This window comes from Marmota monax, unplaced genomic scaffold (assembly GCF_021218885.2).
Source record: "Marmota monax isolate L192 unplaced genomic scaffold, Marmota_monax_Labrador192_F-V1.1 WCK01_AAM20220418_F8-fsc00023, whole genome shotgun sequence".
Classification (NCBI taxonomy): domain Eukaryota; kingdom Metazoa; phylum Chordata; class Mammalia; order Rodentia; family Sciuridae; genus Marmota; species Marmota monax.
This window is the reverse complement of record NW_026692907.1, coordinates 16,214,532-16,358,710: the sequence shown is the minus strand read 5'-3', so window position 1 is coordinate 16,358,710 and position 144,179 is coordinate 16,214,532. Positions and strand designations below refer to the sequence as shown.

Below are 144,179 nucleotides of genomic sequence, written 5' to 3'. Positions count from 1 at the left end.
CTTCTAGCCAGGCAGCCAGGTTACCATAAAGAGGGGGAAAGCATGGTTACCCTCAGAAAGAGTGTGTAGTCTGCAGTACAAAGACAGGGAGCTGAGAGCTTATAATTAAACAATATAAATAAAATAGACACCAAGAAGGAGAGGCACGGGCCAGATACTGCTTGAAACCTATGAAAATAAATTTAGCAAAAAGTAGTTGAGGCTGGGGATATAGCTCAGTTGGTAGAGTGCATGCCTCACATGCACAAGGCCCTGGGTTCAATCCCCAGCACCACCACCAAAAAAAAAAAAAAAAAAAAGTAGTTGGATCAGAAATCAAGGGTTATTGATAACATTCCATTTTCAGTTTTCAGTGCCCAGCCTGTCCTCTGTGACTTGCTCTTAGAGGCTGCTGATATGACAGATAACTGGGAGTGACTCTGAGACTATGGTAGAGACACTGAGGTTGACTCTGACATCTGCCTATGGTTTGAGAAAAATAAATGTAAACAGAAATGAAGAACAGAACTAAGCTTTTATGAAAGACAGGAGGCCAAATCCTAAGATAATCCAAGCATAAATCAGGAACTTCTGGACATAGTTAACATGAATTTATATCCCTATGCCTCAGAGTTTATCCAGGATACATTTCTAATTTTAATCCATTTATAAGTACATCAGAAATGAAATTCATTGTTCAGCCCCTTGTGTATGACACATTTTCTCAGAGTGTTCAGTAAGAAATTTTAGGAGCTTCCAGTGAAGAAAATTGCATGACATTTTTTGGTTTCTCCACCCCATTTGAACATTCAGCATCCTCTGTTTTAAACAAGATCTCTTTGTATTTCATCTAGTTAGAATGATCATACTTCTGAGACTGAAAGGGGCATTATTAACAATCAGGGTGCATGTAAATCCAGGTAAAAGCCAGGACTGCCCCAGTGACCTGGAATGTATGACCATAAGCCCAGGTATTACCTATCTCGTATTCTTTCTCTGTCTTTTTACCTGCCAATTTTCAGGCAGAAGTAAGAAACATTAATCGTTGTACTAGTGAGGCTAGTTGTGATGAATAACCAGTTGTAATGAATAACCAGTAGCAGATTACCTGCAATAATGAGAGATTTTGCAGGTATTGTAGTTAATAAAAGTAGTGCACAATTATAACCAGGGAGGTAGGACTAGGATTCGTAGCTCAGTGGTAGAGCACTTGCCTAGCGTGCATGAGGCCCTGGGTTTAATCTCCAGAATAAAATAAAATAGAATAGAATAAGATAAAATAAAATAACTAGGGAACTGTACAATCAGTCACTATTGACCCTAGTCCTACTTTCAAAAATAGAATGCTCAACAGGTTAGAGCTCAACATCATTCAAGATTCAGGATAAACTTCACTTTCCCCACCTCTCCATATACCTCTCTTGCCAGGTCTTCTCAAGGTACTTGGCTTTTAGTACATTAAACGCACCCAATCACCAATAATTAAAGGTTGGTTAGTTCATTAAAAATGTGAACTTCAGATAGACATTCTGTAGGAAAAAAAAAAAAAAACTATTAGAGGACCATTTCCTCTGACTTACAGCATGTCATTAATACTGCTAAGATAATCCAAGCATAAATCAGGAACTTCTGGACATGACTGTAGCATGCAATAAAACTTAATAGACATTTTTCTAGTAAAGTGAACTTGGTCTATTCTACATATGTTTTTTGCTTTAAATGAAGCAAGTATGTAATTGATTAGGATTGAGTACTCTAATATGACCAAAACACTGATTAAATCATTTGATTACTTCTTCATAGTAGATCTGTTACCACAAGAGAGGAAAGGGGTTATGTGATAGGCAGAGAAAAAAACAAATACTGCTTTGGAAAAGTGGTAGAAGCTGACGGATGGTATAGGATTTGTGGAAAATATCTCAATAGTACTGCAGTTTAAGCAGGAGTTGCCCTCCAAGAGGACAGTAGGGTATGTCTGGAGAGGAATGTTATGTGGAAGATGTTAATGCAGGACCACACAGCCAAGAGATTAATTTTTAAAAGCATTATGTAAGAAGGGGAGGGAAAAAAACCCCAATACTGTCCCAAACCATAGAGCCTCTGTAGGAGGCATAAATATGGTAATGAATAAAATAGCACAAAATGAGGAACAAGGGGTGAGGGGTCAGGGTCATGCATTTCTGTATATGACTTCTTGAATACTGCACATCTGGGAGAAAATTTTTCAGTGTGGGTCTTAGCTTGTTTCACTAGGGTGAGACATAGTTTTTAAGAAAATTAAAAGAAATCAAATAAGATGAATTTCTCATTTCAATAAACTATAAAGCATATCTTGAGATTGCAGTTTTGTTGCATGGACTCCCTGCTTTAAATATGCCACCACCCAGAAAAGTGAGAGGTGAAAGGAAGTTTCTTTAGATAAGCCAGGGATTGGAGTTTTCGTTTCTCTTTTCCTCCTTCAAATGCAAACATAGCCTAAAAGTCTAACCTTCCCTCTGTCTCTACAATACAGAAGCCAAGCTTAGAAGTAGATGGGAACAGAACTCCTACCAGAATATTTTTTTTCCCCAGTGCTGAGGATTGAACGTAGGGCCTCTCATGTGCTCATCAAGACCTCTACCTCGTCAGACCACTGAACTACACCCCCAGCCCTACTTTCTGTATTTTTTTTACAAGCTAAATAACCTATTATTTATTCAATTTGCTCATTTCTACACCCAGTGATTTATCTTAGTCATATTGCCTTTTATGGACAGTAACTGGGATATAAAAAGAAGCACAAATAGTTAACCAACTTGAATCAGAGACAGATCTGGAACTCAGCTACTAAGGAAGGATCAAGGGCTTCCCATGGCAAAGGCTAAGTAGTTATTCACCAAATTTATTTGTACTCTCCCCAAAGCATTTTCCAGTCTAATTTGCAACTAAATGTGATCATGTGATAATGTTTCAGATAATAGAATGTGAATCACAGTGATGTATGCTGATTGTAGAACTACCCAATAATTTCCCATTCCCTTGTGATATATCTTTGATTTCTTTTCTGCTTCCTTGGCTTCATGACAGTAAGCATGGTGACCTGGGAAGCCACAGGTTGAAGATGGCAGAGTCTGCACCTGTAAATCTTCACTTGGAAGAAAGCCACCTGTCAATCAGAAATAGCTGTTTTGGAATTTGTATTAGTGAAGAACAAACATATTTTTATTAAGCCATAAATCTCCTACAACACCTAGCTCTCACTATCTGATTCATATATACATGAAGAAAGACTATGGAAATTAGAACTGAAAGGACCTTAGAAATCACCAAATGCAACTATCAATATTCAGAAAGGTAGCCCAGAGGGATGGAATGATTCTTAAAGACTACACACTGAGATAGAGATTGGTCTAGTGATAGAACACATATGCTATTTATTAGTTAGGATTAACTAAAGCAGCACTGAGCCAAAAAGTAATTTATTAGCTTACTTGACTGAAAAATTTATGAGTAGGGCTGGATCACAAGGCTCAGACTACATCATTAGGATTTGGCCTTGCTCATTCTCCCTGCTGCTTTTTCCCCTGGGCAGACTCTATTCTTGAGCAGGTTCTTCACTTCTAATAGCAAAATTTCTGCTGGCATATCCAAGACAACTCCAATAGAAGTTTCTCTTTACCAGCACTTTAAATGAAAATCCTAGAACAAGTGTTTCTGATTGACGGGGCTTCAGCCAAGTGCTGCTCACCTTTGAATTAATTGCTGTGGCCACCACCCTAGTGGTCTTGCTGGGTGGCAACAACCCCCATCTTTGTCATAAGATCCAGGAAAGCCAGAGGGCAGATTCTTATCTCATTTACCTAGCTGTGCCATCTCTCTATCATAAGAGCATTGACCATGATTTTATCCATTGGGTTTCTGCAATGTGCCAGGCTCTGTGCAAGATGCTATGTGGATAAAAAGATGAATTGGACATGAGCCATTCACTCAAAGAACACTCAGTTCTGTGGGTTTGATAAAACATGTACACAGGCCAGGCACAGTGGTGCATGCCTGTAATTCCAGTGGCTCAGGAGGTGGATGCAGGAAGATCGAGATTTCAAAGCCAGCCTCAGCAATTTATCAAGACACTAAGCTACTCAGTGAGACCCTGTCTATGTGGTTCAGTGGTCTAGTGCCCCTGAGTTCAATCCCCAATATCCCCCCGCCAAATTTGCACAAATAAATACCTGGTGACCAAGCAACCATAGAAGCAAGCTGTCAATCATAACTAAAGTATGCTTAGAGTTTCTTGTGATTTACTACTATGGAACCGTGTGTTTGTTTAAATACAAAGAAAAGCAGTTCCATGTAAGAGGAAAATTTCTACTGCAAATAAAGGTCCAGTTTATCAAAAGTAGTTTCAAATAGCAAGTGTTTTTATCTCTCATATAACTTTATTTTATTTTATTTTATTTATTTGGTATTAGGGATTGAGCCCAAGGGCACTCGACCACTGAGTCACATCCCCAGCTCATTTTTATTTTTTATTTTGACACAGGGGTTGCTGAGTCCGGCTTTGCACTTGTGATCCTCCTGCCTCATCCTCCCAAGCCACTGGGTTTACAGGTGTGTACCACTGTGCCCAGCTCTCTCATATAATATTCTAACAATATGGGACAATAAGGCAGTGACACAGTGTTAAAGGTCCAAATTCCCTCCATCTCTAGCCTTCCGCATGACTGAAAGTAGATACCAATACATCTCTTCAGTCAGCATTTCAGGAAGCAGAAAGGGAGAAAATTTCAAGAGAAACCTTTTGCTTCTAAAGGCACAACCTAGAAATTACACACATCACCTCTGCTCTTACCCAATGACTACAAGGGACACTGGGGACTATCTTTTGTAGCTAGGAATTCTAGTAAAGAACAAAAAGAATGGATGCTAGGGAACTGCTAACAACCATGCCACCCATAGAAATGATTTAATCTGTCAGTGGATGATTAGGGAGAACATATAGGCACTATTAGTACACTTATTTTCATAAGAAACTGAGGCTCAGAGAGGCATCGTTTATCTTAGGACACCTAGCAAGTAAATAAGAGAGGCATAAATCTATATCAGTTGACTTCAGATGTTTCTATCAACTCTGTGTTGCCATTCAGACTGCTTTTTCATATAAATTTGTAAGACTTTTTACAAGAAATGTTAAAAGGTAGAAATACTGATTTTTTCATTGCACAGTTGATAAAGCTAATAAAAATGTTAAAGTAGTCATGCTACTTAATGCAAAATAATATACAATCATAGAAATTTAAATACCATAAAAGCCGTTAAAAGTAAACTTTTTACTCTCCCTAGGAGTAACTATCACTATGATAATGATTTTTGTTTAGTTTATTTTATTTTTTGTAGTGCTAGGGATTGAACCCATGACCCTGTACATGTGAGGAAAGCACTCTACTGAGCTATATCCCCAGCCCTTGTGTTTATTCTTGTATATCTTCTTATGAAGATTTTCAATAATTCTTTTGTCAATTCCAAAATTGATGTGGTCTCTTGTGATATTTTTTGGTAGGACTAAGAGAAAAGGAAAGGCGAGTTTATCTGGAGAACCATTCCCAATCACTGAAGACTGCGGTAATTCTTTGGTGAGGACACTTGGGGCCACCTGGAGCCAAGCACTGGAGAAGAGGTGGGCCACAAAACCAGGATAGGCTACATGGCACCAATTTCTCCCTCCCTTTCCACAGACCAACCCTGTTGCCCAAGCTGATAATATCTGTAGCGACCCTGACTCATTTCTTCACAAAAGACTGGCTTCCACAGTCATGTTTGCTAGCTAGAAGCTATTACAGGTAGGGCATGGGGAAGGGAGGAGCATAAGTCTTCTACATGATTTCCTAATCATTCAGAAGCTCTCTGTTGTCTTTGGCATGTTGAAAGACAGTAGCACTGTCTTCAAGACTCAGTCCCACCATTTCCTGTGCATGTGCTGTGTCACTTAGCCTTCAGCACTTAAATTTCTTCATAGTGACTGGGATGATTTTTTAATCTCAGAGTCAAGAAAATCAGTGGGACACTATGTATGAACACTATTGCTGCTCTAAGCCTTTGAGCAAGAGAAAATTCAAGGCTCTGCTATCAATGCAGTAGACTAGTTAAATAACACCAAAATTCTAAAAGAATAAACAAACTTATACACCATTGATGTTAGCATTAACAAAGCCACAAATTTTGATTTATGAAAAGATTTTGAGAATTGGGGAAAGACAATAAGAAATAGTAGAACAAAACCTACCATTCATTATTCTTTATGGACTTAGCAATCTATGGGCTTTAAATTTGAAATGTCACACACACACACACACACACACACACACACACACACACACACACATATATATATATATATATATATATATATATATATATATTATTTTTTTTTTTTTGCAAAAGGATTCTCTCAACAAATACACATGAATTTTCTGGCATTATTCTTGATCTCAGATTCAGTTCAAAGGCAATATAGTCTTTTTTTTATGTTTTTGTTATGACTTCAATTATTCTGTTTTTAATTCTGAACTTTGTATGAAAATTCTTTAGGCCCTTAGTATGTTGGAAAAAAGAGTAACAAATTGAGAACATCTGATAGTGTAGTGGGAATCACTAACAGCCTAGCTAATGGTCAAAGTCTGGCATCTCTTCTGATAGATAGTTATATTGATGCTAAGAGGAAACTTTTTATTAACAAAAAAAAGTCAAATTAAAAGCCAACTCATTCCTGATGAGAGTAGGGTGAACTTGAAACATTTTCATTTTGTTTTTGTGGAAAATTTTAAATCAAAGGTAAATATATTTTTCAGCTCCCTCCCTTCAAATGTCATTCATGTACAAGTTTGCTAAATGGCATCAACTTGCACTTGAGTGTTGATACTGTTGTAAATGTGGATTTACTGGTTGGAGATGCCTTATAAAATAAACAAATAAATACATCAATTCCTCTCCTGCTCCCTTCTCTGGAAAAAAACAAAAAACAAAAATGGACAAGTAAATCAGTGGGTGCCATTAACATTCTAACTTCTGTTGCTCACAATCACAGGTAGTATATCTGTCCCTCTTCTGGAGATTCATTCTTAAGAAAGCATACAAACACATGTGTACATCTATTCCTTTCTATTCACTTGAAGATATCCCTAAATCTACATTGTCTGTTTAGACTTGAAAAGCTCTCTTGATTATGCACTTGAGTCCACAGTTTTTGAAGAAAGCTATTTGTGACATGGCATATTGGTTTTCTTTCTTGGCTTTTGAAACATAGTGATTAATAAAACTAAGATTCCTTAACTTCTTCAGACAGACATTAGAAATACTGACCATTCTTGCCACTATAATTCTCCTTCTATTTATAAAACATAAAGAAAAGACAGTAAGAAAAAAAACCCAGAAAACTCAGAAATTATTTTTTGTCATTTACTCATGTATAAACCAGATCCATAGACATAAAAACCAAAGTTCGAGAAAAACAAGAAATTCAGCAAATTCAATCATGTCTATCATGACTGAATCAAAACAATAAATGTTCAAGCTGTCATATCTTGAAAGCCTAGTCATAGCTCAAATGTTTTAAGAATAAGGCTCAAATTATTCTAACCAATCAAGTTATTCTTCTACAATTAACTGAAATATTTATTCACTTTTACATCTTAGGTGTGAGGTTCTTAGTGATTAACTATTTTCTCTTGACTTCAATTTTTAACTTTTTGTATTATTTTTATAATGAGAAAAATGAAGTAGATATTACAAAAACATTCCTATAACTAGAGTGCTCATTTTTGTGCAAAATTTTGATTCCTTTGCTTTGCAAATTTTCAAAGAAATGTGAAATGTAAGAATTAATGCTTATTGACTTTGCTATTGTCCTCTACTATTCAATACATTTGATCTTAGAATTTTTCATGGAATCTCTGTTGATACAATACCCTAATTCTAAAGTCAGTATACCTTCATAAAGTTGCATTGAAGCTGCCTCTGATGCAATAAATCCTAGACTAAATTATTCAATCTAGAAAGAGCTGGAGAAAACTCTAATGGAAGCTAAAATTCATAATTTTCTTTAATTTTGTATTATGAACTTTACTTCCATTTAAAGAAGACTGGAATGTCAAATTCTGATCAGAAAACAAAGAATTAGGCACATTGATTGAAACAAGGTAGGTTTCAAATTTTCAGATAGTAATGTAACCATTAATATAATTTGTTTCTTTTAATATTTAGCAACCAGATAATTGTTTTTTGGTATTTGTTGTTGTTTGTTTATTTGTTTGTTTTTTGCTACTGGGATTGAACCTAGGGGCACTTTATTACTGAGCACATACATCCACAATCCTTTTATTTTTAAATTTTGAGACAGGGTCTTGCTAAATTGTTGAGGGGGCTTCAAATTTGCAATCTTACTGTCTCATCCTCCCAAGTTGCTGGAATTACAATGATGCACCACCATGGCTGGTTGCAATTAGGTAGTTTCTAAAGAAGTTTAATGACTAACATTAGACAGAGGAACTCAGAGTGAATAAAAACCCCTTGAAGGAGATACTAACAGCCTTCTTAGGTTTAATTCTTGAAATCTATCAATGAGACTGAAATGAAAATTTGCCTCCATGACAAAAGTTTTACTGTGAATTCTGAGTATGAGCAGTTTATCCACACCCAACACTAAACCGGGAACAGTTAAAACATGTCAGCTGTCAGGGAATTAACATTCCTTCTGTTGAATAGATTATTTCAAACTAGCCTTTTTCTAAATGTTTCATTCTTAGGAGAAAGCTTCTGTAGGCTAACTCAACAAACACAACGTGTTTATGAATTTTTTTTCCCAGGAATTTGAGATAGAAATTGTTTTTTCTTAAATTTAAGTAAAAATACTAGGCATAAATACAATGAAATCTTGAGTTTTTGAGTGTTGTTTATTTTAGAAATTAATTAATACCATCCACGAACAAGCAGCATAGTCTAATGTTTAAGAATATAATTCTGTGTCAGAATCCTGAAATCAAATCTTAGCTTTACAAATTACTAGTGGTAAACACTTGGGAAAGTGATCTACACCATCTGAGACTCAATTACCTCATTGTAAAAATGGCACTATTACATTGGAGTGTTAAAGGATTATATAAAATATACAAAATTATAGTTTCTTATCCAAGACCTTAATACCAAATTCATTTTAAAATTTAGATAGCATGTTTACAAAAGAAATATGATGTTCACACAGTATATTACACAACACCCTGAAAACAGTGTGGGGAAGCATTTCAAAATCAATTAACATTGTGTTAGTGAACTATTGCATCAGTAATTGCTCAATACAAAATACTCTAAAACTCAGTAGTTTGGGGTTGGGGGTACTATGGCAGAGAGAGTGCTTAGCATGCACAAGGCCCTAAATTCAATCCTTACATCCAAAACAAAACAAAATTCAGTGGTTTACAAAAACTATAATGTGTTTTTCTTACTCATAGACCTGTAGCCCAAGTGAATCAGACCTTTTTGGGAGGCTATTCTGCATTTCTTCTCATTCCTCATGGATCACCAATTCCCTGGACCAGGACTTCTCATGGTAAAGGATAAGAAGGTCAGAAACAATCAAACTCAAACGTCACAAGCTCATTTAAAGCCTCTGCCCTCTTCAATCCACTCATTTTTCCATTGTCCAAAGCAAGTTATATGGCCAAGTCCAAAGTTATGGGAATATATTTCTTTCCAAGAGAAGGAGATAAATAATTTGTTGCTGTAAAATACTCCAAATTTATCATACCTATTGACATATCTTCAATAAAATGCATGAATATATCTACCTTAAGTGGGAAAAAATACAAATTATAAATAACCACACATACCTTGATTTTCAAAATACTTTGAATTTGGTATATTCATATAAGAGTCACTTCAGCAATTTAGTCAGATTACAGCATACTGGCTGACAATAAATAGTTTTTTTCTGGGGCTAGTGTTGTGGCTCAGTGGTAGAGTGCTTGCCTAGCATGCACGAGGCACTGGGTTTGATCCTCAGCACCACATAAATGTAAAATGAAAATATTGTGTCCACCTAAAACTTAAGAATAAACATTTTTCAAAAATAGTTTTTTTTCTGTGCTCAGGAATGTTTTATAATTTTTATGGTTCCTAGAGACTCAACTATTGAAAGCTTTTCCCCAAGTCATGCCAAACATATTAAAATGAATCTCTATCCCCCTCTTGAGTATGAGTGAAATCAAATTGTTATTGATAGATGATATAATTCTAAATTATAATGATGCCTAAACATTTATTACTTTTAATTAATTAATGTTAGAGTTTTCTTTTTGATTGTTGAAGCTGAAAATATATGTTTAGGTCTGAAACATTTAAATATAAATATAGTCAGGAACGGTGGTGCATTTCTATAATCTCAGCAACTTGGGAGTCTGAGGCAGGAGGATTGCAAATTTCAGGCCAGCTGCAGCAACTTAATAAGACCCTGTCTCAAAAAAAAAAAAAAAAAAAAAATTGGGAGTGTGGTTCAGTGGTAGAGATCTGGGTTCCATTCCCAGTACCAAAAAAAAAAAAAGGGGGGGGGGATGGGGGAGTAAATGCATCATAGTTTTTAGGATGAGCCAGGCACTATTTTTCTTCACATGTATATAAGCTAATCAATTCTTGTAACCACTTTGTGAGTTAGGCACTATAGTTACACCAGTTTACAGCTAAAGAAACTGAAAATTTGTGATATAAAACCTTAATCAAATTCACATACCTAGGTAGCTACACAACTGGGAATCAAACGCAAGGGACTCCCCTCCCCCATCTTCATGTTCTTCTTCTTAACCTCATGCTAAGCGTTTTTGTAAACACAGACACTCATGGCTCCTCAACATTGTTTCAACAATCCATTTGGGGAAAATATACATATATTTTCACATGAATGTAGGACTGCTCCAGCTGCCTTTTAAGATTTGTCCAATCTAGTCATCAATATCATCTGTTAGGGAGCTCCTGAGAACCAGGAAGGCCGTGTGCTATGTCATTCATTTCCAGTGTTTGGCACATGACTGACATATAATAGGCAGCAAATAAATACTGGTTAAGTAAAGTGAATAACCAAATGAGAAACTCCATATAATTAAAGCATCCTAAACATGGACTTTAAAGTAATAGTCTATAAAACTTGTATCAAGCCCATGTGGCATTTCCTCCTTTGTCCTTTTACTCTGCAATTCCAGCTCCTGAGATGAAGTGGTACAGTAAGGAAGGCCTCCCTCCGCTCAAGGCAGACAGAAGCTTCTGCTGCTGTGACTCCTAATGCCCTCCAAGACATCATGTACTTCCTTTGTTACACTCACAGGACCCAATACAAGCTCAAGACCCCACCAGGGGGGGGTTTAATTGGATTGTAACATGTAATTGGATTGTAACATCAGTGAAGTTCACAGACCAGTGCAAACCAAAAAATTAGGTTTGAGGATGAGAAGCCCTAGGTAGCATCGTGTCTCTGTATTTTCATCTCATCCACTCCTTCTCTATAGCCTTTCTGCTTAAAGATATTCTTAACAGTTTGCAGGTGTGAGATAAATGTCACCTTTTTCATTTATTAAATAGCTCCCACCACCATCATGTTAACCAAAATGTAATCTTTACTTTGACATCAGTAACCTTCTCCTAATAAAGAAAAAACAATGTTGGCATTAGAATTACACTAACATGTAAGACCAAGTAATTAGTGACTCCAGTATTTTTCTATTCCCTTAGTTATCTGAGAATCATGTCTCTAAAGAGATTTGAAGAAGGGTTGTGGATTTGTGTTTCAAGTGGAACATTGCCCAATAACAGTGCTGTCTACTATGTATTTATCCCTAGCTCTTCTGGCTTAGAATATAATTAAAAGACAGCATTACTACAACCACATGATTATTACTTGTTCCATGTTACAGTCTCTACTGTAACATGGCTACTTCCCTAGCCATTAATAAAGAACTCAAGTTTAAATTGAGGGATTTTTCTAAATGTCCCAATGCAGTTCTTGAGTGGACAAAGACATGCTTTCTCAAGTTTTGGAAGGAAGATAGAATTAACCCAAAGCTTCATGAAAGAAAATACTGCTGAAATTACCAGCAATTGAACCAAACAAAAGAGACTCAATGAACTGCATTTGGTTTTAAAGCTAGATCATGAAAAAAATAACAAATAAAATCTAGAGAAAACATTAGGAAATCTATACAGTCTCAGAGATTTCTAGGCATTTTTTTCTGGGACTTTAACAATTAACAAAAATTTTCTATCCCTTCTTATAATTAGCTTATTACAGTAGTAGTAAGACTCAATATTTTTAAAAAACCAGAATATGTAAGTATAAGGTAAAACATAAAATTTCCCCATCTTTCATCCTCCCTACTCATTGTAACCACTGGTTAGCATTGTCTCCATAGGAAAGAAGCTCACTTTTACTGTTTCTATTAATTTGTTAGGACACTGCTGCAACAAAATGTCACAGTTCTGACGACTTGAACAATAAAATTTTATTCTCGTGGTTCTGAAGGCTAGATGTCAACATCAAGGTGTCACAGGTTTAGTTTCTCCAAGAGCTCTCTCCTTGACTTGCTGCCTTCTCCCTGGGGCTCATGTGGGTTTTGTCTGTCCACTCAAATCCTTGTGGTGCATCCTGTATCCTCATTTCTCTGAGGACACGTGTTGGATTGGATTAGGACTCATCCTAAACTGTCTCAATCACTTTTTATTTTTTAGGTATTGAGGATTGAACCCAGGTCCTTGTACACCAAACTACATCCCCAGCCCTTTTTATTTATTATTTGGAGACAGGGTCTCACTAAATTGTCCAGGCTGGTCTTGAACTTGCAATTTTCCTGCCTCAGCTTCCTAAGTAGCTGGGATTATGGGTGTGCACCATTGTACCTTTGTTTAGTCACCTTTAAAAAGCTTAATTTCCAAATGCTTTGTCACAATCTAAGGTACTAGGAATGATGAATTTGGGGGAGGCATTTTAGCCCACATCAATATAAAAAGCAATACTATGATAAAATTATAAAATTTCAATATATATATGTCTCTGAAAAACTTTTCCAGGTTTATGAGTAAGGCAATTTTCAAGATAAAGATTAAATGATATGCTCATTAGTATTTTGGATAGAGGTTGATAAATTACCTGCAAAAGGTTTACAGGAATTTATCAATTTTCATAGACCTGTCTCTTTACCTTCAGCCTTGGGCTTATCTAAACTTTTAATGTTGGGGCTGGTGCTGTAGCTCAGTGGAAGAGTGCTTGTCTAGGATGTGTGAGGCACTGGTTTGATTCTCAGCACCACATAAAAAATACATTAATAAACAAAGATATTGTTGTCCCTCTATAACTAAAAAATATTTTTTAAAAAATAAACAATGTTTTAATTGGATAGAAAAATGATAGTTTATTCTTGTTTTAATTTGTATATTCTAAAATATGAATATGTTGAATATTCTTTCATATGTTAATGGTCCATTAATATCTTTTCTGTGAATTCCCTTGGTTATTTTTTCTATTGGGCTATCTTATTTACTTATTTATAAGAATTTTTTGTTTATTAAGGATGCTTTGTCACATTTATTGCAAATATTTATTTTCCCCCAACATGTTCTTGCCTTTCCTTTTACCCTTATTATCAGTTTGGGTTTTACAATTGATACAAATTTAAAATGTTAATTGATCCTATGTGCTGCAAAAAAATAAAATTTAAGGATATAAATTTAAGAATTCACCTTTCCTTGTATGAACTGAAGACTTTGCATGCTGAGGGAAAGGCCTTTCCCATGATGAAATTATTTTTGAATTAGCATTATTTCATGTGTCCATTATTCTTCTAGTTATTTTATGATTTCTTTTTTCACATTTTAATATAGAAGGAAAATACATTTCAAACATTCAACCATTCGTGCCAACATTTTTTATTTCAGTCTAGATTTTCTTTCTTTATTAAGAATTTGACTTGTCTTATTTACTACATTTGAGATTATTTGTGGATTCTTTGACCTGTCTTGTTGATCTGTTCATCTACTCTGAGTTCAGCAAAAAACAATTTTAAATACCCAAATGATAACACCCAGCCCACCCTATGATTCTTCACTTTCAGAATTTTTTCTTATGTTGTAATTCTCCCACATGAATTTTAGCATTATTTAATTCAAGTCTCAAAAAAAACCAAATTCTTGGTTATATTGTTACCAGAATTTTATTATATTTCAGACTGATTCAAAGATAACCAGTGGCTTAATATTAAATTAAATATTAAATCTTAAATATTGGCTATCCAAATAAGTGATATCTTTTTATTTATTTATCTACAATTTTGCTCAGTGGAATTTAAATTTCTGTGTTTTCTTGCTATATTCACTTTAAGAATTTCAACTTTTGATAGTAACTGTGAATATTTCCTTTCATTCTACTTTCTGACTGATAATCATTCTGAAATAAAATAATTGACTTTTCTATTCAATCCATGGTTCATGGTCTTATTGCTTGAAATAAATTTTGTTTACATTATTTGTATTTTAGGTTTACAGTTGAATCCATTACAAATATTTCTAAGTTTGCTGCTTTTGCAGCTGTTTCTTTTTTTCTTTTTTGGTGGTTCACAACTGGCAGGTAAGCACTCTATCACTGAGCTGCGCACCCAGACCTTGCTTTTTGTTTTATTTCCTTCAATACGTGGCTAGCATCTCCAAACCAAATATCAAATAATAGTGGGGACGCTTTGATTCTACATCATACTGAAGGAGTTAAGTAATATTCTTAGGCAAGAAAACAAAACAGTGGAAAATAAAAGCCATAAGTTTGAAAAGAAAGAAGTAAAATTACACTATTCATATGTGACATGATTGTTCATGTAAAAAATTAAAAGATTTACAAGAAGAAAAATTTCATTTTTACAAGGTCGTAAGATAGAACATAGACATACAAAATCAATTTTATTTTCATATACTTTTTTTTTTTTGGACACAAAGCTTCATAGCAGTTTTATTTGTAATAACCCCAAACTGGAAGCAACCCAGATGTCCATCAACAGGTGAATGGATAAATTGTGTTTTATATATATACAGTGGGATATTACCCAGAAATAAGATGGGTAAATCCTTTTTTTTAAATTTTTTATTGTTGGCTGTTCAAAACATTACATAGTTCTTGATATATCATATGTCACACTTTGATTCAAGTGGGTTATGAGCTCCCATTTTTACCCCATATACAGATTGCAGAATCACATCAGTTACACATCCATTGATTTACATATTGCCATACTAGTGTCTGTTGTGTTCTGCTGCCTTTCCTATCCTCTACTATCCCCCCTCCCCTCCCCTCTTCTCTCTCTGCCCCCTCTACTGACATTCATTTGTCCCCCTTGTATTATTTTTCCCTTTCCCCTCACTTCCTCTTGTATGTACTTTTGTATAGCTCTGAGGGTCTCCTTCCATTTCCATGCAATTTCCCTTCTCTCTCCCTTTCCCTCCCACCTCTCATCCCTGTTTAATATTAATCTTCTTCTCATGCTCTTCGTCCCTACTCTGATCTTAGTTACTCTCCTTATATCAAAGAAGACATTTGGCATTTGTTTTTTAGGGATTGGCTAGCTTCACTTAGCATAATCTGCTCTAATGCCATCCATTTCCCTGCAAATTCTATGATTTTGTCATTTTTTAATGCAGAGTAATACTCCATTGTGTATAAATGCCACATTTTTTTATCCATTCGTCTATTGAAGGGCATCTAGGTTGGTTCCACAGTCTTGCTATTGTGAATTGTGCTGCTATGAACATCGATGTAGCAGTGTCCCTGTAGCATGCTCTTTTTAGGTCTTTAGGGAATAGACCAAGAAGGGGAATAGCTGGGTCAAATGGTGGCTCCATTCCCAGCTTTCCAAGAAATCTCCATACTGCTTTCCAAATTGGCTGCACCAATCTGCAGTCCCACCAGCAATGTACAAGTGTACCCTTTTCCCCACATCCTCGCCAGCACTTGTTGTTGTTTGACTTCATAATGGCTGCCAATCTAACTGGAGTGAGATGGTATCTTAGGGTGGTTTTGATTTGCATTTCTCTGACAGCTAGAGATGGTGAGCATTTTTTCATGTACTTGTTGATTGATTGTATGTCCTCCTCTGAGAAGTGTCTGTTCAGGTCCTTGGCCCATTTGTTGATTGGGTTGTTTGTTCTCTTATTGTCTAATTTTTTGAGTTCTTTGTATACTCTGGATATTAGGGCTGTATCTGAAGTGTGAGGAGTAAAGATTTGTTCCCAGGATGTAGGCTCCCTATTTACCTCTCTTATTGTTTCTTTTGCTGAGAAAAAACTTTTTAGTTTGAGTAAGTCCCATTTGTTGATTCTAGTTATTAATTTTTGTGCTATGGGTGTCCTATTGGGGAGTTTGAAGCCCAACCCCACAGTATGTAGATTGTAGCCAACTTTTTCTTCTATCAGACGGCGTGTCTCTGATTTGATATCAAGCTCCTTGATCCATTTTGAATTAACTTTTGTGCATGGCAAGAGAAAGGGATTCAGTTTCATTTTGTTGCATATGGATTTCCAATTTTCCCAGCACCATTTGTTGAAGATGCTATCCTTCCTCCATTGCATGCTTTTAGCCCCTTTATCAAATATAAGGTAGTTGTAGTTTTGTGGATTGGTTTCTGTGTCCTCTATTCTGTACCATTGGTCCACCCGCCTGTTTTGGTACCAGTACCATGCTGTTTTTGTTACTATTGCTCTGTAGTATAGTTTGAAGTCTGGTATCGCTATACCGCCTGATTCACACTTCCTGCTTAGCATTGTTTTTGCTATTCTGGGTCTTTTATTTTTCCATATGAATTTCATGATTGCTTTCTCTATTTCTACAAGAAATGCCGTTGGGATTTTGATTGGCATTGCATTAAACCTATAGAGAACTTTTGGTAATATCGCCATTTTGATGATGTTAGTTCTGCCTATCCATGAACAGGGTATATTTTTCCATCTTCTAAGATCTTCTTCTATTTCTCTCTTTAGGGTTCTGTAGTTTTTATTGTATAAGTCTTTCACCTCTTTTGTTAGGTTGATTCCCAAGTATTTTATTTTATTTTTTGAAGATATTGTGAATGGAGTGGTTGTCCTCATTTCCATTTCAGAGGATTTGTTGCTGATATACAGGAATGCCTTTGATTTATGCGTGTTGATTTTGTATCCTGCCACTTTGCTGATTTCATTTATTAGCTCTAATAGTTTCTTTGTAGACCCTTTTGGGTCTGCTAGGTATAGAATCATGTCATCTGCAAATAGTGATAATTTAAGTTCTTCTTTTCCTATTTTGATGCCTTTAATTTCTTTCGTCTGTCTAATTGCTCTGGCCAGTGTTTCGAGAACTATGTTGAACAGAAGTGGTGAGAGAGGGCATCCCTGCCTTGTTCCAGATTTTAGAGGGAATGCCTTCAATTTTTCTCCATTCAGAATGATGCTAGCCTGAGGCTTAGCATAGATTGCTTTTACAATATTGAGGTATGTTCCTGTTATCCCTAGTTTTTCTAGAGTTTTGAACATAAAGGGATGCTGTACTTTGTCGAATGCTTTTTCCGCATCTATCGAGATGATCATATGGTTCTTATTTTTAAGTCTATTGATGTGGTGAATAACATTTATTGATTTCCGTATATTGAACCAGCCTTGCATCCCAGGGATGAATCTTACTTGATCATGGTGCACAATTTTTTTGATATGTTTTTGTATCCGATTCGCCAGAATTTTATTGAGGATTTTTGCATCTAGGTTCATTAGAGATATTGGTCTGTAGTTTTCTTTCTTTGAAGTGTCTTTGTCTGGTTTAGGTATCAGGGTGATGTTGGCCTCCTAGAATGAATTTGGAAGTTCTCCCTCTTTTTCTATTTCCTGAAGTAGCTTGAAAAGTATTGGTATTAGTTCCTCTTTAAAGGTTTTGTAAAACTCTGCTGTATACCCATCCGGTCCTGGGCTTTTCTTAGTTGGTAGTCTTTTGATGGTTTCTTCTATTTCCTCAATTGATATTGGTCTGTTTAGGTTGTCTATATCCTCCTGACTCAATCTGGGCAGATCATATGACTTAAGAAATTTATCGATGCCTTCACTATCTTCTAATTTATTGGAGTATAAGGATTCAAAATAGTTTTTGATTATCTTCTGTATTTCTGAAGTGTCTGTTGTGATATTGCCTTTTTCATCCCGTATGCTAGTAATTTGAGTTCTCTCTCTTCTTCTCTTCGCTAGCATGGCTAAGGGTCTGTCGATTTTGTTTATTTTTTCAAAGAACCAACTTTTAGTTTTGTCAATTTTTTAAATTGTTTCTTTTGTTTCGATTTCATTAATTTCAGCTCTGTTTTTAATTATTTCTTGCCTTCTACTTCTTTTGCTGTTGTTTTGCTCTTCTTTTTCAAGGATTTTGAGATGAAGTATGAGATCATTTATTTGTTGGTTTTTTCTTTTTTTAAGGAATGAACACCAAGCAATGAATTTTCCTCTTAGAACTGCTTTCAATGTGTCCCATAGATTCCGATATGTTGTGTCAGTGTTTTCATTAATCTCTAAGAATTTTTTAATTTCCTCCTTGATGTCTTCTATAACCCATTGATCATTCAGTAACCTATTGTTCATTCTCCAAGTGATGTATTCTTTTTCCTTCCTTCTTTTATCGTTGATTTTCAGTTCCATTCCATTATGATCAGATAGGATGCATGGTATTATCTCTACTCCTTTGTATTGTCTAAGAGTTTCCCTGTGACATAATATATGATCTATTTTTGAGAAGGATCCATGTGCTGCTGAGAAAAAAGTGTAACTGCTTGATGTTGGGTGGTATATTCTATATATGTCAATTAAGTCTAGGTTATTAAATATGTTATTGAGTTCTATAGTTTCCTTATTCAACTTTTGTTTGGAAGATCTGTCCAGTGGCGAGAGAGGTGTGTTGAAGTCTCCCATGATTATTGTATGGTGGTCTATTAGACTCTTGAACTTGAGAAGAGTTTGTTTGATGAACATAGCTGCACCATTGTTTGGGGCATATATATTTATGATTGTTATGTCTTGTTGGTGTATGGTTCCCTTAAGCAGTATGTAGTGTCCCTCTTTATCCCTTTTGATTAACTTTGGCTTGAAATCTATTTTATTTGATATGAGTATGGACACTCCTGCTTGTTTCCGAAGTCCATATGAGTGATATGATTTTTCCCAACCTTTCACCTTCAGCCTATGTATGTCTTTTCCTATCAAATGCGTCTCCTGTAGGCAGCATATTGTTGGGTCTTGTTTTGTGATCCATTCTACTAGCCTGTGTCTCTTAATTGGTGAGTTTAAGCCATTAACATTTAGGGTTGTTATTGAGATATGGGTTGTTCTTCCAGCCATATTTGTTTATTTATGTTACTAAACATGGTTTGTTTTCCTCTTTGATTATTTTCCCCCCCTTTACTGTCCTACCTCCCACTGTTGGTTTTCATTGTTATTTTCCATTTCCTCTTCCTGTAATGTTTTGCCAAGGATGTTTAGAAGAGATGGTTTTCTAGCTGCAAATTCTTTTAACTTTTGTTTATCGTGGAAGGTTTTAATTTCATCTTCCATCTTGAAGCTTAATTTCGCTGGAAACACAATTCTTGGTTGGAACCCATTTTCTTTCAGTGTTTGAAATATGTTATTCCAGGATCTTCTAGCTTTCAGAGTCTGTGTTGAAAGATCAGCTGTTATCCTGATTGGCTTACCCCTAAATGTAATCTGCTTCCTTTCTCTTGTAGCTTTTAAAATTCTCTCCTTATTCTGTATGTTGGGCATCTTCATTATAATGTGTCTAGGTGTGGGTCTCTTATGATTTTGCACATTCGGCGTCCTGTAGGCTTCTAGGATTTGGGATTCTCTCTCATTCTTCAAGTCTGGGAAGTTTTCTCGTATTATTTCATTAAATAGATTGCTCATTCCTTTGGTTTGAAACTCTGTCCCTTCCTGTATCCCAATGACTCTTAAATTTGGTCTCTTGATGTTATCCCATATTTCTTGGATGTTCTGCTCATGGTTTCTTAACAGTCTTGCTGAGCTGTCTATGTTCTTTTCCAGTTGAAATACTTTATCTTCATTGTCTGATGTTCTATCTTCTAAGTGTTCTACTCTGCTGGTAGTATTCTCAATTGAGTTTTTAAGTTGGTTTATTGCTTCCTGCATTTCTAGGATTTCTGTTTGTTTGTTTTTTATAACCTCTATCTCCCTGTATAGTTGATCTTTTGCTTCTTGGATTTGTTTATGTAATTCATTGTTGAAGTGATCTTTCATTGTCTGATTTTGCTGTTTAATGTCTTCCTTGAGACTCCAGATCATCTGAAGCATGTATATCCTGAATTCTTTATCTGACATTCCATCTGCTGCAGCTATTACCTCTTCTAACGTTGAGTTGACCTGCATTGCTTGTGGTCCTTTCTTTCCTTGTCTCTTCATACTGTTCGCGTTCCTTTCTACTTGGTGAAACTGTTGTGCTATTGAATTTTCCCCCTATATATTTATATTGGTCTTGTATAGTTGCAAAGTCTCCCTCGCAGGCGCGGGCGGCGGCTCTGCCCCTCCTCCAATTGGGGCAATGTGCCTACCACGCCGGCAGGCCACTGGGCCTGCTCTGCGGGTCGGTAGCAGGTCCGCCTACCTTGCAGGTACGGGCGGCGGCTCTGTCCCTCTGCGGGCCGCTAGGCTTGTTCTGTCGGTGGTCGCAGTTCTGCCTACTTTGCAGGCGCAGGCAGCGGCACTGCCCCTCTGCAGGCCTCTGGGGCTGTTCTGCCAGTGGGTCGCAAGTCCGCATACATTGCAGGCGCGGGGGGCGGTGCGGCTCTACCCTTCCTCAGGCCACTGGGCCTGTTCTGTCTGTCGGTTGCAGGTCTGGCCTGTTCTGATGGTGGTCACAGTTCCGTCTACCTTGCAGGCGCGGGGGGAGGGGGCGGCTCTGCCTCTCAGCTGGCCGCTGCTCCTCTTCTGCCGGTGGGTTGCAGGCCCGCCTACCTTGCAGGAGTGATTGGAAGCTCTGCCCCTCCGGGGGCCACTGGGCCTTTTCTGTCGGTGGTCACAGTTCCTCCTACCTGGCAGGCGCGGGGGCTGGGGGGCGGCTCTGCCCCTCAGCAGGCCGCTGGGCCTGTTCTGTGGGTGGTCACAGTTCCGTCTACCTTGCTGGCGCAGGGGGAGGGGGCCTTATTTTCATATACTTGTACCAAACAACTAGAAAAGATTTCTAAAAACCATTTATATGGCACCAGAAATCCAAGTATTTGAGAATAAGTACATGTAAAAATTCTTTTATAAAAATGATAAAAAATATGTTAAGAGAAATTTAAAAATACCCAAATCAATGAAAGAAATAAAATATTTATTAGCTCAACACACTCAAGTGTCTTATTTATTTACTTATTTTTGCTATGAGGATTAAACATTGGGGTCTTTTATCACTGTGCTACATCCCAAACTTTTTTTTCCCCCTTCAGGCAGGTTCTCGCTAAGTTGCTGAGGCTAGCCTTGAACTTGTGAGCCTTCTGCCTCAGCCCCCCAAGTTGCTGTGATTACAAGCATGCATCACCATGACTGGTACAATTGTCAATTCTTGACAAATTGATGTACAAGTTTACTGTAATCCCACACAAAATCCCAGTAAGTTCTTTTGTGGAAATTGACAAAATGATTCTAAAATGTATATAAAATTCAAAGAATCTAAAACAAATGAGACAATTTTGAAGAAAAAAACAAATTTTAAGACTTTTGAGTATTAAGGCTTACTATGAAGCTAAAATAGCCAGTCTGGTGTTAGCACAAATTGAGATAGATAAACAGATGTGATAGAATACAGAGTGCAGAAGTAGACCCTCACAAATATAGTCACCTGATTTACTACACAGCCATCACTGCTAATTAGTGGAAAGGAAATGGCACTGGGTCAAGTCATATGCACATTAGAAACTTAGTTTAGATGAATCAGGATCAATTGTAATGAAAGCAAAGCAATCGAGTTTCAAGATATAAACAGGGGAATATCTTCATGAACCTGGAGTAAGATTTTTTTTTTAAATGGATCAACACAAATCATGAAAAGAAAGTTTGATACATTGGACTTAACTATCCTTAAGGATATCTTCTCATGAAAAACACTAAGAAAGAGAGAAAAGACAAGCCTTATACCAAGAGATGCTATTTGCAATACAAATCCTCAAAAAGAATCTGCACCCAGAATACATAAACAATTTTTACAAATATGTAAGGGGAAAAGACAACTAATTTAAAAATGGAAAAAAGACTCCAACAGACATTTTCCAAAAAAAAAGAATTCCTAAATGATCAAAAATCGACAGCATTAGTCGTGAGAGAAATATGAATTAAAAATGTTAATCTATACATCCTCACCAGAATGGCTCAAATTAAATAGACTGATAACGCTAAGTGGTGATAAAGATGTGGAATGACTGGAACTTAAGTTGCTAGAATGGGTATACGGTGGCATGTCTACTTTTGAAAATTATTGTAGAGTATATAATAACATTAAATACACGTATATAGCTGTAGCCCAGTTTTGCATACATAAATACACATATATAGGTAACAGAAGGGAATGAGTATGTCTATCTACTAAACAACAAATACATGAATTCTTATGGTGGCTTTTTCACAATAGTCCCAAACTATTCAAATACCATATAAATTGTGATATGTTTATACAATTAAATGAAATAAAATAATGCTACATGGATAAATCTCACACACATCTTGATAAGGAGAAATACTAGTTGCAAAAGGATACCAACACACACGAAATTCAAAACTAGGAAAAAAATGTATCAATGTTGATAAATGTAAAAAGTGAATTTTTAGTATATTTTTGAGATATCAGGATTAAGAAAGATTAATCAACCAAGAGGTAGCATGAAAAAGGTTTTTAAGATATATATATTGATCTAAGTTGTTCTAAACTTATTTGTATATTTGTTACAGGCTGAATTGTATCTCCACCCAAATTCATATGTTAAATTCCCAACTCTCAGAATATGACTCTGTATGAAAATAAGGTTATTAAAAAAATGATTAAGTTAAAAGAGCCTTGATAATGAGGTCCTAATGTCATAAGAAAAGGAAGGGACACAGGAAAGACTAAGTGAATAGGAAGCAAGAAGGTGGCCCCCTGCAAGCCAAGGAGAGAACCCTCAGAGGACTCCAAGGTGGCAATAGTTACCAGGATCTTGGACTTCTAGCCTCCAAACTGGGAGAAAATAAATTCCTACTGTTTAAGCCACCCGTGTGTGGTATTTTGTTATGGCAGCCCTAGAACACTAATATGGTATTTATGTACTCTACTGTATGAAAGTTAACAGCAATCAAAAAATTTAAATAAATAAATAATGTTTCCTTCTGGCAAACAGCCCCTCTTACATTCAGTACATCCATCCTACTCCTCACCCTAAACCTGGCTCGTGGTTCATGCAACAGTTTCTACTTGACCCATCACTACTTCTATTATCTTAATTTTATTCTAACCTGTTCAGTTACAGCATTTTTCTCTGTGTTTCTTAAAAACAAGGAAAGAAAAGGGGGAGGGTGTGGAGTTAGCATGATCTTGCTATTTCGAGCACCTCACTGAGCTGTAAATTAGGGTCTCATTTCTAGATGGACCAACACTTTTTGAACAACCCTGGAGTCTACTTCCCTTCTTGTACTTCTGCTTTCCCTTATGGAAAATGGTGATAATTATAACTGGCCAGACCTCCAAGGTTGCGACTATTACTGAGATAGCATCTTAAAATTGTATAGAAATTATGTTATACAAATACAGGAGAAGGTGTCATTATTCCCAGTCTAGTAATAAACATGATTTCAAATGATAGTTTTCAAAGATCTGTAATCTTAATGAGAAAATCATTTCTCCACCCTTATTATGCTCCTATCTCATATGGCTTTAGGTTTCCAAAGTAATATGCTGGGGATATAATGACACACCCAATGCTTCAGACTGATGTACGGTGTCGCGCTCGCTCACGCACACGGTCTCTCTCTCTCTCTCTCTCTCTCTCTCTCTCTCTCTCTCTCTCTCTCTCTCTCTCTCCAGGAACAGAACCCAGGGAGGCTTAACCACTGAACCACATTCCCATCCTCTTTTATCTATTTGTTTTATTCGGAGACAGTTCTTGCTAAGCTGCTTAAGACTGGCTAAGTTGCTGGCTTTGAAATTGTGATCCTCTTGGCCTCAGCCTCATGAGCCACTGATATTCCAGGTGTGTGCCACCACACTTGGCTCAGATGTATGCTCTTTAACATTACTGTTATCTGATTTTAAAATCCACCTCTACTTTTTATGGAAAATACCTATGCAATTTTAAATACTTTTAAAAGTTATCTTTTTCTTTAAAGATTTATCTAAAATCCTTTCTTTTCTCCAACATAAGTCAGTCTTTCCTTTTCCCTGCTTTCCAATATGACAACTACAACTAATATAATAACTACTCTTATTTACTACTACTGCTAATTATAGCTGCCCTTTACTTAGTGTCATAATGTCCCAGGCATAGATCTAAGTTTTATATATATATGAAGGTATATTAAGAATTGTAATGCAAAAAAAAAAAGATTGCATTGATATATAAACTTGAAGTCCTGACATCAATCATATGACATTGGTACTATGAAAAAAAATGAGGCATAAATAGTTTAAATGAATTTCCTAAGGTCACATAGGAAGTGAGTGTTAGTGCCAGGCTTAGAGCAAAATCTGTCTGGTTCTAGTGCAGGTTCTCTCAAACTCTCAGCAATTCCACCTGGCATACTTTTGTTATGTTCATTGGTTTTAATGTCCTTTTCCTTTTCTAGATTTTTACTTCTTTGTTTACATATTTATTTATTAGTGTTTCACATTGAACCTAGAGCTATCAGGCATGCTGCACATGCAGTCTACCACTGAGCTGTAATCCCAGCCCTAGAATTTTAATTTCTTGAGGGTGAACCATTCTCTGACATATCCAGTGTCTTTTATAAAGTAAGTTCTTGCTACAGTTTGAAAGTGTTCTCCAGAAGTTAATGTGTTGGAAACTTAATCCCCAAATTCATATGTGAATGATATTTAGAAGTAGGGCCTTTGGAGACAATTGAGATTAAATGAGGTCATGATAGTAGGCTCCCCCTGATGGTACAATTGCCTTTATAAGTAAAGAAAAAGAGACCCAAGCTAGCATCCTTAGTCTGCCTTGCCATTGGTGCCCTCTGCCATGTTATGATGCAGCAAGAAGGCCCTCAGCAGATGCCAGGCAACTGCTAGAAACTCTTGCAGTCTCCAGCCTTCAGTACCATGTGCCAAGTAAACTTCTGCTCTTTTTGAATTACTTGGTTTCAGGCATTTCATTGTAACAACAGAAAACAGATCAAGAGAGTGCTCCATAAATATCTGTTTAAAAAGATAGGCAAATAAATGAACAGACACTCTTATCTTATATTGAAAAGTTACCTGTAAGTTTGTGTTAAATGATCTGAGAAATCTAAAATTCCAAATAATTCTAAAAAAAAGTCTATTAGAAGAATAAATACATAGTCTTCTGGAGTAAGTATTCATTTCCAAATTTTTCTTGGTCGTTGATTTGAATTTTAGTTTAGCTTTCATTAAGCAAAACTTATAAGTATAGATAATCCGTAAGGAAAATATTGCTTATCCAATATAAAATGGAGTGAGGACTAAATGAAATTATACATATATTTAAATCAGTACTTGGAACATAGGAAACCTTAAAATATGTTATTATTTCTGCTATTAGAATCAAAGATAGAAGAGTGTAACAATTAAGTCATTGTCCTGGGTCTCTTCTAAGATCATACCCCCAGTGAGCCACTTTCTTTAGTCATGCCCCACCTGCCTACAGTTATCACCCAGTAGTCCAATCAGATTATTAATGCTTCCAATTAATTAATCCACTGATGAGGTTATAGCTCTCATAATCCAATCTGTTAAACTCTGACCATTCCTGTATCGCCTAACATGTGGGCTCTTTAGAGGACATTTTTAGGTCCAAACCATACAGTCATGCATTGATTGAATTTGAAGCTTAGCACAGTGTTTATGAACTGTGTGATTTGAGGTATGAATCCTCTCTGAGTCGATATTTCCCCAGTGTATAAAATGTAATGATCTATAAAATAAAATAACAATAGTATGTATTTCAATGATTGTGGTGAGGATATATGTTCTAAGTGATATATAATTGAGTATATTTAAAACATTTAAGCCCACAACCATGTAGATATATAGTAAAGATTTATAAAAAAAGAAAGAAGGGGGGCTGGAGTTGTGGCTCAGAAGTAAAGCACTCACCTAGCACATGCAAGGCCCTGGGTTCAATCCTCAGCACCACATATAAATAAATAAAATAAAGGTATTGTGTCCAACTACAACTAAAAAGTAAATATTAAAAAAGATATATGTGGTATCATACTATTTTATTTCTATATCTTATATATTTATATATTCTCTCTTGAAACAGTGACTGTGATGTAGTATACACAAGAGTTTATTGTTATTTTGATGTATTGTTTATGAAGCCTGACTTATAATATGCTCAATATAATTGACTGCATTCATAAAGAAGTCTAGGATGATTTTATCGTTTTCATATTTTGTCACTGGATAGTCAGCACTTTGACATAATAATATAAGAAGAGGAATCTCTTAGGATCACAGCTTGATGGCACCCCACATTGGGGTCAACTGGTCTATCCCAAGGACTATGTTACAAGAAGAAAGACCTGGCATACATTGTAAATTACACACCATAAGGATAAAGAAGTGCCTTGGTGAATCTGGGAACAAAAGGTCTGCTAAAATATCAAGATCTTAGAATCCTCAGTTAGGTAGGCTTTGTTGATTGGCAACAGTTACATAAGGAAAACAGATCAGTGTTTTATAATGATCATGCTTTGGAAACTTTGTAAAAACTGGATTATCCATTGTAAGAAAGATTGGAGACCTGATAGTCCAAGTTGGAGAGATGATGAGGGCAGAGAGGTGAAGGTGGAGTGGGGAGGCCAGCTCACTGTAAAAAGGAGGTAGAATCTGGTCATGAACCAAGGATGACTTTGAGCTATGTAACTTGAGTCACTGGTTGGAGAGTTGAGAGCACTTTATTTGGAGACACATGGTTTTCCTAGGCAGAGAAGTTTAGAAAGAAATTGGTTCTATGATTCTGAAGTTCAGGCAAGAGATTGGTGCTGGAGATATTGATTTTTGCCTACAGACCCCATGAGAATGGAAGGGGTAAAATACTCAGAAATACTAACATTCAGGGAGGGGGTAGAGGAAATGGGACCAGTTTCAGAGAGAAGTGAGTGCTAGAAAAATAATAGGAGAAACATGAGAGAAGCCAAGGAGGTGGGAGGGGATTTTTCCCCCAAAAGGAGTATTGCATATTGGAGACATCAAGAAGAATAATCACCAAATAGATCACTAGTGACCTTTGTCAGAGCAATGGAATGTTGGGTTTGAAATCTAGATTATCTGCAGATGGTCAGGCAGAGGATTGGAAGTGAGGCTGTAAAGCAACTGAATGGAACTGTTTTTTCCAGAAGTTTGATTATAGCAGAAAGAAGCTGATGAAGGCAACATGTTAAGAAGAATTTGGTGCTAAAGAAAAGATCTTGTTTAAAATGGGAAAGACTTGAGAATAAAGTCATAGAAGATGATGAAAGATAATGAATAATAATAGCAAACATTTGCTGAGTATGTACATACCATGTGCTAAGTGCTCTGTCTGCAAGTAATTTTCACATGCTAACTCTTGATATTTACTGTTACCTTGGAGGCAGGAATTATTAGTATTGTCCTCATTAAACAGAATAAGAAATCAAGGGATGGACAGGCTTACAGATAGGCTTAATGACTTGCTCAACGTTATGTAGACAGTACCTAACAGAGAGAGAAGTTCAAATCCAAGTGTGTGATCAAAGAGCACATACACTTAACTAATAGGCACATGGCCAGCTCTCTATAATAGGTCTAATGTATGCTTTGCCCAATGTGGTTCATTATTTCCTTAGGCAAAGGGAATGAAAAGGTGCTGGTCAGTCTGGAGAATGAAAACATTTATACCTGACGGTCCCCATCCTCTGGCTTCCACATTTTCACCCCCCAGCAAAATGGAACATCCATTCAGAAAGGGATATGAAGAGGCATGGAAGCTTAGCTGCAAAGATCTAGAAGAGTCTACTAACATTAAATAAAAAGACTTATGAGTAAAATGAAGTCCCTTGAACCTAAAAATTGTGCAGTTTACTGGAGTAAATATGACAAATGCTCCAGTAACTGCAATATGGGGTAGCATGTGTGAAGGGACATAAGAGACACTGAAAGTTGGTTATATGAGGATTCTCCAAGGGACTCACTGTATCAGCTTTTGGAGTAGGAGGCCTGTAAAGAACCTCAACATCTGTGTCAACAACAGTCCAGAAGACTTGGTATCTGATTCTTTCAACAGACAGCTTGCTAAGAGATTCAATGACAGAGTTGTCTATGAAGACAACAGGAAACTGCAATTGAGGGGAACATGGCCAGGGAAAGAGTCCCTTAGCAGGGTGGGATGGGAGGGCAGAGGTTGAGGGGATTGGACCCCATTTTTCTTAATAATGGTTAACCTCTAAGATTATCTCACTTCTCTTGCTCCACCACTTCCTCATGACTGAGTGCTTATCCAATGTCTGACACTTTACTAAGCCTTTTAAACACTGGATACATTTGGTTCTCAACATGGCTTCTGAGAAGATACCATTGTCTTCATTTACAAGAGATTTAGCTGAGCCTATGAGAGGTTGTTTTTGCCTAAGATCTCAGAGCTGGTCCAAGTTGAACCAGCGTTCGACCAAGATCTGTTTAATCTTAAATTCTTGCTTCTCATATTGACTCCCATGTTTATGTAAAAGCACCTGGCATATAGGACATGTCCAATGAATTTAGAAACAATAGTAATAAAAACTAATGGATATATGTCCAACAACATGTGGTACTTTGGGGATTTGCTGAGATATTTTAAATGAACAGAATTCAAGATACCCTTGTGGGAGAAGAGGGAAAAATTAGTTTTTTCTTTTGATGCTAATACTATATTTAAGTAACAGGGGGTTTCCAGCACTCTGTACTTTCCCTTTCTCTCCTTTCTGTTCTCTCCCCTGACACCAGTGATTCTCTAAGACTTAATCCACAGCTAATAGATTTATTACACTACCACAACCCTTCACATACTTGTAATTATAAGCTGTGTGAGAGCAAGAGCATAACTATCCTTTTTTAAAATCTGCATCCCAGCACTTGCCAGATACCTGCTTATGGTAAGAACACAACAAATATTTATGAACTAAATGGAAGGAAGCATTATCAAATAATTCAGGCTTAGTCAAGGGCAATAGCACATGCCTGTAATCCTAGCTACTCAGAAGGCTGAGTCAGGAAGATCACAAGTCTGAGGCCAGCTGAACAATTCAGTGAGAATCTATCTCAAAATAAAACATAATAGTAATAGTATTAATAATAATAATAATAATAATAATAGCTAGGGTTATAGCTCAGTGGTAGAGCATCCCTTGGTTCAACTACCAGTATTGCACGAGAGGAAGAGGGAGAGGGAGAGGGAGAGGGAGAGAGAGAGAGAGAGAGAGAGAGAGAGAGCAAATTCCAGCTTCAGATATCAGATAAGATGTATATTATAAATAGAGAAATATTTCCTTCATAAATTATCACATTAAGATGAACAATATTTGTAAACACCTTGAATTCTTTAACAAAGAGGGTCTTTATTAGATATTCCCATCATGACAACAAAATAAACAACCACACAAAAATATTTTAGGAATCAACTTGCAGACGACCTAAGCCAAAATTAATTTTTATGCACTACATGTCTTTTGCTAACATGTATTTTTCAAGAGTGTCCTCAATACACTCTGAAATTATGCTTAACAATTATTCTCATGAGTCATTTGACTTGAAAATTGATCTTCAACTTGGAACTGGCCCTTAGCAGCAGATCTTACCAGCAAAGAAAAATTAATGGGAGGAGGTTGCTCTGGGTGAGTCAGGTACTGAGGAGGGGGCCAGAGTTGAATGTAGGAACAAAGGAGAAGCCGACAAACACTAAAACAATGCCTGTCTCAGAACTGGCAGGAAAGAGACGTCTGAATGAATGTGTCATAGAGCTCATGCAGGAGGGCGTGCCTGGGAATGCCAAGGACTTGACATCTCCTCACTTCCAAGGCCCTGCAGGGTTCTTTCTTTGGATTTTTTTTTCTTTCCGTGGTTTCAAGGACATAGCTGACATAAAGGAGATAAAATCATAAAACATAACAGTAATAGTAGTAGTAGTAGTAGTCATAGTAATAATAATGATGCTGGCTTTCTAATATAGGTTCGTTGAAGGCAAGACTTTGTTGGGCTGACTGCTCTTCCCCAGCATCTAGATTGGTTCCTGGCTTAGTAAAGACTGTATTGAGTGATTAGACTGTTGAATGGTGTGTTGCATCTATCTTAGAATCTCAGCTCCCTAACTCACTAGCAGTTTAGAACAGGGAATACTCCTCAACATCTCTGACCCAACTTTACTTTTTTAAAAAATATATATATACTTTTTAGTTGTGGATGAACACAATACCTTTATTTTATTTATTTACTATTTTTTATGTGATGCTAAGGATCGAATCCAGTGCCTCACACATGTGAAACAGGCACTTTACCACTGAACCACAACCCCAGCCCCCCAACTTTACCCTTTTGAGAATGCTAAAAATAATACCCAGCTCATGGGATTGTGCTAAGGATTAATGATAGGGGCATATGTAAAGCATCAGCAGAGTTCATGGTACCTAGAAAGCAAACAACATCAGTTATTACTGCTGTTACCATTGTAATTATTGGCATTATGAGTAGGGGCTATTAGCTTCCACTTACCTGATATTTGGGGAATTACCTGCCCTTCCTCACTCACAGTCATTCCAGTTTCTTTTAAATAATGCAAAGTAGAAGCATGAGAGGTCCTTGACTTTCATGTATTTTATTCTCAGATAATCTTTGTTTTTCCACCTTACACATAGAAAAACTGAACTGCTTTTATGGGATGCTGGCCTTACATATAGACATTCTTAAGTCATTTTGTTGTTTTTGTTTTCTTCTATTTCTTTGAGATGGGGTCTTTGTATATTGTTTAGGTTGACCTCCAATTCCTGGTCTCAAGTAATCCTTCTAACTCAGCCTTCCAAATTCTGGGACTAATCACATACCAACATACTGGGTATTCTAAATTGTTTTTATGGGATCTTGTCCTTCATGTTGAGCTATTTAGTTATCTGAGTTAATGTGCAATGGTGCTGAAGGGATAAGAATTGAGTTTTGGCCTGAATCAGAGTTTATTCTCACCCTACCTAGGGTTGGGTGGAAATGGAGTTAAGTGTAAGTCTCTTCTTGCCATTGGCCATCTATGAATGGCCTTCCCAAGCACTTGGACAACCAGAGACTGGAACTTCTTCATTTTTTCATTTGTAATTAATTCATTCAATAAAATCTGTGTACTAATTCTGTGCCATGGTGCAGGATATTGATGACATATCACAGGATCACCATGCTGGGCAGGTGTGTCTCCTCCTACTGCCACTTTGCATGGAGAGAAGCAGAAAAGAGCTTGTACCCAGGATGAAATACAGGGGAGATGTGGAGGGAGAGAAGTCATAAGGACACGTGGTGGGCATTCTGCTCAGACACTATCTGGCTAATACTGTGGAACAATAAAGGCCCTTCTCTCATCTCTGCAGCAGGAACCCAGCATACACAATCTGAAAGGTTTAGATGCTGGAGGCACCTGGCTCTCCACTGCAGCGTCTTACAAGACTGGGAAACAACAGGGGGCTGGCTGGCTGCTTCATGTTGGCTCCCTCCTACTAGAGGCTTCTGGAAACCTATAAAGTTTCTTACCTGCCCTTCCAGGTTGCCTGGGTTCAAAGAGGCAATTTCATAAGAGAGACTATAATTACGGGTTTTATGGTTTGTTTTGTTTTGCTCTCTGGGAACAGAAGCCTCCTCCCTTGTAATATTTGTCACATTTGATGAGTGCCCACTCTGTATTAGGAATTGTTTACATTATTTTGTTTAATGCTCATCATAAGCTCTGAGTTTGGTATTATCATTATTTTTTAAAGAAATTTGAAAAGTAAGACTCAAAAGGCAAGTAATCTTCCTAAGCTTATTTCTACAACCAGTATGAAATAAAGCTGGGATTTAATAAACCTAATGTCTGAAATTATACATAGGATGTGAAAGAAAACATTAATGGAGATCTTCAGGGTGGGCTTATGTCTGAAAAGGGAGGAGTCCACCAGATGTTTGTGAAACAATTTCAACTGAGGATCAGGTTCAAGTGTTGGTCTTCCCAGCCCTGGGATTTGAATAGTTCCTATATGAGGTTAGTGTATGAACGGAAGTGCAGGAATGGTCTTGTGTTTCCACACAAATTAAGACTACAGGAGAAAGAAAAGACTATGGGGCCCACAGAGAAGGGAGAGAGGGGCGGTTCTGTTTCCGGGGGGACGGGGGTGAGACCATTTTAAAAGAAGCAGTGAATTTAAAAAAGACACACACACACACACACACACACACACGCAAATGTGTGTTGTGTATGTATATGTATAGTGAAAAGTGACACTGAATAATAGAGTGTGAACCCACAGTGCCTGCTCATATTCACAAGCGCTAAATACAAGAAAATACCAAGGACCATGGAGCCATGGGGATGCCATTTATGAACAAAAAGCTATTTATGAGAATGAGAAGCCTCAGAGTGGGATTATTGCTCTTGTTAGGTCCCTCTGGGAAGCAAATTAGGTGTTTAAGGAGGTGTATTCAATTCTTTTAGATCTCAACATTACATTTACTGCAATGACAATAATAACATGCTGCTCCTGGCTCCCAGAGGAGCCTTTCTTAACTCCAGGAACTGAGCCTTCCTCTGTGCAAGGTACGGTGTGGAGACTGTGAGGAAAACAAAGGCTCTGGCTACACTCTGCTTGTGTTTAAGGAATTTTTAAGCCAGTTGGGGTGACAAGACACCATATATGTAGATATATGCACAAAATAGAACACAGTATATAGGTGCCAGTAAGAGTAGAGTCAGTGAATTCTATACTGGAATTAGGGGTGGGAGAGAATTGTAACTACATTCAGTTAGATGATTCCTTTGTCCATTCATTTATTCCTCGTTCAATAGATATACATTGGGTGTCATTATGTCTTTCTACATGTCAAACACTTTGAATAAACTGATGATTAAGTCAGGATATTGAATTTAATTCTAGTGAAATGGGGAATAGGGATGGTCAGTTTCTGCTGGCAGAGTTACACTGTACCCTTGGATTATTCCAGCCTCTGGGTAATCTATCTGATGACTCAAAACAGGCATCTCCCTGGCAGTTAGGAGCAGATTTTATTTTATTTATTTATTTATCTGCAGTACTAGGTATTGAACCCAGATATATATATATATATTGGAACCTAAGAAGTTAGGCCAGCTACTCTACAGATATATATATATATATATATATATATCTGGGTTCAATACCTAGTTCACATCCTATGTATATATCTGGCCTGGAATTTGCAATCCTCTTGCCTCAGTATCCTGAGTTGTTGGGATTACAGGCGTATACCACTATGTCTGATTAGGAGAAGTTCTTAGAATAAAATATTTCTGTTAAAATTAGTGTCACTTGGATTTTAATACTAGATCTTGTCCTCATTAGCACTCTTGTTCAGTGAAGCTAACCCCCAAACTTCTCCAAAAAACATGCTTTAAGAAATATTAATAACTTGACAAAATTTTAAAGCTGAGAATGATCTACTCAGTTGTTTTATTAGTCATTGATTCCCCTGACGTTTCCTAAACATAAAAATAAAAAGGTAGGTGCTAATAGTGCCTCTATTTTATAGGTGAGAAAACTGAGCCTTAGAGCGGGTAGGTGACTATGTAATGGCTGTGATCACACAAAGCCTAGGGTAGGAGTTTGGGCCATATCTAGGTTCAATTGGGTAAAGGCTCATATTCCTTTCTGCTCTTCTGTGTTGTCATCTCTATAAATGAAGGTCCAATAGTCACTTTTAATATTTACAAAAACATAACAGAAATTGTAATTTTTAAAAGCATTCATGGTGATTTTAGAGGTGAATGGGGTGATACCTTTCCTTACCCACCATAAAGGGTCACAGATAACATTCCATAACAAAAGACAAGTTAATGAGAGAAAAGCATAGCACATTCTTTAATCAAAATTTTAGTGACACAGATCCCTCAGACCGAAGACCAAAGATACTAAGGAAGCTCTTTGATTTTGAACATAGGTTCCATGAAGCAGGGGCAGCCATATAGAAATGTAATTAGACGAAAGGGACTGAGCTACCAGATATAGACAGAATGGGGAAGCCCAGCAAGCCCTGATCAGATTCTTCTCAATCTCTCAATAGTAGCATTTTCCTCTGGGGTTTGGGACAGGACCCTGGTGGAATGAGGGTCCTAATGTTTTTTATGGCCAGTAATTTACACAAAAAAAGCAAGAGAAAGTTGGAGTAATATTTTTATGCCTGGCTTTGGGGAGAAAGGGTTCTGGTTTCTATGACCCACCTTGGGGAAGGGAATTTGTTTCTATGGTCTTGTTTTGGGGGAGAATGAGGAACTAAAGACAGGAAGGCATGAGAAAGGCAGAGAGAACTTGGTTCAGAGGCTGCTTCTGAGATCTTCCAAGGACATTTAATTAAAATTCATAGCCTGCCAGTGCTTTGGGATACTGTTATTGTTGATCGATTTGATGAATAATATGACAGGTGTCAGGACCTCACACAGTTTGACAATATTGGTGATCCTAGACAGGTTAGAAGCATAGATTTGCAATTAGAAATATCTTTGTTTAATAAAAATTGTTACATAATAAGTGCCCCTTTAAAATATGGGATCACCTTTATGGGGAAAGAGCAACTCCCAACACTATTTCTCTATTTCTGGATAAGGAAATTGGAACCTAAGAAGTTAGGCCAGCTACTCTACAGAGGTATATTTGAGAGCAGAGTGGGTGGGATGTGTTGTAGTAGTTGATGGAAAAATGAGTTGAGCTCACTGATCTTGAATAAATTAAACCACCCAAGACATTTCGTGTGGATCCAATTCTTGCTTGGAGTATATGTGGCATCATCTCTTGTTGAACAGTGAAATGCAGTATAAAATGGAGAATATATCTTGATACTGAATCTTATCAACTTTACTTTTGGGGGAGGGGAGGTGGGGACCTAACCTCGGGTCTGGCGTGCACTCTAAGCTACTTCCCTAGCCTTTCAACTTTATTTTTTTAAGAAGCCTTTGGTATTAAAAAGAGGTTCTAACCCAAAGGCACCATTGTTATTCAAATGTGTGGAAATCAGCAGCTTGCTGAGATAAGAGCACAGAATATGGAGTTAACCAGCCCCAGAGGTGAGAAGGGCATACTTGGTTCTCTGTTTTATGATACCCTGGAACACAGTCTATTAGGGAAAAAAAAAAAAAAATATATATATATATATATATATATATATATATATATATAGAGAGAGAGAGAGAGAGAGAGAGAGAGAGAGAAAGATAAAGAAGGAAGACAAATCACCCACAATAGTATTCCTCTGTTGGGGAGCTGCTAAACACTTCCAACTTCTACTGTTAACAACAATTTCCCTTGCTTCTTACCTTTCAGAAAGTACATGGAATTGTCCAAAGCACAGATATTTAATCACTATTCAGTGAATAACAACCAAACTGGGGCTTCTTCAGGACAAAGGCAAGTCATGAAATTTTGGTATCCTTGCATGCTAAGGAAAGCAAGCACTGAACATGTTCAGTGCTCAGTGAGTGACTGTTCAGATAAAGTATTGAGTCAAAGTCTGAATAAATAGCAACCAAGATTCAGAATTATGAAGAACTGCTAGAGTCCAAGGAGTGGAGGTTTTATACATATACAATATGGTACTTGTCTTAAGGAGTACCCAGTCTAGTAGCTGAAGGTAGAAAGGAACAAGTTTATTAAATGTGACATACATGGTATCTTCTATAAAGGTGATGAAAGTTAAGGAACACAGTAGAGGAAGAGAGACTTGGAATAGCCTCCTGGCAGGAAGAGGGTGTGGACAGAGGAAAGGAGAGTGGTGGTGGAAACTCATTTTTGTGTCAAGGGGTGTTTACCAAACCGAAGGGACTGCTGGGTAATGTGAGTTGTATTGGCCAAGTAGACAGTTGATAAAACATGGAAAAACCAGGGCCAGGAATTTAGACTTGATAGAGCAGGAAATCTCTTAAGACCACCCCACCCCTTTCCCTTGAAGTTATGTATAAATACAAATATATCTTCACAAAGAGGCAACAAACATTGCAGCTTAGTATATGTACCTTCTAAACCAACTAAGATTGTTTAGGCTTTTAAAATGCAAAAGGCTTTAGGTTTGCTTTCACCTTCAATTATCCAATCCACAAGTTAATGGAGGACCTACCAGGGCTAGAATTTTGTTAGGCACCATGGGGAAAGGTGGTGCAAAGATGAATGAGCCTCAGTCTGTATCCCCCAGGAATTTACTGCTCAGTGGTGAAGATATATGTTTACGAGGTGAAAATATAAACGCAAAATTGGATTGTAGGGGTTCAGTTCTTGGAGATACAACATGGAGGTGGTGCGGAAAATTACAGAGGTTTTTTAGAGGAGTTGGTTTTGGAATCAGTTTAAAACTGTGATGGAATAGAACATGTGTTCTTTAAGACTCTGGAAGCCCAAGGGGTGGAGTAAGGAACAGTGGTCGGTCGGTCGTTGGAGTGCTAGGTTCCACAAGGAGCGAGGGTGGAATTTAGCTGAGTATATATCCAGTAACAGAGGCTGGGACCAGGCAGAAGGAAGCTGAGCTAAGACTTTATTCCGCATCTCTGTGTTCTGATTTAGCATCTACTGTTTTCCTGTAAAAAAAAAAAAAAATTATCTCCTTTTTCCTAAAGAGAGTTCTAGCAGTTGGGGGTGGGAGTGGGGACCATTTCCTAAAGTCAACGCATATTAGTTGAAGGTCTGCGAAGCGTCCGTGGGTGATTTAAATCTCGCACTTCAAGAGCCAGAAAAGGAAACGTGTGAGCGGTTGAGTAAGGGGCGCCCATGTAACTACAACAACAACAATATACCCACCAAGCTACCAGCCCTTGGCGGGACAGGCTGCGAGCCAGACCGGGGAGAGGGACGCCAGCGCAGGCCTGAGCTCGGATCCACGAACTGGCGGGCAAGGGGTAGTAGAAGAGAGGGAGGTACGGAGGGAGGGAGGAAGCGCGAGAGGGAGGGAGGAAGAAAGGGAGGGAGGCGGCGTCATGTGATCCGCTTCCCTGCTCCTTTAAGCGTCCACAGGCGGCGGAGCGGCCACAATCACAGCTCCGGGCATTGGGGGAGCCCGATCCGGCTGCGCCGGGGGAATCCGTGCGGGCGCCTTCGGTCCGGGTCCCATCATCTCTGCGCTCCCGCACCCCTGAAGTTTTGCAGCGCCCAGAAAGGAGGCGAGGGAGGAGGGAGTGTGAGAGGGAAAGGAGCAAAAAAAGCACACCCTAAAACATTTATTTCAAGGAGAAAAGAAAAAGGGGGGGGGCGCAAAAATGGCTGGGGCAATTATAGAAAACATGAGCACCAAGAAGCTGTGCATTGTTGGTGGGATTCTGCTTGTGTTCCAAATCATCGCCTTTCTGGTGGGAGGCTTGATTGGTAAGTGCGAGAGCTGCAAACTTTTCCCCCTTTCTCTCTTTTCGGGCCCCTTCCCTCTTTGCCTCTTGGGCTACTTGTTACAGTATCACTGCCTTGCTTCTATGATCTAATTAGTCCGGCTATTGTGCTTAAGAAAGCAGAGCTCCATGGGGCTCCGTGGGGCACAATCCAGTCTAGTGGCTGGAGAAAAGGAGGGGAAAAAGTTTTGGCCTAGTTTCAGTATCCACTTGAAAGGCAGGAGGGGGGTTCGGGGGTGGGAATCTTAAGCATGGCGACGGATCCCGCGAGGAAGCTCTGGGTTACAAAGTTGATTGCTCCCCCCACCCCTGCTTTTTCCCGCGTTCCCCCCTTTTTCTCTCTGTTTCCTTCCAATCAGCTCCGGGAGGGCAACGTAATCGACTTTATTAGGAACAACAGAAGTGTGGGGAAACTGCGCCCAGCTCAAACCCGGAGCTCTGTTACAAGGCTGCGGTGGTTGCATGTGTAAATACATTTGGTTGTCTCAGGGGGTGAAGGCTTGCACATCGGGCCCCAATGTTTGTGCTCTCGGCTTCTTCGCTGCACCCCCCACTCCACGGTCCGCCGGGGGACTGGTTTGAACCGCGGGCTGGGAGGTGCGATGGGGTAAGAGTGGGTCGTAAGAGTCTTCGGCTGACCAAGCGGGAAGTTGGAGAGGTCGGAGGAGAAAAGCATATCGGAAAAGTTGCTTTTGGCCTCCTGTCCTCTCGGGAATTTCCCCTCCCCCACTTCTTAGAGTCCCGAGATCCTTGAGTCTGGAGCCTGGAGCCCTCTCCCTTGGCGCCTAGGAGGGCGTCTCCGCTCCCGCCAGGGCTCCCCGCAGGTGACAGCTCCTAAATGCCCCTGGCGACGGAGTCAGTCCCGGAGACCTCCGGTGGCGTGCACCTCCCGGACCTCTTGGGGCCAAATTGGCTTCCGGGTTCGCAAGATCGTCTCACTCACGGTCCACTCGAAAAAAACTCACTTTCTCTCACTGTCTCTCCATCACCATCCATCCTCCCGCCTCTTGGCACACTCGCGTCCCTTTCCTCTCAAGATTGGGACATCCTGGCACAAACTTCAGCGCCAACTTTGCAGCGGGCGCGGTTGCGAGGTTCAGTTCCCTTACTTCGAGGCTTTGTTAAAAACTTTGTCTAGTAGAGACTGTCCACGGAGGGGGTTTCTCTGCGCGTCCTTTTTTCCTGGAGCCGGCGCGACTTGAGGAGGAACTGCCCTGGGGCGCGGGCGACCGCGCCGAGGGAGCTGCAGGGGTTTGGACACCTTCAGCCTTCTGAGTAGCGTTTTGTCTGCAGACCCGGGTTTGATGAGAGCAAATTACCGGGAGTCTGGTACTGTTAATCTCTATTACATCCGAGCTAATTATTTTAAACAAAGGAGAGTGGGAGAAGCTTCAGGAGGAGTGAAGTTCTTGGAGGAGCCGTGCCTTTCTGTGTGCATGTATCCACAAAGCGGAAAAGGCTCCGAGTTTTCCAAGCTCCTATCTGCAATGTGGGCCAAACAGCTTCTTCTTTTTTGTTTCTGGAACCCTCTGTCATACCACACGCACGCACACATGCACACACGGGTTTGGCTTTTGTGTTTGGCTTCTTACAATCTCCATGTTTCCCTGTATTGGATTTTTCGAGGCCCTTAATACCTTCTCTGCTGGGAGCTGAAGACAGCCTTCTCTGTGCCCTCACAGTGATTATGCAGCGGTTACAATTACACCTCTTGTCTCCCTTGATGAGCAGTTGCAGTTAGATGCCATTGGATCTTGTGTGATTTCAGTGGCAGACCATAATTAAAATTTCTTGCACCTTGTGCTTTCAGAATTAAATTGGCCTATTATCCCTGTCTGACCTTCATCCTCTTTGAGGTTTTTGCACAAGCAGCGAACCATTACACGTAGTTTCCTGGTGTTTGTTGGTGTGTGTTTCTTTTTCTAAAACTGATCTCTTGGGCTTGGAGAGCTCTTTATCCATGTAGTAGGTTTCCTTGGGCACTTTTGAAACTAGTTTGATTTCTGGAATCTTACTACTGTGGAGGAGATCCCAAGGCACTTGTGAGTGTTGGGCATCAGAATTCCTATGGGGCCAGAACAGTTATTTGTTCAAAGCAGGGTTTGTCTGCAATAAGTAATGCCAAGGGTTATTTCCCCCCATAGAACCTGGTTAGTGACCATACTGGGACAATATAAAAAAGGCAGGGGCAGGTTCTAACCATAAGTAGATTCACCTCAATTAACAAACTGCTTTACTTCTAACTTGCCCTATAAAAGAAAAATATCTATGCATAACATTTCTCAGGGAAATTGTTGTAGAAGTTTACTGCTGCTTTCCTCCTTTCTCAATTGCAAAGTTTGTGTCCCAGTTCTGATGCCCAGTCCAAACAGATTGGATCCAGCCCACACTGATTGATGTCTTAGCTTTTACTCTTGCTTTTGGGGTAGTAATTTCTTTTTGCTTTTATACAAATCTAGGAAATTGAATATGGTATAAAACCCATGGAAAATGAATATTAGCAAAAGGTAAGCATATGTTTTCCCACTCCAGTTGCCTAAATTGGAAAGTAGACAAAACCAAGCACAGAACAGAAATGCAGCAAAGTGAACGGGTGGAATCAGTAGTTTTTTCAACAGTTTGAGGACTGGAAAGTCAAGGTGAAGTTCAGAAACCATCTCCTGTTCTCAGTGAGAAGAGAACTTCACTGCTCAATGCCACTGCTACTAAAGGGGTTAGGTGTCCTGGGTGTGGAGTAGTTTTCTAAAATATCTGCAGTAGGCCAAATGAGAAAAGAAAATATCCATTTTGAACTGGCCACAATATGTGTGGCAACTTAGGAAGGGAGGGTCTAAACATCAAAGCACCTGATTGGATTGGAAAGGTACCCCACAGTTCTACACAACACAAAAGTAAACAACCATCATTCCCCAACAGTAGTGACAAACCATGAGCCCCAAAGTGACCAAGCAAGTCTGTTAATCAATAGACTTGTGTCCTCATTGGTAGATAAATGAGTTTAAGGTCTTTTTTTTTTTCAGTTCTAATTGTATAACTCTTTTAGTATTCACAAGAGTTTTATGTTACATTTGGCCTGATGTTTGGTGCAGCCTTTTAGAATTGATGGAGAAAACATTAGCCATAAAAGCAAACATAAAAAAGCAAAAGAATTGAGTTTTGGTTTAGCCAGATTAAATATACTCTTACCCCAGTGACCTTCTTCCTAAGTTTGTTTGTTGCTTGCTTTGTGTGTTAGGTTTTTTTTCTTCTTTATGCCAGTACCTATGTACTGCTGCACATTGAATGGGATTTTGTAAAAAGGCTCTGAAATCAATATCTTATATGATAGAACTTAGGGAGTTTCTAAATTCAGTGATATATATCATGTTTTTGTGAAAACTTTGAGCCACTATAAAAGTAGGCATCTGAATGTTTTCTTATTTATTCAGAAGTCTTCTTAAGTGACTAGTTTCTTCAGGTATGTAGAATTCATTTTAAACTTTAAGAACCCCTGAAGGAAAATAAGATATTTTAAAAGAAATAGCTTAATCTTGATCCTCCTGAAAAATTAGCTTGCAGAAAATTTTTAAAAGAATGTTCCTTTGCTTTCATGTTTGGTGAATTTAGTTAATGGAGAGGCAGCTTCAGGGGTTGGAAGGAGGAGGGGAAGGAGACCATGTGCCCTTCAACAAAAGTGCAGCCACTAAAAACTCATGAACTTGAATCCCTGACCTATTATGAGCAATTTGCTCAACTTCAAATTAGTCATGTCTGGGGGATATGATGGTTGAAAAAGCAGGTCACTGTTCCACCTGTTCTAAGACTGTTCGGAGTGTGAAGATTGGAACTGAATGAATAGAAAATTATTGCATTGTTTCAAGCATACCCACGAATCGAAAGATTCCACACTTAAATCTCCAAATAAATTTCAAAAAATTGCCAACTATTATTTCTTTATGAAGGGTCACTGTTTCTTTTAAAAACTTCACTTATGTGACTGGCTTTTTGTTTGTTTTGTAAAACTGAGAAAATAATGTATATAACACATGCATACATGCATACACACACACATGTAAAATCACTTTTCTCAAATGGTACATGGGTTTATCTACTCCTTTCAGTTATATGGCACATATTGTTGTGTTATTGTTAAGTGGAAACTATTGATGGTCTTCATCTGGAAGTTGCAGAATTATGAAATTGCAGTTAACTCAGAATGCATGTGTTTGCTCCTCAGTATATTTGATTTTAAGCTTGTTGCATTTAAAGAAAATTTACTGTACATCAGTGATGTTGTAATTCTGTAGTATTTAGGTATCTGGTGAGAATATTGAAAAGCACTAATTAATTGGTTTTTGGTTCATATTTGTCCACATGTTTCTGTATTTGATTCTGTTTTTTATTTTATAAAATTTCTCATCTGACTAAACCATGCCATTTTTTCTCTTTGGTAACTAGGTATTTAATGCAGTTTGTGAAAGTGCTATGAAAGCTCACAAATTAATTCTTTTTGAAAATGGTAATTTTTTATAGTAATCAAAATAACATTATTTGACTTTTAAAAAGCTAAAGCATCTGCTTGACTGCTGCAGTAAAATAATGCTTGTGTGAACAGTCTCAAAGCTCTTTAATCTCTGTGTTCTTTCAGTCCTGCCTGTCTAGACTTCTTCTAGAACTTTCCTTTTCCTTACAAAAATGGAAAACAGTTCCTTGAGATCATAATATTATGTGAAGTTTTCAAGTCCTCTGCCTGGAATACAGGTGTGGACTTACAGCCTTCCCTACCTAGTTGACATTTTACAATAGTATGACCTTTGAATTAAAAAAAAATCATATAGACTGAGGAAAGAGTTTTACCTTATCTTCCTCAGGGTGATTCTACAGTGATTTAGGATTTGTTGAGATTATATGAAGGTCCTTTGCTTAAAGCTCATGTGTACCACTTACCTAATATGCAAAGTGTTTATTAGGGCCTACTGTGTGCTCAGGATAGAGCTGCATGTTGACTGGGGTTAGAAAAGAAGGGCCTTAGAAACTAGTTAAGTTAGGAGAGCCACAGGTAGGGAAGAGCCCCTTTTAATCTAAGTTTACCAGCGAAAGATGTCTTTTGCTGAAGTTTCCTAGCATTAAGATAATTTTCACTAATTAACGGAGAATTTGAAAATATATGAAATTGGAAGCCCTGCTAATTATACCATCAAATCATTATGTTAATATTTTATCTTTAAATAAATATATGAATAAAATTATATATATGTGAGTATAAGTGTGTGTGTGTGTGTGTATATATATATATATATATATATATATATATATATATAGTTTAACATGTGTTGAATGTGGACCGTGTGCCAAAATTTGTATATTATAATCCACAAATAGCTATCTCAAATTGGTATTTTTAAAATATTTATTTATTTATTTTTAAATATTTATTTATTTAGTTTTCGGCGGACACAACATCTTTGTTTGTATGTGGTGCTGAGGATCGAACCTGGGCCACATGCATGCCAGGCGAGCGTGCTACCACTTGAGTCACATCCCCAGCCCTTTAATATTTATTTTTAAGTTTTTTTAGGTGGACACAATATCTTTATTTTACATTTATGTGGTGCTGAGGATTGAACCCAGTGCCTCATGCATGCTAGGTCAGCGCTCTACCACTGAGCCACAACCCCAGCCAAATTGGTATTTTTGTACCCATTTTACTATGTGAATACAGAAAGATTTAGTAAAAGATTGCCTAGCTTCGTTAGGGTTCATTTGTGATGGAAAATAGAGTCCATCTATACAGACCAAAGCAATGTCTCACCAAGGCTAATGGAGGACACCTTCTGAGGAGTTGGCAGATGCCAGTCCAACCGATTTATTACAGGTTCTAACCCGTCTCCATAATTGTGTGAATCATCCAATTGTCTGAGCAGCCAAGTTCATTAACCATGAAGTATTTTGAGATTTGCTACTTTAAGGAAGATGACTTGATTTTATTTTCCCTAGCTAGTGGTTTTAACATGTTTATGTAGTTACATAATAAGTCCGGACTTTTTCAAAGGAAAACAAGAGAAGGAATCAACTGGGGCTAAAGAGGGTTTCAGAGAGTCTGGATTGGCTATGATGGTGGAGCAGTTGAGAGGGGAGCCTCTTGCTGAAAATTGAAAATTCTCTTCCCCAAAGAACAATTTTTTGTTTATGTTCACACCCATGCACAATAACGAAGGCATCCCAGACCAGAGGCTGTCAGGAGCAGCCATGCTGTCACCGTGAATAGATACATCTTGTTCTGTGGGGGGAAAAAATGCTGAGAGATTTTCTTCATTGAAAGATTTGCAACTCTCAATGACTAGATACTATAAGAGAACATGGAAGACAGGGAACATAGTGTAATGAAATGGGTCACATCTACTTCACATAGGTCTCATTTCTTCTCTGAGGTTGTGTGATGGTGAACTAAACGGACACATGTGCCAGATGTGGACAGTTCTTAAAAGTGCTCAGAGCGGGATGGGAGAGGAAAGGAGGATCTTGGGGTACTGAAATTCTCAAACCTGAAGGTTGGGCAATGTTTTCTGACTTTTCCTTTTTATAAAAGGACTAATGTAAAAAAATTGTTAAATTATAGAAAAGAGTAACACATATGTTTAGAATTTAAAAGCACTGAGTTTTCTTAGCCATTTACTAACACTGTTTACTAACATCCAAAGGCCACATTCCACCTGTAATTGAAACTTGTTTGGGAGAAGAAGCAGTGGCCAGGTTGATGTCTGACCAGGAGCAGGATATTTGGCTCACTACCATTGACACTTTAAGGACTTACACGTGAAAAAGCTTTTCACCCGTGTTGATTTGCTTAATCCTTATAACAACCCAGAGAAGCAGTTACAATGACTTTCTCCAGTTTTCAGATGAATCTCAGGTTCATTTAAGGAAATTTCTGAGGTGACAGAGATAGTAAGAGGGCTGACCCAAGCCCCTGATCCTTGATTGAATTCTAAGCCATGCTCTTAAGCCTAATGCTGCTCTGCTCCCATTGTCCCTTCAGTTTCTATGGGAAACAAAGGGGTGAGTGTGATGAAACTGATTCTACACAGATTAAATAGAAGATGAAAGCTCAGGCTACCCTTCTTCTGCTCCCACCCTCTTCCAGCCGAGCACTCCCATCACTGCATGATCACTGATCATTGACCTAGTTACTTTCTGAGCAAACAATTCCAGCTCCTAATACTTAATAACCCCCATGCCAGCCATTGTCAGTGTCGACTGGGGCTTGCAGGCCACGCTGGGGAGGGCTGAACCTGAGAACATCACAAGCCAACTCCCCCTAAAAGAAAGTATTACACACAGCTAAGGGTGGCTGGCCTTTATAATAGAAAATTGTTGAAACGATAAACCCATAGAATGGCCTTTGGCTTTAGCAAACACAGTAGGTCTAGATGGAACCATTGGAGAAAACAGAGGGCAACGTGGATGTGGACAGAAGATGGGCTCAAGAAAGGAAAAGTAAGGCCTTGGCAAACATAGGGACACCTTTTCAGGGCACATCTTGGGCTAGAAAGTCTAAAACCTACTTCTGATGCCACTCACTCCCACCCAAACTGAGCTAGCATTTCCATCCACTAGGCCTGTTTATATCCTGGGTCTTGAAGCACATTTCTTCTCCCTCTTTCTCTACTTAATCCATTCTTTTAGTATTCCTTGGCAAATGGTGTTCTTTTATCCCTGGCCCACACGAATTATGGGACCTTCTTAAAACTTCTGATTAATTCTCTGGGTTAGCTCAAGGGCTTTACAGATACACATTTCCAAAAAAGCAGAAGTAATTGAAAGAAAAGGCCATGGCCACCACCTTTGTTTTGGCTAGGCATTACAGTTTTTCTTTAGAAAAAAGGTAATTGGTCTGAAAATACTTGACTCAGTTTTCTCCAAGCCCTAGATAGCACCAAGTTCATGAAAGATGATTGGAGGCAGTTAACTGTTGCCTGAATCCTGGCGGATCCCTCCCAAAGAGAGAATTCCTGGTCTCCAGACAATGTCATGTGACTGGGACTCTGCAGGCAAGGTGTGGGCTTGGTGATGTCAAATAAGGCACCAAACTTCCTTGACTCCCTTTCTCAACAGTGACATGAAAGGAGGAGCCTTCCATCTCATGGAGGGTTGCAGAAGATTACATATTCCCAGAATCTATCCCAAAGACTTGGCAAATGTTGGGATATCTCCTTGAACAAGGCCTACCAGCGTTGTGATCTCCAAATCACTTTTGAGTAACACCATCTGCTAAACCCCATCTCTCTTCCTTTTCTTTCTCTGTCCTTCTCTGCTTTAAGATCATGACATTGTTATCTATTCTTTTCCTTCCTTGAGTCACCACCACTTTATCAAACACTCCACATTGGTGAATCTATGGAGGTAGAAGGAATGAGAATGACCCAAAGCATTACTAGGTTTGGTTTTGAAATTCATGGAGGGCATCCTGCTTTCTAATATAAATGCTGATGTTGTATCTAAACATCTCATTATGAGTCTTCAAAAAAAATGGTGGATATTAATATCATTGCAGGGAACTAATAAATTACGTAAGACCAAATTGTTCTCCAAAAGCATGCACACTTAACTCCAAAAAGAATCCCTCCTGCTTTTACTTGGGGTCTATCTATTGCTTTTGCTTTATATATGATTTTAATAAAGCTGTGTGTTTTGTTACTCTCCATGAGTGCAGCTGTGTGGGTCCTCTGTATCTGTACACTTTGGTGGTGTTTGGCCTGAATAGAAGCTGTGGAGCTTCTCAGTGTTAAATTGTAAAGATGAAAGGGCCTCTGAAACCATCTTGTTCCATCTCATTTTAGCAGGATTCAGAGTCCAGGAAAGGGAAGTAACTGAGTTCACAGGATTAGAGGCTGAGCCATGGTTTGGACTCAGGCCTGATGCCAGCAGTGCTCCAAAGGTTCATCTCCTTCTGGTTTTCTGCTTGAAGGTCATCTGATTTCTGTCTGAGGCTCTCACGGAGTTAATATGCAGAAAATTCCCAACTTATGCTTCATACAGCTTGATTGACTTTTCTGTTACAGTGCTGGAAAATAAAATAGCAATAACTTTGTCTTTTCCCCTTTGTCTTTGTATACTTATGATACTTAGCTAATAACAGTGTTACTAAATTCTATGTGGATTTTAAAGGACTCTATGGAATTAAAAAAGCAAACCAAAACAAAACAAAAACCCTGAAGTCCTTCCTTGCTTGCTGAGGGTGTGGTACATTCCCTTCCTCCTGCTTGGGGGAATGTTGTAAATTTAAAACTAAAAAAAAAAAAAAATGAAATAAAATAAAACCCAGACATGTAATATGGGGAGGAAAAACAGATGTGTAGTATGGACCTTATGTATGTGTTTGGTTTTAAGACTTTATCACTCTGAGGCTTCCTTGACTAAATATCTATGACTGATTTTTCCTTTGGAGGAGGTTTGTGCAAGCATAATTCTGAAGTTGTAAATTTGGGGGAATGTTACATAACTCTACATTTTGGGGGTTTGACTTATATATAAAAGAAGCCACAAAATCCCTCTTCCTTTGTCTCTGCCCTTTCTTCACTCTGAAGGTAAATGCAAACAGAAAACTCAGATCTGCCAAAGTAGAATTTAAAACATTGAGGGCCTCAGCCATTGCAACTGATAAGCACATTTGTGTGATTTGAGAGGTGCAATCACTATGCTGTAAACCCCCCACCCCTTTCTTTTGGTTGAAATTCAACAGTCAGAAAGTACTATGTTCTTCTGCACTGTCTAATTTAGCTGAAATGAAATCTTGGCTTTCAAGTCTCTTTAGCGTGCTTGCCTTCAGGTGATCACAACCAAAATGTTGGGTTCCATAGTTTATTAAATCCAGCTCTCTCTCAAAGCAGTTCAGGCCATTTGAGGTCTGGTTCCTTTTACTCTGGTTCTTATATGTTTTATCTGCTCTCATTTAGTCTGTAACTCGCCCCAGAGTGGAATCCTCCAATGTGGAAAGGACACGTCCCCACATTCTTTTCTCTGTAATCTTGAGCTAGTTCTGGCTTGTGTGAACCAGCCTGCTGCATTAGTCCCTGCGTGTCTGGGCTAAGGAAGTTGTAGATAAGATTTTTGCTGAGACTTTGAACAGACTACACCAGGGGGGGCCTTGTTGTCACATCTCTACTGAGAAAGATTTTGGTGTGTGTGTGTGTGGGGGGTGTTGGCTATGACAGGCACCTGTGACACCCTCGATTTCACAGAGGGGCTCCTCCCCCTGATTTCACAGTATTTGCAGGTGCATGAACCTGCCAGTTTTAAATCCCCAGCTCCATTCTTTGAACACGCTAAACACTGTATGAGAACATGGTATTTCTGGGTGGTAGCTGATGAAAGAGGAGGAAAAAAAATCCACAAAAACAGGATAGACAATTTGTAGATTCCTTTTAAACTAACAGGACACTAAGGTTATCTTTTAATTAGAATTTGTTTCTTTCTTTTTTTTTTTTTACAGTTATCAAAGGAGTTTCTGTCATTAGCTTCTTCCCCTGCCCTACCTACTTGTTAAAAAAGGGAAAGAAAGAAAATATGGTTTGGAGGACCATGAGCAGGATGATTGGGATTTTTACAGATCAGGTTTAGCATATATGTGAGACAGTTTTTTTGTTGTTGTTTGTTTTGTTTTGTTTCTGGATTGGGACAGGACAGGGTACTTGTATCAGCTCTGTTCAGGGACATATGAACTCTTCCCACTAAGAAGGATGATTACAGCAGTTTTGATAAGTAGCTATTGATGACTTAGGCATATTATAGAATTCCAAAGTGTTGGCTGAAGGTTTTCCCTATGATGGTTTTGGTTCATTGAAAAACTTACTAATCCTTCCATTCAGGGTGATCAGATCTCTAACTTCAGGAATGTCATTTTATCAATGGTAGTAATCCGATTTGTCTATTTGTTATCAGACTTGCTATGTAACCTAGAAAAAGCATTTATATGCAGGAACCTCAGTTTCTTCATCTAAAAAATCTGTTGCACAGGGAGTTTGTGGATTAAAATGAGAGAACAAGTCAGGTGCTTCATATGTGCCTGCTTAATTAGAGCAGCCTGTGTAAGAGAGCCACTTCCCTAAATTAGAAGTTGCCACTAAGTAATTTTTTAATATCTATATTAATAGATAGTTTTGAGTCATTCTGTGTCTTTTAGATCCATCACAGATTATTTGTGCCCCTTAATGGATTAGATCAAAATAGAAACCTAGCCATCCTGCTTGATGACCTTCCTATTGGCATAATCTATGCAAACCAATAGTGCAAGAAGCACATTATTCACATATTTGGTAAACTGGAGTCATTAATTTACTTTTTCCTTTAGTTAGTGGTTGTTTCCAAGGAGCTGATTTTGAATCTTAAACTTTCACCTTTTTAAATTCTGAGCCAGTGCTTATGGCTTTTTATAGCATAGAAACTCCATGCTAGCAAGATTTTTTAAATGATTATCACTATGTGAAAGAGATCTATTTTGTCTCTGCTTGCTGCAAAGTGAATCCCAGTTGTCCTTTTATTTAATGTTATGAAATTGGAGTCATTATCCACTGGGGAAATTTTTTTCCTTCTAGACATAAAATACATGACAAAGACCTTTGAAAGTCAAACTTTGAGGAAAAACTGATCATCTTTTGCTTATAAAATATTAACTGTTGCAAGATTAGCTAGAGATTTAGTGCTGTATGAGAAACAAAAAATAATGATGAAAATCTAACCTCTTAAAAAACTGTAAGCTACATGAGAACAAGGATGGTCTGATGTGCTCACCAGTATCTGGAGTTGTTATCCCCGACCAGTGCAATATAAATACCCAATAATATTTGTTGAAGAAAAGCACAGATAAATGCTTACTTTCTTATTTTCATTTGACCATTCAAGATAGTCCCACTTCTTGGTGTGAATGCTTATTATTGTCGCACAATTTTTGGAGTAGGAAAGGGAACTTTTGGTATGTTGTGAAAACTAAGACTCAGAGAAGACTTATTGAAGAAGGAATAAGATTCACACCAAGCCTCCTGATCACTAGTAGAGGCATTCATTCCTTCTGCCTGCTGTTGTGCTAATTGTTACTATGTCTGATCTATATATTTTGGTCTTTACTTGGCCATAAAAGCAGAGAATTGCCTGTGGCTGGTTGGTGAAGTTTAGTGGGAGGAAGGGAACACCCACTGGTTCATATATTTCCAAATTTTGACTATTCAAATGTAAATGTTGAAGGATAAGGGAAATTTCGAGATTTATGATCTTTAAGTAGCAAATATATTTCTTTGGCTGCATGAAGGCTTTTGAAGGAACTTCTTTTAGAAGACTCTGTAATTTTACTATGAACTCTTAAAAAAATGAAAAACTCATTTTTCTGTTTCCCTTCTAAGAATTTTGTAGATTTATTTATGGTTGTTCTTAGAGACCAATAATGTGTGTTTATGATGTCAGCTTTTATAAATGTTCTTGATATGAAGAAAATGTAATATGTGCACATAACCACCTCTGCATTCCATTGTGTTCAGCTTGCATATCTGGTGGGTGGGAATGAATTCATCCACACATTCCTCCAGGTGCCCAAACGGTACTGAAGCATGCTGTGTCGAATGTGTGCCTGCAAGCAAGGAGACACTACAAGTGGAGCCAGGCAGAGGTGCCAGGCAGGAGCAGAGTAAGAAACACATGTGTCAGCTTGAAAGAGAAGGAAGCAGAAGCCAAGGAGAAAGTCGCACAAAAGCTAGACTTCTTTCCTTGTCAGACCTTCCAGCTAGAGGTGCAAGTAATGGGATAGGGCACGGAGGTGGCCCAGAGTGAGGGGCACAGGTGGTAGAGATGGAGAGAAAATATAGACTTGCAAAAAAGATACTATCCAATCCCTCCTTTAAAAATGATGACACTTTATTATTTTATTTTATTTTACTATGGGCCCATCATTGTTCTAAATACTGGTTAAAACCAGTCCAAGCGATGTGGATGGTTCCAGTGCCAGAGTCAGGGAAGATTGCTTGTTTGACTTTAAAATCTAGTGAATGGAAACAGATATTTTTGGTTCCCTCTCAATATCTATTTATATTTTTGAACAAGACTACAATGAAGTAATTAAAAACAAAGAAGATGGTGGGTGGGGGGGAGAAATCCTTCTGAAATTCACCATTTTAATAGAATAATTCCACTACATTCTTATCCCTTTAACTTTGGTGACAGAATATTCCAATTTCATATAATAGAAATGCAAACGCCTTGCTTAACAGAGGCTCAGAAGTTTATTGTTTGTGCTGCTTCTACCAGTTTGTGTGTTTACTTTGGAAAATCAATCATCAGTTCCTCTTCTTTTCCTTCTAGCCTTCTAGGCTCTTCTCTACTACTTAAGATTGCTATTGAGCCATTGAACCATGGGAAATTCATTTCCAAAATCTGCTTAATTGCTGTGAGGCTTTTAATTTGTTCTGGATGATGGTGCTAATGTCTGGGAACTGGGACTGAAGCCCTCTAAAGTTGTTAATTTAATCAACCACTGTGCCCTTGCCATGCCTAATGAAGGGGGGCAACCAGATCCTTCACACAAAGAGGCTGGGTCCCTCCTGACCAAGATGAATAACAGAGGCCCCACAGTTAGGTTGAACACTTGGGGCAAATTACCAGGGTGTCAGTCCACATTATCCAAAGCCCAGGGTTGTGTGTCCCCAAATAATTATTGAGCAGGTTTTTATGTAGGACCTTATATAGTTTTAAGGCAGGGTTTGTGTGTGTTCGCACCTACTAATCTGCAAAATTCTTTAATCAGTGAGGTTCTGTTGTGGCTTTTGTCTATAATCTGTAATATCATAAACATCACCCCCAGACTATTGATATTCCCGTTAACCACTAAAGTTCTCCATGGCGAGACTGGTGAAAGCTGGCTCTGTCCTCATGATAAATTAGCTTGTTTATTCCTCTTCTGCTTATTTCTATCCTGCTGTTGGTTAGTGTAATGAAGCAGAAGTCCATTGTGTGTGTTCATTGGGTAGCGATCCTCTGGCACCAAAGGGGGTAATTGAGTAGAAAGGCAGAATGCTGTTGGTGCATGGGAGAAGTTAACACCACGTGAGGTCACCAGGCTTCAAGCTTTAATCAATGTGGACACAATGCAATTGAGATTTTGAAAAGGGTTTGTTTATAGTGTGAGAGTAAGGGTCAGTAGTTAATTTGAAATGCTGTAGGTGTGTTTTCCTTGAACCAAGAAGGTACAGAGCATGTGTCATAGAGTATTGTAAATATCCTCAAGGGAGGGATGTAATTGGGGTGGAGGTTTAAAAAGAAGGGCATTGAAGAACTTTGGCATACTTATTATTGACCCATCCATGTTTTATTTAAAATTTTAACAATCTTTAAAATGAGGAGGCTATAGAAGACATACTATACAAATGGATAGCACAATGGCACAGTCCTACTAAGAAAGTATTTTTTTAATTACTATTATATTTTTTTAGCAGTGATTGCCTTTTAGAAGTTATTTGGAATGGTATGAAATATTGCAAGTAGGAGTACTGTGTGCTAACTCTAAAAGAGTACTCATTTTCAGAAGTTTACATCTTTTAGGATTTTTCATTGTCATGGCTTGAATGAGACAGGAAAACCATTAACTCTATATTTGTCCACAGGGCATTCTTTTTCCATTTTAGGGTTCTAGTCTACGCCGGGCACATCTGTCTTCTTCTGGGATTATTTTTGGCATTTCCCCCCATTATTTAATTACCTACATTTTAACATCTAGAGACACCATGCTTTTATAATTACTCGTCAGTCAATTTGAAAGTTAGCGAGAGCCTGCCCTGTTGGTACAGGGAAATTTTGCAAGTGAGCGTCCGGTTTTCAGAGATGACTGCAGGAAAAGAAGGTGGAGGTTATGGAGAAGCCAAAGGCTTGCCGCGGACTCTCTGATGCTTTGTCGGGTGACTGTTACATGTAGGCAGTGCATTTGATATTCCTGATACCTCACATTTGTATAGTGCTTTTATCCTTCTTCAAAGTACTTTTGTAGAAATCATTTGATCTCACCAACAACACTCTAAGATAGGCCAGTCCATCAGGGATATTCACATTTTAAAGTTATGGAAACTAGATGAAGAGTTAATAGGTTTTGTTGGGGAAGGCAGTAGATTTGTTTATGGTAGGAAGAACTGGAGATTCTGAAGATTAATTGCTACACAGTGATAGGTTGAAGAAGAAGAAGAGATGTGTTTTTTTTTTCAAAAATATATAAATCATGTATATTAACCAAACATTGCATTACATTTTTGAGCTATCTTCTAGGACAAGCAAATGCTGTCTGTGATCCATTCCCTTCACCTCCTTCCATGTAACACTCAGCTGCTTCCATGAGCAATTGTTGAATGTTTCTTTACATGTTTGTTTGATAAATTGTAGCCCGATGAGGATATCCAAATGTTTTGCTCTTTCCTTGGGTAGAATCTGGATCTTTAGAACTTTTAATAAATCTTACAGGAGAAGCCAGAGAGCACTGGGAGACAAGGGGCAAGCTAATTTCCTAGGGTTAGCTAGTTAGTGATGCTCTCATCTCGTCACTGGTAATTCCTTAGCATTGGACTTTCTTAAGTAAGATGCCAGTACACATGCATTAGAAGGCCATTTTTGGTGTTGGTATGATATCTATAGCAAACATATCATGATTAAATTGCTTAATCTCCTCTTTTTGGATTTTTACAATATTTCCAGTTTGGAGGCTATTATAAAAAAAATTGAGAAAACTTTCCTTGTAGTTTTTATTCACATTCTTATTTCCTTTGCAATTTTATTTCTGTGAATATATTTTTTAAGATTTTGATGATTAATGATAGTCACCAGTAATCCTCTCTCCCAGTCTGGGAGTGTCTACCTTCCTACTTCTTGGCTAGTACTGGTCATTGCTTAAATTTTTAAAATTTTTGCCAATGTATGACAACATTTTATTTTTAACAGGTGCTTTCCTTTAATTTGTAAGGAGAAACCTCTTTCATTTGGTAACATGTTTGGTTGGTTCTTTCCTTTAATATCCTGTTTTCAAAGTTGATCATTATAATAGTTCAACATCTTGGATATTAAGAAAAGAGAGAGGGTTTATTTGTGAGGATGATTTCAAGTTTGGAGGGACAGGGATCTGTCCAGTATTTATTCAACCTATCTGTCTTAGTAGCAGGATAATCTCTCTGGGAAATTTCTTTTCCTTATCTCAGTCCTAGTGGCTTCCAAAACTTTTTAACCTCTGTTTTAGTGGTAGGCATGTGACCAAGCCAAGTGCTGTCCACAGTGGACACATGACTCAAGTTCATCTAATCAGAGTGAATTCTGAGATAGGCATGGAAGCTACCAGGAAAGGACCTTCTCTCTCTTACTGAATTTGAACTCTTGAGAATATGACCTGGAACTGCTGGAGTTCTTCCAGTGAAACCTGAGAATGAAGCTAATAAAATATAAGGTAGAATTCAATGACTGGGGAGAAGTGAGATCTGTTGACATAATTTGATTTCTCAAATTAACCACTAGAAGACTCAGGCTCTGGACATTTTTCAGTTTCATCTTATTGACTGATGGATTGATTGATGATGGATCGATTTTTTGCTGAAGCATCTTGGAGCAGATTCCTGCTTCTTGCAACCAAAAGAGACTGAGGCATTTACTGTGTCTTCTATCTGAAGATAATTTGGTGGAAGCCATACCTGTATTGCAGACGGTGTATCTGGATAGGTCTTCAGTAACAAAAATAAAATCAGTTATAGAACCAACCTCTGTTAAGCACAGCACTTCTAATTAGAGCAGTATTTGAAATGGTATGTGTATGTTTGTATGCATGAATCTGTTCAGGGACCTCTGTTGAACACCAAGTGGCTAGTGCAGATCATTAGTGACAATTCCTGGAACTTGGCTAGGCTGCCAACTTTGAAGCAAAGCTCATTGCACCACATGTTCCTGCTGGGCTGGATGTCTGTGAGATGGATGGCCACAGGATGTCCCAGCAGCTGAATTGAGGTTCTAGAAGACAGAAGAGAAGCTTTAATAACTGACCAAGCCAAGCAGTATTTCTGGGGATGGTTGGAAATTTAATTAGATGTCATGATGATTCTTTTGAGGTTTCTATAGGACATCATCCAGAAGGCTGTGAGGCAGAACAAGCAATGAGCCAGCATGTGTTACTACAGTTCCTGAACTGGGTTAGCCGTGAGCTACAGAAGGGGTACACACATGGAGATTGCCTTTAGGGCAACTGAAGTTTGATTTGAAATAAGATTAATAAAATAAAATAGGTGCAATAGACTAAAAGTTTTAAGCATGTTTTAAATTGGATAAAAATGTATTTTTGAATAATGAGTTTAACACAGACTTTTAGAGTATGGGTGATCATTTAAAGGATAACTACCCCCCACCACACCCCCCGCATACACTGTTAGGGATTAAACCCAGGGACTCCTGATTAGAATTTTATTTCAGATGGTATTTCTTACCACTCTGCTAAGTTCTAGAGAATATAAAGAGGCAAGTGCCAGGCATGGTGGCCCATATCTATAATCCCAGCAACTCTGGAGGCTGAAGCAGGAAGATCGCAAGCTTGTGTCCAGCCTCAGCAACTTAGTGAGACCCTGTCTGAAAACAAAAAATAAAAAAGGATATAGTTCAGTGGTAGAGTACCCACAAGTTCAATTCCTAGTACCAAACAACAACAGACAGAGGACATGATAACCTGCTCATCTGTGGTATCATGGAAAGAAAGCACTGTATGTGAAATTATTGAGTTTAGATCTCTATCAGGGAATCTACCACTTGTCAACCATCAGACTAAGCATGCTTTCAGTGTCTATAACCAACCATAGAGCTGTAAGCTTAAAGAAAATAATGTATGTGAAGCACCTATCTTTTACAATGAATCAAAGACAGATAAGGTGGAATGATTTTCAGAGAGTAGACAAGCAGGGCATGTAAAAAAAGACAAAAAAACAGCAGCAAATTATTAGGTAATAATATTTGAGTACATAGTATGCACCAGGCAGTGTGCTAAGTGTTATAGGTACATTATTTCAACTCCCTGAATTGGAATTAGACTCATTGCCTAATTTGCTGTTTTTATATTTAAAGTTCTAGAGAAAGTGAAGGATCCTTACAGCACTGATTGGACTTTCATAACCTTTTTAATTATATTTCTTTGAAAATCCTCTCTTCTAAAAGCAATAACATTTCGAACCAAAGACTGGAGGTGGCTGTAAATTGACCAGAAGGTTGACAAGTCCCTGTAAGGGCTGGCATTGTGTTACTCATTGTGGGCAAATCCATTCAGTTTAGGGCCTCTGTCTTTATTTCCCTTTGTGAACTCTTCTGCCAAATGTCCCATCGTCCTTTGTTGAGATGAGGTCCTGCTCGTCCTGTCTGCTTTCAGGACATAAATGTTTTAGGAACTCTCCACAGACTGGCTGGATTGTCTGTTGGGACTGTGAACAGATTGTGTGGGTGATGAGACAAGTAGGAAAAAACTCAGCCATCATAAAAGCGGGGAGGAAAGCTCTTTCTCTCAGAATGGAGCTTGGACACAAAGGGAACTTCGTTAATCATGCCTCCTTTGTAATCAGAACGGGGAGGCATTTTTAAAACCACTACTATTTGGTCTACTGTCTCGTCTGAGTTAAACCAACTGTGCAATAGCTAATCGAGGGGTTAAAATTTTCCCAGGGGCAGCCAGGCAGAATCAGCTTCACTTGAGGAGTGATTCAAAAGCAAGTTAAGTTATGGTATCAGGCTCCTTGCAAACATGGTGCTGGCCTAATAGGTTGCCCTTGTCAAGATCTATGTGGTGGCCAATTTATACTGAGATGATGAAGTTTTCATGGGATTTGCTCTATTTGGGAGTTTTGATGAGTTTACCAGATTTTAGTCACTTTTCACTAAGTTCCTAAAACAAGCACACATTGGAAAATCCAAGCATCTCAACTTACTGAGCAACCTTGGGCGATTTGTTTAATCTTTCTGTAGTTTCATTCTTAGAAATCAAAGGAGGATAATAACCTTTGGTACCCACTTAATGGGTGTTATGTAAAATAATGAGACTGTAAATGCTTTGAATGCCCTGGAGATGAAGAGATAGGAACAATTCTCTTAAGTATTATTCACATTTAATATGGAAAGATGAATCCATATAGTGTTTTGATGTTTTTTTAAGGAAAACCAGTTACTCTTTCAGAACCTATCTTTCGCAAGGGAGGTTATTAGAGGTTGACTTTGCAACAAGTTAGTTTTCCAGAATAGGCTCTGAAAATTCACAGGTCGGTTTTCCAAGAAGGAAATTTGAGGTTAGCATGGTCCTATCCATTCATTGAATCTAGTGGTGAGATGTTTTCTTTTCTTTTGGTTCCAGGGATTGAACTCAGGGGTACTTAACCACTGAGCCACATCCCCAGCCCTTTTTTAAAATTTTATTTAGAGACAGGGTCTCACTGAGTTGCTTAGCGCCTGTTAAATTGCTTAGGCTGGCTTTGAACTTGTGATCCTCCTGCCTCAGCCTCCCCGAGCCCCTGGATGGATTACCGCTCTCTGCTCCTCATGGCATTTTCTTCCCAGGCAAGACAAGTTCACCTCTCCCTACAGTCATGAGCTGCTGCTGACCCTTCCTGCCCAGGGGGGACTTCTTCACCCCCTTCCAGGTGTCTGTTTTCCAACAGGGAATCCACATTTTACTAATAGTTTAAAGAAACAGAATTTTTGTTTGTTTGTTTTGGAAGGGGCCTGAGAATTTGTGTAGTCTAATCTTTCCACACTGGGGTCTCCTAACAGAGACTACCTCCCTGTGAGCGCCTTACTGTTCCAGTGATGTGCTGCTCTGTAGGTCACTTGCTTAATTTTTTTTTTCAAGGTGATGAAACACTTTGATGGACAAATATTCTTTCTTATCATTCTGTGGAAAACTGGCTTCCATTACCTCATTATATGTTCCACTCATGAATCCTGACTTTTCCTTGTGGAATAATCTAGAACATGTGCTTTCCTTCTGTTAGATGGTAGCTTTTCAGCTAATTAAAGATAAATATGTCATTCTCTCCTTCCAGTAATATATCCCTCGTTTAGGTTAGACTCCTAATCATACTCACCATCCCTTCCTGGAGTTTGGATTTGCAGTCAAGGTTAAGTTTACCTCTGCTACCATGGCAACCAGCGACTGCTTGTTGTTTCTACTTAGAGAAAACCACCATTTTCTGGTTTTAAGTAGAAAATCCATAATTCAAAAATCAGCTTGTTGGTATCTTTAGAACAAAGACATCTATACTGCTGGTTGGATTTATATGAGAACACCAAGCTCTATAATAGTCTATACACTTAACTCTCCATTTTATCTCATGTAACTTATGGCAAATGCATTTCTTAAGTATCTTTGCAATAGTTTTTCTCATTAGGAGAAATACTGTGGCCTAAGACAAAGAGAGACTCTGCACTTGGATGGAATTAGGTTCAATCCCCTGTTTAGTCACAAATTGGCTGTGACCTTCGGTAAGTTATTTTCATTTTTTACCCATCTATAAATGGAGAGAGTATTATCTATCACTTACATCTGTATAAGAACAAAAATCAGTTCAGTGGCTAGCATAAGGCATGGCACAGGGGCTGGGGATGTGGCTCAAGCGGTAGCGCGCTCGCCTGGCATGCGTGCGGCCCAGGTTCGATCCTCAGCACCACATACAAAGATGTTGTGTCCATCAAAAACTAAAAAATAAATATTAAAAAAAAAAATAAGGCATGGCACATAGGAAATTGCCAACAAATGGTAGCTGTTACTATCATTTGTGATTTGTAGGTGAGGCTATTGTTGTTTGGATGTGATGTACCCAAAAGCTCCAGTGTGAGATAATGCAAGAACATTCAGAGAAGAAATTATTAGGTTATGAGAATTATGACTTAATCGATGGCTTAATCCAACAATATGGATGAACTGGGTGTTAGCTGTAGGCAGAGGTATGACCAAAAGAGGTGGGTCACTGGAGATGTGCCTTTGGGGTACATATTTTGTTTCTGGTGGACAGAGCTATCCTGGTGGCCATCTCTGGAGCTGGTTTCCTCTGCCATGATGGTCTGCCTCACCTCAGGCCCAGGATTATGTAGTCAGTCATCTTGGACTGAGAATGCTAATAATGTTTGCTCCATCATAATTATTTTAAAATTGTGAAGATGACTCAAAAGAGATGTTGGAATTCTACTTCAGTGAGGAGGAAACCAAGGCCCAAATCTGTGTCCCCCAAACAACAGTCTGCATAGCCAACCTTGGGAATTTCTCAGGAAAAAATGTGCATTAATTATTCAAGGGGCCTGGGAGAACTGTGTAATTTGTTGGGGAGTATGTCTTCATCTCCTATCAGATTATTATTCTTCATCTGCTGACAGCATTGCCATTATCAATAGTTTATTAAGGTTCTAAAATGTGTAAGATATTATAATAGGCCTTTTATTTTAGTTATTTTATATATATATGACAGTGGAATGCATTACAATTCTTATTACACATAGAGCACGATTTTTCATATGTCTGGTTGTATACAAAGTATATTCACACCAATTCATGTCTTCATACATGTACTTTGGATAATAATGATCATCACATTTCGCCATCATTTATAACCTCATGCCCCCTCCCTTCCTCTCCAACTTGTTTTAGTTATTTTATCCTCACCATGAACTTATAAAGTGGATATTCTTAGCATAATTTTACATATGAGAAAACTGCATTCTATATGGCCAGGTAGGTTGCCCAACTAAGTTGCTAGTGACAGAGCTGCAATTTGAACCCAAGTTCTTTGTGAGTCTAGAGCTTTTGCTTTTAATTTTTCTTTCTCTGTTTTTATAGATGTCTTTGATAACATAGGGAACCTTTCCAGTGAAAGTAATTCCCTTACTGTACTGTATTTGTTGTTTTCTCTAATAACTTTTTTTTTTTGGTAAAGAGTAATCTGGATACATTTTGAACCACATTAGAAACCCAGTACTTCAAATTAAAATCATAATGAATTTTATGAATTGGTGTTTCATTAGCAAATTTTGTCAGTAATTCTTGGTTGAGGGCAGTATATGCTATGATTTTTATTTCTTCTGAAGAATTGGCTTAGCTCTGTTGTTGGGTTTATTTTTGCCATTCCCCCCCCCCCAAAAAAAAAAAAACACAGGTTGGACATGATCCAAATTATTTCATTGTATTGGAGTGTCTTTACGTTGTATTGGCCTATGAGTGTAAGGGGCATTGGTTAGAGGCTGGAATGGAGTTTCTTGTTATTTTTTCCTTTGTTTTCACTATGATTAGATTAGAGCCACCTTTGTGGTAAATATTATAGGGACATATTTCACTGTATCAAACACATCAATATGATATTTTCCATGTACAGCTGGCTATAGCTTGCTTTGCTTTCTGGAAGACCTGTTCAGTCTCAGCAATTGCTGATAGAAAACTCAGAACCCATTTAGACCCCAAAAGTAACAGACAAGGGTAGGACAGGACCATTAAGTATTGCTCCTCTGACAGATGTGAAAATGCAAGGACAGTGAGGGGAGAAGGGACCTAGATGGTGATGGCTTGGCAGCCAGAGATTTGGGGTATAAATTGACCCAATTTAAGAGTCTTTTTTTAATAACTTGAAAGATTAACTTTCATCATAATATATAGTACGTAACTTCCCTTTAGAACCATAAAATTGCTAGATGTGTCTAACAGTTAAAATATTGCCTTTGATAGTTGAGGAAACTAAGGCCCAAGATTGGCTGAATAATTTATCTGGTTAAGAGGCAAAGAACTCAGTGACCCTGATTTCTGGGTTAATTCATCCTGCCAAGATTCTCATCCTCAAATTTGCTGAAGTTCAGGAGACCAGCCCAATACCTGGCCCAGAATCAAAGCTCTAAATAAATAAAGAATACTCATAGAATGTCAGTGATGGCAAAGGACCTAAGGGTTACCTTTCCATCACCATCCAGAGCTCCAACGTCCTCTGCACCTTTTTGCACCCACCAAGTGTTCCGTGCTGTTGGAGGCAGGGGCAGCTTGCTTTCTCTTCAACTGGTTTGGTTAACTTTGGACCAGTTTGAATTTTCGATTGCAGATTTCCTTCCTTAGAACTTGCCATGTTAGAACTACCTAGGATAAACCCAACTCCTCTTCACATCTGAGTCACTTATATATTGGACTTTGTATCTGTACCGCTTGCACATCTTAAGCTCCTTTTTTATACAAATTTTATACACCTCCAGCTTCTACAAATTCTTTATGGAACATAACATATTGCTTTTCTTTAATTCCTCTCTCAGTGAATGATGTTACCACTCATTTTCTACCCATACAAGAAGTCCATTCCTCCCATCCCACCTGAATCCACTGGGCTTGCAAATTGTTCCTCCTAAGTAACTCTTCCCTCTGGGTACAAGGTAGAATGTGACTGTCACTCTTCTGAAACTCTGTGTCATCTCAAGACTTCTGATACCTTCCTTACATTCCACATTCCTTCAACACCAGACTCTTACATTGCTTTTCTTCACTAATTGAGAACTTTCCTCTGTAATTTATTGATGCAGACAGAAAAACTCATTTGGAGCTGCTGGGTGAGTAAATGCAGCAGAATGTTCCTTTGCCCAAATTTCTCTCTGAGCCTGGTTAGTAGGATATTGATGCTGTTAGAGAGGGGCATTTGCTTTTCTCCTCTGGTAGGGCTTGTTTGTAGAATGTCAAAGAAATGTCCAGTGTTTTCTATATGTGTGTTATTAAGAATAAGGATTTTGGCGGGGGGCAGTGACCCACACCTGTAATCTCAGAAACTCTGGAGGCTGAGGCAGGAGGACTGCAAGTTCAAAGCCAGCCTCAGCAACTTAGGCCCCAAGCAATTCAGTGAGACTCTGTCTCTAAAATAAAATATAAAACCGGGCTAGGGATGTGGCTTAGTGGTTAAAAGCCTCTGGTTTTGCCCCAGTACCACCTCCAAAAAAAAAAAAAAAAAAGAATAAGGATTTTGTCATAAAATCCTTAAATACACAGCCATTAGTGAATTACATTTAAGGCTGAGATGTGAACATTTTTTCTTGTTCACACACACACACACACACACACTTGTTTTCCATCCATGTGGGGCCTTATAACCCTCAGGGCAGTATTAGAATAAGGTAAACAGGTGTTAGACCTGCCTTTGAGAACCTCATTTTCTGGGAACTGCTAGAAAGTTGTTATCTAAATATACTCTAGTAATATGAATGTTGACCACAAACCCTTTGGGAGCAGCTTTTCAAAAATTACCCCTTTTTGTTTGCCTGAGGTCTCATTTCTTTTGATGTGTATGTTTTTTTTCTTCCTGTGGACTAGGGTGATAGTTTAGGAAAAATTTATTTCCATCTTAAGACCTCAGAATTTATTTTTTATGTTGATCAACACAGGTCTGCAAGGACCACCATAATTATTTGCAGGACGTGGGCCTCCACTGGTACACATGTGTATTATTGGAATGTTGGCATGAAAGGCAAACATGGCTTCTCCCTGAACCATCCCTGAATAGCAGTCTCTTCCTCCCTCCCTCCTTTTCTTCTTTCCTTCCTTCCTTCCTTTTCATGGTACTAGGAATTGTACCCTGGGGTGCTCTACCTCTGATCTGTCTTTTTTTATTTTGAGACAGGGTCTCACTAAATTGCCTAGGCTGGCCTAGAATTTGTGGTCCATGCTCCTGCCTCAGCCTCCTGAGTAACTGGGACAACAGAACATGCATCACCACATCCAGATCAGTTGTTAGTCTTAACTGTACATTGGTATAGGCAAGCATGGATTTAATTCATTATGGCATTATTGCAATGATGCCTAAATAGGTGATTGATAAAAGTTTGTTAGGTAAATCAAGCACATGTTAATGTTGATATGTTTTTATACATAAAGACCCTATAATATAAATAGTTCAGTTTGGAGGTGGAGGACTTACATGTTTAAGCCTCTGTGCTATTTCCACAGGGAGAAAGAAGGGCCCTCCTTTAGGAACTTGTAGTTTTGTAGGATTCAGAAGCTGTTTTTGCAAATAGAGGACTATACTAAAAACACACCAGGTGATACTGGTGCCAAGCAAGAATCATTTATTACTGAAGAAAAACCAAAAAAGGTCACAGAGCTGGCACATTTATAGGCATTTTACAAAATGAATGAAAGAGATGGCACTTGAACTAGAACCTAGAACTAATAAAAATGTTAAAATACTTAACACTTGCATAGTGACTTCATTTAATTTTGTTATTTCAATTTTTTTTTAACAACTCCTAAGAATGTGGATGTTAAAACTGAAGATCACACCTAAATTTTACCTCTACCTTCAGTTCTAGGACATTTATAAGGAACTGTCTTTTCTTTGAGGAATCAAGGAAGGTAATTCAATTATTCTTGGCATTTGTGAAATTTCAGATAAAGTCATGAAGAGACTTAACTTGCCCTTAGGCTTGCACCTTTTTTTTTTTTTTTAACCTTTCTGAGTGCTCTGTGATTTTGTTTCTTTCATTACTATACCCCCCACCCCCATCCTTGCCCGAAGTACTGGAGTTTATACCCCAGTCCTTTTTATTTCTTTGACACAGGATCTCACTAAGTTGCACAGGCTGACCTAGAGCTTGCTGTCCTCCTGTTTCAGCCTCCTAGTAACTGGGATTATAGCTATGCCCCACCACACCCAGCCTTTGATTGCCTTTATCTGTCTATCTGAAACTGGTCAGAAAATGGAGAAAAATAAATCCGTAAACTATGTGCAGCTCTGTAACAGACTCTTGCCTCCAGTGAAACATGGGAGCAAATCCATTAGGTTCAGTACAATTTCAGGAGTCTGTTATTCCACCATCCCTTGATGGCACATCTTAAAGCACTCTGCCCCTGACCCTATGTGATATTCTGCTGCTTCCTTTGTGCCAGTTGGTGCTCCAGGAAGCTCCAATGGCCACATCTTCATCCATCCCTCTGCTCTCCACATCACCTCTCAGGTAATTTGAAAGAGTTAATAGTGAGAGCTAATAAGTAAATGGGTAATTGAGAGGCGATGTATTGGGAAGAACCCTGAACATGAAGTCACACCTGGGCTCTAGTCTTAGCTCTGCCATTTACTGATGGGACAGAACCCATTAACCCTCTGAATGTGCAATGTGGACGGTTACAATGGCTTGTTTACTAGGAGAATTAGATGATCAATATGTGTGAAAGTGTGCACTTAACATTAGTTAGTATTCAACATTATTATTAACATTGATAATGTTGACAAAAGTAGGAGATGCATAATTTATAAATAATAGATGTCTGATAATAAATTATAAATAACAAATTTTTGGAAATTTATACTTAGAAAAAAAAGCAGTTGCTTCTCCTAGAAGATTTAATTTGAGGATTTCCTAACACGAATATTTCAACCCAGAAAATTTGCCTGTGGTAAACTCGTTCAAGAAATAGAGCTATTTGTCTACCTTTTATCACCCCTGTGCCCATAGCTCTTCCAGAGCAGCTTTGTGGGCCTCCACGGTGTGGGGGGGGGGGCTCCAGGAAATTCCTACACACAGGCTGTTGTGCCCGCCATGCTGGGCTTATGAGATCATAGTCCTGGGTAGTAAATTGTGAGATGCTATCATTCACTTTCCATAGGTGGCCTGGCTACATTCCACACAGCTTTTTGGCTGAAAGGTTGCTGATTTTGAAGCACTGGCACAAAGTCAAAAATTTAGTCAAAAATACAGTAAAATGGGCAATGAGCAACAGTTATTGGATGAGCCATTTGGTTTTTCTGTGGAAGCCTTTTGTGTTTACTTCATGTGTATTTAATTTTTGCTGTTCTGAATATTTCTAGAGTGGAGAAACAGTAATTTCAAGCATTTTTCAGGGATAGAGTTTAAAATTAGGAATATGATGTACTTCTATGAGGCTTCTTGATCTAGCCTCCCTTTATTGCTGGACACCAAAGGTGAGGGTCAGTTTTTTCATCTGAATTCAGGCCACTGAATTGCTACTCCCATTAGCACATCTAATGTTTGGCAGATTTTAGATGGTAAACCTCTGGCAGGATCCTTTATGGGCATTTTATTATTTTTTTCAAAAAGAAAAAAAAAACTGGCACCAATCTTGAGCCTAAAATTATTTCATGTTTACCGCAGCATTTCAAATACTATGTAAGACTTTGGCTCAGTGTCCTCAAGCACTCTCACTTCTTTTCCCCGTTGGTTCCAATGCTTCTCAATTCCATGGGATCCAAGCCAGGCAAATAATATAAGCCAAGTGGTGCTGCTTGTTTGCTGTGTAGATTCTGACAAATATAAAGGAATTCTTCTATTCTTCAAAGTTGTTACATCTTGGGTTTCACAAACATTGAGGTTGCAGGCCAACCATTTAAAATCCTCTTCTGCCTAAGATCTAAATGTAATAGTTTTTTCAATGTTTTTTTTAAGTCAGGATGGATTACACAAGTTTTGCTACAGTTTCTGAAGAATTTGTTTTCAAAATGTATATGTCACTTATTCACAAATTTATGTCATAGGGAACTATTTTTAAGTATGTGCTTCACTTTTGTGTGTACAGTATATATTACTTTGCATTCAGCTCTCCACAGGGGGAGCGAGCGTGTGTGTGTTTTGGTGGTAGTAGTTTAGCGTAGAGGAATATACTGCTGTATTGAGAAACATTAGCTTTCCTAGAACAGATGTGAACATAATTAATGACTTGCTGAAAAATTGCTGGCAAGAATGAATTGCATTTCACTTAGTGTACCCTGTTTTCACATGTGAGGACAGAACTACTATAATTCCAGAAATTGCTTCTCCAGGTTTAGTCCCTGTAGACACACTTAAAGAGTTTTCAGTAACTGAGACTGAATTGTGAAATAATATTTCCTTCAGTAATCTAGTATAATGTTTAATCAATAAGGTTAAACTGTAGGAGAATTTCATCCTCAAAAGTATGTGACAAAGGCAGAATGTGTGTCTGACCATTAATACTTGAGAGCAATTTCAATCAAGGAATTAACAGACTGAGTCAGTTCATTCCTAAGTACCAAGTCTGGTTAACATAATTATTTGCTGTTTCTTTAGCTGTAATTTTGAAGCCATCATTTTAATGAGATGTTCTATAATTTAGATACATGCTATGGAGGACACTAGGGAATCATTTTAGAAATTGCTCCTGGATGAACGACATCCAGAAATGATTCAAGGAATCATTACTCGTCTGAGACCTCACAACTCAATCAGAAAATGTCATCTGGCCACTATTTAAGTGGCAGTCTATTCCACATGCTTCCTTTTTTAACCAGGATTAAGGCTTTTGAGTTTAAGAAAGGCATGAGGAATGTCTGAGGGAACTCAATGGAACGTTTAAAAAATAATTTCTAAATTAAGCTGAAGATTCACTTATGCTCAATGACTGCCTTGGGGGGACATTTGAATAAAAATTGTAGTTGCATAGATAACACAAGCTCATTTAGTCTCTTTCAATTCTGTCACATATACTCCCTGTCTCCGGGTTTACCTCTCCTACCTTGCTGCACATTGAAACTTCCTAAGCAAACTCTGGAATTGTCCAAAAACCTAAGTACCCATTGCATTAAGGAAGCATAAATATTCAGATAAGCAAAGCTTAGATCCAATTTGGGCATATACTTTTTTTATTAACTTTTTACAAATTCTCTTTATATTCAGGCACTGGCTATAGACATGGAGCCACTTGGTTTCATAGTTCAGGTGGAAGTTTTGGAGGCTTACAATATCTGGATGTTACTTTTGTTTTCTACTTTCAAAGATGCAGAAATAGGCCAAATAATTCCCCATTAATTCTATTCTTTTAAATCATCCCCAATTATTATTTCTTTAATTAAGGGTAACATTTACTTCTAGAAGCCCCCAGTTTTCTGTCAAACAAGGTTGAGAATAAATAAAATGAATTATAAAAACAGATAAATAAATCATTCGCATTTTGTGGGTACAGAGATAGTGATAGATGTTTTAACTGAGACTAGGTTCAAAAGTTAAATCAGCCTTCTGTGGCTCATTAGAAGAAAGTATCTTCTAGCAATTGTATGTTTTTAAATTAATGTTTTGCTGCCATCTTTGTCAGCTAAATGCTAACTTAAAAATAATTCTTTAAAAGATTTCTTAAATCCTCGACCATTTTACCTAGAGTCATTACTTTTTTTTTTTTAATTGCAGGGTTGTGTTTATTAATGCTCGTAAACATGAATTACCCTTCCAAACTAGTCTGTTCTCCACATTCCTTACCCTTGTATCCCAGAGCAGATTAATCTTTACATATCATCTTTGTAGCAGGCAGACATTCTTCCTCTAATTTAGGGGAAGGCTGTTATTACCTGATGATTGAGACTTCAAAGGCTCTCTAGGGGCCGGTTGGGGAATAGGAGGTGGAGATTTTCCACTCCCACCCAGACCACCCTTCGCTCCCCCTTCTCCCAGCAGATCTCCCCCTGGCCTGTGGGTAGCTATAGTTCTGGGATAGGTGCCTTAAAAGGAGACATCCCCCCAAATAAAAATCCTTTGTTAAATGTGGGTCACATGCCATTCCCTCTTTATGGTGCTCTAGAAAGCAGAAGGCAGACTATTGGTAGTAGAAACCAGGGCACTCTGGTAGAGCTGTGCCACTGGTTGGAAAAAGCAAGGAACAAAAACCAGACAAGGATAGGAGAGGTGGTCCTTCTTTTGACTGTTAAATGACCTCTATTTGACATTCAATACTCAGATGCAGGCATCTGCAGAAAACATGGTTCCTGTGCCCAGGCACGTGCACTTCCTCAGAGCCTTCCCTACTAGGCGGTCCCCTTCCTCCCTCAGCTGACCCTTGCCCTCTTTCAAGTTTAGGTCATGCAAGCCACCCCGAACTCCTTTTACAACCAAAGCATCCTGTGTAAACCCTGCCAGAGCCATTTTCAATCAGGATGTAATTCTCTGCCGACTTCTCAGCCTCCCACACTAGACAGTGAGCAGCTTGGCGTCTGGGACTGTCATTTGTCTCTATCTTTAGTTAGCACAGAGCCTGCACAATGGTAATACTGCTAGATAAATGCTAAAGCATCTTTGTTACTTATGATAAAGCAAAAGAAATAAATAGTCTGTGTTGGCTTCAATGGAGACCATGTGTCATGTTAGTGAGTTGTTTTAGTTTTATTTTAAGTTTTCTAGGAGGCAACCGAGTCTTGTCTCTGTCCAACTTTTTAAATTGTGGGTTCTGGAGAGAGTAGGAGCTAATGATTTGAGGTTGACTCACCTTTGAGCATGAAAAACGGTAGTGGTTGGCTAGATAGTAATTTGTAGACTGGATAGCCATTTGAGATAACAGGAAGCTGCCTGGAGTCAATGAATATTCTTCCAAAAGAAGTATAGGTTTAGTCATTGTTCACTTACATTTTTACTCAGAGTTACACTGTAATGATGACTGGAATTTTTGTCTCATTCTAGTGTATTCATTTCCCCTTTGTTCCCAAATACCCCTTGTTGCCCTTTCTCAGGTAGTATCATATTAAAAACAGTGTTTTCCACAATTCTATTTTTTCTATAAGTGTTTATTAATTGCTCATTTTCTTCATTATTTTTATGTACCACACCACTGGTGTCCAATAAGTTCGCTCCAATACCTATCAGCATCTAACACTTAGTAGGTAGGTACTCAAGACACAGTGAAAGTAGCAACATTTGTAATTGAGAGTCAGCTGAATCGTCAAAGAGGTGTCAAGTTGGGTCTGTGCACATCTTCATACATCTCTGAATTTCTCAGAAGTCTTACTGATTTCATATCACTTTTAAGTTAAATGTTGCATAGTATCACATTTTATAGTTTTGAGTACTGTAATGGAAAAGTGGAGGCCAAAAAATATTGAGCTGAAATACAGAGAAGGAAAGAAAAAAAAAATGGCCTGTTTGACATGGTCATGAGAACTGAGCTCAGGGAGGGCCAGCGTTTTCAGAGTAACTTGTGATTTTCTAACTTCCGTGCATACCCTCAGTGCTGTCTTAGCCTACCATAAGTTAACTAATTCATGGTGACCAGACACACTCATTATTGGCCAAATTGCTCTGTCTACAAAATTATATTAATGTAGAAGTTAACTCTTGGTTCTCTTACTTTCAGTTAAATTGTATGCTGTAGATGGGAGAGGGGACATTTATAATGTGTGCTGAGGCAGCTGGGCAATCCTGTATTACTATCCTAGGAATACCAAGGGGTAGTTATTTTTAGCTTTCACCTGAGCAAACATGACTCAGTTTGTTGACCTGAATCCATCCAGCCCCTTCTTAAATACACAAACTCTATTAATCCCTAGAACCACACTAGTGACTAAGTAAGGCCTTCATTACAAATAGCTCTCAGTTGATTGTGGCTTGTTCAAAGGTTGCAGTAATTTCACCTTCCTGCATTTCTTTCCTTTTTCTTACAATAAAATCACTTAAAAAACTTTAAGCCCAGATCAAACTTCTTTTGATATTGGACACAGTTTTATGGTTGGTGTGTTCACAGTTTTAGCTACAACTAATGAAAACATCTTCTATTGGTAGGCCACCAGCTATGAAACATAAGCTTTGAGTTTTGTTTACTTGAAATGCTTTCTACATAAAGAAATACCTGGGAATTCACTTTTAGTTGCAGAAGGAAGTTGAATTAAAAAGATATTATTGGAGGAACACTAATTGTCCATGTTTGAATTATGATGCCTGTTTACTTGCTCAAACAATACGTGCATTTTTTTTCTTTTGAGCACTATTAGAAAAATTGAAAATGTTGAATTATCTTCAGATTTTTAAGTCATGCAAAAAGTAAAGACTTTTTTTTAAAAAACTAGGAGAAAAACTGGACTGGAGGACTAATTTATTCAACTGAAGAAAAATATTTGTCATTCTCTCAGTCTGGCTTATGATGCACTTGAGGCTTCTCCAAGTTCATTGCCATAATCTCTATGAAAATATTAGTGTTCCTGGGATTTTTTTTCTTTATGGCAAAAACACCAGACTAGTGAAAGAATGAAAATAATGCAGGCTGCCACACAGGCAGCGTTCACTGAGGCCATTAAAAATGCAGCCTCTGTGTGGGTCAAGTGTTCAGCTTCTCTGTTGTTCAGTTTGGAATGTGGTTTTGGAGCTTAGCTGAGGAACCCGGGTAGTTATTTTTCATTTTGGTCTGAGGAGTGAGAGACTTGTTTTTCAAAGTGGGGGGAGAAAGAAATGAAAAAATGTTCATTTTGGTAGAATAGAAATTAAAATGTAGTAACTATTTTCTGCAAGACATAGTCAGTTTGAGTATGTTCACCAAAAATAGAATTCATGAATTCATGACTTTTGTCTCACTGTTTATTTTTCCAACCACATTAAAAAGGGTCCAGTAAAATGTGCCATTTGGTCTTTCTAATGTCAGGGGTTATTTAGCTGAGTCAGGATAACCAAAGTTTGATTGACTCATGTTTCTACTGATGAGAAGATGATGGATTTAAGATGGTTAGATGTAAAAACATCCTCGTGGTACAGTTTTGAGTTCTGAAGAAAAACTTCCCCAGTATGAGTTAGTGTGGACTCCCTGTTGCATGTTCAACCTGCTGCATTAATCGATTTTCAGCTGTATTTTGGAAGTGATGAGTTTATTAAGTTTCAATTATCTTTAGCCCAACTTTCTGCACACATAACATTTTACTACTCAGAATTTAACTTCGGGATAGATATTTTGGGATAGAAATATATGGATTTGAGCATTAGAAGTAGAGCAGAATATTGATGATACACATTTTTGCCTCTTAATAAGATTGTCCTTTTGTTTTATATAGTCCTCTAGTTATTGTCTCTTATTCTATTAAATAAGAGATAATTTCTGCTGAGAAAAGATCTACAAACATAAGTGTGACAAATATCAGAGGCACAGAATTAAGTACATTTAAACTACATACATAAGCCAAGGTTTTTTATGTTTTTCTTCCACTATCACATTTCAGGGAAAATTTATGGATATATTTTTAAATTATGCTATACTCTCAGGACCCACATGAAGAAAACTATGACATATTTTCAAGAAAATCCAAAACCGGATTCCAGATAATGGAGAAGCAAGTATTGTTTGGATGGGAAAACCAAATGTTGGTTGGGGGTTGGGGTCATAACGCAGTGGTAGAGTGCTTGCTTAGCATGTGTGAGGGTTAGATTCTCAGCACCTCCTATAAATAAATAAAAATAAAGATTCATTGACCACTAAAAATTAAAAAAATAATAATAATGGGAGAGGATACTGATTCTGCCCACATCAATTTATAAATTGAATACAAAAATATATAAATTTGAAATGAGTTGGGGAGACTAGTTACTCTAGCAAATATTGATTCTAATCATAACCATCAATCCTATAAGATTCAAAATGATATTGAGCTAGCCCACAAATTGGTAGTCTAATACATGGAAAAAAACAGACCTCACACCATGCCTTATGTCAAAGCAAATTCCATATAGTCTAACTGCTTAAATATTTAAAAATAACTAAATTGTAAAAAGCAACTAGAAGTCAATACAGGTGGCTATTTATTGCATTTAGAGATAAAGAAGTTAATCTCTGAATACAAAAACATGAACAAAATTATAAAGGAAAAGAGGGATTCTTTGTAAAATGTGGAACTTTTATGTATTGAAGTATGCCATGAACAAATTTAGATAGCAGATAGAAAAGTTAGAAGAAATTATTAACAAGAAATTATAATTATTCTTATTTATAGATAGCTTTTACAAATGGATAAAGGAATAGTTAGTATAAAATAGTGGTTGACTATTTTACAACCAGTAATTAAAATTTTTTAATTATATGAAAAAATGTTTACAATGGGGCTGGGGCCGAGTGCTTGCCACACCATATACAAATAAAATAAAAGCATTCTGTCCATCTACAACTACAAAAACGTTTTTTAAAAAAATTATAATAGCTAATATCAATTTTATGCTCTTTGTGTGTTTTCCCCTTTAAAAATAGACAGGACAATTATACAGACAGGTTAGTAATCCCTATGTGAATAGTGGTGGCATAGCTAGAAATGCTACAGCATGGAATTGACACCAGATTGGTAACACACCTGGCGTTATTTATCATATGCTACCTTGGTTATTGGTGACATTGGTTTGGAGTGAGGAGGTGACTGTATTAGATTGCTTACAAATGTATTCTTTAAATGCCAGTGATTGTTTTCTCAGCAAAAGAAACAATAAGAGAGGTAAATAGGGAGCCTACATCCTGGGAACAAATCTTTACTCCTCACACTTCAGATAGAGCCCTAATATCCAGAGTATACAAAGAACTCAAAAAATTAGACAATAAAATAACAAACAACCCAATCAACAAATGGGCCAAGGACCTGAACAGACATTTCTCAGAGGAGGACATACAATGAATCAACATGTACATGAAAAAATGCTCACCATCTCTAGCAGTCAAAGAAATGCAAATCAAAACCACCCTAAGATACCATCTCACTCCAGTAAGATTGGCAGCCATTATGAAGTCAAACAACAACAAGTGCTGGCGAGGATGTGGGGAAAAGGGTACACTTGTACATTGCTGGTGGGACTGCAAATTGGTGCAGCCAATTTGGAAAGCAGTATGGAGATTTCTTGGAAAGCTGGGAATGGAGCCACCATTTGACCCAGCTATTCCCCTTCTCTGTCTATTCCCTAAAGACCTAAAAAGAGCATGCTACAGGGACACTGCTACATCGATGTTCATAGCAGCACAATTCACAATAGCAAGACTGTGGAACCAACCTAGATGCCCTTCAATAGACGAATGGATTAAAAAAATGTGGCATTTATACACAATGGAGTATTACTCTGCATTAAAAAATGACAAAATCATAGAATTTGCAGGGAAATGGATGGCATTAGAGCAGATTATGCTAAGTGAAGCTAGCCAATCCCTAAAAAACAAATGCCAAATGTCTTCTTTGATATAAGGAGAGTAACTAAGAACAGAGTAGGGTCGAAGAGCATGAGAAGAAGATTAACATTAAACAGGGATGAGAGGTGGGAGGGAAAGGGAGAGAGAAGGGAAATTGCATGGAAATGGAAGGAGACCCTCAGGGTTATACAAAAGTACATACAAGAGGAAGTGAGGGGAAAGGGAAAAATAATACAAGAGGGACAAATGAATGACAGTAGAGGGGGCAGAGAGAGAAGAGGGGAGGGGAGGGGAGGGGAGATAGTAGAGGATAGGAAAGGCAGCGGAACACAACAGACACTAGTATGGCAATATGTAAATCAATGGATGGGTAACTGATGTGATTCTGCAATCTGTATATGGGGTAAAAATGGGAGCTCATAACCCACTTGAATCAAAGGGTGAAATATGATATATCAAGAACTATGTAATGTTTTGAATAACCAACAATAAAAAATTAAAAAAAATGCCAGTGATTGAAAACATAGTGGGGGCTGTTGGGGATGCTTTTATGCCCTTATGGAAGTAAATGAAGGAACCTCACCTGGATTTGGGAGATTTCTAGGAATTACTGATCTCAGGTTGTAGAAGTCTGTACAAAACCCGGAGAGAAGACAGAAGTGGAAAGAACATTAACTAGAAATAGTCTCTTCAATATATTTGTCTTCTAAAACAGAAAACCATTGTCTTTTCAGCTCCAGGGCCCACCACAGCGGTGTCTTACATGTCAGTGAAATGTGTGGACGTCCGTAAGAACCATCACAAGACAAAATGGCTAATGCCCTGGGGACCCAATCAGTGTGATAAGATCCGAGACATCGAAGAAGCAATTCCAAGGGAAATTGAAGCCAATGATATTGTGTTTTCTGTCCACATTCCCCTCCCCTCCATGGAGATGAGTCCTTGGTTCCAATTCATGCTGTTTATACTACAACTGGACATCGCCTTCAAGCTGAACAACCAGATCAGTAAGTGCACTCTCCTCCAGCCCTTTGGGAATTCCCCTCATAAAGGTAACATCATGATGATGATGATGATGATGAAGATGATGATTATAGCAGCAGCTGGTAATCATTGTCTGCTAATTGCTTCGAGGCCCTTTCTGAGCACTTTACCTATATTGATGCACTGAATTTCCCCATTGAGTCCTTGAGATAGGCCCTATTATTATCTCATTTAGGCACTGGGGAGGTTGCCCAATATCAAAAGATCACAAAATGAAAGATCTAGGGTCCTAACTCAGAAAGCTGTCCTAACTTGCAGCTTCCTCACCTTTCTGGTGCCAGGAGAGAACTCACCCACACAGAGTGACTGGAGGGCTTTGGAAAGGTCCTTTGTTTTTAAGTGGCATTTTCCCACAGGGCTTTGACTAAAGCCATGGCCTTAGAAAAAGATCACTATCAAAGTGGAGAAGCCATTCCATGAGCCCCATTTCCCACTAAAATAGCTTATCTTTTTAGTTCTGTTGCATTTCAAGACTCTGAGAGCATGGGATACATAAACATTTTGTGGGGAAGAGATAGTTGAGTGATTTATGGAAGACTGAGACATGTTTGGTATCTGGGGATGGTGTAGGGAATCTTAGGTTGAAAAGGAAGAAAACATTTTTTTACTGAAATAGGATTAGGGATGCAAGGCAAAGAGAAAAGGTGTGTTGAAAATTGCTCTGGCTGGGTGCAGTGGCACACGCCTATAATCCCAGCCGCTTAGAAGGCTGAGGCAGAAGGGTAGCAAGTTTAAAACCAGCCTCAGCAAAAGTGAGATGCTAAGCAACTCAGTGAGACCCTGTCTCTAAATATACAAAATAGGGCTGGGGATGTGGCTCAGTGGTCGAGTGCCCCTGAGTCCAATCCCTGATAAAATAAATAAATAAATTAATTAATTAAAATAAAGAAAAAGAAAATTGCTCTACCTGGGCCTATCCATAAATTGAAGCACTTTTTCAAATTACGATTCTCTATATCAACAGTAATCTTGATATACAGTTACATACAGTTTACACTGTTTAGGAATTAGAGCAATTTATGTACCTGATTGACATCTTATCTGAAATGAGTACATTAGGCTGAGATACTTTTCTAGAATGCAGTTTTCTTTTTCCCATTCCTTCAATCTCTCATTTACCTTTTCAAACTGTTCTTGAGGGTCCACCATGGCCAGGCACTGCCCTGATGGCTGGACATGCAGGCACAAATGGGGATGCTGTTCTTCAAGGGGCTATGGTAAAGTGGAAATGACAAACAACCAATTATGACAGTATGTGTGCTGGGTGCTCTGACCAAGGTATATCCTGGGAGGCTGTAGCAACATAAAGAAAAGGCTTTAGTGCAAGGAAAGGGCAGGCTGTTTGTCTGTGGGGGCAATGGTGCATGCAGGTGAGCAGACATACTCCAGGTGAGAGTCTTGAGAAGCCTGTAAACAGATGGCCTTGAGTTTGGAAGTGAGTAAAAGAGCATTCTAGATAGGAGGAAATGGACAATAGGAAGTCCCAGACTAACACAAGAACCCAGAGCATTCAACCATTGTTTCCCACGTTCCCGTTTCTTATCTGTTGACTCGCTCAAAGTCCCAACTATATGGCAAGTGCTAGGTACCAAGAATATAAGATTGTATAAGACATGACTTTTGTAAGGGAGTAGGGAAGAGGTTGTCTGGAAAAAAGACAATAAAACTATGAATGAGAAAGAATGTGTAGGTACTTTAATAAAAGGATTATGCACTACAGTGTGTTAGCTTTGGGAAGGAAGCAGTGTGTCATAGGATGAGTCTTTTAATGATTTTGCAAACCTTAAGGTTTGGGATTTAGTATTCCTAGTCCCCAAAATATCTTCAGTAAAAGAAGAACAAGGGCTGTAACAGGAATTCTAGGAGGACAAGACAGGTAGATTGCCTGATGAAAAAGGTCGATGACACAGTGTTCTCTTACCTGGGGTGGTTGCTTGTGGTTTATTTTAGGTATAATCTCTTAGATGCCTAGCTTCAAGTATAAAGGAGAATGTTTATTCTGTAATAATTAAAATAATTGCTATCTACTGGCTCTATTTGTGCTGGGTAACAAATTAGCCAAAATTTAGGAGCTCAAAATCAGTAAGTATTTATTATCTCTACACTTAACAGGGATCAGGAAGATACACACAGCTTCAATTGAGAGTCTCTGGCCCAACCTTCCACTTGAGGCTGTGGTCAAGCTGTTGTCCTAGTCTGTGGTCTCATCAGAAGGCTCGCAGGCTCTATTGGGTGGGGGGGATCTGCTTTTGCACTCACCATTGGTTGTTGGTAGGCTCCTATTCCTTCCCGTGTGGGACTCTCCTTGGGGCTGCCTGGCAGCATGGCAGCTGTCCTCCTTCAGGGACTCCCACCCAGGAGAATATGAGGAGTATGTTCCAGGAGAGGCCATTCAGTCTTGGAAGTGACATACCATCATTTCTGCTATACTCTGTTGGTTAGAGAAGAACTGGTTAGGCAGTCCCACACTCTAGAGAGTGATTAACAAGGCATGAAATCCAGATGGGCTCATGGAGAACCTTCTGAGATGCTGTCCACCTGAATGTGTACTTTTCAAAGGAAACAAGGTTTTATTTGAAATATGTTCCCTGATTTATGTCTCAATAACAAGGTAGAGTAGTAGAATATACATTTTAAGAGAATGGTCTCAGGAGTCCCACAGCAAAAGGTCTAAGTCCCTGCAAGTTACAGAACCTCTCTGAGCCAATTTTGTCATCTATAAAATATGGATGATAATTTCCAATTAACCAAGTCACCTTAAGGAATAAATTAATTTATGTAACGTTCTTAGTAATATTATTTAAAAATTAAAGAATAAAATAAAAGTAACTATTATAATGATCATTCCTGAAGTTCATCCCCTTTACCAATTTTAATTTCTATATTTTGGTTAGTGAGATTATAAAAGAAACATAACTTTAATTTTATCATTACTCTGTACAAGACAACCTTAATAACTATCAAATAAGACTCGGCATTCAGCGCCCTTCTATTCTGGTCTTCTCTCTCACTGTTGACCTGGACATACCGACTGTGTCCTCGACCATGTTCAGAGAGTATCCCCTTGCACAGCTTTGATTATAGTGACCTTAGCGCTCTCTTCCTTTTTCTTTTCTCTTTTTTTCCTGCAGTGCAAGGGATCAAAACGTGGTCCAGGGCTTCCAGGTACTCAGCAAGTACTCCCCACTGAGTCACACCCCAGCCCTACCTCATTTGTCAACAACCTCCTTCCCATAAATGAAGGGCTTCCAATTGAAAACCCACTCATCCTTCAAGACATCCTAACTCTCACGTGCCCCTGGAGCCTTCCCAAGTATTTTCTATATTCCCCTCCTCCATTCCCTCCTAGGTACCCTTCATCTTCCTCCAACACCCCTCATCACTGGCTTGTGATGTCTAGTCTGTCAACCTCAGTGCTCACTACTGACTTATTTTCTAGGACTCCTTGTTAAATGGTGACCTCCCAGTGGGAGGCTTGTGTGTTGTTTACATTTACATAACTCACAGCTTTGTGATGAAAACATTTCTTGGATTGTATCATTCTGCCAAAATAGGAACATAAAGATTGAGGTGCTTGCCCCTTCCTAATCTGAAATAAGGGTTTTGTTATTTAAATAACATTTCAGTAATCATTAACACTGACACATTGATTCTGGGCCCAGTTGTTCATATATTGCTTATACTAATAAAATTGTGGTTAAGATTTCAGAATTGACCCTGAGGTCATGTGTTCTACTTTCCAGCCACCTGTTGCTCTGACAGGCTACTGTTGAGAGCCAAGTTTAACTCTTAGGAAGGCATTTTGCAGCATGTTCTGCTTTCAGATTGTGAAGAAAATATTGGAGGATTTTGTCATTCTGCCTTTTGCATTTTTTAAAATGACTGGCCTATAATTCAGTTTTAGAATTTGGCATCAGTTAGTAAAATAATCTAGAGCCTCAGGTGAGTTCATGTGAAATTTTAGAAGTTGATGATACATTTCTAAAATTTAATTATACCACCAAAGTTGGGAAAAAAGTTCTTAAGTATGTTTAGTGAAATTTTTTATAACTAGAATTGTATTTTTATAGATACTTCACTGATAGTATAAAATAACTCAAGTACTTTTTCTATTTCATTTTTTACCAGTTCACTATAAATGCATTAGATATTTCAGAATTCTCCCAGCTCATTTGAAATGTATTGAAAGCTCAGTATTCACAATTATCAGCTTAAATGTATCAATAAAATGATTTTAAATTCAAGTATTGAGCATTTATCCCAAACAAGAAACTAGGAAATAATTCTAAATTAATAATTTTATAGATGAATTACTTCTCAGCAAATGTTAAACCTAAATAACAAATTTCCCATGGTGGTGAGGCTTTCACTAAAATATTTCTATACGTAAATGAAATTTGAATATCTTATTTTTTTTACTCCCTCAAATATGTCTTCAGGCTCCAAAATACATACTATCTTTGCTATAGATTAGGTATAGTTTGAATACTCATGTGTTGGAAGCTTGGTTCCTTGTGTAGGGTATTGAGAGGTAGTAGAACCTTTAAGAGGTGGGGCCTAGTAGGGAGTGATATCATTGGGGACGTCACCCTTGGAGGAGATTAATGTAATTCTTATGAAATCATTACATTAATATTAGACCCCATGGAAACAAATTATAAAGAGAGTGAGCCTGGCTCCTGATTCCCTCTGATTTCCTGTCTTACCATGTATCTCTTCTGTACATACCTATTTCCTTTTTGGTTTTTCCACCATATTGGGATGTAGCCAATGGTTTCCTCACCAGGGGCTAAAGAGATGGGGTTGCCCAGTCATGGACTCATTCTTCTAAACTGTGAAGTAAATAACCCTCTTTTTTTTTTCTAAAGTACCAAGCTATGGGTATTTTGTTATTTTGTTATAATGACAGAAAAATGATATTGTCTTTTTTCATTGATAGATATAAATGTATGAATATAGATATTTTAATTATAATAATACTTAAGACAAGTCTGAGTTTTCTTCTGATTCTGTGTTAAGAATGCATGAGATTGCCTGTTCACTTTTATATTTTACCATTACTTGGATTCCTTTCTGACAGCAAGAAATGAGACATGAGAAAAGAGTTTCGGGGAGTGTGAGAAACAAGATCTTTTTATATGTGAATGGCTTCCTGTTCATCAAAGATTCAGTTGTAATGATATTACCTCACATGCAAGAAGTCAGGAATGGACCTCTTTAATTAGAAAAACAAACTTTTCCAGTCAGTCTATGAAATGAATTTAAATTTCAAACGATGAGAGGAGATATCATATTTGGGCTGTGAATTAAAGCTGGGACTTCCCATATATGCTGGTCAAGAGTTTTTACCTGCCTTTGAAGGGTCATCAAACAGATAATATAATCTAAGGACTACATATTTTAAATAACTTATGATTATTTGGGGCTAAATGTTTATTATTTTTAATCATTCAATTTGAAGGTGATTTAGCTAGGATCTGAGATTTGAACAAAAGCTTAGATATCTAGAAAAGCATTCACTCACCCAATAAAAACTGGTCATTGTTTGATAAATTCTAGAATTTACTCAGGCTGGTACCTTTGGGAAGACAGCAGTGGCAATATAGGGTAATTTATATAAGTGATGTGTGTATTATATTTGAGAGTACATATCATGCAAAAAAGTAATATGCATTTGAAAAAAGTATATATTATAGAGGGTTGGGACTTTCAGCCCTATCCTCCAGGCTCCTGGGGGAGGAAAGGGGCTGAGGTTTGACTTGATCTCCAGTGTCCAACAACGGGCCTCACCCTTGGAAGAGGTTCCTGTTGTTGTATGAAATCCTGTTTAGGCCCTGTGGGAACAAGATTTAAAAATCCTGGCCTCTGTAATATCCTTTATAATAAACTGGTAAGTGGTAAGTAAAGTGTTTCTTTGGGTCCCATTCTCTAGCAAATTAGTCCAACCCAAGGAGAGGGTCTTGGGAATCTGGATTGTTGGCCAAAGGTCACATACCTCACATTGGCCACAATCTGTGCTTGCTCCTGGTATCTGAAGTGGGGTGGTTTTTGTGGGACTCAGCCCTTCAACCAGTGGGATCTGATGCTGTTTCCACATAGGTAGAAATAGAAGAATGGAATCATAGGGAGAAAGCTTCAAGACAGAGGGACCTGTTTTGAACAAAAAATTTGGAATTTTCAAGGGTTTAAAAATCCCTTGGGCTAAAGAAATACTGGTAAGTGATGGGTGGCAAAGCCAGGCATATTCTGTTCTTACGTAATTAAAGCATTCTGTTTTGCCTTGAGCCCTGGGCTGGATACTACAATCCAGTATCAGTCTCTTGTAACTGTGAATGACTAAATGAAGCAGTAGAATTATTTTTGTAAGTGGCAAGTGATTTTTCTTTCTCCAAACCGAAAGCATTTCTAGTGAAAAAAATAATTAGAATGACATTAAAATTAACCAAAATGTTTTAAAGTTAGATGACCAAGTGTCCCGTGATTGTGCCTTGGTCATGGAGCGTTAGATAGATATCAAGGGAAGACCATCATAAAAGAAAAAAGAAATAATCTATTGATTTTTAAAAATAAACTCACATTATCTAAGATGGGATGAGTTTGTAGAAGAAGGGAAGCCAAGGAATCCCTTCGGGAAGTAATTTTTGGCCTTTAGCCAAGCTTCTTAATTCTGTGTTTATTGATGCTTCTGGGAGAACTTTATGGATATGGAATGACATACACCTGGGGAACTGTACTACTATGATGGAGCAGGTCATCTGGAGTGTCACTCAACTGGATTTCCATGCTTTAGTAACTACAGAAAAGCAATCCTGAGTTCACTCTCCTAGCCTTTACTTCCACTCCTCCTCAAAGAGGGATTGATTCATGAGCCTCTTACAGTTTCTGTTTATAAGATATATTTCTAATTGGATCATTTTCATCATAGGCCAATATCACAAGATTTTAAAACTTACATTTAAATTTCTTCATGCTACCACAGTCAGAGTCAACAGGTAGAAATAAAAAAACATCAGCTTCTTCTTCTGCTCTCCTGTCCTATCCTCCCCAAAAAGATAAGCTGAAAAAGCTCAAAATATACCAGAAGGATCTCAGAGACTTAAATGGAATAGGATATTTTTCAGGATTAGGTAAAAGGGAAGGTGGTTGCCAGGGTTCAAGATGGGCTTCATGACTAATCTCTTGATTCCTATAAAATTGTGAATCCCCCATCCTGCAAGCCGAGGTTAGCACCTAGGATTTCTTGGTATGTGTCAGTCTTATTGACTTGAGATGGAAAGAAATTAACATCATGGGAAAGACTGATGTTTAACCTTGGATACAGAAGATTAGGGACATGTTTGTTCTCTCTCACTCATGGATTATCTTTCCCTTGAGGGAATCTTCTAGCACATGAGTACAGTTCTTCCTTTGTAACTGACCATTGTGAACATGTTGGTATTGGTAGGCTCTTGGGAACCTTTGGCTTTGTTTTCACTGGGTGTGATTATTGTAAGCACATTACTTAGACAAACTCACTACAGAGCTCCCTGTCTATTAGCATCACTATGAACCTCTGTCTGGCTCAATAATTTTATATTATCTATTTAAAAATGAAGAAATTAAATCCAGAAGCAGAGTAGAGCTCCTCCAAAATCTTTCCAGGATTTTTTATTACAGCCTGAGTTTCCCTGATCTGAAAATTTTAAATCAGAAATGATGCAAAATCCAAAACTTAGTTCTGAGTGCCAACATGACACTGTAAGTGGAGAGTTTTGCACCAGACCTTTTTTTTTTATCCCAATTAATACACAGGTAACTAAAAGTATTGACTGAAATGATCTTAGGCTCTGGTATAAGGTGTATGTGAAACATAAATGAATTTCATGTTTATACTTGGGTCCCATCCTCATATCTCCTTATGAACATACAAAACATTATATATATATATATCTCTCAAAATACTTCTGCTCCCAAGCATTTTGGATAAGGGACATCTGGTCTGTAATGTTTATAGTTTGGTATATCCAATCTCTCCCACTCTTTCCAGTCAGCCATTGGCTTGTTGATCAATTTTACATTAGGAAATAGATTACATAAGGTAGATCTCATCTTAACACTCATTTATAATGTTGAGCAGTCTAGAAATAATTAGCAAACATCAACTGTCTTATTGCAGGTGGCTCTGAGCACTGGCAGAAATGTTACAGGGCTCTTGAGCTTATAATCTTCAGGCAGTTCAACAGGTGGAGTTCAGAGCTATATAAGCCCCCTGATGTTCTATATAAAAATTTGGTCCTATTTTTTTTATACTCATTGTTGGAGTAAGAGTGTTTATGGCTTTTGTCAGGTTTGCAAATGAATGATTGGCCCAAGTTAAAGGACCAGTCCTTTAATTTACCAGATAAAGAAACCTTTTATCTCAGGGAGTGATACTTGCCCACCGTGGCACAGTTGGCTGGAGCCAGAGCAGGATCTCCTGGTTGTACATTAAGAGTGCAGATGGGGGCTGGCTCTAGGCAGTACAGGTCAGCTAGTCTTCTACCAAACAGCAGTCTCATATTCTTGGATAGAAGTTGTACTGGTCTTTCTAAAATGGCATTTTTTCAGTTTTTAAAAACCTCCCAATCTGTACTTCAGGGAATGTGGTGCAGTCTAGAAATTAGACTAGGTGGTAGGTTGGTCCTGTTTATAGTGCCACAGCTGCAGATCACCCACCTGTCTCATTTCCTGCTCTGAGTTTAGAACATAAAAGAGGAGATTCTCTTTGCATCCATAACAAGTATCCCTGGTTACTAAAAATAGAAACCTAGTGACATCATTGCCGTTCATAATGTGAACAGCAGAGCAGCCACCAGCAGCATATTGTGTAATGGTAACCCCTACTATATAGAAAATGCATTTGTGTTTCTACCTCAACTTCTAACTTTGAGTCTTCTTTTCTATATTTAAATGCCAGCCAATCATATAACATAGCTAATGTGAGTTTCTTTTATGAGGAAATCACACCTTTATTTTGGTTAAGAAAAAAAAGGAATTAAAATTATTTTCTGGGTTATGCTTTTCAAAGCAAAAGGAAGTTAGATAAGGGTACGAAAATCCTTTGTTAGGCAAGGCAGAATTCTACTAGCGAAAGTAGTAGGTTGTTTTTTCAAACAGTTGTCCAACAAATCTCTTTCTGGCTTTGATCGTTATTCATATTAGGACTTCAAAGAAAAGCCCAGGCCTGACCTAACAAGTGAGATTATGCCTTCATGAAAGGTAAGATTTGGGGGAAGATTGCAACTGTTTAAATTTAGTATCTTAAAGTTGCTGTCACGTAGACAAGAGTTCTAATAGTTGGAGGTGTTCAGCAATGAAAAGGTGGTCTCCACAAGTTGTGAGAACCCGGCCACTAATGATGGTCAAGCAGAAGGTGACTGATGGGGATCGTTAGATGACCACAATGATAGCTTGCACTGGGTGGTACTTTCCTTACAAAATACTTCTGTGCCAGAGATGTTAGTGGTTGTCTCTGTTGCCAGTTGTTGGCTTTGGCTCTGGCTCATGCCCTTTTCTTGAAGAACTTGCTCAACTTTTCCCTGATTGTTCTATCACCCATACTGAGCCGGCAAGCTAGCTATGTGATCAGTCTCCAGCCACAGCTGATCAATCAGACTAGGGATGGGCCCTTGCCCAAGGGGAATCAATCGCATTCTCTCTTGTAAGAAATTTCGATTCAATAATTCATGCTCCACTTCCATCAGCACTTAAACTGGTCAGTCCTGAGGCCCACCAGGGCAGCCATAGTTCCCATATGCACAGAATGGCAGAGAAAGTTGCCTGGCAGAGAGAAATCAGATGCAAAGAAGGAAGTGGGGATGAAGGACTATGTGGCATAATTATGGTGGACCACAGAAGATGACTTTACTCCGACAGCTTTCTGTGTGTGCATGGCCGCAAGCTCATCAGCACATTCTGCCCTTGCCTTTCCTGAGATACTCCAGTATTCTTCTAGCTAATTTCTGCTTAAGCTAGAATAGGTGAAATCCTGTTGCTTGCAACCAACCAATCTCAGATGAAGAATTTATTTTTATTTCTTCTTATCTTGTTAATAATTTTCTGTGGCCAAATGAAAAAGCTGAAGATAGGAGAGGTTAAAGGATTATCTAAAGACTCCTAACTGAGCAGTAGAGGGGTTATAAGTGTGTGTGATGTTAAGACTTGATCCTACATGGGTCTAGGGATAGTGCTATGGAACTGGTTTCCTGTTTTTAGTGGGAAATTAGCCTAGGTGACCCCCAAGTTCCCATCTGTTTTAACTCTCTGATGCTCAGAGTCCAGGACTTGCTCAAGATTCTTTGGCTTTATAAAATGATCTAAGTATCCCTTTGGTTTTGTAAATAAGTGACTTTAGACACTTTCAAATGTCAGCCTGTTGAGAAGACCCTGCTCAGTGAGATTCGATGCTTCTTTATTGGATGAGCCTTAGAGTTGGAGTTGGAATGAGTGACATTTTTGTATTTTTATTCTGTGGTGTGTTACCTTGTGTTCATTTCTAGTCCTTGGGTAGGCAGACAGGGTTGGTGTACTGGAAGTGTATTTTTAGTCTGACATTAAAAAATGTATCATAGACACCAACACAGGAAACATTTTTTAGGTGAGTCAGTATATAAATAATCTCAAAGAGTTTTCATAATGGGATGGTAGGTCTTTAATTTAAAAGTCCCTGCATCTTCAGCCCCTTTGCCAACCTCATTCATTCATTCCATTGTTACTTATTGGACTTCTTCAGGCTAGCATGTTGCTTAGGATTTAAGAAAGAAAGATAAACGCTTATCCCTTATAATATAGCTTCAAAAAATGCTATTGACCTTCTTTGTTCTCTCTGTCTTGCAAGAGTGAATTTTTTGAGTGCAGGAACAGCATGTTGTTCATCTTTATGTCCCCATACTTAGCATTGTCCTAGGCACAGTCAATACTCAAGATATTTTCAGAATAATTAGCTAGGAGCCCACAGTCTAGTTCAGAGAGAAAGAAAAAAAAATTGTACCAATATGTCTAATGCCTTCAGTGCCCAAAGTATTCTATGAACACAGAGTAGAAATGATGAACTCACTAGAAAGGTAATTTTTGAGTTGAGTCTTGAAGGATGGAGTTTTAAAGGTGATGTAGGAATTTGTGATATTATGCAAAGGCAAACAAACAATCCAAAGGCAGCCTTCTTTTGTTCTGGGAACTGAAGGAACTTGGAGCAACAATGACAGCATGAGATTAAGTACTTCAAACCAGAGGGTTTGAGCTGAATCCTTGACCTACTACTGACAGATAATGTGACCTTTGGCAAGCAAGTTTTTAAAACTTCGGTGAACTCCCATTTCTTCATCTACAGAATAGAGATAATAGTAGTGCTACCTATAGAGAGTGGTTATAAGAATCAAACTGGAAATAATACATGTAAAGCTGTTACCTTGTAAGTGCTTGGCACATAGTATATGTTCAGTCAGAAAGAGTAGTTATTATTCTGGGACTTGAATAGAAAAGATAAATATGAGCTCTAGAGAGAGCATCCAAAGCCCAGAAACATGTGGCAGGGCTAAGTATTCAGAACAAGGCCCAGGTAGATGCTGGTCACAGTCCTTCTTTACTTCAAGACAGTGGTTATTAATTTCAGGTCAAGGACTTTAAACCTGGGAGAAAAATGTGCATAGGCCTTATTCATACATTTAGTTTAGGTGAGATAATTTCATCCTAAGCCCTGTAGCTTATCCATAGAACTCAGTTTTAAATCCAAAGGTAGAAGTTCCACATTCATAGTTTAGGTATGCCCCATGAGTTCCAAATTATGTGTTGTGATCAATTAAGCAATTGAAGAACATCTTAAAATACTAGAGAAATTCCTTAGGAAAATGTGCCCACGGGTCATGATTTAGTTATATTTGACTGTAAACATATTAACATGTAAGCTGTTTTGAAATTAGAGTAATAAAGCAAGTGGGAGAAGAGATGTTTTGGAGACAACCTAGAAGGAAAGAATAAGACATGAGTGAGGACATGGGAACATTTCTGGATGAAGATAAAAATTCAAGCAAAGGCATTCAGGTTGAGGGAAGAAACCTTTGTAATGCATCTTTTACGCATGCTCAATGATTGATGTTCAAGGTTAACTCTCCTGTTCTCTATGAGGTCATTATTGGAGAACAAATTTTAAAGCTCTGCAGACTGAAATGAGAGGTGACTTGTCCAAAGTCACCTGATTTTCAGGTGAGAAAGTCAGGACTAGGACCCATGTTTTTCCACCATGAAATGCTGCAAAATAACACATTGTCTGCAAAGTGAACCCATTCATTAGGCTACAGACCAGTATCCATACTGGAGAAAAAATCCAAGCTCCTGAGAGACAGAGGGGCCCTATCAGTGAGTTGCCTTAATGACCAGACTAAGAAATTGGAAGTTTAATCCTTAAGAAGAGGAATTGAGAATCACATATCTAGTGTTGAAATGAAATGGTAGAATTCAGGATTGGAGACTCATCGCTTGTCCTTTGAATTATACAGCAGCTGGAAATCACATTACTTTTTTCTTATCTGGACTTCTCACTTGGAGGTGTTCTGATGGGAGGGCATCTGTGAACTTTTTAATGGGAGCAGTGCTAAACCTGGGTTAGGGCCATGTTCTCCCTGGGCTGGCTTCAGGGCAGGTAAAATCCCACTCCCTGTTGCTTTTTAGCTACAGACACAGCCACTGCGCCACCACCAGCTGAGTGACTCGGAATCCAGGGGTTGCCAGTAATTGTGGGTTTAAGTCACAGAGGAAAAAAGATAAGAGGAGAGCCAGGCTGGTTTTTCCACAATTAAATGTTGCCTCTCGGGCTTCTCTGTTGGCAGGAATCCAAGAGGTCAGGATCCACCAGCCATATTATTTTTCTCCCTGGCTGCCTGCTCTCATTTGTATCCCCTCCTCATTCATGGGAAGGAAGAAAAGGTGGGTTGGAAATAAAAAGCTTGTTCTAGCCTACTTTTTCCTCTGCGAAACTTGTCAGAAACAAAGCTTTTCCATGAGACAGACGGGATCCCTTCTAGTAGGTGGCTCTTCCTGCATGCACTTTCTATCTCCTCTCTTCTTTCCTTGCCAACAGCAGAAATATATTCTGGGGGTTGAGGGGAGGGGGGCTGTTGAAATTCACTTTTCTCTTTTTATAGTCATGACAAAGTTTTTTTGTTTTTTTTTTTTCCTCAAGTACTGATAGGTACCTGGTGCTGTGGGACTTTTGCATTTGTTAATTGTTAACTTCAAATTCTTGTCCCTTATCACTCCAAGGCCATAGTAGGTGTCCTGAGGGCAGGAATGGTTTACAGTTCTTTGTTTTTGCCCCAGTGCCTTAAAGGTAGAGAAGGCAATTAGACAGCTGCTGTTGTTTTGATTTCTACTTTCCTAAGATATTAGAATAAGAAGGAACTTTCATCAGCACCGGATCCAACTTCAACACTCAGTGAAAGAACACAGTGTGTAAAGTGACTTACCTTGTACAATGAATAACTGCCTTCCTAGAGGGAGCAGCAGTTCTCCTAACACGTGACTCACTGACATAAGCTAGAGCTGTGAATCCACCAAATCCACTAGTCTCTTTAGCAGTCTGACCACCGGTCTTGTTTCCTTGTTATGAGATTGCCCATGATTGTTTTTATCTGCCAGGCATCTGTACGGGTGAAAACATCTCCACTTAGTAAGCACTCAAAAAGGCAAGTTTCTAAGAATCATTGTTTCATTTATTTTTAAAATTCCAAAATAGTAAATAAATAAATTAAATGAATTCCATGCTGCCTTTATAAGAACACACATTTCTCAGGTCAATTCAATATCAAAAAGTGGTATCTGCTGGTGCCTGGTGAGAACTTAGAAGGGACAGCAGTAATTGGGCTCATTTTTTTTTTCTTTTTGAATGCTTTATAATTTTTATTGGTGCATCATAATTATACATAATAGTGGAATTTGTTGTTACAGCCTCACACCAGCACATAATATAACACTATAATTCGGTCAATTCCATCCTCTAGTGTCTCCCATCCTCCTCCCCTTTGTCCCCTTCTATTTTCAGGAGATCCCCCTCTTTTCTCTTTTTACTCTCTAGCTTCCGCATATGACCCTTGATTTTCTGACGTTGGCTTATTTCACTTCACAATGCTTTCAAGTTCTACCTATTTTCCTACCAAGTGATATAATTTCATTCTTTCTTATGGCTGAACAAAACTCCATTGCGTACGTATGCTACAACCATTCATCAGTTGATGGGCACCTAGGCTAGTTCCATAGCTTGGCTGTTATGAATTGTGCTGCTATAAACATGGGTATCCGTATACAGTATAGCATGATGACTTTAATTCCTTAGGACAAATGCTAATAGCTGGATCACACAATGGTTCCATTTATAGTCTGCTGAGGAACTTCCATATTGATTTCCATAGTGGTTGTACTAATTTGTAATCTCACCAACAGTGTAAAAGTATCATCCCCCCACCACATCCTCTCTAGCACTTATTATTTGTATTATTGCCATTCTACCTGGAGTAAGATGAAATCTCAGTGTTGTTTGCCTTTCCTTGATTGCTAGAGATGTTAAACATTTTTTTTTCATATATTTGCAAGCCACTTGTATTTCTTCTGTTGGAAGTATCTGTTTAGCCCATTTGCCCATTTCTTGACTGGGTTTCTTTTTGGTTTTTTGTTTTTGAGTTCTTTATGTATTCTGGATATTAATCCTCTGTCAGAAAAGTTGCTGGCAACTTTTCTGCATTCTGCAGGTTCTCTCTTCATGCTCTTATTTCCTTTGCCATGCAGAAGCTTTTTAATTCAGTGCCATCCCATTGATTAATTCTTTGGATTATTTTCTGACCTTTCAGCATCCCTAATAATGCTCTTGAAAGCAGATTTAGCTGGACTAGAAATAGAAATTCCCTCAGCCCACAGGAAACACCTTTTCCTGTCTCCTGTCACCCTTCAACATAAGGGAGTGTGGGTTGATTTATTCAACTGTGAGTAATGGAGCACCTACCTCCCGCACTCAATGTGGAGTCAGAGGCTAGGAATGTGAAGTAGCAGAGGAGATGACAAGCCACCAGGACCCACTTGCTGAGCAATTGACATGAACATCCATGAGTGATATGGACATAAATGGCACGAAAGGGAAGTCCCAGGCTAAGGAAGGTGTGCATGGCAGGATGCTGCCCCAGATGGTGCTAAGGGGCAAGACTGTGGAGAGATGCCTGAAGAGGTCAGCAGAGGCAAAGAGTTGCTAACATTAGCTACAAGTGCAGAGAAAGGATTTCAAGGGAAAGACAGGGAATGGAAGAATGGAAAGGAAGTCCTTCTTACCACTCCTGTTGATGTGGGTAGCTTTCATCAAGGAAGGGGCAATAGAGATCTTCCATGGCTCAACCAAGGGTCATGCTTGTCCATAATGCTCCTTTCCCTCACATTCGTATGCCTCTCTTGTCCTCTTTGTAATGTTCTGAATCTGTCCATCTTCTAGAAGCCTGAGTAGCAGCAGAATGGTATCCCATTGCCACCAGAACTTTAGGAAATGCCCCAGATGATTAATCAAGGAAGGACCTTATTTGCCCACAGAACCCCAAATTCTGCAGTAATTCTCCCCATAAGCCATATGAGACAAATGCTCTGTGTGAATAATACTGGCCTCACTCCAGCAATAACACAGCTGTTGAAACAGCTTAGTCACCGGGCGATGGAGGTAGTGTGGTGAGGGACTGCTGGGGTGCACTGAACTGACATTTAGCTGGCTGGCTGTGGCCCTGAGAGCCAGCAACAGATCTGTGGGAGAGCTGCGGAGAGAATCTGCTTCCTGTCCACAACACTCCCTTGTTTCTTTTGAAGCCTAACCATAATCCCCTCCCTGGGTAAGGCAGACTGAAGAGGAAAACTGAAAACATTTTATAACTGAGGGGAAGAAAGAAAAGAACTGGTTCACTCTTTTTAGACACCTGGTCTCTCCCCCTGCATGATCCATGTTTATTTTCTGGATCACTGTTTTCTTTCTTTCTTTTTTAACGCCGCAGGCTAGGTAGAATGTAATTTAGATATGGTGGAGGAGGAGAAAAAAAATAAAACAGTTTACATTTATCTTATCTAGAAAGACAGTATGACTCTTAGCTCTGGGTGTCCAGGTGATGTATGAAAAAGTTAGGGAAAGTCCTGGCCCTTCTGCCTGGTCTTGCCTGGATTCTTGTAGCAGCTCCACCCACCTGAGTTCTTGCCTGAAGGATTCTGGGCAAATTTGGGCAGAGTACTTAACCAGTCTCATCAGAATTTTGGGAGGACTAATAAACTGCCACAGAGTGACCCCCCATTCCTCCTCCGGCCCTTTGAAGAGCTGACCTTTGTGTTTTCTCTTTGTCCTGTGCTCCTTCTGCACTGTTTGTTTTGGAAGTTGTTAAGTTAAATTAGCCATCCCTTTCCTTTCCTGGTTGCTGTATGAGAAGGCAGCTGTCAGTCGGTGAACTCTGCCATCGTCTATTTTTAGATTCAGTGTGAACGAAGCTCTCTTCTCTAATTGCATTCAGAGAGAGAGAGTGTGAGAGAGGGAGGGAGGGGAGGGCAGGTAGATTTTCACAACCATCAAATAAGCTATTCCAAATGCTCTGTGTCCTGAAGGTGTCCTGGGGAGAAAGCAAAGACACCCACTGTGTGTTTTCTTCCCTTGGCTGTCAGATTTGTTTTCTCTCCACATTTGTGTTGATTATGGTCAAATAAGAAAGAGCTGTGGCCACATTCGCTTTCCAGTGTTTTAACACTTGCCAGTTTCTCAATGGTTCTGATTTCTGTTGCTTTTGTTAGAAAAAAAGATAGGCTCACTGTTGAGTTCAAATTCCTTGGAAAACAAATTTCTTAGAAAATATCTTTCAGGAGGTATTTTCTATGACATTAAATCATGTTAAACACACAGAGAACTATGGAGTACAGGAGCTCTCCCCATGGCTCTCTAACTTCCCTCCACTGCCCCCCCCATGCCCTCCCCCAGTCTGCTTTTCACATAGGTGACAAAATCTTGCTTAAACATTTTAAACTGAATGCCACAGCAGGCCATACAAAAACTTCATTCTTTTGTGCTCAGGCTGTTCCTGCTCTCCATCCTTCACATTCCCTCCAGTCTTTCTCTCACATTCCTCACCATATTGAATTGACTGCTCCCTGCTGTTTGTGCTTACCTGACTTTTTACACATGCAGCTTCTCCCATCCATAATTTCTTCTCATATCTTGCTGTCTAGTGAACTCTAGTCCTTTGATTCACAGGTAAACATCACCCTTTCTGGATGAGGTGATCCAGAAGGTCATGTCTTCTACGCTGCATTCCTGGAGCCCCCTACCCAGCACTCTTGATCTCTTAGTGCCAACTGTATACTTTCTATATACTTCAAATGCAGTATTAACTGCCTACTTCCTTATGAATATGCCTGCCTTTCCCATTTTACTGTGAACAATTTGAGGACAATGATACTTTCCTTATGTGTCTTTTTATCCCCACTACTGTGTGTGAAAACCAGGAGGTGCTTAAAAATGTTTGGTAGAGAAAGAATGAATTGAGTTCTTTAGTCCATCCAGTGTTTGAGGTTTCAGCTTATTTGGTGGAATCTCTTACCAGAAGTCCCTTCTAGTGTCTGATCCCTATGGACTAGGGGACATGATGCAGACATTAAAGGTCTATCCTTTTCTTGTTTAAGCCTCAAACCCTAAAGCAGCACTAGGTCAGATAATTCATTGGTTTCTAGCCCCTGGAATTGCATCCCACCTCTTCTCTTAACCCCTGGGTCCTCTCAAGGAGAACTCTAGTACATCCCCATGTTCAGAAGGGAAAAGGGAAAAGGAGACATCACCTCCCTCAGAATCACTTCCATCCATGTATCCCAGTACATTGTTCTTTTTGGGGACCATTGGGATTCATGGGCTAAATTTGAGCAAAATTCTTTCACTAAGCTGTGTGTGTGTGTGTGTGTGTGTGTGTGTGTGTGTGAGAGAGAGAGAGAGAGAGAGAGAGAGAGAGAGAGAGAGAGAGAGATTATGTAAGCGTAGGAGTAGAGAAGAAAGTATAATGTCACTACAATAGAGCAAACTCCCTGGTTGGTACAGAGATGATAGAGTGACAGGAAATTTAGGGTTATAAGAGTATTTGAAGGAAAAAGAATGTTGTTCAGGGGCTGGGATTGTGGCTCAGCAGTAGCGTGCTCTCCTAGCACAGGCAGGACCCGGGTTCGATCCTCAGCACCACATAAAAATAAATGCATTGTGTGTGTCCATCTACACCAAAAATAAATATTATAAAAGCCCCAGTTTCTCAAACTGCCCACTATTCTTAAAAAAAAAAAGAAAGAATGTTGTTCATTAATTTGGTAAATACTTAATGAGTATCTCTTATGAAGACATGGGAGATGTAACTATGAACAAGACTGAGGCAGTCCCTGGAGGTCAGCATCCTCCAATCTGTGGGAGGTATGTAGGACAGAGATGCAAATAAATAGGTAGGTACACTGAAGAAGGATAAGTGGTACAATTCTGGGCAAACAGCACTGTTGGAGCAAGAGGAGGGGAACTGCTTTGAGTTTTGATGGGTAAGAAAAGGCAGGAATGAATCTGCATAGAATTCTAGAAGATGAGCAGGAGTTAGACTTGTGGGGATACCTTGCACTATCTGCAGTCCCAGAGAAGTCTTATTCATTCTTTCGAAGGGGAACACCTTTTTTAAAAAATATTTTTTGGTTGTAGATGGACACAATATCTTTATTTATTTTTATGTGGTGCTGAGGATTGAACCCAGTGCCTCCTAGGTGCTAGGTACTCTACCACTGAACTACTGACTCAGCCCCCCAAAGGGAGACACCTTTTAAAACTCTGATGTGCTAGTGAAGACCCTGAATGCAACAATTGTCGTAACCTCAGGTATAAACATGAAATAACAGCCAGCATTTACTGAATGTTTATTGTATGGCAGGCCTCTGCAGAGTGCTTGGCATACGTGACTGTGATCATTCCTCATAGCTCTCAGTGATGGGCTTTACCATTACCTCCATTTTTAGATAGAAAAGTTCAGTGACTTGCCCAGTGTTGCAAGGCACCAAGGTGGCTGCAACCCCAGGTTGGCTGGCTCTCTCCGGAGGTAAGTTCTTGCCATCTTCCAAGGCTGGAGGGGATGGAAGCTGTATTTGAGGTGGACAGCCTGAGTGAAAGGAGAGAAAAATCTCATAGGATTTGATGAAACTAAGGTGCTAAACAGCTTCCATACCTTAGCCTATTATGCCATTTAAGCAGTTTCCACTTTAGATCAAGGACAATATAAAGTTGTTGATGATATTTTGGAAATCAGCTTTCTCATGTCATTGTGAAAATTAGGAATGGGAAAGCATTTTAGTCCTCAAGACTGGACATGATGGTGGCCTGAACAATGGGAATGTTGGTGAAGAGAAAGGAGATCAATCGGAAAGCCATCTAGCAGAGAGAATTGACCCAAATGGGAGGTATGGCTTTATGAATCATGGGAAAGGAGATATCAGTGGGAAGTGAACATATGGATTTAAAACTCAGGAGGGGAAATCTGGACTGGAGAGGGAGATTTGAATCCCAGGAGGAGATGGGTGTCCTTCTGGGTAGGTGTGTGGAGTCAGCAGAGAAAAGATCTAACCGACAACCGCATAAACACAAACAAGTGTAGCTTTTCCATATTCATTTGGTTATAGAACAAGTGATGTTCCAGTTACCCTTTCCAGTTGTGCCTTGATGTAGTAGTAGTCTTGGTTACAACATGGATGAGTTGATGTTTTCTAGTTGAGAAGTGCTATCATTTTGCAAAGGACCTGATATGAACAATGTTTTCCTTTGTCCCTAGTCATGTTTCATTGACAGAGAGCTGACTTCAACTAGGAGATAATGCAACAGAACATAGCAAGAGAACTGGTCGATGCTTAGAGACATGTCTTTGTATACATGGAAAATATTTCTCCACAGTGCAAATGCTTGTCATGATGGAGAAAGAGGAGAGAGGTAGTATGAACTAAACTATTAGGCTGGTTTGTGAAATAATTGCACTCATTCATTGGTTTAACTGCTCACACCCAGGCCTGTAGGGCATCTTAAGAACATAGCCAGGGCCAAATTTATAATTAGCTGAGGCCATTTTGGCCAGACCTAACCTTGGATACAGGACAGGGTTGGTTTTGTTATTTCCTTAATTGAAAGCGTCAAGAAAATACAAGCCAGGTCAGAGAGTTTTTGATTGGGGAAGGAATGCTGCATAAATAACCCCAGATTATATGTCTGCTGGAGGACAGGAGGAGGCTGGTCTGTGAGGCCTCCTTCTGAAGTTAGCCAAACAAACTCTGTGACTGGCAGCTCCCCTATGTAATGTGGGAATGCACATGAACCTTTTTGAAACCTCTTTAATTTTTTTCCCAGGGCAAGTGACCAGGAAAGTCAAGATTTTGCTGGTAATCTAACAGCTTCTCACAACCATAAAAAAATTCTTTATCTCTATTCTAATATAATTTGTCTTCCTCTTTCCCCACTTTATTTTCACTTAATTGCTCAACAATATACCCATTCTGGGACTGGCCAGAAAGGGCCCTTGTATTTTTAAGAACTTGCTACGTGCCAGGTGGTCAACAGCCTTAGAGGGTTGGTTCCTCTATTTCTATTTCTATTTCTATTTCTTGCAAAGTTGGAAACTAAGACGTATCCAACATAGTTCAGATACAAACATAGAATTCAAAACTAACTCTGTTTGCCTCAAAACTTTTGCTCTTTGTACTGTCCTGGCTGCTTAATACCTACTACAGACATGGAGAGGGTATGGAGCATAAGTAAGGAGCACTCTGGGGACTTGCATTGAGGCCACCAGTCACCTTCCCTCCCCACTCCCCACTCCATGGACCATGTGTTTACATTAAGCAGCTGCCCTAGGTTTCTCAGGGATGCCTAGTCTCTTTTCTAGCTATTTGTTCTCCTACCACTTTTTTCTTATATGAAGGTCTTACTCTTCTCTCTGACTTTCCATTTGCTCAGGCGGGGCGAGGCCGTGAAATTAGTAGTGACCCCCTAAGGACACTGGGTAGTTGATGATTCCCAGTATGGAAAAACGTGGATCTTTCTGCCTGCAATGACACTGTGGGCTGCATCTGCTCCTACAGAATCCTGGAGTGCAGGTTTCCTCAGGTCAGAGTGCCGCCCCCATAACAGGATGGAAATAGTAAGTGTAGTGAACCACAGTGCCCTTCCACACTTCCCTTCCTAGTATTCTGAACAAATTTTCCACCAAACAAAATATGTCTCCAAAGCCATTTGAGATAGGTGAAGCTTACCCAGCCCATACGACCTAGGACTTAGATACCAAAACTACAGGTCTGGTATGTGGAAAATCATGGATTTGCAAATCCATAAGTGCCTTATGCGATACCTTGCACCTTTATCCCATGGAACTGGTATAACCGGTGTCCTTATTTTATAGGGAAGGTTCTCTAGGTGCCAGATGTAGCCCTGGTCTTTCTGTGATTCTCTCAGGGAATTCAAATTGGATCCATGGCCTTCATTATCTCTAGAGGGTGTGAGGGGGAAGTATTGCCCACACAGTATCCCAGAAGTCATGAAACTGGTGTTTTATTACTTGCAATGTAGTCATTAAAGATGAACTTATTTCCAAGTCCATCAGAAGCAGAAGAGAAAATGATTGAGGCAGCCGACTACAAAGCTTTGCTGGGTTTCTCTGCCCATTGTTTTTCCTGTTTCTGAGTTTTTTTTTTTTTTTTTTTTTTTTGATCCAGGTTTGAATTCATAGTGGGAACTTCTGTTGCTGAAATCTGGCAACTATTTTGAGTGAAAGATAGGTATAAAAGCCTCATTTTCTGATAAAATGACAACCACAGTTGGGCATGGTGGCTCTTGCCTATAATCCCAGCCGCTTGGGAGGCTGAGTCAAGTTCCAGGCCAGCCTTGGACCCAGTCTCACAATAAAAATAAAAAGAGCTGGGGATGTAGCTTAGTGGTAGAGCACACCAGAGTCCAATTCCCAGTACCAGAAAAACAAACAAACAAAACCCTAACCTTTGATGTTTTCATTACTAGTCAAAGCAATTTTCATGCAATAATTAATTTAATGATCACACAATCCTAGACAGTAAGTCCTAGTTTCCTGTTCTAATGGGGAAGAAACCTGAGTGTCCATCCAGGGATGATACCATATAGGCCAGTGAGGGAGACAGGAGGGTCACTGGAACAGGGTGTTCTTACTCTATTTCTATTTTTACTGTGCACCATGAAAGACGTCAGAAGGCTCTGAGACCATGGGATTCTGGGAAAACTGGAGGGGGGTGTTCCTAGGTGAGGGCTTTCTGAGTTCTGGCTTCCATTCCTCACACAGAAACTAATAATGCCTGTACCCCAGATGACACAGGGAGTGCATAGATGGTGAGTGAGGATCAGGCAGAACATTCCAGAAATTCACTGGACAGTCGTAGGAAGCTTTAGAGGGATCTTTACCTGAGAGGTAAATGGGAGAAAAAAATGGTGATGTTGAGGGGAGCCTGAAGAGATCTTGATGTCTTCTCCTCAGAGTGACCCTGAGATCACCTATGCAGAGATTTGTTTCATTTTATTTTTAGTGAATTAATTATTGACAATAAAAAATTAGAAGATGTTTCATAAAAATCTGAATTTCTGGCCTCTCTTTTAAAAAATGAGAAGATCTGGTAAGACTGCCTGGTATCTGACAGTTGTTGACAGAAAGCTAACTGATGGCAGCTGCCTCCTCTGTCAGGGACCCCTCCCACTCAGAAGTCTGCCTACGACCTCGTGCCTCGTTTGGGGTAGAGCACTTCAGGAGTTCCGTCCTTCCTGTCCTCCAGCTCGGAGCTCTTTGGATCATGTCATCATTTTCTGGCCCTTTATGGAAAGGTTAGCACCACTGGAGGATTCTAGACTCGATTTCCAGCTTTCTTTGCTGCCTCTCATGAATGCTGCCTATTTCTGACCTGTGTTGGGTTGGAGTTGAGTGGCTCTTCTAGGAAGTGTGCTTCATTCAGCTCTTTCGTTTCTTTTGAATGTTACTGTTTTCTACTAGCAAAGGTACTGGAGGGCAGCGGGGCTCTGGAGTGATCCAGATGGAAGTGGAAGTCCAGCCTCTTCCATTTACTAGCCATGTGTACTTGGGCAATTTATATAACCTCCTGCTTAAAGGATGGAGGTGAGACTGAAGGAGGGAGTTCAGACGTGTTAGCACCTGACATTGGAAGCTACTGTTCTTATTAAAGACTCTAAATATTCTTATTTCAAGACTGATTTGAGGGGCTTTTATCACAAGTTAGTGATACAAAAATGATGACTGTCTGTTTAATAATAAATTTATTGTATATATTCGATGCATACAACCTGATGTTATAGAGTACATACAGACAGTAAAACAGTTTCTGTAGTCAAACAAGTCAACCATTGTGGATATTCTTATTGCAAAAAAAAAAAAAAAAAATGGCGGGGCGGGGGTGACTGAAATGATGGATGGGTTGTCTTTTGAGGCAGTTCTGAATGGGCCTGTCCGTATTGCCAGCAGCAGTGCGACTCTATGCAAGTTACTTAATATCTGAGAACCTCACCTTACTTATTAATTAAAAGAACATAACCATGCCCACATCATAGAGTTATTAGGAAAATTGAATGAAGTAATTTAAATGAAATCCCAGAAGCCACTGGGGCTTAATATAAAGTAATTGTACATTAAAATAGTGTTTAAAATTTTTTGTTTTTTCTTTGAGAATCCTCAACAGATTAGACTAATTGTTGGAACTGGGGCCAGGCCAGGAAGTAAGCCTATGTGGCCTTCTTCTTTTCTCTCTCCCTGAGACCTAAGCAGACCCCAGCGACATTTGTGGGGCCCACTCTCGCGAGTGTCAGAGAAGGCTGTCCACCATATGTCTAAATATTTAAAAGTGATAAATCAGGCCAACATGTTCCATTCTCCAATTTACCTTCATGATGAACTAGAAGGCCAAGTTTGCATTTGGGATTCTTGGAGTCCTTGGAATTCTATGTCACAATGTGACTGACTAGAAGTGTGGGACCCTGGGCCCTTTTCTTCCCCCTGGCTCCACCCCACAGAGAGGGGCCTGTTGCTTGTGTACAGACACCCCAGCCTCCCAGCCCTGCATCCTGTGAGGAAGGGCACAGATGAAGAAAACCACACAGGGGCAGAACCCTTCAAAGGGCAGGACCCAGATTAAGGACCCATCCTGACTGTGTCTACGACCCATACTGTTCTTATGAAATCCCACAGTCTCACTGAGCACTCTATGAGGACTGCTGCTGAAGCCCATGGGAGCGGATAACTTCTGCAGCCTTTTAGATCTGTACTCCAGTCCAGTGGTTCTCCCAGTGCCCCTTCAACATCTCCAAAGTTCCCAGTTCCTAATCCTGGTGTCAGAAGTGAGGAGCTTGTACCTTCCTAGTATTTGACTCTCCGAGGGGAGCTCCGACCAATTCTTCCTGTTGATCACTGAGGCTGCTAAGCAGGGAGCAGTTGAAACCAGTCTGGTCCCTAGCCAAGGGCATATCCAAACTCTGAGCACTGCTTTTTGCCAATTTGGGGGTCACTGTTTCTTATATAGACTCTTACTCTTGCCCAGGTCCCTACACTGCCTGGCATCCTGAAGCCCAGTCTCTTCTTGGTCTGTGCAGAGATGAGAAGATGAAGGTGAACCAAGGGCTCAGCTGTTCTGTATGGGGGCCTTCCCTCAGCCACCCTGTTGTCACTCGCCTTCCGCAGCCCAAGCACTTGCAAATTCTGAATGACTTGGGGCTCCTTCACACATGTTGGCACACTTTTCCAGAATATTCCCTCTGTGGCAGTTTAGGCTTTGGCTGTTAGGAAACCCTACTTCATCTATTTCTCATCTATAAAATCATTGAAATGATTCAGCTTCCAGCCACGCTAGACCAGCTCATAGGTAAACCCAAATTTTCCAGATAGCAGTTATTTTTATCTGTTGCCCTTGTGACTTGTATGTGTTCAAGTTCAGCAAACATTTATTAAGCACCTACTGCTTACCATGCAGCATTCAGCACTTCCACCAACTTGATCTCCTTTAGTTCTTATTCAACCCTAGAGGTGGGGTATTACTATTACTTTACAGATATGGAGTCCAGGAGTCCAGAAGTGGAGACTGGCTTAAAGGCTGAATAGTCAGAGCCAAGAATTGATCCCAGTTTCTTAACCCCAGTAGAAGCTGGCTTACTCATTTTAGAAATGTGGCTTGTGCTTTGTTTTCGTTCTATTTTTCTCTTATTAAGTCCTCTCTGTTTTTGAACTTGCTCAACATAGTAAAAAATAGACAAAATGGATAGATGAAATTCTTACTAATCTACTCTCCTTAATGAAGAGTAGTGAGGTAAACCCATTCACCGTCCTTACTGATATGGAAGTATTTGAGCATTGATTTTTAATTATGTGCTCATTAGTATATTTCTGTCCATGTATAAGTCCTTAAATTTGAAAAGACCCTTTGTCTTACATTAACTTTGTCCACACTACAAAGAAGGGGTTTTGAATATTAGATAAATAGCAGATCCTGTATTTGAGAGCCTCTTGAGTATAGTTTTAATAAGGACCTTTCAGACCAATGTGTGTCCAGAGGAGAGCACTGAAAGGACATAAGTCATGACTCGGGGTGGATCTCCGTCCCTTTTCTGTTGCTATAACAAATAAAGAAAGAGGCTTATTTGACTCACAGTTTTGGAAGTTCAAGGTTGGATGGCCCCACCTGTTCAGCCTCTAGTGAGAGACTCTGCCTACGTGACGACATGGGCTGTCAGCATGTCATCATGGGGTGGGAGAGTGCGTGCGACAGGAGATCCCTTGATGAGTCAGGAATCAAGAGGCTGGGGAGGGCCCAGGCCCTCCTTTTTATAACAACTTGTTCTTAAGGGAACTAAAACTTCTGCAAGATTTAAACCACTCTGTAAGACCAACATTAATCCATTCTTGAGGATGGAAGCCCCCATGACCTAATGATCTTCCTCTAGGCCCCACCTCTTTAAGGCCCCACCACCTCAGCACTGTCACACCAGGTGTTCTTTGGGGGACGTACTCAACCCACATGCAAACCAAAGCAGGGTGATTGAAAATCTTGGTCATGTTTTTCAGAGAGGAGAGAAAACACAGGCAGATGAGGTGTGGGTTTCAAATACCTAAGGCACTCTTTATGGAAGAAGGAAGAACCTCACCTTCCATATGGCTCCTAGGAGCAGACTTAGCCCTAGTAGTACAAGTTACAGAAGGATGAATTCTGACTGTGAGTCATAATCTCACTATTGGAACTGTCTCAGAAAGCCTGAGGCCCCTTTCTCTAGAAGCATTTAAGTGGCAGCCCTTGACTTTGGAAGAGTGGGGACACACAAAATCCTACTTAGAATTTAATCCTATGACTTTTAGGTCTTCAGTTTTGGAATTTGATAGGAACCTAACATAGCTCTTTGGTCTTGTCAGTTTTCATGGCAGAGCCTGTAAGAATTTTTTTTAAGTATTTTCAAACTATTCTTCCAAAAGCCATTTCTGAATTGTGCATCCTTTCACTTGTAGGAGAAAATGCAGAAGTTTCCATGGATGTGTCCCTGGCATACCGTGATGACATGTTTGCTGAATGGACTGAAATGGCCCATGAGAGAGTGCCACGGAAACTCAAATGCACCTTCACCTCCCCCAAGGTGAGACACCTTGATGTCTAAGTTGATGGAGTTTCTTTCTCTTCAGTCTCCAAGTATAGGGAAATATTTGCTTACGCGGCACAGATGTGTCCATCATTTTTTTTAGCAAGCTTGAACCACAAAGGTTAACCATTAGTCTTTGTTTTTTTAGAGAGAAGGGCAATGTAGATATTTCATGTCCTTAAAAAGGAGAAAAGAACAGAAGGAATGTCTGTTTGAAAGGCTTTAGTTGTTTCCCTGAAATACTTCCAATAAAACAACTGGTTCTTTGGAACATAGCTGAAAGGGTTTGAAGAATGTGGCTCAGTTATTTCAGGGGGTGAGATTCTGTTCATATTGCAGCAGTACTGGTGTCTACCACATAGTTTTTTATGCACCTGTGTGCCACCACAGCTAATGTGCAGGTATGAAGATCAACAGTCCCATAGGACACCACAGACAAAGGACCCAAGGGGGTAAATTCAGTTTCATTAAGAACTCCTGGTCATCTGACCCTTCTTTAGGAATCCCCCTTCTCTAGTGCTTCCAGAAAAATCCAACCACTCATGGAAAGAAATTATTGTCCTACATGGAGAGTAGGGAGACCTTTTCTTGTGGACAAAGATCTTAGATTCCTTATCAGGTGTTGACTCAGTAAGCACCAAAAGACAGTGGGGCTCAATGGTTTAAGGACCAAAGTAGAATTAGCTGGGGACCTTTTCAAATGTCAAGTGCTGCCCTGAGGTCTCCTCCTCCCCCACCCTCTCACTTTTGAAAGTCTCCACAAAGAGTTACCGTTATTCTTATTCCTCAAGGGCATCAACAGCCCAGTGAGCTCTGATGTCTTCTCAGGTGAACAATGTTGACCTTTTCTTTGTGCATGAAGCACAGCAGAGGCCAAACTTGGCACTGAAGCACATTCTTGGTTATGTCTTTTCTCACTTGAAATCTTCAAATCAGCTGCTCCTGAAAGACTTGGATAGCTTTGTAAATACCTCCTCCACTTTTAATCTTTTAATCCTTCTCCTTTCCTAACAGTGGCTTTTCCTAACTTTGCTTTTACAAAGTCTTCCTCCTCCAAGTTTCATAGATTAGAGCTACACACAGTGCCACTTGAGTACCAATAGTATCCATATCAAGTGCAAGCCTGTCAGAAATGTAGATTCCCAGGCCACACCTCAAAACTACTGTTTGAGGGTATTTTCTGCTAATAGCAGAGCATAACAGACTGGGTAAATTATGAACAAGAGGAGTTTATTTGACTCACAGTTCTGGAGGCTGGGAAGTCCATGGGCATGGCACAGATGTCTGGCAAAGTCTTTTGTGCTGCACCAAAATATGGCAGAAGACAGGTAAACATATGTGAGATACAGAGAGGGGGTAAAATGGGCCCAAAACGAGAGGATCAACCTAATACCTAACCCATTCCCACAATTGCCCCATGCATGAGGATAGAGCCCTGTAGACCTAATTACCTCCCAAACATCCTACAACAATTAAATTTCAGCTTGAGTGTTAGAAGGGTCAGTCAGATCATAGCATCTCCTGAATCAAAATCTCAGGTGATAGGACCAAGGGCTCTGCTAAACACCAAATATGGAGATTCCCCCCCCACACACACAAAAAAAAACAGCCATCTGGAATTGTTCTGAAAAGGCCCTGGGGGCAATTGATAGGTAAAAGATGACGAGAGAGAACCCAGAGGAAGCTAGCAAGAGGAATAGCTAAAATTTTTGGATCTTTGTATGCAATGGAGGAAATTAATTAAAACCTTTCTCACTGTCCTTGCAAGTTGATTGCATCTTTCTGAGGAGAGACAGGTTGAATATAAGCCAGAGGGCTTTGGATATGGAATTTCATCCTCAGAAAAGGGAAATGTCATTTCTCACTTTCCTTACACGCTGGGACGGGGAGGGGTGTTTCCCTGCTACCGCTTCTTAATGACAGTTGCTTAATTATCTTTAGGCTGTGTTGATCCCTTTCGAGAAAGATATTAAACCTTGAAAGGTGTGAAGGAAACGAATCATCAAATCCATGCTTTTTGATTGCAGTGAAATTTAGTCTTGAGTCTGAAGATTAAATGAGAAATTGCTTTAAAGCTTTTCAGTCCCTTGTGGATTGTGAAGTTTTTAAAAAAAAAAGTCAAGTTGCCACCTGCTGTAATTTGTCCTAATTAGCCAGTCTCATGCTGGAGCTAGGGGAGAACTGAAGGGGTAGAGGAAGGAGAGGGAGAGGGAGAAAGAGGAATCTTTTTTTCTTAAATGCCCTAAATACTGGCAGAAACAGAACTTCAGTGTGAAAAGAAAAGCCCTAACAGGACACAGTGAATCTGTCTCCAATGTCGGTAGGCAGACCAGCTCCCAGAAGCCCAGATGTTATAGTCTGACTGAACTTGAGTAAATTTGTCTCATGGGTGGTAATGTTGCCCTCTCTGTAGTAACAGGGAATTACTGATACCCAGAGACCCTCAGCAGGGAATCAGTGATCCCAGAGATCATCTTATTTGAATTTCTTGCTTTACCTGGAGAAAAGTGAGACCAAATGAGGTGGGGTGTCCCAGGGTACCCAGCCAGGGATAAGGTCGGGACTAGAATTGGAGCCCCCTGGCCTACAGCTTAGCACTGTCCCCATCAGAGCACAGTGCCTGCATCTGGGTCTCACCAAGGCAGGCATTTTTTTTTTCTTTCTGCCACACTCAAGTGTCTTCCCCATTAGAACCAGAGGCGGCAACATGGCGTGACTGGGCTTGAACACCCTGGGTCCTCAGCCCAGTTCTGCTAGTACTTTGGAGACCATGGTCAAGACACACATCAAATGGTATCATACTAAATATGTTTTGTTACCTTCCTCCTCAAATTCTTAATTTCTATAAATAAAATAAGACCCTGACTGGAGACACATCAGAAAACTGTCCTCTTGCTGTTACCACAGAGGGTAATCAGCTTCCTTAATGCAGCTTAATCTAAGGCTGAATTAGAGCCCATAATGTATTTTTAGTAGTTCCAACAGAGCCCTAATTCTTGCCTGATTTGTAAGTATGCGAGAAAGCCTTAGAGGGGAGGGAAATACCATCTATGTAGGGAGAATCATCCAAAGTTTGAAATAGAAGCAAAATTCTTTCCACAGAACTTAGTTATTGTATTTTTTTCCTTAATCTCATCTGTCAATTTAAATCAATTGGTAGTGTCTAATAAGAGTCCCCCACACCTTAGAAGTTTGATTATCATGAATGATTAGTGATGTCTGCAATGGGTAGAGAAGGGAAGAAGAAGCAGGTATTTGCCTGCTGTCCCTCCACATGGGCCACGAGTGGCCTGGGTCCCTGCCTGTTTCTTATGCTCTAAGTTCTGACTGTCTGGTGAGGAACCCACCAAGATCACAGAAGGGCAGAGCCCTTCACATGCCTGATTATAAACTCCTTACTATCTTCTTCCTTCCACTTTCAAGTGGATCCTTTGCTCTGAAATTTTATGACAGATTTTGGAGGTCCTGTGAATTAACTCAGGTTTAGGAATGACAAAGTAGGTCTCACCTGTAGCACTTCCTTGATCAGGAAGTGCTAAGCAAACACAGAAGCTGGCACATAAATCCAGTGTTGATGGCAGACCTTCTTCTGCCTTACCCAGGGGACAGTCCCTGCCTGCGGAAGCTCCTGCCTCTACACACCCACGTTTGGTCCCTACTCCCCCATCTCTCCAGGCACACATAACCGGGAGCCTGGAGAGGTAGCGCAGAATTTAGTTTTCAAAAGCAAGCTGTGCCCTTTTCCTGGAATCCCAACACCACACCGTCTGCCATGCAGTCCTCTCTTAAATTGCTGCCCAGAAAGTCCAAGAAGTCTTTTCCAGAAACCAGACTTATTTTCTTTTAAAATTTCAGCTCCCTTCTACCATCTTGCCTCTTAGTCTGTCAGGAAGCTTGGGAGGGAGGAAATTCTGAGTGGCCATCACTAGCAAACTAATCTCATTATTACCTTTCTAGACTTTTTGTCTTCCCCAGATCCCACAAGCTCTTTGGGTTACTTCTTTTCCTCTCAGATCAATAAAAAAAAAAAAAAAAGATATTTTCAGCTTCTTGTACTTCACCATAAAAATAATCAGCCATCATAAATAGTGTAATGGACTTCAGCAAGGGCTTCTTCCAGAATGTTTAAAGAGTGGACTGTCCCCCAGAGCCTCAGAGGTCTCCCATGATGTGGCACAAATGAAAAGCTCTCTTAGCCTTTGGTAGACCCTCAGAGTGATCTGATGCGAGACTCTACCAAGGATTGAAGAGCTGAGAAAGGTGTGAAGAGTTTGCTGCTTTTCACCTGAAATGTTTGGTTCTACCATAAATGTGACTGATATATTTATTTTTGAGGTGGGGGTAGCTGGGTAGAAACCTTGACTCCAGTGTTCCCTGCTAATTTGCATCTCTAGTGTATACTTTAAAATATGTGCTTTTTAAAACTGGTGATGCAAGGCCCATGTATGAGAATTTAAACACGGTCCTTTGGAACTAATGACCTGCCTCAAACCCTCTGCTCTTCCTCAGACCCCAGAGCATGAGGGCCGGTACTATGAGTGTGACGTCCTGCCATTCATGGAAATCGGGTCTGTGGCTCACAAGTATTACCTCCTAAACATCCGGCTGCCTGTGAATGAGAAGAAGAAAATCAACGTCGGGATTGGAGAGATAAAGGATATTCGGTTGGTGGTGAGTGAATGTAATTGATCCAACAAGTGGGGCACTAAAACACTGGCCAAGAACACCACCAATTCTTGGGTGCATGGTGGGGCAGAGGAAGGGAACTCCATCTCACTCTTGGCATCTCTACACTGCACTTGTCTCTGTTGTCTCACCTGAGAAATGGGAATAATAGCATACCTGTAATGGCAGAGATCATGAAGTAAATTGATTTGTGTGAGAGATTACAGAAATGGAAAACAATGTAATTATTGTGCCCACTTAGGATTTTAAGTGGGCTTCAGATCACTTAAGATCATTATAATGGTTATAAAATCGTGATGATGTGATCGTGATCTCATTTTGAACACCACCAAGATAAAAGCAAAAAAAGAAAAAAAAATTAACATGTCTCATGTTCCAAGCCCAAGTGGTGTTTTAGGTTCTTTTCCAGTTTATGTCTTTAATCATGGAAATAGTAGCACCTGGAGCAAGGAGGACATTTTTTTAAAAAAACCTAAAACTGTTATAAAAGAGATACATATCTAATGTAGAAATCAGTGTACAGGACACAGAAGTGCATAATAATCACCTATAATATCCCACCATCTGGAGAAATAATCACTATGAGGTTTTGATGTATTTCCTTCAAGGTTGTCTCTTCTATGTACACTCCCCCACTCACACACATAGAGCACATTTTATATAAATCCTTCCCTTGTAAAAGAATGAGGTCACACTTAACTGACTCTTGTTTCTTGCTTTTTTTTCCTCTTCATTTAATAGTATATTGTGAATATAGTATAAATCTACTTTGCAATACTGCTTAGCATTCCATTGCAGAGGTTTATCTGAATGCATTTTTATCAATCTCAACTTATTGGACATGTGGGATATCTCCAACATTTCAATGAAATGATTCTTAATCATTCCCTCAGCAAAGCATGGCCCATTTTTATCCTTTTTAGTATATAGTTCTACAGTGCTTGAGGAGGGGTCAGAGGGTTAGGAGGGCAGTACATGCTGTGAATATGAATACTTTTGATCTTAAAAGTTCAGCAGAAAAACTTTTCCACTCATCTGTCCCCAAAATGCATTTGATGGTTAAAAGAGAGAGAGAGAGAGAGAGAGAGAGAGAGAGAGAGAGAGAACTAAGATATATTCACCTTGAAAATCCGTCTTGTCTAGGGAATCCACCAAAATGGAGGCTTCACCAAGGTGTGGTTCGCCATGAAGACCTTCCTGACGCCCAGCATCTTCATCATCATGGTGTGGTATTGGAGGAGGATCACCATGATGTCCAGACCCCCAGTGCTTCTGGAAAAGTAAGAGCTGAACACTTTTAAGGAACACTGGCTTCCCGAGATTTCTAGGCTGCAGTTCTCACTGGGGTCCAGGTCAGGCAGCCGCTGTGGGGAGAGTGATTTGAACAGTAGTCATCCTGGGCTCCATTTGCTCTTTCACGTTGCAAATGCAAAGTATTAAATCCTAGGGGCTCTACCTCTCTCACATTTCTGTCTTTGCTCTTCATTCCTGTGACCAGAATCAGATACCTCTCTCTTTCATGTGGAGGAGCCGCTAGGCTCCTACGCCGAACCCCTGTCCTCCACAGTAGTGTGATGCTCTTGCAGATGTATTCTTTTCTCTCTTCCATTTCCATTAATATAAAAACATGCTCCACCATCTCCCATTATTTGACAAAACTCTACCTTTCCCCACTTTCCTCTGAAGCCACCATACCATTTTTTGGCTCTTCTCTAAATCAGGAATCCTCAACTTTCTTGTCCATATATTGCTTCTACTTTTCTGGAATGAGCCCATTTCAGTCTGGATTTGTTCCCACCACTTCATGCAAACTGCTTTTCTTTGGCTCATTAGTGATCCCCACATTACAAATCCAAAGGTCATGCCACATGCCGTGGTGCACGCCTGTCATCCCAGCAGCTCGGGGAGGCTGAGGCCGGGGGATCTTGAGTTCAAAGTCAGCCTCAGGAATTTAGTGAGACCCTAAGCAATTCAGTGAGACCCTGTCTCTAAATAAAATATGTTTTTAAAAAAAGGTCCTGGGATGTGGCTCAGTGATTAAGTGCTCCTGAGTTTAATCCAAAAAAAAAAAAAAATCCAAATGTCATTTTTCAATTCTCACTGTCCTTGACTGATCACCAGCATTTGACATGGTGGATCACTCCCTTCACCCAGCCTCCTCCACCCTTCTCTTAGCTGCTGTGCTTTGTCAACTGTCACCTGGTCTCCATTACTATTTCCTCCCATCTTTCCAAACTCTTGGACTCTTCCCTTCACTAGCTTCTTCCCCAGGTGATCTCATGTAATCTCATGGTCTTAAAATTCATCGACCCTCTGACTCTTCATTTATGTCTTCAACCTCAGACTCTCTTGAAGGTAGACCCAAATATCCCAGGTATTGATTTAGCCATCTTCCCTTGCCTTGAAGGTGTAACATGTATGGAAGAACAACATTTGATTTCCTCCTATTTCAAACACAACTCTTCCCATTTTAGTAATTGGCAACTCAATTTTTTCAGTCCCTCAAGCAAAATGGGAGGAATCACCCTCTATTCTCTTTTATTTTTTTCACATTCCATATCAGCCCACTGGGAAACCTCACCATGTCTACTGCCACCATTGAAATCGGACTAACCTGCCATGATTTCACATCTGGATATTGGAAATCGTATTCTCGACTGCTCTCCTTGCTTCCAACCTTTTCCTCCCTATAATCTATTCACACTGCAACCTCAGGGCTCCCTTTTAAGTGTTAATCAGATCATGTCACTCCTCTTCTCAAAGCTCTCCACTGGCTTTTCGTCTCCTTTGCCCTGGTTATAAACTCCTTAAAGTTCTGGTCTCTCACCACCTCTGATCTTACCTCCTATTTTTTCTAGTCCTCTTGATGGTGCTCAAATATGCCTGGCTTGGTCTCACCCCAGGGCCTTTGCACTTACTATTCCCTTTATCTGAATGAAATACCCTTCCCCAGGTATCTTTGTGGCTCAATTCCTTCTTTCCACATGACCTGCTCTGATGTTTCTCATCTTAGAGGCTTTCTCTTGTCTCCCTTATATAAAATCTCACCTCCATCACTTTCTGTTCTCTTACCTAATTTTATTTTTCTTCATAATGCACATTTGTCATTTACTTACATTCTCCTCCCATATTCCCTGTTTCACCCCATCTGAATGCAAGTATCATGAGAGCTGGATCCTTGCTAATTTTTTTCACTAGCGTATCCTCAGTGCTCAGAATAAAAACTGGAACGTAGGAGGTTAATAAGATTTTATTGAATTAATGAATCATGTCACTCTGTTGTTGAAACTTTTGGTTGAGTTCCTGGCCTCTTCAAGATAAATTTCCAAATCTCTAATGAGGTGTGCAAGTAGCTTCATGAGCTCATCCTTCTTTATTTCTCTGATCTCGGTGTCTAGTTATTGACTGAGATGGGCTATGTGGAGATCCTCGGATACTTTAGCTCCTCCAGGCCTCTGTTTCTCCACCCAGCTTCTGCCCCCGGCCTCACCTTTTCCACCTCCCTCATCTCAAATCACTGTTGGCCCAATTTCAGTCTCTGCCTGAGACAAGTCCTGGCAGCAGTTTTGACTCCTACCATGTTGCTTACCATACTCAGTTTTAGTTGCCTCTTTTTCTGGCTCCACCTCTGAATGCATCTCCATGAGTTTTAAACAAAAAAAAAAAGATTCTTATTCAATGTATCAGCAGCCCTAACACTATGCCCAGTCCATAATAACCATGTATATATTTCGTGGGTATGAATAAAGTGTGAATAAATAAGTGACATAAGGATGACATTTTAATAGGGAAATGGAAGATAATAGAGTGATGGGGAAAGGCAAAATTAAATCTAACCAAGCAGCCCAAATAATTTATGTCTCCTATGTGTCTGGGGTCATTTATTTTTGAAACAGATATGCTACATAATCCATCATTGCTGAGGAGATCACAATCCTGCGTGTTCTTAATGATCAAAGTAAATGATATCCCAAATAGGTAAGAGGAGTTAGTCAATGAAGACTGTTCAAGAACACAAAGGGATAAAAAAACGTTATAGGAGACTCTTAACCTGGTGGGTAGTAAAATAAAGTGTAGGTGTTCGGGGATAGGTTCCGTTAGCTAGAGAGGCTGGGGTGGCCCTTTTGACTCTCAGAGTGCCATTTAGGACATTTGCATCCAGTGTGGAGACTGGGGATGAGGAGTTGGGAAACCCATCCTATGGCTTCCATCCCAATAAGCAGCATTTTAGTTACTTTTATATAAAATCTTCTCAAAACTAGCTTCAGATTTTTTAAAATCGGCCTCCTCCATGAATAACCTGGCTTTTCGACACTCTCTTGCCATCAGAGTCATCTTTGCCCTGGGGATTTCCATGACCTTCATCAATATCCCAGTGGAGTGGTTTTCCATTGGGTTTGACTGGACCTGGATGCTCTTGTTTGGTGACATCCGACAGGGCATCTTCTACGCAATGCTTCTCTCCTTCTGGATCATCTTCTGTGGCGAGCACATGATGGTAAGAGTGCCCCCCGCCCCCTGCCCCAGGAAGGGACAGACATCTATGCCACGGTGGCCATGTGGGCTGCTGAGCTGGCAGCCACCTCCCAGCCTCTGGTCCACTGTGACAGAATAAGGTAGCGGTTGCAGGTGGGAGCTGTGGAGTCCACCCTGTGGGTCACATTCCTGCTTCACCTTGTGACTAGCGAGTGGCCTTGGCAAGTCATGGAATCTCAGGTTCCCCTTCTATAAAATGGGATTTCAGGCCTACTACTGGCTAGGTTTCTATAAGAATTAAATGGGATAATAGGAGTACCTTAGGAGAAGAAAAAATGCAGATTCTAAGATTAGTATTGCATCTCATTCTCTGGTCTCAGCTGCGCTTGTCCTGTCCCCAGGAACAGATTAACCACTAAAGAATGAGGATCTGACTTTCTCCAGCTGGCAGTTGGTCCAGGTGACCTAGTGACCCCTGTGACCCAGCAATACTGACCTCCTTGCACAGACGTCAAATCATATTTCAAGAGGGATTGAGGTACCATGAATAAAAATAGGAATGGTGCCTTCCTTACCTTGTGGCTAAGGCATACATATGCCAGTTGGACCCCATCCACGAGTCAGTACACAGGTGTCCCTGTACAGGAGATACTTTGAGGTTCCATTATGTTTTGATCATAAAAATCAACCCTCTGAAGTGTGCTGCCCTTTGGGAGAGCAGTGTGAGAAGAGAGGGAGATCATTGCCCTGGCCAGCACTCCCCTGGGGGGCAGTGCTGGGTGAACTCTAGAATGAGCTGCTCTGAGGTAGATGCCCCCACTGTGTCCCAGCGTGCAGACTGAGATGTGTCTTGCCTTTCTCCATTTTTCTCATTCATCATCCCCCTCCCCCATTTTCTTTCTTTTAGTGTCTTGGTGTATCTGTCAAGAGAACTCAAGCTTGGTGTTAATGAAGTCAGAGAAAAAAATGTGTCTAGTTTTCTAACCATAAGAGGTCTCTTCCCTCAACCTACTCAATGCCTTTATGTTTTTCTTTTATCTTCCGGGGAGTGCTCCTCCTTCATAAACACAGGTTTTTAGTCACAGAGGAATTTAATTCCAAGAGTTCTTTTGTTGGACCACAGAAGTTTCCCCTCCCAGGGCCCGAGGACTTTCTCTGTGCTCCCAGAGCACATGTTCTTTCTTATTACCACCAGAGCCCTCCTGGAAGGGCTGCGTAATGTCTGTCCCTGTGCCAGCCTCCCCAACAGAAGCAAGGCCCTGCAGAACACAGGTTTTGATTCTCCAATGCCTAAGCCCTAGCAAGGCTCTGGATGGCACAACAAGTGATCAGCAAGACTGTCCTGAAAGACTGGCTCACCTGTAGAATTGCTTTGCTCTCCTCCAGTCTTTATCTCCTTTCTTAATTTGCTTTCCCTCAGGATCAGCATGAGCGGAATCACATTGCAGGGTATTGGAAGCAAGTTGGACCAATCGCCGTTGGCTCTTTCTGCCTCTTCATATTTGACATGTGTGAGAGGTGAGTAGGTTCCTGTGGGACTCAGCTGAATGTGCATCCCTGTGACCACCTCCATCTTTAGGAGGAGTGTTGGAAAGGGAGAAGGGTGGTGAGAAGCCTCTGGGGTGAAAGCATTGTACATATTCATATCCCCAGAGAAAGTCTGGGACTAGAGCCAGACTTGGTGGCACACGCCTGTAATTCCAGCAGCCCAGGAGACTGAGGCAGGAGGTTCATGAGTTCAAAGCCAGCTTCAGCAACTTAGCAAGGGCCTAAGCAACTCAGCAAGATCCTGTCTAAAAGGGCTAAGAATGTGACTCAGTATTTAAGTGCCCCTGGGTGGTACCAAATCCCTAGTATCCCCCCACCAAACAAAGCACTGGGACTAAGTCACAGGTTTAGAGTTACAAAATGTTTGTGCTGATTGTATTCCGCTAGACTGTTTCACTTTAAGCTCTCTATGAGGTTTCTAAGTCTGAATTCAGCTCTTTCCCTTCCAGCTGCAAAACTAAAAAGAGTTCCACCTTGCCTTTGTATTTATTAATTGTCTTGCCTTTCCACCTCGTTTTTTGTTTTTGTTTTGTAGAGGAGTACAACTCACGAATCCCTTCTACAGTATCTGGACTACAGATGTTGGAACAGAGCTGGCTGTATCCTTCCTTGATGGGCTCAGGGTTTTATTTCTTCCCACAGCCGCCTGGTCCCCAAGATCATTTTCGAAGGCTCAGTTGATGCTCTGCGTATGTGCTTGGCCAGAGCTTTGATCCCCAGACCAATGATAACAGCACAATTAAGGCAAATAATGAGAAGAATTACCACTTGCTTTCAAGCTCGGCAAGAGCAGGCCAAGGGAGAAGGTTGTGCCTGTCCCCATGGCAAAGGGATCAGAGAGGCAGGTCTTACTGCAGCCTGTCTAAATTATCTATTATTCACTGTTTACTGCAGACTGAAGCGTGACTCGCTTTTCCCTGGAGCCACAGAGGTTCATCTCTGGGCCCCTGTGGGAGAGCTGGTTTCTGAAGTCGCTTGTGTGCAAGGCTTCTGACAGTGACCTTGGTGTGCTGGCACACCAAGCTGCTGCTCTTCATTTCTGAGACAGAGTGGAGATAAGGCTAAGGTGATTAGTTCCAGAAGAGTGCTGAGGCTTCTGGTTGGTTCACTTAAACTGTCTGAGTCATCTTCGTGAAGCAGAAGTGACAGTCTTAGCTTATCCCTTTAAGGATGCTGGATTTAAATATTTTATCTCCTGAATAATAATATGTTTAGTGCTTATCTGAAAGAAAAAAAAAAAGATTCTCCTCTGGAGAGGAGAGAAAGGCTGGGATTGTACCCTTTATTGATGGGTAATATTTTGCCACGTTCCCATTAATGTGCTTTGTCTGGCAACTGTACAGATTGTGAACTGTGCTACACCTCTGGTTTGACCTGAGGACTTCAATTCTACTCCCAGGGCCTTTTAGTGTCACAAGGATTTTGTGAATAAACTGAATTGGTAGTATCATTACCTTAGGGATGGGAGAGTTGAGCTCTACCCTTCCACCACCATCCTTGTCACCAAAAAATGTTATCTGCATGATGTGCAGAACAGTTATAATGTCCTCTAGTGTAACCTTTTTATTTTGATAAGATGAAAGTTTAGGAAAGTAAATACAAATTCAAGTCTTATAGCAAATAACCACATCCCCTTTATTCCAGGGTACTGCAGCCATAGGAAAGGAGAATCTGCATTAAGTATACCATTTCGTGAAATATGAATGCTGAGTTCATGCTTGTTAAATTGTTGAAACCTATTAGCAGCTCGAGCGTGCAGTAAAGAGGAGCTGGAGTCAGGTCACCCATCTTCCAAGCCAGCTCATGCTGCCCCAGGCCTTGGTGGTCCTCAGGTTGGCTGTAATGGCAGGTCTCAATCTCTCCAATGGGTCTCAAAGTATACTGTCCCCGTTCCCAACCTTCACCACCTATCCTTCAGTTTCATCCCATTTGAGAAGATTTTCTGTGGTGACAGAAGATTGTGAACTGTACTACTCCTCTGGTTTGACCTCAGGACTTCAGTCCCACTCCTGGGGCCCTGGTAGCTGTTGCTACTGTACCTGCCCTTACTTATTCCCTCCCCTCTGTTGTAGGACATCTCAGTCTCACTCTTAGAAGCGCAAGGACAGCCCAAGGGGGTTCCAAACATGCTCACACTTAGTTTCCTAGCTGGGAAGTCTGAGTCTATCATACAACCAGTGTGGGACCTGGGCATCTTCATTTGACCTTCATACAGTGCTTTTAATATGTCTTTTCACCTGATTAGTGTGTAGTAACTAATACCACTCTATTAGGGTTTTTCCAAATCATGATGCATTAGTATTTCCTGGAGAACTGGTTGAAAGGCAGGTTCTGATTCAGTAGGTCTAGATTAGACTCTATATTTTTTAATAAACAGGGCACACCTTCTCTTCTGACTTGGCTTAGAAAGCCATCTGAATACTCCCCTCTCTGAAGCTGTTGTGTCAGGAAACCTCTATCACTCATTAGAATGCCAGATTTTAATATTTTTATCCCCCTTAAAATATCCTAAATTCCCAGAAATAAAATGAGGATCACCCACAGACCAGGGGGCAGTGCTTGTGCCCCCTGAGTGTGAGGAACCTGCTGTTTCCTTTACTGGACACCATCAGATGGCCTTCATCATTGTGGCTGGGATCTGCCTCTGCCTCTACTTCCTGTTTCTGTGCTTCATGGTATTTCAGGTGTTCCGGAACATCAGTGGGAAACAGTCCAGTCTGCCAGCCATGAGCAAGGTCCGGCGGCTACACTATGAAGTGAGTGGCTCTCTCTTGGCTTCTTCAGGACCTGGTACTCTGTTCTCTGCTCATTATCATCTCTGCTTGATGCATAAATACACAGCCCTGGAGGGTGAAAGACTTCACTCTGCAGTGCACACTGAGATTCTCATGTAGGAGCTCAAGGCAAATGTTGCTCTGAGGCAAATGTACTATGAGAGACACCTGACCAGCTATCTAGATCTTGAAGGTATTCATGGTATGAATATGTTCCTTCCTCAATAAGGTGTACACTCGTTTGACAGGTTCTTCAACTTTGGATGGAATGTAGGTGCACACTAGATGGGAGAGTGGGCTGTCATTAAATGGGGATTTGGCTTGGAGTGAGACTTTCCCTTGCCCAGAATTAAACTTAAAATAGGTTCAGCCCAAGTGATCTGCTTCCCAGACTCTCAGAATCCACATTCCCCTAAAATATCCAGCAGATGCTCAGAAAGAGTTCAATAATCTGTTTATAGATTATATTCCTCATTTGAGAGAAATGCTTAACATCCTCAAATGTCTAATGCAGGCATTCTTGATTTTTCAAGGACACTGTGGGTTCATGCCTAAGTGGCCGGAGATACAGGCCTAATGCCTCTGTGAAGGAGGCACAGAAACCACAGAATCCCTAGGCTTACTTGTGTAGTGGATCTGCACCTAAGAGCCCCTGATTAATAGGTATCTCTCTTCCTGAAACACAAGTTCCCCCAAATCCTGCTCAGGAAACCATGGGTACTGTCTGAGGCTTTGCCTGTCTCCAGAGTTGTAGTGACATGTGAGGAAATTCAACCAAATCCACTTCATGTTGATTAATATGCATATTTCTTTTTGTTCACTGGAGCAGAATTTTATTACAGCCACAGAAAACTTGAACTTGGTAACTTTGAACCCTTGCAGAGAAGCATAACCAGCTTAGCAGGAAAATTAGCAGCCTCATGACGTGCTGTGAATATAACTTCCCAGGCTCTGGTGTCACTGTCTCATGAAAGATAAGAACATAGGAAGTGTTTGGCCCAAGAAATTTCTCAGCCACATTCACCTCAGCACGAGAAATATTAATATGTGAAATTATTTTACTGTTGTTGTTAGGGATTTGATTTACAGTATTCTTTTTTCTTTCTTTCTTTTTTTTTTCTTTTTAGCACTAGGGATTGAATTTGGGGGTGCTATACCACTGAGCTATATCCCTGACCCTTTTTCATTTTTATTTTGTAACAGGGCTTCCCTAAGTCATATGGGAAGGTCTTGAATTTACAATCCTCCTGCCTCAGCTTCCCAAGTCACTAGGATTACCAGTGTGTACCACTGTGGCCAGCTTTATAGAGTTTTAAAAAATAGCTTTTCTTAGCTGGGTGTGGTGGTACATGCCTTTAATCCCAGTGCTTCAGGAAGCTGAGGCAGGGGGAATCGCAAATTCAAAGCCAGCTTCAGCAACTTAGTGAGGCCTTAAGCAACTTAGCAAGACCCTGTCTCAAAATATAAAAAGTGCTGGGGATGTGGCTCAATGGTTGAGTGCCCCTGGATTCAATCCCCAATACCAATAAAAAAAGTTTTTCTTGGATTTATATATTGAGAAAAGGATTGATGAGATAGTAAACCTCTCTTACTCTTTTTTCTAACAGGGGCTAATTTTTAGGTTCAAGTTCCTCATGCTCATCACTTTGGCCTGTGCTGCTATGACTGTTATCTTCTTCATTGTTAGTCAGGTAAGTGGACCCTGAGATGTTCTGGGAGAATGTCCTTGGAGAGATATCTCTACACTACATAGAAAGTTCTAGAGCTGCTGAAGAAAGGAGCAGAGTCTATCATTCTGACCAGCTGATCAAGCCTTGTTTATTTGGACCACTCTAGTCTGGGACTTGTTATCCATCCCCTAGCCATATGAACTGAATGATCCCTTTAGTATGACCTTGCAGGAGCTAAAAGATGCTAAGTAAATTGAATGCCTGCACCAGATTGAAAGGCCCATGTTTCATTTACTTAGAAGAATAAACTTTTCAAGCCCCGCAGCACAACACTAACAAGCAAGTATTAATTTGATTGCATCCTTATGTAACATTAACATAGATCCTTTTACAATCTGTCAGCCATTCCGTAATTATAGTGCCACTTCTATGTGAAATGTTATTCAAAAGTCCCCTTGCTAGAACCCTATCTTTTCACTGGTTATTTCCCAAACACAAAATTTTGCTGTACTTGAAAATTTCAATAATTATGGTAACTTTAGAATATTGGTGGTGACTTGCTTTGGAAGTTGGAAAGTACTGTTTAAGTTGAAACTATATTTATTTGAGCTTCAGAAAAACTCTTTGAGGTAATTAGGGTAGGAACTATTATCCCAGTTTTCCAGAATATGAAGTCAAAGAGCTTTAGAGACATTTCCCATTTATTCTATTTTCCAGCTGGGTGGAAATGTGGAAATGTTCCTTAACAGTTCTGGGGTTTAATTTATCTTATTAAACAATAGTACCACCCACAGAAGGTTGCTGTAAGGATCACAGGAAGTAACATTGCCAAGTGATTAGCAGAGCCCCTGGCACATCCTAAGTAAGCATGAATAGCTGCCCGCCAGTGAATGGCAGGAAGGCTGACTTGCCGAAGTATATGCAAGTCAGGGAGCACAACTTGGTCCTTCTGATTCTTTTGCTAGTGCCGTGTCATTCCTATGTCATTCCAACAGAAAGAAATTTGGTGGGACAGGAATGAGACTGACTCCATTCTGCTATCAAGTTTCTTCTAGTACAACTCCAAATGGACTCCCTTAGCAACCTGGTGAAGGCTATGAGTCTCTCAGAATGCTTCTAAATGAGTTTAAAGAGAAAATTAGATTTCAAAGGAAATTTCATATAAATATACATTCCCTTTGAAATCCAAAATATTTATATCCTATGATTATGCATATTACAGATCTGTATCTTCAAAAAGTCTAAATAATGTGACAATATCATGATTTCTATTGATGATTCATAGGTAGTACTAATACCATATGGGTTTGTTGACTACATTTGTAATTGAAGGAAATGCTTTCATTTACAGACTGATGAAAATAGAGAATTTGGGGGGTTTGGGGGGCAGGTACCAGGGATTGAACTCAGGGACATTCAATCACTGGGCCACATCCCCAGTCCTATTTTGTATTTTATTTAGACACAGGGTCTCACTGAGTTGCTTAGCACCTCACAGTTTCTGAGGCTGGCTTTGAACTCGTGATCCTCCTGCCTCAGCCTCCCAAGCCACTGGGATTATAGGTGTGCACCACCACATCCAGCTGGGAATTTTTTCTTATCACAGTTCTTGGGCCCCTTGAAATCCATCCAAGGAAACCCCACATTAGGAGCCTCAGCATCCTGTTGGCCATGACTGCTGGGAGATGTTAGTTTTGCTGGCTCTGCTAAAGTCTAAAGTACATGTGGTTTAAAATAAAACAATAAGCTAAGTACCAGTGATGCTGTATGATCCCAGCAGCTTGGGAGGTGAGGCAGGAGGATCACAAGTTCAAAACCAGCCTCAGCAACTTAGTGAGGCCCTAAGCAACTTAGTGAGATCCTGTCTCAAAATAAAAAAAATAAAATAAAATAAAAAGCATTGGTAATGTGACTCAGGGTTCAATCTCTGCTACCAAAAATAAAATAACCTGTATGTCCTCATATGTTCCTTTCACCCCATCTGCTTTGACCTGCAGCAATGTGCTATGTTTGTATCCAAGCGATTGTGTATAAAAATTTGGAAATTTTGCTCTCCACTCTGAATGCAGTAAAACTATTTCCAAGTCTGAATGAGTTTTTTATTAACCAGCTCAAACACCCATAGTCAAGTCAGGGAGTCTGAGGCCTGAGGCCTCCCTTGGCCAGTTCCCTCATGTGATCAAATGGTTTCTGATTCCTCTAGTCCCTCAGTGTGGGCTATGACAACTGGCCAAGACCACCAGGCTGAGAGAGGGGAAGAAGAATTGCCAGTTCAGTGGTCAAAGGAATGAAGGGCACTTTCTACTCTTTGCTCCCAGGAAGGCAGAAAGGAAGGGCACTTCAGTCCTGATGCATGCTCCTGCCACTTTAGGAAGCTGGAGTCCTTCTCCCCACCCCCACATCTCACTGTTGTCTCTGCAGAGTTCCTTCTACCTGAAGTGAAGAGGGAACTAATCCTTAAATTGTTTGCATGTTGCCAGACTTTAACCTTGCGCATGTTTAATTAGTGTACTTTTTAAAGCAGCGGAGGCCATCTTCCAAGGAGCATAGTTTGTGGCTTTTCTGTGGAGAAAAAGATTAATATTCCATTGCCCCAGTATCCGGCTCCAGCCTGTGGCAGGCTTTTTATATCTACTGCGATAGTTGGCCCGGAGTGGATTTCAACTCTGAGGGGGTAGCAATGAGGCCTTTTGAATTCCATTAGCTCCTCACATTCCTCCTGCTGGGTTTTTTTTTTTTTTTTAAGGTTTATTTATAGACATCTAAGACGTTTTCCAGCATAACTCTCGGTGTCCCAGGTACTGTATTAATATAGTCATCAGAGGATTTATTTTCTAATGTCATTTTGGAATGTCAGAGCAATGAGCTCACCTGAAAGAAAACCTATTGGGTAACTTTTTGAAATGGATCCCAGCCCTAGGTAAAAGGAATGTTTTAAAACCCCCATTATACTCTCAGGCTTGCTGGGAGAGCTTGCATTTAAGCCCCCTGAAATATAATGCGAGGGGATCTCGCCAGGATATTGAAGCTCTGAGGCTGGGAATGAAAGACCCACGGGAAGCTGTGGAATGCGGTGACCTTGAGGCTTTGTAGCTGGGGACTGAGGTGCAGTCTTTTAATGCCTGCCATTTTAATGGCCTCAGTCATAGCAACCAAGAGATGGTACATCGCAGTCTGGTCTTTTGGCCCCTTCCCTCTGGAAAAAAAAAAGAGGCGTTCCATTCAGAGGTGGTGGCAGTAGGGAACAGAAGTGAAATGCAGGGGAGAGGGTCACTGGCCTTCACTGAGGGGACCCCCAGGTGCCTGACATTCAGGTCAAGCCACATGCGGCAAACTCCCAGAGAGCCTGTCTCCATCTCTTTTGTGTGTATGTGTGATCACTTCATTCTGTGACTTATAGAGGAGACGTTTCCGGTAAGAGAGCCTGTGTCTGGGATTTGGAAATCTTGTTAAGTGGAATGTTGGTTGTCAAGACTACTGGGTGTAAAGGATTTGACCTTCACTTGGCTCCAGGGGTATAATTGGGTGGTTTCACACAAAAGTAAATTGTTGAGATGTAAAATCAGGAAAAACAGGAACTTTTAGAAATAAGACTTATACAGAAGGGGATGTAATTAAAAATAATAATAATAATAATTTGGGCTAGCTGATTTTTCTCTCTAAAAGGGAGAGGAATATTAGTAATATTTGGGTCTACAAAACTTGCCCTGGTGTGGCTGCTAATTGTGGTTCATACTGATGGGAACGTGCTCAGAGCTCAGTATGTCTCAGGCATGAGTAACTCAGAGAAGAAGAAGAATACACATTCCAGTCTCTAAGCAGTGGAGGTGCACTATCTCGACAGTTCATTTTTGCAGTTCAGCCTTTTTCCATGACCAGAAATAATGTATTTACAGATTACAAACTCAGTAGATTGGTGAATCTCCAACTTCATCCTAAACAATGTACATGCCCTAGAGGAAACATGAGACAGGGACATGAATCTGCTGTCTCCTCAGTCACACTAAGTAAGCTCCTGTATGCCCTCATAGTATGAGCATCCATTCTGTGGTTCTAAGGTAAAATGATATTTTGTATATATATCCAGTTTATCATATATCATACATTACTGATCTAGAATATAGTGATATATGCTACTATACAAATTTGAATCTACAAACCTATGTGAGTGTGTGTGTGCGTGTGTGCATGAGGATATATATATATGTGTGTGTGTATATATATATATATCCTCATGCACACACGCACACACACACACACCCCTTACCAGGCCTACAGACTCTGTATGTTGTGGAGAACACACATACACACACGTATGCATACATACACGTACACACATGCTTATGTGAGCACACATGCGCACGTGCGTGCACACACACACACACACACACACAATGAACAGCAAAGTGAATTTCCAAAAGAAACTTGGCCTTACACGGGAGTTGATGCCTTCAGAGACTGACCCCCATTTACAAGAGTATTCTTATCCTTGTATCACATGATGGTTAAGACCACCTTATTCTGGAGTCAGACCCATGATCTTAGCTCAGCAGTCTTGAGTAGGATACTACCTACACCTCTCTGTACCATAGTTTACCCCTGTGTTGAGTAGAAACATTGAGTAGACTCAATGATACTTCTGTATTAACATGCTTGGTATAGTGTCTGGGATGGCATGAATATTTAATATATTTAATACATAAGCATTTAAGAACCTTTGCTCTATCTGTGTTAACCACTTGTTTTAAGTGATAATAAATGAGTATGACTGAGAGTGATACTTAAATTAATTCACGCTTGTTACCCCTCGGCATCTCCTCTCACACTGAAATGCAATTATTGTGATTTACTGTAGACTGTAATATTTTCTTTTTTACTTTTTGGTCAGAAGATTCTTGAGTGGCTGTTTCTACCCCCACTTTCTGCTTCCATGTGGTTGCCCTGGTGTCCTAGCACATCCCTGTACTTCTACCCCTATTCATTTAGCAAACATCGGTTGAGCATCACTGAGTATGAGGCATGCAAGTTGGTGCTTCCAAAGATGGGGTCAGTCATGCTGATCCTAGCAGGAATTAATTCCATTAAAGTTGTCAGTACTGGGTGTTCCCAACTCGTAACACAGGATATAGGCTCTCTTACAGGCCCTTCCTCTTGCAGAAGGGCTCACTGTTCTAACAGAGTAGGAAAACAATCATATCCCATCTTGCTTATAGCTCCTTCCGCCTGGCCTCCTCTCCTTAACCCTGTGAAGGGGAGTTCTCTCTGCTAGCACACTGTATCCATGTATTTCCAGGAAATATCTTAAAGCTTCCTTCCTCTTTCATTATAGGCATTAAAAATTCCTTCCTCTTTCATTATAGGCATTAAAAATCATCATAAGATGCTCTAAGTACTATAGGTTTTAGTAAATTAGGATATTTTGGACTTAAAAGTAAGAGGAGTGACATTCAGAGATGTTTCTAAGAGGTCTTAAGTAATTTGAATGCTGATATATGACTTAAAATCAGAAATGGTGATAAAATCCTTCTTTGTCTAAAACCACTCCTGAATATTTTATTTATAGTGAATTATTTTCCAAAATAAAGAAGACATCATTGTATTGGTTTGTTTATGAGTCATAAAAATGAACATTTATATTATGTATCATGAAGGCCAAACTAAAGTCCATAGTTGGGTAAACCAGCAAGCAAACCAGAGCTGTTTCCTGGTTCCCTGACACTCCAGGTCTTTAAAAGGTAAAGCCTATGCTTAACCCTTCACCAGGCCGACAGCCCCAGTGGGTCACAGGGAACATAGACAGCATTGCAGGAAGCCTGCTCATTGTATCATAAATAGGAGGTGAGATCAACCTGTTTGTTCAAGTCATTAACATTTAGATCCAGCTCGCCATCTTACAGTTTACAAGTGACTCCTAGAGAAGGTTTTTATAACTCAAGCTCATTGAACTGTCACAGCAACATTTATCCAGTTCTTTCTTTTATTCCCATTTACAAGTCCTGTAGCAAGGAGAAGCAGTCAAAATCATTTCAGTGATCTTAAGAGCTGGTACAAATTATTAGTCACTCAGCTCAATGGCTCTGTTGACAGTTCCTAGAGTAATCCATATGTCTTCAGGCCACCCTTAAAACAATTACCAAGTCATTAACACAGACAAAAGCAGCTTCAAAACATCTCTTGCAGAATTGCAAAGCATATGAAGGCCTCATAATTACCTTTTTGGGTGACTTACCTAGAGTGACATTTTATACATAAATAAGACATTGCTTATTGTATGCCAGGCAGTTTCTAGAAGTATTTTTACTTAATTCTCCCCCATGGCCTTTCAGGTTTTTATTTTACACTTAAGGAAACTCAAGCTCAGAGCTTTCGTCTCTCTCTTGTCTTATTAAATAGTGAGTGGTATGGCCTGGATGTGGATTGACCTGTGTTCATTGAACACCTGTGGTACTTTGGGCACTGAGGATAGGCAGCAAGCAAACCAGAGTTGGTACGTGCATGCAGGGAGTTTACATCTAGCTGGGAAGTCCACAGAGAAGGAATTATGATTGTGGATAAGGGTTAGACTCAGACACAGGCTCTTTAACTAAGAGATTACAATAGATGGCTGTTGGCAGGAAGGGACACTCCCCAGGTGATGCTAACATGACACCAAGGGAAAAAAAACACTGACATTGTGCCTGACGCATAGTAAGCCCTCAGTTTTCACTGGTATGATTCACATTAAAACAGGAAGATTTACATGGCCCTTGACTTTTTCCATATGTGAAAGAGTCCTGGTTTTTGTGTTGATTGGTTTCTGGATTGGTGTTATTTTGTTGTTGTTGTTGTTCCAAGAGAATGTCATTTTCCTTTTCCACAGGTGACTGAAGGCCATTGGAAATGGGGCGGTGTCACAGTCCAAGTGAGCAGTGCCTTTTTCACAGGCATCTATGGAATGTGGAACCTCTATGTCTTCGCTTTGATGTTCCTGTATGCACCGTCCCATAAGAACTATGGGGAAGACCAGTCCAATGGTGAGTCCCAGCCTCCTTAGCACAGCTTCATTCAGGATAAGCCAGCTTCTGTCTCTACAGGATTTAAATGGCTAAAGCTCTGGGTTCATCACCTTCCTCCAAGTGTCCCCCTAATACTGAGATACAGTGAAGGCACATCCCAAGGAACTCTATAGACACATAAAACAAAAGCCAGCACAAGTCAGATAGTTCTTCAGGTCCTCATTTCTTAATATCTAAAATGCATTGAGAATATTTCATTCTATTCTAAAATATGTCCCAGTTTAATACAAAAAAAATCAAATTTGCTTTCCTCAATTTTTTTGAGCAAAATTAACTGTTGGAAATAATCTTTTTATTTTTTCTTCCAACATGAAAAGATCCTAAAATATAAGGTAGAGGAAGTCTGGGCCCTGAGAGTGGAAGATGGGATGGTCTTATTTTTCCTGCTCAGTTTTCTTTAAGGTTTATGGGATTTGTTTCTCTCTCTTTCTCTCCTCCTGGATCCTTTTTTTTAAATTATTATTATTATTGTCATACTAGGGATTTAACCCAAGGCCTTGCACATTCTAGGCACCACCATTGAGCTATACCTCCAGCCCTTCAAGAGTGTTTTTTGACAAACATTCAAACCAGTGGCCCTTCTCCTGTCTCCAGAACTTTCCTGTCTTCCAGTGCTGCTGTGTGTTATCTTTTCCTATCTTATAGTCACAGAACCTGGATATGATGATACCTAAAGGAACCTTAGAGTATTTAGCCTCTCTGATCATTTTAGAGATGAGGAAACTAAAAACCAGAAGAGAAGCACTTGCCACGAATTTCTCAGCTGGCCATGGCAGTGAAAAGGAATTATTGCTGCCCAGGCCAGTGCTGTTAACCTAGGATAGGTGACCTGGTAATAACTGATTTAACAGATCCTTTGCTGTTTGGCTCCAACTTTATTCTTTCTTCTCCTTTACCTTCATTCTTCTGTTTTACCTTAGCTACGTATTTGCCCTTCCCCAAACATAAGGTGAACTTTCTCAAATGCACTAGTGAGTGTAAGTCTATCTTGGTGCAGAATACAAGGTAGCAGCAGCCCCTCAGTGCTGAGGGTTGACCTCATTTTTAGGAATTGCTCATTGGGTGTGTTGAAGGAATGGATTCCACATACCACCTTCATGTGGGCCTGATGAAACCCCTACCCCTATTTTGGGTCCAGACAAAATGCTGCCTTCACTTGGAAACCTCCTGATCACTCCAATTAGAATCCATCCAGTTACACTGAATAGAGTTACGTTGTTACATGGGATGTTGGTGTGTTTAAGAAACCTACCAGCAGTTAGGTTGAACAGCATTAATGAGGTTTTCACTGCAAGTCATCTGAATGCCTTTAGTACATTAATTTGTAACATAAGTTTTTTTAGATAAGGTGGGGGTAACAGCATTTCTTTCAACTATTAAATCACTTGTTCCTGGAGCCCTTTCCCCTGATAGAATGTCACTTGGTACTGGTATCCTGAGGAACAAGCCTGTGGAGCACGGGTCCAGTTTTAACTGGGTAGACGTGAGATGAGTCTGTCTGGACCGTTTTGCTCCCCTGCTGTAGTGTTCACTCCTGAAGGGCAGTAGAGATGGTTCTTAAAGATGCTTTAGACATGTTGAATGAAGTGATATTTTAGAAGCAAGAGTTCTAGATCAGCTTTTATTTTTCACACATGGGCCCATGATCTTGAGAATGACAGAAAGGAAAAGAGGGTAATGACATAGATAGAAACAAAAAGGATGACAGAGAAGAGGGCCTCTGTTCTAGGGGCAATGGGTAGTGGAGCAGCCTCAGCTACCATCTGTCTTTGTACTCTTCTGGCCACTTCCAGGTGACAGCATCCTGGACATGAGATTTCTCTTCCTTTGTATACCTTCACCTATTTGGAGTCAAGACTAGTTGTTACCATTTTAGACCCATCTCTGGCTATGAATCCTGAGTAAGAGTAAAGGCTTCACTTCCCTACCCACGGTTCTGCTCTCAGTTTGACCAACTGCCTTTCTAGAAGGTTTGGAAGCTAGAGAGCCATCGGCTTCCATTCCACTGCTAGCACTCAGTGCTTTTACCTTGTTCATAGGAAGTGGGGGTGTATAGCCTCTGGAACATGGACCTTCAACATGACAGCAGGAAGAGATTCCGGGTTTGCAGACAAGAACCTTAATTTCATTTCACAGTCATCCTGCCAGACTTTGGCAAACCACATGGCCTGGCCTTGATTGAAGTAGGCGAAGTTCTTGTCTTCCAGGGAAACTCCACATAAAGCAGTGCCTGCACTTCCTGGATGGTGTCCTAGCACTAATGTGTTGCAGGGGTTGAGTACTGACTGTGTGCTGCTGCTCTCTCTGCACATGAACCCTTCTGCTGGTTGTTTTTATTGTGTGATCCCTGGCAAACCTCTTAACCCTCTGTGCACCACTTCTCCCAACAGTTCAGTGGTCTCTCTTAAGTCCTGAACTGTGACATTCAATGCCTCTCTTTCTTCATGATAGCAAAGAAGGGGCATGGGGGCACTTTCTGTCACTGTGTGACAACCCAGGGCATGATATCTGTCACAAGTAAGGAGTATCCAAATGCTGGCAAGAATGCCTGGCTCCAGCTTGGTTAGGCTGATGGACCTGCCAAGCCAGGGATTTTAGGTGGATCCCATCAGACCCCTCACCCTTCACAACAGCCTACCTGCTCTCTAAAGCTCACAACTGAGAATCAGAACTCCATCCTTTCCTCATCAGGATTTTTTGTTGAAGACAGCTTGAGCTATTATTTCCAAGAAAGCTCAAAAACTAGTTCTCAACAGGAGGCCATATCCCTGGATTCCTTCACTGATGGGTGTTTGGAAGTATTTGTGGTTGCTTTGGATTGTCACTATGATTGGAATGTGCCACTGGCACTTAGTGTCCACATTCGAGAGATGCTAAATGTCCCATGAAAGAAATAGGTTCTTGCAATAAAGAATTGTCCTACCTCAAATGCCAGCAAAGCCCTGGGGGGAAAACATTCTTCCAGTATTTTGGTGGTTAGACTGCTTTGGTACTCCATGCTGATCACAAACACAAAAGCCATATGCTTTCGCAGTTTTCCAGTGGTAGCTTCACAGCTTGAGCCCTTGCAGCTTGTACCTTGTGCTTTCTGTGTGGTACCATGACCTCATGTAGTTAGAAGGGTCTCTTCCATGTCAGGCTCTCTGAACACTTTCCTTCTCTGCTCTTCTTCCCTTTTTACCTCTCCATCTTCCACCAGGATGCACAGTGTGTCCGAAGAATTATGGAGCATTAGCCAAGATTCTGAAGCTCCTTGGAAATATCTGGGAATATTTCATGGAAACCTAAACATGAACCCTCAGGAGGATATGCTGTATTTTAAAATCCCCTGAGTGTCTGGATGGTATTTTCTCCCTCCCCCAACCTTCCCATGCTCCTTTTTAATTAGCTTGGCTTCCCCCCACCCCCATCCCCCCACTGCACTTACTTCTAAGGCCCAGAGCCAAGAATTCAGATCTCTTCTATGGAGAGTGAATCCCAGGCATGTGGTGCTTCTTTTCTGCATGAGATGGGTCCTAGATGAATCGCTAGGGAGAAAACCCATTTCCAGGAACTTGACAAACAGTTTCTGATGCCAAAGGGTATATAAAAGGGAAAGAACTATAGAGGAGTGTTCTTTTGTTTAGGGGGGTGGAGAGATGCCAAGAAACATGAGGAGATGGGTTGGAAAGGAATAGATGCTTGCTTCTTCCTTTGGTCATGGAATGCACAGAGAAGAATAAAATGGGCAGCAGTTTCAATTGAGGGTCACTTTCCAGAGAGCACTTCCCCTCATGAGTTTCTGTTTCTCTTTCACTGCCCGGATCAGAGAGTGACCCTTCACAAATGAACTACCGAGCATCACAGTACTTAGCACTGTGCTATGTTGGATGAGATGGAGAGACAGAGATGGCCCTTGCTATCAAGGAGACATTATCCTGATCTGGGGACAAAGTATCTTCACCTGCATTTTGAAATACAGGAACTGGCAGGACAGCTGCAAGCCAGTGTGCTCACTCCTGATAGACACTGCAGGTGTGGGGGGCTCCTCCTGTTGCCTGATTTCCCAGTGCTACAGCAGTAGTGCAACACATTCACATGAATTGTTGAACATAGACACACACACCCACTCTCTCTCTTTCTCTCTCTCTCTCTCTCTCTCTCTCTCTCTCTCTCTCTCTCTCTTTCTCTCTCTCTCTCTCTCTCTCTCACACACACACACACATTTACCTGGCCCTCTGTGTCCTGGAGTCACACATTTTCATATTTAGCCAACCACAGATTAGATATACCCTTAAAAAAAAAGCATCTGTACTAAACATGTACAGACTTCTTTTTCTGGTCATTCCTTTTTAAACAATAGAGTATAACAACTCTTTAGCATGACATTTACATTGTATGAGGTATTATAAATAATCTAGAGCTGATATAAAGTATTCAGGGGGGATCACATAGTTCTATGCAAAGACACTATGGCATTTTATATGAAGGACTTCAGTATTTACAGATTTTGGTAACCTTAGAAGGTTCCGGAACTAACCCTCCATGGATACCAAGGGACACCTATATGTGTGTAATTATCTTGTGTGTACATGTATGTGCATTGGTATGTCTCTCTCTCTCTCACACACTCACACACGCACGCACGCACATACACACACCGTTTTAAAAAATGCAACGATGATATTCTGGTTCTCTTTCCTTCAAGGAGCATTTACATTTTTCCCCTGCTGCTGACTTCATTAAAGCTGTTCTTTTTACCTGTTGCCATAACCAATTTATGAATCATTCTGGATATCTTCCCAGGCAGAAATGAACTGCAGTGGGCTAATGTTGACCCTTTTCTTGGGGCAAAAGCACCATCCCCAAAGGGTACAACAGCAATACCCTGTACTCATGAAAAACTGTTTAACTCAGTAGGTCACTAATCCATGTGGAAAAACAATAAAGTAAGAGCAGGTCATGAAGTCAGAAATTTCTGGATTGTAGCTTTGATTTTTGTATTCTTTTGCCTACACAATTCTTGACAAGAATGTTTTGGAAGAATTATGGGAAACTGTATTCCTGACTGAATGACTACCGTGAAGGGAACAAGAGATGCCCTAATCGCCACTCGGGCCTTCCTGTTTCTGTGCCTGTGAAATGTTAATGTCTGATGCACTCAAGCTCCTGGAAGCAACAGCAGTATCCCCAGGTCCCGTGTCTTGGTCGCCAACTACCATGTGCTGCCAGTATTACTTCTGGAAGCTGCTGCTTGTTTCACAGAGCAGTGGCTTTAGTTGCCTCCATAAATGCTTGGATTGAGCCTTGGGGCCTGACAGTGTCTGTCATTTACTTCAGTCACCCCCTGGTTGTATGTTGGATGATCCGTCCTGGGCCAGCCTGGCTTTCCCTTGATGTCTGCAAACAGTGATGGAATTGTTCTTATCTCCAAAGCTGGACCAGACCCTAAAGTGGCTCTCAACAGCCTTTTCCCATTTCCCAGTGAAGGTGGGAACCAAGCGACAGTCCTTTGCCAGCCTGAACCTCCTACTCTGCTATTTGTAGTCAGGTACTTTCTTCTTCTTGCCTCTCTCAGGGCTGTTGTCCTACCAGTGACCTGAACTTTCATACTTATGTCATTTAAAATCATCTTCTCTGTGTCTTAAAATTACTGTCACCCTGTCCCACTGGGGGCACTTCAGTCACCTTCTTGAAGAGAACTTTCTGCTTCCCAAATGTATTAGTTTGGTAGGGCTGCTATAACAAATACCACAGGCTTAGTGACTTAAACAACAGAAATTTATTTTCTTATAATTTTGGAGGCTGAAAGGATAAGATCAGAGTCAACAAAATTGATTTCTTCTGAGGCTCTCCTTGGCTTGTAAATGGCCATTTTCTCCCTGAGTACTCACGTGGTCTTCCTCAGAGTGTATCTGTATTCCAGTCCCCTTTCAAAGCACACCGATCATTTTGGATGAGAGCTCATACCAATTATTTCTTTTTTTTACTTAACTACCTCTTCAAACACCCTGTTACCAAATACAGCAACATTCTGAGGTATTAGGGGTTAGGATGTCAACATGTGACTTTGCATAGTGGATACAATTCAGTCTATGACACTGAGATTTTACTCAAAACTTCTAGGTTTAATTTTGTCCCTCTCCTTGGAGTCATATCCTGGTATGGGGTGTCTGGAGATGTCTTTGAGGTTGTTGGAAATGGCTCCCTATAGCCTGGTATAACTATCTCTTGTGTTTAAGATGGATTAAGAGATGACTGGACCCAGGGTCTCTAAACCTTGTCTCACCAAAGCCACTGTCTCCCAGGAAGGATCCTCAAAGCTGAGCCATCCCAAGCCATGCCTGCTCTCCAGAGGAGAGTTTTTCTCTAAATCCTAGTAGGGAATACTAGTACTGATATGCTAGGCTAGTCTCAGCCAGGCAGAGCAGGGTAGAGCTGGGCTTCCTACAACAGACAGATATTGGTGAGTATTTTAATGAACACTTACTACATACTAGATGCTTTGCTGGATATTTCTTTTCTTTAAAAAAGAAAAAATTAAAGTCAAAAATAATATTGCCCAGCATTTTATTTTTTAATATGTTAATCATATTAATACCTTAACTGTAGGGAAACATAACATGAAAGAGCAATCTTCTGCATAGAAATAATTAAGCTTTACAAATACCACGCCATTCTTGTTTTTCTCATTTTGCTGTGAACCAGGGACATCATTATAAAGAGTTATCATTCAAGCTTATTTTGGAGGTGAATGGAAGAGAAGATGGTGAGGGCCTAGGGAAAATTCCACCAAAAAAGAATACAGTTATGGAGAGAACATATGCTCTGGAGATAGACACAGATGGCTGGGAATCCTGGTTCCAGCAAAGACTGTGCATGACCTTGAGAAATAGTAAAACTCATGTTGTGGGAGTGCACTGGAATTACACTCTTGGGTAATAGGATTGTTAGTTTGCCTGCGTGGTTGTGAGGATAGGATTAGGAATTATTGACATTAGAAGACCTTTTTCTCTCTCAGAATCTGTGAAACAACCTGAGAGGGGGTATAGCATCATTTCTTCTTTTTATCGAAGTGGCCACAGATACAAAAATGTGTGTCATAAAATGCTGCCAGTTTTAAGCTGTACCCCAGGGTGTGTGGGTTTCTTGGTCCTCAGCAGGCGTTCCAGGCAGTTAGAACCAAGCAACACTACACACCTGTGCATGTGACACTACAGATGTGCATCTAATTCTGCAGTCCTTTGAGATGAAATGGGAGCCAGAAGTTGGGTCCATACCCAAAGGTTATGAAAAAGTAGCCTCCATTGTAATGTTATGAATTGATGGCATAACCAAAGAGAGTTACTACAGAGGGAAGAATTCTTTTCTTTTTCTCTCATACTTTCTCTTTTTTCTCCCCAGTTGGAAGCATATCACATTTTCAGAAGGGTTTCGTTTTGTCTTAGATGGGAAGAGACTTTGAGCATGTCTGTGCACTGAGCACCAGAAGCCAAGAGAGAGGGAGGGAGACTAACAGATGGAGCAAGACCTTGGCAGAAATAGGAGTTGATGGGATTTGGAGACAACTGGAGGGATCCCCACTCCTCTAAGTTACTGCCATACGCCCACATCGATACCCTGAGGGGTAAGGTTGCCCTTCAAGGTACAATAAACACACAGGAGAATCATAGATTTTGCTACACAGAGTCCCATTGATCTGGGTCCTCATCCAGCACATTAGAGAAATTACTTACGCCCCAGTGGCTTCCCATCTTACAAGGAAATCCAGGGCATGCTAAGCCCCTCACAGTGCATATGGCAAATACTCATAAATAACAGCTCTCCTGTCAGTGCGCTGATTTGTGTGCTAAAAATTTATCAGATATAAAAACAGAATTAATATACTGAACATTCATCCAAATTATTGTACATGTCTAACTGTAACATATCGCACGAGGACGTCGTACTTCACTGTCAGTCTCCTTGGCTGTTGGAAACTTGAATATTTAGGAAGAGATGGCAGAACCTGAAGGCTGAGAGTGTAGGTCCTGGAGCCGAGTCACTCTAGTTTGAATCTCACATCACTGTTGATCCTCTGGGGCTCTGAGCAAGTTACTTAGCCTCTCTGTGCCTCAGTTTCTTCATCAACAGAATGAGAATGATGATAGTAGTGTCTCTGTCCGAGGATTAATGCACTAATGTTTGTCCATTGTTTAAATCTGTGTCAGCCATGTGATAAGGACTATTATATAGTTATCTATTCAATAAAAAAAAATCACAGCAATTTTCACTGTTTTTTCAAGCAATCTGCAGAACCATACATGTTTTCTGAGATCTGCAGTTTAGAATCACATTTTGGGGTTTAAAGAATCAACATCTTCTCTTCAAAAGCCAAACAGAATTCCACGTCCATGTCTCTTTCTAGGAAGTCTTGGGAAAGGGTTTCCTTAGGTAAACAATGCTTCTGGGGTGGTCAGGACTGTCTGAAACTCCGATGACTCACACAGACATGCAGATCCTGAGACTGGCTTTGAAGTTCTGATGGCTCACCCAGGTATGCAAATCTAGAACTAGCTTTCTTTGATCTAAAAGTGGGAAGCTTGTACTTCACCTGCTTGGTGGAGGCATGAACTAGAAGTTGCACTAGCAAGAATGCAACTTAGTGACCTGAGAAAATCTGGTCCCCGGCAACCAGGGTCAAGTCTATCACCAGCTTTACTTTACACCTGTCTCTGGCTGAAGGGCAGATACATTGGATGTGCTGGAAGCTGGGCTATGCCTCTTTAGTACCTTCTCTGGCCAAGTCCTGACAGCTGTAGGACAGACTTTGCTGTGTAACACTGAGAGATGGGTCTACCAGGGAAAGCTAATACCATGTGGCTTCCCTGAAGGGTATATGGGTAACCCCTAAGGTCCTGAGACCTTGGGATCCACAGATGCCCAGGACATTAGTCCTAAGTATAGGGTCAGGGCTTCTTCTAAATTATGATACAGTACCCCAGCTTGTTTGTTTATTTTATGCTAGAAACTAGGGAAGATTTCAGTCCCAAAACATAACACACAGGCATAGCACAGACACGTTTCACTTTTTATTCCCCTATCTACAAGTATTCATGTACATGTGCACCCCCACACATCAATGCACCAGGTATTATTGATTCTGAATATTTACCATTTTCCTTTCACTAGTTTACGTTCTGATGGAAGATGGCAGACTTTTAAGGGCTTAACTTGTAGAAAGTTTTTTTTCCTGCTAACAGGAATAGCCACATTACTGCCCCTCTATCCACTAAGGATAAGTTCAAGACTCTGGTGCTGTGGCATCCCTAGGGACAGAAGAAAATTTGGAGTATGTTTTGGTACTCATTTCCTGAAGAGAAAAGCCCCTGAAGTTCCTAAACTTATTAGATCCGTCACTTGCCCAGTCTCTTGCTGCCTATGGACAAGGCTACTTGGTCAATTAGCCTCAGCAAAGATGCACTAGCCCAGAGGCATGTTGTGCAGCTGTAGCCCACTGTGTGCCTTGGAATCAGATGTACCTTGGGCCTGGTTGCTGGCTGTCTCAGGGGCTTGCCCTCCCACCTGGAGCAGTCAGTGACCTTACTTACCTCCAGCTCCTTCATCTATAAAGCTGTCCTTGATAAGGAATAGACAGACATCAACAGTGGCAGCATGAGGTTAAGGGAACAAAATTCTAAGAATTGGACCCACTGTTTTGGCCCCCATATGCTTTCTGTTAAAAAGTAATTTACCCGAAACCCTGTAAGGCTTTAGTCAATAGGATGTATTATATTCCTCAGAAAACAAAAACAAAAACCTGTTATCTGTAGGAGAAATACCCAAAAGGCTCCACCCTGTGACATGACTCTGAAGAAGGGGACTTCTGTGACCTTCACACAGACCAGATTCCAGACCTCAGGGAGATAAGGATAATTCCCTAGAAATCTTTCAGAACAGGTTCCAATTAGAACTGGTCAGCATGAGCCAAAGTGACCCAGAGTTGCCTTGGACTTTTACCATGGACTTCAAAGTTGATGTAATTCTTCTGTCAGTCAAAAGTCAAGAGATGGACTTGGGCAAGACTCTGGAAACTTTTCTGGGACCTCCAGTAAAACTGGAGGTCAGGAGGGGCATACCATCCTTCTCTGAGACCACCCACTCTACTCCTTGAGAGTGTTCTCTTTTTCTACCCTTCTAATAAACTTTGCTATTCTTTTACTAAGTCTTGTGTCTTCCCTGAAATCCTCTCAAGCAAGAACATAAAAATTAGGTGAGGACCTTTCTGTCTGCCTCTCTGGGGCTCCCTGGACGAATGTCTCTGTAACATCCTGGTGCATTGGTTACGAAACTGGTTTTTGTTTGTTTTTTCCTAGTTACCTTCCCAATTCAGCCTTTTTCTGAATTTTTCCTCTACACCATTTGGGGTCTTTCAGTGAGGATAAGAAGACCTCTTTTCTCTTATTCTTACCCTCTCATCTTTATCATCTCCTGACTAGCAGAATGCCGTGGGACTTCAGTCAGTGGGAACTCTTAAGTCACATCTGAGGTAAAGAGGCACTCCCCATCATTTTTGTGTAGATCCCCCATTTAAACTTTACTTCTTAGGCTCAACCAGCAGCTTTCTGTACTTCTTTGCCACTTCCTGACCTTGCATAGATGGGTTCCTGCTCTCCCTGTATGCATTCCTGCCATGATACCTAAACTATACTAGGGACCATGGTCCAGGGGAGGAAGGAGAGATGGGATCTCTATGGCCTGCCAGCACCAGGTCCCAGATCTTTCCGAGGACACTCAAGAGATCTTCTGTCCTGCTTTGTAGGGACTCAGCTTCATAAGAAAGGAAGATGATATGACAGGCTTGTGAACTTCAGGGGACACCCTACTTCCCAAAGGTTTTTCTTTTCTGTCCAGATGAGAAATAATTGCACAGGGAAGGAAACTGGAAATCCCATATATGTGTAGGCTTTCTTTTTCTTGAGCTTTCTCCTAAGGTAGTAGTATCCAAGCCATTTACATACCAAGCTTAATTGCTTGTTCTTTCTCTCTCCTGCTACAGATATCCAGGGGATTTCTTATCAGGGCTGCTTATCGCAACTAGGGCTTGACTGAAATGATTAGCTTTCAGACTCTTTGAGACTAGAGAGATGGGGGGAAAAGTATCACTTTAAACTAAAGCCACAACAGGACTTAAATGGATGGTATTTCTATTTTTCTTCTCCCTGTTTCATGTGTGTATTTCTCGCCCCCGATACACACTTCCCACTTTTCCCTAGCGAAACACCCTTTTCTCCTTTAGAAGATGAATACTTAGTCATAAAAGCACCAAAGATAGGAGACTCCTTTAGACAAATATACTCCATTTTTGGGTCAGAAGGAGCTTAAGCCACTCACTGGGAAGATGCTTATGAGAGGTTGGTCTCCCAGTGCCTTGAGCAGTCCTTCAAACACAGGGTTGACCTGAGACAGCTTGTTGGAGGGACCTGGCCTTGGTAGTGTGACAGTCAACGAAGCTGTGCGCGCCATTAATCACCACATTCAGACCTGAGGCACTATAATGGCCAACTTCATGAATCTTTAAACTTCTGCTATGAATCCAAATCCTGAGGACAAACTCTTTTCCTGTCCTCCTTCACTCCCTTCTCTAAAGTGTCTCTAATTTCTCCACCTAAACTGGTCTGTGTTGTACATCTGCTGTCAACCAGAAAGGCTAGAAGCATTCTGGAACCTCTGCTTTAACCAAAATCATGCTGATTCATGTGTTTATTTTTACATTCTCTATACTCAATATTTGGGAAAGTAAGTAATTCTCATCGTAACCATTGCTTTAATAGAAATCTTCTCCTTTTGTCTTAAAGATGGAGACAAAAGTAAAGATACCTTTAAAATTGTAACTGATGTGATTCTGCAATCTGTGTATGGGGGGAAGGTGGGAGTTCATAACCCACTTGAATCAAAGTGTGGAATATGATATGTCAAGAATTTGTAACGTTTTGAACAACCAACAATAAAAATTTAAAAAAAAAATTACTAACCCACATTTTTATAGTTCGTTGGCAATCAAGAGTGTTGGTGTCTATAAAATGTTTAGAGTATAATGTCCATGGTTTTTAGGATTTTTCTTTTGACAGGAAAATGACCCAGATTGTCAACTATGCTTGTGTCTTACCTTGGTTTTTATGGGTAAATTAGGTTTAATTTAAGTGGGATAAACATTATAAATGTGTTTGTTAGAAGTGACATCTGCAAGTTAAAATACTAAAAACTAAAATACTAAAACATTAGGGCTGGGTCTATGCTCAGTGACAGTGTGCTTGCCTAGCATGTATAAGGCAGTGGGTTCCACCCTCAGCACAGCATAAAAATAAAACAAATAAAATAAAGGTATGCTGTCCATACACAACTACAATTTTTTTTTAAAAAATACTAAGATATTAACTACTGGATATAAATTCAAGTACTCTTGGCTTTATAAGATAATATATTTATATTAGGGTCTCTTAGGGATTGTGTTTTTATAAATTGTTGGTAAGTGGAAAAAGAGTTAAAGACTGCCTTCCTTTCAGGCCTAAACTAAAAGCAAAGTTACTAAGAGTTAAAGCTTTAACAGATGTAATTTTATTAAAAAAATAATACAAGATTTAATCTGTGTTTAGATTGGAAAAAGCCTAAAAGTAAAGAAAGTATTTCATCTCATTAAAAAGGAAATATTTGCCTAAATCCAAAAATGGTTAAGGATTGTTTCAAGTTATAAACTTAAGAATCAGCATCTGAAGAAAAGAAGATGTAAAAAAACTGTAGAGGTGAGGCTATATTTTAGAGGTTAAAAGAGAAAAGGAATGTTTTAGATGAAAAAATATTAAAATAATATTTTTGTCCTAAAGTCCAAGATAAAGATAAAAAAGGGAAAGCAAAACTAAGGATATAGACAACTTGTAGAATGTCTAATTAAATTGCAGAAGGTTTGTGAAAATAGACCTTAAGAAATTTGTATGTGTAGTTAAGTTGACTATAATTAACACAAATAAATATATTTAAGAGTTTTCTAAGGTCAAAATCAATGTAGTGATATAAAACATTCTAATTATCTCTAAAAACAAGGTTTTTCTTAAGAAATTGATCTGTTCTTATTTATCAAGATAATTTCTTGTGTCTATTAGGTTCTATTACTTGGGGAAACAGTCTTGAAAGAGATAATTATTCTTTTATATCTGACTATTTTGAAGTCTTTTAAATGATTGTTTTATAAGTCTGATTAAATGAACAAAAATCATTTTATGCTATTACAGTATATTTGAGACCTTTAATATATATGAATATATATCTGAGGACTAAATATGTTTGTCTGAGCTTTGTCCAAATGTTATGTAAAAGTTTATAGAATGAAAACTATGTAGGTTTAATATAGGCAAGGTAAACAATAAGTGCTCTCCTTTATACTTTGTATCTGAACTTTAAACATATAACATGTCCACAATGCCATTTAAAAACCTGACATTGGTTTGCTTTAACTACATACATTTTTTATTGTTATATAAATGAGATGCATTTGTACATCAGATGATGTCTATTTCTAATCGTTAACACTGTTTCCTAAACTTATCAGAGATTCTAAATTTTACTTTAAAAGTTAAAAATAAGTTAATATAAAGACATCTGTGTAATTATGATGCTATTATTTCTGGCTTCTTTGTATATTAGATGTGTTCATTTTCTCCAAGTATATAAGTTTTTTAGAACGTAAAGCTTAGGAGAGCACTTTACCAAGCTGATATTCTCCAAACTAAAACTGTTTGTAGTGATAGCCTTTTTCAGACTTATATAAAAATAATAAATTTAGTTGCTGATCTCTTTATGATATTTAATGTTTTATTACTAGATGAAGGTAATCAGTTGTCAATAAGTTACATATAAAATCTGTATGTTGCTCTTTACACTGGGATGGGCATTTTAAATGTATTTTTGGAAAGTTGTTAAGGAGAACCTGATTTGTTTAAAGGTTGACAGTGTGGAACATGGAAACATTTCTGCCATTTTTTCCACAAAAAAGAAGTTTAAGACCTCTTAGCCTTTCTGTTTGATTCATGTTTCAGATGTCATTTATATCATGCTAACTGAAATTCAGATAGACCCAGAAAGCAATTCAGAAAACCTTGTTTTCTTATACTCTTTTTTTTTTTTTTTGTGATGCTGGGGATTGAACCCATTCTTATACTCTTCAATAGAATGATATCTTATAATAGGGCAAAGGTCAGCTTCAAAAATAAAGCACTTTAAATAAGATCTGTCAAAAGGTCAACCTCACCTGAGACAAGGCCCTGCCGTTCATCCAACTCCATATTATGATAGCCCCACAGTAGGCTAGAATTAAGCTCACTTAATGTTATATTCAAAAGATAGATCCTTAAAAAGAGTCCTGTGATCCCAAAATTAAAAGGATTATAATACAAAACTAAATAAAAAATTGGGTAAACTATAAAAGGTATTTAAAGAGCGTAAAAGAGTTTTAAAAGAAAGTAAAACAAAGATTTTCATATGTGGTTGATAAATTTATGTGTTTTGCAGATTCTAGATAGATATCAAAGATATATTAGTGTTATACAAATTATGTTTCTTGGTTCATTTAAGTGTTTGCTCTTGTTAATTTCATTTTCATTTTGTATTTTCCTTGTAAAACTTTAATAACTTTTCCCTGTTAGTATTTTGCAGAAACACTAATTCTAACAGCACAATCTGAGTTAATTTGAGATAATAAGCCATCACCTACAGGACAGATAGTATATAATACTGACTCCCTATACTAATACTGACCCTAAATAAATAGAAGGGGTGATTGTAAAATTGTAAATATGAAAAATTCAAACCCATTACTACCACTTCAAGCCTGGTGAAACTGACCTTCTAAGCGTTTAAACCCAAAACTTGGAGACCAAAACCAAGGAGGTAAAAGGACTAAGGCAAAAGCATCCAATATTTGGCCCTTGCCCTCTAACGTCAGCAGGCTCTAGGGAATGACAGGACTAATGTAAGGAAGAGAGAAAACTGGATTGAGTATGTTAACCAGAGGGCTGAGGGCCAACTGGGGGCTGGGGGTGTGGCTCGTGGTCAAGTGCCTCTGAGTTAAATACCTGGTAGCAAAAAAATAAATAAATAAATAAATAAATAATTTGCACAGCAAAGGAAATGATTAAGAGCATGAAGAGAGAGTCTACAAAATGGGAAATCTTTGTCAGGGGATTAATATCCAGAATATATAAAGAACTCAAAAAAATTAACACAACCCACCCCAAACAACTCAATTAATAAATGAGCAAAAGAACGAAGCAGACATTTCTCACAAGTACAAATCCAAGTGGCCAACAGACTTATGAAAAAATGTTCAACAACCCTAGCAATCAGAAAAATGCATTGAGATTTCATCTCACTCCAGTTAGAATGGCAGTCATCAAGAGTACAAATAATAACAAATGCACGCGAGGATGTGTGTAGGGGTGTATACATTGTTGATGGGACTGCAAATTAGTACAATCACTTCGGAAAGTGGTAAGGAGACCCCACAAAAGACTTAGAATGGAACCACCATAGGACCCAGCTATTCCACTCTTTAGTATTTATCCAAAATAACTAAAATCAGCATAATGTAATGATATAGGCACATTAATGTTTATAGAAGCACAATTCACAATAGCCAAATTATGGAACCGTTGTGCCATATATACACAATGGAGTTTTACTCAGCCATAAAAAGGCATGAAGTTATGGCATTTGCCAGTAAAGGGATGGACCTGGAGAACATCATGCTAAGTAAAATAAGCCAGACTCAGAAAGCCAATGGAATGTTTCTTTCATATATGAAAGTTAGAGAAAAATAAGGGGGAAAAGAGCAGGGGTGGATCCCACAAAAATAGAGGGAGAGAAAGGGGATTGAAGGGAGGGAGGAAAAACAAGAAAAGGGAGGAACTACAGAATGAAATTGACCAAATTATTATATATATATGAATATGCCACAATGAATCCCACATTTATCTATAAAGTTTCAATTTTAAAAAATGATAAATAAATAGAAGGAAGCCAGTAGAGAAAAGGGAATGGGGGAAGGAGGAGGAGAGGAAATACTGCAGACTGAAACGGAGCAAATTATATTCCATGCATGTATGATTATGTAAAAATGAACCCCACTACTATTATGCATAACTCTAGTGCACTAATGAAAACATTTTTTAAAAAAGGATCACACATAAAGCATTTAGAAGAGCATCATGCACAAAGTAAGCTCTCATTAAATGTTAATAATTACTATGAATAATACCAGCAGTGAGCTAACTCATGTATTATTAATGACTTCTCTGAGAGCCAAAAGTGATATTTTAAAAATACTGCAAATTCCAAATGAAAAGGTGGGGCATTAGCCTATGAGTTCAGAATGTGAAAGGGGACCAGCCCCAAATCAGTTCCAGAAAATGAATCCCAGCTTGCTTCCCCTTCCTGCTTGAACACCTCTAACACCCAAAACCATGTTTCAGGTGATCTGGGCGTCCACAGTGGGGAGGAACTCCAGCTCACCACCACCATCACCCACGTGGACGGGCCCACCGAGATCTACAAGCTCACCCGCAAGGAAGCTCAGGAGTAGAGAATACAGCACCCCGCTGGGACCATCTCTCTACATGCAGGTTCTCTCACTAGAGCGCGGAGCCTGCCAGACAGCTCAGTGTACGAACGCTGCCTCATGCCTCTTGGCTGCGGTTTCTTAGACCAGCAACTTGGACATTTCTTGGATGGCCTTCTGGCGGTAGCTTTTGGAGGAGAATTCCTGCAGCCACTAATGCGTTGTGTATGATAACAAAAACTTTGCTATGACACGTTTTCTGTGATCATTGTTAATTAGTGACATAGTAACATCTGTAGCAGGTGGTTAGTAAACCTCATGTGTTGGGGGGGTGTGCTCCTTAGGGGATGGTTTGGGCTGGATGGGGTCTATATCGAGTGGAATATGACTCTTTTTTTTTTCTGCTTTAGATTCTGGGATAGAATTTAACATTCGTTGCAGTCTAAGGTATGCTGCTGCCATAGCCTCACTCCTCATCCATGACCACTTTTTTTCCCCCCTATTTATATCACCAAGTAGCCTAGTCTACTGAGTTAATATTTAAGTTGTCAATAGATATGTGTCCCTATTTTTTATGGCTTAATATAAAATCATTGAATTTCATGAGAAGGTCTGTTCCACCAGAGGCATTTCAGCTTTGAAACCAAATCTGTGTATCCAATACTAACCAGTCTATTGGATGTGGGTTTTAAAAAAAATGTTTGCTAAACTACCCAAGTAGGATTCATGGTATTAAATGGCCTTTGGGTCTGAAAAGCTTTTTTAACCTCTTGCTTAAAAATGTGTTTTCTTTTGATAAGATGCTTCAAATGGCCTCCAGAAGTGTAGATCCAATCATTTAAATAAACTAGTATGTATATGTATGTATGTATGTGCACACCCTCTGCCTACTCAGAACCATGTATATGAAAGCAGATTCAATTCCATATTGAATCTAGGAGTGAGGAGTGGGTGGGGGAAATAGGGAAAATTAAAATATTTTGCATCAAATCAAAGCATGTGGGGGACAGCATCCATTCTGGAAATGAGGTAACTAACATTTACTATACTAGGCAGCTCACCTTCTGTTTGAGTCCATTTTTTTTTTTTTTTTTTTTGCTGCTGTAACCAAAAGACCTGACCAGCACAATTGTAGAGGAGGAAAAGTTTATTCAGGGACTCAAGTTTTCCTCAGTCCATAGAGAGCATGCTCCATTCCTCAGGGCTCAAGGTGAGGCAAAACATCTTGGCGGAAGAGTGTGGCAAACAGAAGCAGCTCACATAATGGTCAGAGAGCAGAGAGAGAGACTCTGCTCACTAGATACAATATATATACTCCAAAGCCACACCCCCAATGCCTACCTCCTCTAGCCACACCCTACCTGCCTTCAGTTAATCCTCATCAGGGGATTAAATCACTGATTGGGTTAAGGCTCTCATAAGCCAATCATTTCTCCGCTAAACCTTCTTGCATTGTCTCATACATGAGCTCTTGGGGAACAACTCACATTCAAACCATAACACCTTACTGGATCAGCAAGAAATTCTTAAGGATTATCAATAACGATGGTGAACAGTCATCACTTCGGAAGTAGACACTGCTCCATACCACATACATCTTCTTCCTACTTCCCCAAGAGCCTGTGTCATCACATTTGATTGCTGTTGTTGGAGAGGCAACATGGCATAGCAGAGAGAACAAACTGTTGATGGTCCATCATTTGCTACCGTGTGACTTTGCCCAAAGCACCTGATCGAGCTGTTTCTTCACCTACAAACTGATGTCCATAAAAATATATCCACATTACAGGGTTACAGTGAAAATAAAAATCATTTCATGTATACAGAAATACCTTTATCAACTATAAATCCACATAAGTATGTTCTTCCTGGAGTCTATAAGCAATTTCACCAGTGTCTTCTTTCTCAGATACTGCTGCCTAAAGGTCTGGGGTGCATTCTGTTTAATACACTCACCAGTGCCCCCTACCCTTTCTTTCCCCCAGTTTTGGCTAAACCCATGAGAAACAGTGACAGCAGGAAATATTTTGGCCTTGACTATTCTTCCAGGCCTTTTTCTAACCTGATGAGCATTTGATGGTACATGATCCAATGCACTCAGCATCCACTTATCACCAGCATGGTGTCAGCAATCACATGTAGCCCCTCCTCCCAATCTAGCAGGGAAGAAGGAATTCAAATGCTAGAGTGATCTCTCCCAGAGGAGAGAGATGGAGGGAGTGTCTCTCTGTCCTCTGGAATGGAACAAGGATCTGAGAGTGTCTTAAAGAAGAAGCCAGATTGTGTCAGGGTCGAAAGGCAAAGGGACCAGCAGTTCAAAAATCACCGAAACAGTGAAGTACAGAGAACGTTGGCTTCAGGTTGGTCACTGGGCCTGGCTGGCGTATAGGTGTGCAACAGCAGAAGAAGGGCCCTGTGCACCTGTGAATCAGAAGAGGCAGTGTTTTTAATGCCATGGTAAGAATTACAAGGCTGTCTCGGGTTTTAGGCAGAGAAGTGACATGGTTAGAGTTACCATCAGAGAGCAGAGAGAGAGCATGGAAAGGCTGGATAAGCCCAGCAAAAAAAAAAAAAAAAAAAATCACAAAGACTAAAACCAGGCAAGAGTTGAGGAGGAGAAAAAAGGAGACATTGTGTTGGTGTTCTGCACCCTGGACTTCACAGAAAGCAAGAGTCAAATTCCAAGCCCTTGAAGGGTGAGGAATAGTAGGGCCCCTGACCAAATGAGAGATTCCTAGATGAGAAGTGTTAGTGGGTCCACGAGTACTAGAGGCCAGCTCTAACAAGCTTAGTAAAAAAGGCGAACTTAACTAGAACTTTCCTGGAGTATACGTAGAAGAGCTGAATTATCCAGAAATATGTGGGAATGAGAACAGCTTTATGGGACCCCAACACCAGGAATTCATAGACTTTCCTCTAGAATACTAACATTTCCAACTAGTTCAGGTCTTTGTCTCTTACTTCAAAACCATGAGACAGAGAGTGATGACCCTGTGCCATTCAGCTTGTGCAGGGAGTCAGATCAAATGGCTGGGGCTCACAGGGTAGACTGGAGTCCGTTTCCAAAGAATGGAGAATCCATTTTGAGCTGGGAAAACAGCAGAAAAGATCTAGTACCAAAAGCAAGATGGTACTTGAATTTGTCTGAACTGAGTTTTAAAAGCCATCTCCCCCATTCTCTATAAGAGTGAGGAGAGCACTTGGAGCAGAGCATCAAAGAAAAGCACCAATGGGAGTAGCAAGCCAGGCATGGCCACACCCAATAGGAAAGAAAGAAAATGAGGTAGATTCATCAGAAGAATGGTTGTCCAAGACGCTGAAGAAGGAAAGATTCATAGAAACAAAGCAAAGCAAACAGAACGGCATTGGACCTCCTGAGCCGCAGACTGAGTTAAGCCTGTTGGATTGGGTGGTTTGGGATGTGTATGATCTTCTGAAGGGACAAGGGCAAAAGCTGGATGGAGAGGTGGAGCAGAGTCCATGGACGGTTAGACGGGAAAGGGAGGAAGTAAGATGGAGCCAGAGTAAAGGCAAGGCTTGAGGGTTTTAGTCTGGGAGAAAACAGGACTGAGTTTGCTAACCAGAGAGCTGAGGTCCAACCGTGAAGGAGAGGAGACCATGAGGAGGTAACAAGCTGCAAGGGTAGTCAGAGACTTGGGGTTCAGACCCAAGATGATGAGTTAGCCCTGAGACAATAAGGGGATACTTATATCCTGAGACAGGAGAAATGACAGATGGACAGTGGAAGAGAAGATGGAGGTCAAAAGAACAGGAGTTCAGCCTGGCCCTCTGGGTGTCCTGTTTTCTCCCACAAACATGAAGAAAGTATTGAAGTTCCATCAAAAAAGTCCTCAGCTCCGAGGACAGAGCACATCCAGTTACCATCAAGGAAAGTGAGGTTAAAACTCCCTAAGAGGTGAGAAAGAGCTTTTATTAAGGACCATCAAGTTAGAGGGAAAAAAATTATAAGCTATATATGCCAGTGTTAGATATATACATCATCATTAAAATTTTCCTATAGCTTAAACGATATTATTAAAAAGTGTAAAAATTTCCAATTATTTGCTTTTAAAAAAATAAGAAAATTCATCAATAAATCAGTAAAATGCAATTGCTATTTTAGAAAGAAAACAAAATCAGTTTTACACTGGTTAATTTCATTGGGCTTTCACTCTGTCTTCTTCCTATGTTCTCCCCTTAGGGGAAGAAAATGTTCATCATAATGAAATAAGTGATTCCATGCATGACCCCCAGGTGGCTTTAATCATTTCTCAGAACTGAAATAAAGCCGTCAACGATTCTCATGCCTGAGTTCAATCCATCCTGTGAGCTGGTGGAGCCCTTGGAAGTCATTTCCCTGGGGTCCAGGCAGGTGCTTGAGAGTTTCAGACAAATGCCAGAGGGAAGGTGGATCTCCTCACCTGTGTTAGCGTGTGGGTGGCCTTTGTCCTCTTGTCCCAAGGTCCTTTCATACTGTGGGAACCAGCTGGCTTCTGCAAGCTCTTGTCATGGCTTTTGAGACATTATTGCATGGGGATTAGCTGGTTTCTGAGACTACCGTCAGCAGCCCATCAGAGGAGACTTCCAAGCACGCGTTGAGCCATCTTGGGTAGGGAGCTGCCCGTCTCCTGTGACAGTGCAGTGAGCCTCTAAGATTAAGAATGTCCTTCAGTACTGAGTTCAGACCTTTTCTTTGTGACTTTACCCCTTAGTCCTGACTGAACTCCCTTCCTAATGTCCAAGTTTCACTCGGGTCTTCTCTTCCACAAGCTCAACATCTCAATCCTTCACCTGCAAACTGCATTCTTGCTTCTCATTGTTCCAAAGTATGATATGCAGGATGCACTGTTTTTCCAGCTGGCAATGGATTAAGGTGAAAATACTACTTCCTGTAGTGGAATCCAGTATCCTAAGAAAATGATACAGGATTCTTAAAAAATATCCACATCCCACTTTTGTGTTTCTCATGACCATGTAACCACTAACACACATTTAGAG

The 144,179-nt window shown here is 39.7% G+C and overlaps 1 protein-coding gene and 1 non-coding gene across 2 annotated transcripts; both read left to right on the top strand.

The window, feature by feature from the left end:
- Positions 1-204: 204 nt before the first annotated feature.
- Positions 205-277, top strand: Trnav-cac (transfer RNA valine (anticodon CAC)). Its single transcript has one exon. It is a non-coding gene; the product is annotated as a tRNA-Val (tRNA).
- Positions 278-37,403: 37,126 nt separating this feature from the next.
- Wls (Wnt ligand secretion mediator) lies at positions 37,404-140,044 on the top strand. The gene is made up of 12 exons (XM_046451003.2): positions 37,404-37,764; positions 73,392-73,664; positions 100,278-100,402; positions 104,915-105,076; positions 106,235-106,371; positions 109,421-109,589; positions 110,988-111,085; positions 111,651-111,714; positions 113,728-113,871; positions 115,497-115,580; positions 122,419-122,572; positions 139,096-140,044. Exons 1-12 carry the CDS (start codon positions 37,659-37,661, stop codon positions 139,203-139,205), a joined length of 1,626 nt encoding a protein of 541 aa, XP_046306959.1. The 5' UTR covers positions 37,404-37,658; the 3' UTR covers positions 139,206-140,044.
- The last annotated feature ends 4,135 nt before the right edge of the window (positions 140,045-144,179 follow it).

Bases quoted from the DNA above. Each gene is read 5' to 3' on its own strand.
- Wls (XM_046451003.2), top strand. From the start codon at position 37,659: ATGGCTGGGGCAATTATAGAAAACATGAGCACCAAGAAGCTGTGCATT. The intron at 37,765-73,391 runs GTAAGTGCGAGA...TTGTCTTTTCAG, and splicing joins TCTGGTGGGAGGCTTGATTG to CTCCAGGGCCCACCACAGCG. The intron at 106,372-109,420 runs GTAAGAGCTGAA...TCTTGCCATCAG, and splicing joins CCCCCAGTGCTTCTGGAAAA to AGTCATCTTTGCCCTGGGGA.